Below are 109,243 nucleotides of genomic sequence, written 5' to 3'. Positions count from 1 at the left end.
CACGTGAGAAGACAACCACGGGAGGCAAAGCAAACCGACGCTGAGGCACGCTTGCATGAAGCCCACAGTGACCAGTGGGCAGGTAGGGGTGAAGCAGGATGGATCAGAGCAAGGCGGTGATGGGCCACATCCTTCCCGACTGGGAGGAACACGGGACCCCCCTGCCCGCAGCAGGCACTGCCAGCTCCTGGGGTCCATCGCCTCCCCAGCAGGAGCCGAGGATCCCAAGCTTGGTATGGCAGAGGGGTGAGCAGCCCCGGCCCTCAACCCTCCAGAGCTTGGGCACCCCAGAGCCCCCTTTGCTCGCAGCTCCAGCAGCCCTGCCCCAGCCCCAGCTCCTCTCTTCCCCTCCACAGCCACCCTTGCTGCACTGGCTGGAGCACCAGGCCATGATCAACCTGCTTTCGGCCGGAGAGGGGACGTGGGAGCAATGTTCCAGGCTCCTGAGCTCACACTACAGCCCAGGCACAGAATATCGCTGCAGAGAACATTATCAGCCCCACGAGTAAAGGAAAACCCCAACACTCACAATGACCATCTCCATGCTTCCTGGTGCACCCGGCTGCAGCGTGCCCCGGCTCTCCAGAGGCAGCCTCTGCAAAGGAGCACGAGCTGAAAGCCACCCATGCCCAGCCAAGCACCATCCCACCCAGAGGTCGGCCTGGCTCTGCCCCTCGCTCCTGCTGCTTCAGGTCACTTCCCATTTCACTGAAGTGATGGCCTCCATTTCCAAGGATGCTTGAAGGGACCCCGAACACAGACACAAAGCCACGTTCCTGATGTTGCTGCTAACTCACAAACGCAGCCAGCGAGTCCCAGACAGGATCTTCACCCAGCGTCCGCAGCCCCTCCTCAGGGGAGGGCAGGCTCCTAGGCTCGCTGTGCAGGCTGCACCTGGACGGGGCTCCAGCAGGGACCAAGCAGCTTCTAACTAAAAGGACATCAAGTTCTTCAAGCAATTCCTGCTAAGGTTGGGAAGAGGAACTGGGCAGCTCTGCGCCCGAAGAGCTTGGAGGGTCGGACTGCTGATATTTATCATTCAAGGCAGTTGCCTGCAGGGGTGCACAAACCAACCCAGACAAGCACACTGCCATGCAGGGAGCACGGAGGGACCTGGGAACCAGGCGAGCTGATGGACCACCTCAAGCCCCAGCACTGATGTGAGCTCACGAACGAAGCGGAGGATGGCAGGACAGCCTGGTCAGCTCTCTGTGAGCATAACCAGGGCTCCAAAACACCCCACACTGCGATGCTGTAGGACCAACTCCTCCACCCAGAGGGTCTGGCTACGTGACCACACCGACCTACCACAGAGCCACGACGACTCGACACACAAGCAGCAGTGACAGTTACTCAAACATCCGGGCAACATCAGCAGCTGTGGAAAGCACTGTCCCTTCCAACAGCCTGCCGTGGCCAGGCGCTTCACTTCAGGTCCCTGGCATCATGGTGAACCCACATGCTCTCAGCTCACCCCAGATGCAGACACAACTGCTGGGTCAACCCCAACCCACCTGGTCCCTGCCATGGCTTCAGTGTCCTCCGTGCAGCCTGAGAAAAGGCTCGAGCACCTCGCCATGGAGGTGGTGCCTGCTGTACGGGGCTGCAGAACAAGGTGGAGCCAGGCCCACCATCTCTCCCGCAAGCTAGGGATCTAGGGGACCTCAGGGCCCAGGGCCCGAGGTGAAAGAACACACAGACACCAACACTCAGTTAAGTTGTAGGAATTTATTTTAAATAACCTACAGTTGATTAAAAGGGAATTTATGATAAAAATAGAAGATACTTGTTGAGGAAAGGCTGCAGGAAATGGTCTTCGCACACACACTACGCTAATGATGCCTCTAAAACTAATGATTATAGCAAAAAAAGGTTTCACATTAAAATTCTGCTTTTTAATTTTTTAAAATTTTTTTACACAATTACAAAAGAAAAAAATAAAAGCCCTAAAATCTTGAATATTTTCCTTTTTGGACCGATGCTCATTTCCCTCGAAATTTATTGACCTGTGAAACTTCTTTTTACACAATAAAATCTTTCAAGTAAAAGAGGGGAGTAGGGCTTAGAAAAAAAGGGGGGGGGGGAAGGTAAAACAGTCTGACAAACCTAAAAAGTAGATATTCTTGAAGTGTACAGAGCATGTTCAGAACAAAGGGTGACGGGAATGTCATCTGTTGCCAATTTCACTTGTCCTCAAATTCCACACGCACCTCCCCATCACACGGCCTCCTCCCCCCCACTCCCCAAATCTACACGATCTTTAAGATCAAGAGAAAAAAAAACCTGTTTAAATATTTTAAAATAATTAAAAGAAATAAAAATTCACATTTAAAAAAGGAACACTCAAGTCAGGAGGCCGATTTCCCATCACGCTTTGCTCTGAATAAATGTGGTGGATATTTGCAATTCATGTTCCAATGCCACGACTGTTTCAAGTGACAAATTAAAAAAGATTTGGGTATTTCCATGACTATAGTGACAGCTGTAACAGGTGCGTTGGGTTTCTTAAATTTTGTTTATTTGTTAAATTCTGAAATGGGGCGGGAGAGGGAGGGGAAGGGCAGGGATTAAGGAGTCCATTTTCTATTAAAATATAGAAGTTATTGCAAAACCCTAACTGTAAAAACGCACCAATATAATTGGATTTTGTATACAGTAGCTAAAGATTCCCACGCTCGCAGTGTGATGGTGAATTTGCCTGGCGGAAGGTTGACAAATCCCCCATCCACTTGCCCTGCCTCAAGAGAAAAACCACACAAACCAGACAGCTAGAATTTGGATCTCTGAAACATTTTTAAATAAGTTGTCCATAGGACAACTGGCTCAGCTCCTTTAGGATATTTCCAGGTTATGCTTTCTGCAAGATGTTGGCTGTTTTATCTGATGCTCACTTGCCCCTTTCCTCCCCCTTCCCCAGCATCCAAGGACAAGTAAGGCTCACAGTTTATCAATCTCCCTAAAAGCCACGCTACTCCCCCTTTATTTGCCATGAAATTCAGCTCATTAAAAACAAGTTAAAACTCATAGTCTTCCTCTGCCATGTCGATAGCCCAGGCAAACTTCTCTCGTTGGGTTTTGTTATAAATCTTCTCTATAGGAATTCCCCACTTCTTACACCTGCAGATGAGGAGACGCTGTTAGAGCCTACGCAGCACAGGCACTGAACCCCTCCCCGTGCAGCAGAATGGCCCTGCTCTCGCCCAGCACCTTCCCGAGCTCTGCTCCGTCACCAGACACCACCCAGCTGAGCACCACCAGCCTCCCGGTGTTCGACCCTGCAGGTGCTTCCACCCATCACCTCCCAGCGTGGTGCTGGCTTTGGCTGGCATGTGACATTTGCCTCAAGAGACTCTTTCATAACTTCCCGAAACCATCTGAAGGTACAAGGGAGGGCCACAGAGACAGACGTCTCTGGCAGCACAGGGGCACTGCCCTCAGCCACAGCCCTTGTCTGCTAACTTGGGGGGACAAGACACAAGTGAAGGGGTGGTTCCTTCCAGCACACCCCAGGCAGATGCTTACCAAGCAACAGAGATCCTGGGATCCAGATAGTTGAGTTTGGAGGTGCCCAATGCGATCTGCTTATTCTCCTCCCTATCTGTAGCCTGAACCTCCAGCTTCATCAGTTGCTCCTCAATCCTCTGCACTGCTTTCTTCTTGCTCTCCACTGTCCTGGGGTGGGGAAGAATCAAAGCATTTAATTCCTAATGCCCTGCTACGCTGGAGACGGCAGCACTGCGGGAACCCAAAGGGACTCTGCTCAAGGTAAGCAACGCCACCAGCCGCAAAAGGGCAGCTGTGTCAGCACAGATGGTGATACAAAACACTCAGCACATGCAATTAAGAACTGACATTTTCAAAGAGGCAGAGCAGAAATCTTAAGCAGCAGTTTTGTTTCAAAGGGTTGGAAGCAACAGCCTGAACTGTACTGATGCTACCCCCACTTTACAACCAGCCTACCTATCCCTCGGTAATAGTCATGCTGTGATTCTGCTCTCAGAGCTCCCTTAACTCAGCACCCTGCGGCTATTCCACAGAGCCCACGCAGAGTCCGAGTACGTTGTCTGCACCGTGGGCTTCCAACGGAGCAGAGCAGAACCCAGAAAAATGCATGTGCAATTGTGTAACTCCTGGCTCCCCATGAAGATGGCAATGCTGCACACTGGACTGACGGCTCTGCTTGGTCCTGGGCAGCAGGGTGGTTGAGTATTGGTTGGTGCTCAGCTCAGAGGGATGACACAGAAGAGGCTAATGCTAGTGACCTAGCAGCGTCAGACCACTCTATGGTCCTCAGCCTGAAGGCCATTTCTTCATGCACAGAATAAAGGGGGGACAAGAAAGCCTGAGGAAGTCTCCCCAGATCACAGGCTGGGGAAACAGAATACAGGGTGAAAAACCCATCTGGAGCTGAGAGTACTGGGAGCATTGCACGGCCTGATAACAGCAGCCTTACTTTTTAGACTTCTCATCCCTCCGGACCTTGGCATCAGCTTTGGCGCTTTTCAGTTCTCTCCTGGCATCAGCTAACTGCTCCTTCTTGGCATCAATCTACGAGAGGCAAAACCAGACGGCAGCACTGTGAGCAAGCTGCTGACAAATGTGGCAGTCACCTCTGGGCAACACGACCCAGGGAGTGAGTTTGTGACCATGTTCAGTATCTACCAGCTCTCAGACCCATTTCTGCAGAACAACTGGGCCATTGGCCTTTCAGTTTGCTGCAAAGCCTAGTGTGGTGAAATACTCCCCTCAGAAAACAGGGCCCCACTCAGCTCCTGGCACCACCTTGTCTTTGGAAATTTCTCACACAGCTACAACCAAGCAGGTGAAGGACTTGGCTTGGCCTGGGACTGGCCAACAGCCCCTCCAGGCAGCTTGTCTGCCTCCACTGTATCCCGCCAGTACCAACTCTGATGGCAAAACGGACAGATGATCCCTGTTCCCTCAGCAGGAATCAGTTCTTGCCCCAAATCCTACAGGCTGAAAGCTGTTAAGGCTTCAGGCAGTTCTTCTCCAGTAAGTTCAGGATTCAGGGAGATTTAGCATTTTGCAGCCCCTGTTCAGACATTCCCCTTAAACATCCCCCAAGCTCTAAGATCTAGGGTGAAGGCAGCCATGTTAGGTGTTACAGAAGCGGGGGACACTGCAGTGGCAAACCAAAAGTCCTTATTGTGAAGGTTATTCTAAAGCCAGACCAGGAACAGACCTAACCCCTTTGGACCTCATGGCCTTCACCAGAAACAATCTGCAAAGGAAGAGGTCAAGTCAGAGGGGCATAATGTACCAAGTACACAGCCTGCACTGACAGTGGCCTGGGACTGATGCAAAAGGAGTGAATGCCCACTCCAGGCTCTTTAGGGGACACAATCAGAGCTAGAGACTGCTGCTCTGAAGTTTCAGTGGCAGCAGAACACATAGCTATGGGATGAAGGGCAGATAAAAAGGGTCTGGTCTTGGTCTTTACAAGTAAAAGATGACTTATAATGAAAGGTGTCCCTTTCAGCTCACTGCTCCTCTCCAAGCAGGCCCATCTCTAGCTATGCAGCACTAACCAACTCCTGACAGGGAAAAGCAGGCTCTGCTTCCGTTTCACCCCAAGTGAAAGGAAACGTGACTCCTGGGATGCAGCACGTGGAGCTGTGCCACAACCCAAGAGCTGGGCCAGGGTGGGGGTACCTTGCTCTGCAGGTTCATCATAGACTTCTCGAAGGTCTTGGGCGGAGCCCGCTGGTGGTTACACAAAATGGCAACCGCTCTGTTGGCACGGTTATAGGAAAGGATCTTCGCTGGGATGTTGTCGTCCGCTGCAAAGTACAAGAAAGTGGTGAACAAGTGGGTTCTCCAGGGCTGTGCAGCCCCAGCCAGTGTCCCATCGACTCTGCAAGCTCACAGTCACCGCAGAGCTGACCTTCCCCTCTGATGGGCCAGTCTCACTCCACTCTAATTACAGTTGTAAGAGCCTGACCACATCCATCCTGGGCCCTAACTCTTTCTGGGATGGTTTATTTGATAGCAACAAAGACACCGTTCACCACTCAACAGAGGGGAAGCACATCCACGCTCAGAGCAGAGGACAGCAGGAGCATACTGCGCAAGACACTGCTGGGCCTCACAGATCCAACGTGCCCGCTTCATGAAGTTGTTAAAGTGCAAACTAGCAGTGCTTGACAGAGCTTGTGAACGAGCAGCCAAGAAACACAGGGCTGTTACAGATACATCTGCCTTGCCTGCCACCTATAGCACTTTTCAATTAACAGAAAGCAAATAAGAGATTTGGCAAAGTACAGGCATAACCTAGCAGGCACACCGTGGTGTGCTCACGAGTCAGCTCTGTCCTGCCCCAGTGCTGGGCAGCTCATCTGCTCCAAAAGATTGTCTGGCAGCAGATTTTTGGTCTGGCCGAACTGCAAGGAGGAAGTGGTGTACTGATACAAGACTTGTGGCTAAGTTGAGGAAGTCAGGTCTGTATTGCAGAATAGGATCTGTTCCCCTCAGTTTCAAGGACAAGACTTACGATTGGTGAGCTCCTTGAGCTGCTGCTGTAGCGTGATGGAGGCATTGTAAGTACGGAATACCTTGGCTGTCAGTCCCTCCATAAGGTCTTGAAGGTGTTTATTCAAGATACTGGTCTAAGGAAGCAGAAAGGAGATGACAGTTAGCCCTAGAACTGACCACAGCATTTGTGAAATCTCTGGACACACGGCTGACGAAGACATGCAGCTCACTGCTGAGGCCTAGTGTACTCAGACCTGACCACAACAGAATGGCCACAACACTACTGAAACCACAGGAAAAGTGAACAAAGAACCAACAAGTAATAGATTGGTAACAAGTACCACAAGTGGCAAAAAAAAAAAAAAAAGTTTTCTTCAGCGTGGAGGTTTTGGTTCTCAACAGGTAGGAGTGTGCCTGTCCCATCCCAGGGAAGGTGCCTGAGCCACCACAGTGCTCCCTTGAAGCCAAATGTGCAGATGGGGACGGCATCTGAAAATCAGTCACCTCACACAACCATCATCCCTGAACTCTGAAAAAACCTCGCCAAGTCAGAGCCAGTCAGGCTCACCAGGACCAAAGCCCATCACTTCAGGAACCTGCAGGCACAGAGGACAATACAGACACCAGACTGAGACAGACTCTCGTTGCTTTTAGGCCGCTCAGGCCAGCTCTGGAAGAAAACTGCCACTGAAACCATTTCTGGAACAGCGCAGCTGTTACTGCCTGGTGCAGAGTGAGCCTGTTCACGGCGCTCTACCATTATCTTTCACCATAAGCTACACGCTTACATTTAGGCGGTCAAAGAGGTCATCTTCAGGCTGCTTGTTCTCCATGAACAGCTGAAGATTCTTAAACACCTGCAGGAAAAGAAAAACGGTAACTTCAGGCGCACAGATCAGACAGCACTGGGTAGCAGTAATACACATAAGGAAGCAACGCTGCCAGGGAGCCACTTAAACTGTTTTCAGGCAACAGTGACTATGCTGGACATTACTTCCCAGCAGGCAAAGACCCATCTTCTCAATACAACACTTGTGTTGAACATTCCTCCCCAGCAACAGGAGTCCTGAGCGTTCAATGCCCTTTTATCCTCATCTTTTAGACCAAGATTGCAAGAGACTTGATTCTCCTCTAGCTTAGCTGCCTAACAAAGAGACCCCAAAGCCACCACCGACCTTAGTCTCCATCGCTACTACAGCCAAAGAGACCCTTGAGCCATTTCCCATGGAGCAAAGCTACCAAAAACCATCCCTTCTCATTGCTGCATTAAATGTTTCATACAGTTCCATCCCAAACAAGTCTCACCAGAGTAGGCAGAATAATCAAAGCACCTTTGATTACAGAGAGACCACAAATCCCAGCTCTGCGTGCTGCAAATTCCCAGTTGCCAGCTTCTCAACAACACACATTCTTCCTCTATAGACACCTAATATACAAAACTTTCTAGTCCTGTAATAATCAAATTCCCCATTGTAAGCACTGAAGAAGAGACACATCAAGAGATACCAACACCAATAAACAGGAAAAATGCTTTCTTCTTTAAATAAGCAATTAAGAATTCCATCACATGCTCATTTCTATAGCAGCCATAGTTTGGATTTTTTCCAGTTATTTTGCTCCCCAAGAGGCCAAAATTTACTGCCGACTGTGATTACCACACTATTATACATGTGGTATCTAACATACTGTGCTGACGTCAGAGCTGCGGGCCAGAAACAAAGCTGTTACACCCACAAAAACTAAAAGTCTTTTTGGATAGTGCCCTCCAGGTTCTGCTGGATGGGGATTTATTCTAGAATGAGGTCCGGATCACAGCAGATTTGAAATTGGTGGATGACAAAGAAATAAAGGAATTCACATTGCCTAGGAAAGAAGTCTTGGTTGGTAGACACTCTGGTTCATAGGCCAGAAGTATCAGTGCACCTACTTTGTATGCTCTGGAGCACCCAAGACCTACCACAGTGAGGGCTCAGGTCCAACACGAACACAACCATTGTGGCAGAAAAGCTAGTATCATGGAAGTCCAAGTTGAAGTGCTACTCTAACAGTGCCATTCACCACTGTATTTCAGAACCTTTTACGCTATTACTTGTCATAATAAGGCCTAGAACTCTTGCCATCTACAGCTGATAACCCCAACTCTGCCGACCAGAATGAGATCCAAGAAACCCATCTAACATAGCTGATACAGTTATGTTATGCCAACTCTTGACACTGAGACCACAAGGGAGAGCAGCAAGATGTTTAAATATCTCATCTGCTGGGTTATGTCACACCACCAGCAGGCTTTTCTTCCATGGTACTGCCAATAAAAAGGGAAGAACATTAACCGACTTATTTTCTGGCTAGGTATCTGACCAGTAATAATGCACTCTGTTACTGCCATCAAAACGGTGTTGACCACATTTTTCTGCAATTCAGTGTATGTACGTGTTTGTGGAGATGCCTTACCCTCTTCTCAACAGGGACTTTGTTGTAGTATCGGATGGAGTCTTTTCCGAGGAAGTCAAACTCAACCACGTATTCCTGGCCATCCAGTTCAGGATGCAGCTTGATATGCTCTACTCTCAGAGAGCAGCAGCCCACCGTGTCAGCTGTCTCTCCTTCTTCTTTTTCATTACCAGCTCTCAGGGCAAGCTACATTTATATCAAGACAAGAGAAGCAAGCATTTCAAACCATCCCAGTAGTGTACGGATGCTAGAAACTTCCAAACACTGCCCTAGAAGCAACAGTGTCCATAAAATTGACATTTTAAAAATTCTAATAAAAAGACAACTAAGTTCTCTTTAAATCTGTTATAAACAACCCTATACTAAAGCCACGTATCTACCAATCTACCAGAATACATCACTTTTTTTAAGAGAAGTTTAAAGCAAGATGTTTTACCAACTTTCGCTCATTAAGCAACTCAAACTCTATGGCAGTTCTGACTAATGGAAATCCATTTCAAAACATCTGATATTTTTTAAAAATCAAACTGATTTCCATGTGAACTCAACCTGGTACAAAGTCATAAAGTTCAGTTATTCACATTCTGTGATCCTACTGCTTCACCACATGCTCAATTAACACACTTTAAATAGCATACAGGACACTGGGTTATGTAAATAATCAAAAGGCTACATTTGGCTCCATAGAATATGTGTTTTAACAGTACTGGCTAAACCAATTTCTAATTTGTGAAGAAAAACCTTCAGTGTTCATAAGAAACCACAGTTACTCAAACCAAAGTTCCCTGGTTTACCTCACACCATTCTGAACAAGATCTAGTTGGTCAAGACATCATACACTACCGAAGCAACAGCTCCCTAGGAACGGGTTTTAAGTAGCTTTAAATGCATCAATATAACTGCAGTTTTTTATGCTGTGGTGAAAAAAATTAGCATAATTATGAAACCTCACGACTGTGACCTCAAACTAAAGAGGTGACAAACCAGCAGAAATTCCCAGCAGGAAAACTGAAACAGCTGGAGACAAAAGGCCCACACAAACTTCCCAGTAATCCAACTGGGCGATTCTGGAACCAGGCTGTGACTTTTGCCTGAACTAAAACAATGCTGCCTGAAATAGCCATGTTCTGTACAATAGTGTATTGGTCTGGATTCCAGGTAATGGGAAGGAAAAGGAGATGGGAGGCTGCCCACCAGGAAGTCTCAGGATACCTTAGTAACAGGGCTCATTTCTGCCACAGGAACAGACACACAGCGCTCGCGAGTATTCCCAGCAGGATGGGGAAGGTAAGAGGAGCGGGCTGGGGAAAGAGCCTTACTTTATCAATGAAGTACAGTGCCACAGCCCTCTGCCGTACTTTCATCTCTTTGGACTTCCAGTCTTCTCGATATTGATTTCGGATTTTATCTACGCACTTCTTCAACCTCCGAGCTGTCTCATACTTCTGCCAGTCCTTCTCACCCTGCAGAGAAAGTTGGAATAGAGTCAGCATTAGGAAGCAGGCAAAGGACCAGTTCCAATCTGCATCTCAAGGCTTTGCGAGTCTCTGTGTGGCAAATGGTGTCACTGTACAAAAGCACTGAGATTTTGCTGCTGAACAGCTCAGTCTCAAACTGTGCTGCCACACAGCTGTAGGTAATTCAGACTTCCATGATATTAAACGCTTCCACGGAAACAACTATAAAGACACAAAAGATATTATGTCTTCTATGCTTCTCAACATATAAATGGCTTCCTCTGCTTTATTCAGATCACACTTATGTTCTTTCAGCTGTGTAATTAAACACCCATAAAACATAAAAGCAACATCAACCGTTTATCCTCATTATTACATATTCAAGCCATGGTAAAGAGAGGGCATGAATTCACAAGGAACAGATTTTTCCCTATACTTGTAAGACAAACCCCTTGTTTCCAATCCAGGAAAAACATCTCTTATAAAAAGACTGCATGAGAAGAACTTAAATCCTATCCCCAAAACTGAAGGCTACTTCTCTTTCAGCAGTTTTATCACTGCTTTTATGGAACTGATCCATTGACTGGTTATTTGCTCCCACAGCGGGGTTTGTTCTCCTTCAAACATGAGCTTCTTATCAGCCTTCTCAGCCAGCAGCCTGGCCGTATTTTTAATTTTACAACTGACTAATTAGCAACCTGTGGTTAGAAAATCACTATGTGATCAGGCAGGGGAAGTTAGGGCCAAAAGTAGGTAAAATATCCACCAGAGCAAGCCTGTTCTTGAATAAATAGCTTCCTTTTCGGTTTACACAGGGTAAAGGATTCCTACTAGGAATGACACAATGATGCTTTTCAATACACATGTTCCAGATTTCATCTGCTCTCCTGTGGAGTAATTGTATTCTTTCATTTCAATGGGGAACTGAAGCACAGGAACTTTACTATGTTTTTCAGTCACAGTGTAGGATAAAACAGCAAGACAGCTTTACTTCCTATCTCTCTCCTAGCCAACAGCTACATTTGCTTCTTGGAGACATGACCAATAAGATTTTTTTTTTTTTTTTTAAACTGGATCTTCACCTTAATTCTTGAGCTAGGGTTCAACATGATGTATTTGATAGAGCCTTGGATGTTCTCGGTCCATGACACCAGCCAGGTAACCTTGTTATCATGCCGGACCTCCTTCCATTTGTGCCCTGGTGGAGGGGGAGGGATCTTGGAATCCCTGCAGAGAATTACAAAACAGCAGATAAGTAGACTTCCACGGCATCAAACACAGAGAAAGTAATGAATACCATCACACAAAGCGAGCACAGGGAAAGAAACTGAGGCAACATAACTACATACTGCCACAAGCAGGCAATCAAGTGGATCAAAGCGAACAGCTGAAGATCAGAAATGTAACTGCTATCAACTGCTGAAGAACCACACTATAGGCGGGAACACGCATTGCTAGGACCAGCTTTGATTTGCTGACACCGCAACAGTGTGGGCACTTATCAGGACAAGACTGAAGAGAAGCCCACCAAACCTTAGCCTTTGACACCAAGGAACACAAAGTAGGTCAACCTAGCTAGAAGAAAACGAATTTCCGGAAATACTGGCAGGAAAGACTGTTTAGGCAGATGTAGGCCACAGGCATGAGGAAGAAAGAATGTTGACAAAGTTCTACATTAAACCCATGATAGCCTTGTTCAGTCTTTGCTTGTATGACTCGGTTACTTATCCATTTAAGATAAGCAGCATGTGTATTTCTACATGCTTGAATATTCCTAGACAGGATTTTAAAAAAGAAGCTATCCTATCTAGAAAGCAAAGCCAAGGTGGGAAGCATCCAGTGCTCACTTGCTGCAGTTAATGATGATGTCTTCTGGCATGATGCGTCTCTTCAACATGCCCATTTTGGGATGGTTCCCACGACCTCGAAAGAGACCCGGAGGTTCAATCTTAAAGTTGGCAATCCTCTCCTTGTGGTTGTCCATCACGCAGTAACCATACTCCTTCAATAGCTCCTCATTCTCCTCTTTGATTTTCTGGAAAAAGCCAACAGCAAAGATGGTATGATACACCCAGCATCACACACACCTCTAAATGCCAACACTTCAAGAATTTTTATATTTAGAATCATAGAAAGTTTTGGGTTGGAAGGGACCCCTAGAGGTCATCTAGTCCAACCCCCCCCGCAGCGAGCAGGGACACCGCTAACTAGATCAGGTTGCTCAGAGCTCTGTCCAACCTGGTCTTGAATGTTTCCAGGGATGGGGCCTCCACCACCTCTCTGGGCAACCCGGTCCAGTGTTTCACAACCCTCATTGTAAAGAATTTCTTCCTTATATGTAGCCTAAACCTACCCTGTTTTAGTTTAAAACCATTACCCCTCGTCCTGTCACTGCTGTCTCTACTAAAAAGATTGTCCCCATCTTTCCTATAGGCTCCCTTTAAGTACTGAAAGGCTGCAATCAGGTCCCCTCTCAGCCTTCTCTTCTCCAGGCTGAACAAGCCCAACTCTCTCAGCCTGTCCTCATAGGAGAGGTGCTCCAGCCCTTGGATCATTTTTGTAGCCCTCCTTTGGACCCACTCCAACAGTTCCATGTCCTTCTTGTGCTGAGGGCTGCAGAGCTGAACGCAGTACTCCAGGTGAGGTCTCACCAGAGCAGAGTAGAGGGGCAGAATCACCTCTCTCGACCTGCTGGCCACGCTTCTCCTGATGCAGCCCAGGACACGGCTGGCCCTCTGGGCTGCCAGCGCACATTGCCGGCTCATGTCCAGCCTTTCGTCTGTCAGCACCCCCAAGTCCCTCTCAGCAGGGCTGCTCTCGATCCTTTCATCCCCCAGCCTGTATTGATAGCGGGGATTACCCCGACCCAGGTGTAGGACCTTGCACTTGGCCTTGTTGAACCTCACGAGGTTCACACAGGCCCACCTCTCCAGCTTGTCCAGGTCCCTCTGGATGGCATCCCATCCTTCTGGTGTATCAACCGTACCACTCAGCTTGGTGTCATCTGCAAACTTGCTGAGGGTACACTTGATGTCGCTGTCCATGTCATTGATAAATATATTGAACAGCACCAGTCCCAGTACGGACCCCTGAGGGACTCCACTCGTCACTGGTCTCCATCCGGACATTGAGCCGTTGACCACTACCCTTTGGCTGCGACCATCCAACCAATTCCTTATCCACCGAACGGTCCACCCATCAAATCCATGGCTCTCCAATTTAGAGAGAAGGATGTTGTGGGGGACCGTGTCAAAGGCTTTACAAAAATCCAGATTTGCAACACACTAATGCTGAAGACCCAACTCAAAACCAGATCCCCATCATGCCAAGTGCTGTATCAAAACACACAGCAGCAGACTGTCCAGAGATGCATTCATAAAATGCAAACAGCACAAACGAACTAGAAAAAGGAAAAGAATGTGCGAAAAGTCACTTAAAACTTGTATCTGACTAAAACAGATTAGGGCTGGTGAAGACAGACACAATTTTGCTACAATAGATGCATGTACCTCTGTCCATATATCACAGCTACAAGGGCAGCCCCAGCACAGTACTGCTGCTTTACAGTCTATATTCAGCATTTGACATCCACTGGACTTTACATCTTGTTGTTTATGTATAAAACCCTCAGATTTCTGTGTTTGAACTCAGCATCAGAAAGCAGGCAGAGAAACGTCTCCAGTCTGCCGCATGTCAAGCCTGTGTCAGCAAATGGTTTCATAAGCAAAACAGTTTCCTAAGTAAAAATGTGCTGAGATTTCACTGCATACTTCTGCGCTTGAACTCTAATTACACAGAAGGAAAATTAATAATGCTGCAGCTCGAAATAAAACATCTGACCCATAGACAGCACTAGTGCGCCAGCTAAGAAACTAACAGAAAAAGCCACCTCTGCTCCATTGTAATAGCTACCACGGACAGGAACCGAGAAGGGCTCACCGCCATGTCCATCAAATAGAAACAGCAGTAAGACACAGGCTCTCTGTTTTGCTGGGACCCCTCTGACCCTAAAGGCCGTACTTCCAAGCTACCAGGCCCCTCATTCTAAGGACAACTAGTGTAGAATTGCAAGAGATCAACTGAGAACTTGGGGCAAGTTTCAACTTCCATTGCAGTTAAGTCTCAAGTCATCTAAAAACTATTTAATTCTCTCCCCACAAGCCACTGTAGTCATGCTACTGGAAAATAAAGTTCTTCCTCCCCGCCTCCCAAAACTGTATTACTTAGTATTTTAAGACTTTTTATCTCATTTCTAATGTCACTGCTGCATCCCTTCCACCATCCCCAATTTTGCCCTCCAAATCCAAGGAGTTTCTAAAATGAAAATCTATCCTTGAGTATCCACTGCTCATTATTGACCAGGGACCAAGTCCCCTATGGACATAGCACCTCTGATTCTCTTTCTTAAGAAGGATCAGGAGCCTTAGTCCTATCAATGTCATTTTAAATGAGGATGAAGATTCAACTGTAAACACAGTGCTATGCCTTCCCTGAGCTGCACAGTAAAGACTCCTACAGTTAACATGAAAGTAATAATCTGAGAACTAGTAAACACTGACTTATAAATGGTAAGGCAGGCAGAGGAATGATTACACAAAGGTGTTGACAAGCCAACTAAGAATCAAGAAGTCTCCTAGGATTCACTCTGGTACCTGTTTCTCCTCCTTGGACATCTGTTTCCTAGCTTCCGACTGAGCTTTGAAATACTGGCTCATGTGGGTGAAGTCGCACTTGTTGAGGCTGGTGATAGTGCTCTTCTCTTCAGGGGTCATTTCCTTGCAGAAAGAAAGTAGCGCTTTAAGTTTTCATATATAGTAAGGTTTCATGCATAGCAGAGCTTACGCTACCCCATGCAGTTTAAACAGGAATAATATACAGGTTCTCACATTAAATCCCCAAGAATCCCCATTCTTGCACATTCTCAATTGTTGCACATGCTCACTCCAGCTAAGGTCAAAGAGAAAAGGACAAGAAGCAGAACATATGGAGCGCTGGCCTTCCAGTGGTCTGCTCTCTGTGAGCGCCGGGCAATGCTGTAGCACCTCCCAAAGCGCTCTCACACCGAACAGTGCCTGGGACTTAACTGATCTAAAGGTTTGATCTGAGGTGAAGTTCTGAGTTTTACATCTTTGGAAGGGGTTTCTTTCGAATACAAAGCTGGCTCTTCAGCAAGGCATCTAACAGTCAGACCAGCTATACCCCATCATGTTGTAACAGGCAAATTTGGCTGGGAGAAGTCTGACTTTGTTGCTTTATAGAGCTATTTATGATGGTGTCCTTCCTGGTGAAACTACAGGACGAACCGGAAACTTCACAGCTACGACTTGAGGCAACTTTTAGTGACCTCAAGCTAACATTCCTGTGCATGGAACAGTAGCCCCTTTTCACTGCCCAGTGCTGAGGAGACACTGGCCATGCCTGCAGCCACTGCAGCCCAGGACAACACGCATACCTTTCTCCAATCTTTGAAAAAGTTTTTCCTGAAGATCTCCTTTGTAGTGTACTCATGATCAAGCATTTTTGCAAAAAATGTGGCAACTTCTTCTGCTTTGGTGCTCAGCTTCATGACTTTACCTGCAAAGAAAGGTCTACTTTTTAAAGAAAACGGTGAACAGGAATTAAAGCCAAAAAGAGGCCATAGTAACTATCTTAAAGGACACTATCTTCACCACAAAGAAGTTTTTCCTAAAAACATTACTTAGTACAGCAAATTGGATGGACAAAGGAAACAGAGAAGCACAATTGCTTGATTTTCATCATAAACATTTTGAAAAAAAGTTTCCTCTGGAATCTAAACATTAAAAAAAGCAATGGTAGTCTGATGAGACGGGTCTGAGACACGCAGGCAGGAAGGGGAAAAGGCCTCCTGCAGGAAACCCTATGCTGAGACACTCCAGTGGTGCGTTCGCTCCTGGGGAGATACTGCTGTTTGAAGTGAAAGAGGCAAGGGATTTTATTAAATTTCATATTCTGGCACTCAGACATATGGGAAATACAGTCTCTGCAGGCCTCTTCTGCCCACAGAATGACTTTGCTTTGGAATACCCCTTCTAGCCTTTAGCTCTTTCTAGCCAGGAAGAGCCCTTCCTATGTATACACCACAAATAGGCTAGAAAGCGATGCCAAATATTTAACTCCCCTTCATCGCAGGGAAACATGTCAGGATTCTGCTAATCGCTCCCTTTGCTGTAGGAATGCACTCCTGTGTCTCCAAACTAGACATTTATAAGCAAGACTGAGCTTTCGGTGAATGGAGAGGTCACATTCCAGCTCATCTGCAAGACTGCAGTACAAAGTGAAATTGCAGCAAGGGCAGACTTCAAAACCGAAGGGAAAAGAGGCTGCTGCAACACTGAATCTGTGGATTCGACATCTAACATTCATATCGAGCGTCTTTTTGGCCCAGACTGCATTCCCAACGACATCTGAGGTGCCAGTGATCCCAGTGAAGGATTTGGCATGCAGCTCACATCTCCAGCTAGTTGCAAGAAATATTTAAAGTCCCAGTGGGCTGGCAGACAGTCAACACCTGTGGATTTTTTAACAACCATTTTACTGCACAGAAGTGAATACAAGAAACCCCACTGTTGACTCCATGCTCTTGGAAAAAAAATACCACACTTTTGATTTACTACATGTTTTAAGAAGTTGCATCATCTCCAAAATTCAAGCATGGGAGTGAGCTATAAAGCCTTAAGATCTATAAACCCTCGTAAAACAGGACTTAGCAAAATGTCCTCCCAACGATCTGAGAATATTCCACAATTAAATTAAACCAACAGCAACTCTTGCCAAAAATACAGCATTTGTTTGCTTATAACAGGAAATGGGGGAAGGGAGAGACAGCAAGGGAAACGGTTTTTCCAAGCTGCAAGTCTAGCTTGAAAGAGGCTATCAAGTTAGTAACATGTTCTAGGGCTAAAATGACCGATATTTTTCCCAAATAGCTGAAGGCTCAGTCACCTTTATCTAATCACTTTAGAATATATTTCATTGGACCCAATTTCCTCCTTCTGACAAAGGTTTGAAAAAGCGCTCAGTAACACGGCTGGATATTTAGAGAAAAAAAAGAGAGTTTTATTCCAGAGACATGAATGCTAGCTACCCGACTTAAAAACTGAAAACCAGAGACCAACCAGGGGACATAATGAGCAGAAGAGACGACATGGCCATGACTGCAATGCAACTGCCACCATCTGCTCTCCTACCTTGCCCCATCTACAGAAAAACACGTAAGTTCAAGCCGCCGGTGGGGTACGAGCAGTAGCTTGTTAACCCACAGTTACGCAGACGTATAGTCAAGCCCTGAAAGGTGGCTTTGGCATTTCATGCTCCTTCACTGAGTCTGGTATGGTAGGCACTAACAATAGCTCCAGCAGTCATTATGTCAGATGAAAAGAGACAGTCTCACCAAAATGCAATCACTAGGCAAGGGACAGTTTCCTCCAGTGAGAGCCTGCAGCCTGGCCAGCCACAGCGCGATTATTGGACTCTACAAATCATCCTAGGATAATCTTGAAATTAGACGATGCCTTGTAAGCACAGACAGTGGCTCTCAGCAGCTTCTGTGTAAATCAGATATCTGACTTTTTTTTTTGTCTAGTTTCTCAAGGAAGACTTATGCAATTGCTTTATTTGACAGACCCCCCTGCCCGCCTCGTAATTGTTGAGCCTATTGATGAATTTCTCTTCTGACAGAGACAGAGGTTGCAGAAATCCCTGCACTTCCTAGAGGTTTTGTGAAATAGATGGCTAGACAGAAGAGGAGCTTACTGCTGCCTGCACCGAAGACATCACAATAGTGCACTTTGCCCCTCTCCTCTTCTCTAGACAGCAGGAGAGATTATCGTACATTCTCCAATACAGGAAAAAAAATTCCAACTTTGTATCAAGTTCACATAAAACCCTAATAAAGCAGTCTGTAGACATCCCTGATCACTGTGCTACTTCCTTGGAGGTAGCCTTTACTAGGATGCATTATGTTTACTTCACTACATTGTTGCTGAAAATGAATGCCACCTATTTCCCAGCATTTAAAAACACTGTGTCATGTCACATGAAAACAGCACGTTGCTCCTGGAAGAGTTCCATGTGCAGATGTCCCCTTCACCAAAAATTACATTTTCATCCATTCAAATGCCTCTCACTTGATTCAATCCCGGGTTAATTTGATCCTTCATTTGACACGATCACAGGACTAAAAGGAAACACACGGGTCATCCAGTTCGGTCTCCAGCAGGCATCACACCCTATAATCCCTTCCATACGAGCCTCTAACAACCAGTCAGCCCAGCACGGTAGAATCCCACATCAATTAGGTCTGCCACACAAAATGGTTAGTGAGTGGGACCATGACTTACACCAGAGCGCTGTGTCCTTGTGGCCAGGATCATCCCATGCATTCCTACAAGACCCTAACAATCTGTATCAAAATTTGTCTTTTAGTCTGCTCATGCCACTAAATGATGAGGAATTTCATCACAGATTATGGAAGATGCAGTTCATAAGGTTAAAGAAAACAGAGCAAGCCTATAGGTGACCAGTGATGAAGTAGCTACAATTATGTACTCTAGTGGTTATACACGGCTACTCTCAGGCATAAGATACTCCCATACTGTTATGTAACCTGAGAGATTTACCACTGGAACAGAGTGAGAACAAGTTCATGTCTGTTAGCAACTCCGCAGAATTCAGCAGGCTGTTTCTTGACTTCTACAGATCGCTCCTTCCCTTAGGCATTAAGGAGCTGCTTCTAAGCTAACCACTAAAACAAAAACGCCTCATCTCTTCAGTCCCCAGAACACCACCACAATACCCTGAGAATGTTTATTTCTCTTCCCAACAAGTGGAAACAGATTAACTTACCATCATAATAAAACTTGACGTTTTCAGGCAGAGGTTCGTATGGTGGAGCAAATACAGGACCGCTGTGCTCTAGGAACTTCCATTTAATACCTTCAGGGTAGCGCTCTTCTTCCCACCTTCAAGAGAGAAATATAAACCAATACAATTTTAAGCTCCTGATCTTCATTACTAAGCGGGTGTAAGAGTATGTTAAAGAAAATCACCAAGCAATCATTGCTTTGCCAGGCACAGACCAAGTACAAATATTCAATGCATTGTCACCACTTTTTTCTTTTATTTTTTTAAAAAAAGCACGGCCACATCCATGAACAGAACACCTTGGGTCGCACGTTATCTGACAACACCATAGTCCTTACCTCCCACTGCCGTTTTCACAAAACCACACAACTGAAAAAGCTTAGAACTTAGGAAAATGAAGAATCCAGCCTTGTAAAGCAGCCAGGATCATGCCAAATTAGAGTCAGCTGTGATCTAACATCAGGTCCAGGCTGCCTGCTCAGCAAAGCCAAACAATTGTAGTATATTATACAGCTGCTTTCAGATGTGGACAAATATGCCATTAAGGGCAGAGGTAAAGAAACAGATGTTCATTTACGACCTAAATGAGAACAAACCTGCTTGGATGAGAAAGACTTAAAACCCGCTCTGTCATTTTAAATTCATTCCAATTCTTTGGGTAAGAAAAGCATACTTGAAGAAAAACAGAGTAGCACAGGAGAACTGAAAACTTGCCTTAAAGCACCTCTATAAAAATGTTTACAAATGATGCATTAGGCACCACAACAAAGCAAGGTAGGCGCCACCAACCCCACGTTCCAACTGAACAAACTCCCAGGGTCAGCAATTCATCTAAAGAAGAAAGGGGTCCCACCAGGCCAGTATCCCCCGCCCCCCAGTTCCCAGTACCCTGTGTCCAAGCCACTCCACATTCCTCCCCTCCCCTCTACACTTCTTCCATGATTACCAGAACATCACTGCTACATGCTGCTGGCACAGGATTCCCTGCTGAGAAAGGCTATTTTACCTTAGTGATTAATCAGCTGGAAGACCATTAACCTGTCACAGCACTTAGTCTTTGAATTGCCCAGACAACTTTGTTGAGCAGTCATGACAATAAAAAAAAGTTTAAGCTTCCCTCTAGTGTCAGCCCTATGGAGTAGTCCCATTCTGGGTGCAACAGCAGCTGAGAAAAGACACACATGTATTGCACGCATCTCAGGAACTGTGATGCACAAATATAGATCACTTCATCCCTAACGAGATAACAAGGTCACTGTACAGAAGATCAGCACTGTATAAAGAAAAGAAGAGCTTCTTTTAGCAGACGCTCAAAGTGCTTCACTGGTGCCTGTACATCAATAATTCAGGAACAACAATTGTGTGGGACACAGTATTTTGCTGTAGTTAGAAAGGCACCATCTTCGACCACAGCACCAGACCCGACTTTCTCACCAGAAGCGCAGTAACACCTCCGCAGCCAAACGCACGATACCAGCTATCAGCACAAAACCTGCACGTCAGATTTCAGTCCCTGGCTAGAAAGACGGCTTGAGTAAACCTTGTTGATACAAGAAACAAATATTGACATTTGAAGTCTATATCCCAAATATTTACATTTCTAATGATTGTTTTTAAAATTAATTAGAAGCTAGAAATCTAAATATTTTGTCAAACATAGGCCTAGGATCTTCCACGCAGAGGCTCTTTCCAGCAAAACAGATATAAACCATTCACCTCTCCTCCCAGCCAGAAAAAGGCTATCCTCTCTGACAATGAGTATTTTTCTTCTGGTAAGGGGGAAAAAAAAAAGAAAAAAAAAAAATCAAGGAGATCATTCACAGTGGTTACTACTTCACAAGACAGGTTTGCCATCCTTGCATTTCAGCTATGGCTTTTTAATATTTATCACTCTGGTATTTACTTCATGAGAAATTCCTCTACCCATTCCTGTTCTTTTATAAAGGATGCATGCAAAAGGAGCACTAGAGAGGCAGTAGTTTAAATAGACAGCTGAAGCTCATGGTGCCTTTTGGGAGGGCTACAAGAAAGCATGGGATCCACGGGATGGTTTCTCAGCCCAAAGCTATCAGATAGTTGGCCAGCAAAAGATCACAAACCATTCCCAGTCCCACCTTCACCTTCCTAAAGCTGGTACAAAAGCATTAAGACAAAAGGCAAAAGGGAGCCTCCTGAGGTCAGCCGACTTTTCATCATCCTTTGGTTTTAAACAGAAAAAGCACTACAACAACACTGCCCAAGGTAGCTCCTGTTCCTAAAGCAACGTTCTACAAATGATTTTGTGGGAGCAAGGAGAATGCTGCATATTAGGAAAGCTGCCTTACTGATTTCAGCATAAACTGTGCTAATTGGCCATACAGGTTCCTCAATTAAATCCCATATCAAGCCTGTTTAAGAAGGCCAGGGTAGCTCACGAAGGTAGAGTTGGGGAGGGTTTTTCAAGCGGAATGAAAATAGATAAGATTCTTATGAAAAAAAATCCCAAACACAACCATAAAAAAAACCACAAAAAAACAAAACAACAGAATACACCTTAGGGATATGTTGTTTCAAGGAAATGAAATTGCTGTAACACAAGGTGGGAGAACGGCTCATAAGGTATACTTCTGGATCACGTATTCTTCACACACTGACAGAGTGTGAAAATGACCTCTAAAAGAGCTCCACACGGTGATGAATGAGGCCAAGGCCTTGGGAATGTCTAGCATCAAGTATTCACATAAGCGAGGATAAAAATGCTCAAGGCAGCAAGCACTTATGGAAGTAGCCAAAAAGACACCAGACATTCAGAAAATTGACTCAGATGGAACATAAAATGCCCTAAGAGACACAACTGAAGTGCAGCTGAAACCCTGTCCAGCAAAGACAGGCTACAGGCAGCTGCAGATGGACGACAGCAACATCAGCGGAGGGCTGCAGTTACCTACTGCCAATTTTGCAGAACATGCTTTCACAGGCAGTTTTCCTCAGCAGTAAGCACAAATCGCAGAGCTTAACACAGCTACCTGGGACTGCGCTGCCCAGGCACGTGAGGGGAAAACAGCACAGCTTTCCAGTAAAGATTGCTGTTAAAGGATACAGACTACAACAAAAGGGAGCTGTGGTAACAGAATATTAAGTTAGATAGAACCAGCAAGGGCAGCTGAGACAAAGCCAAAAAGACAGCAGATCATTAAGGCTTAAAGAGACCTTCTGTAGCTTCCCATTGCTTCATGTCCCTGTAGTTTGTTAATGTCAAAGCACATTAAAAATATGCTGTCAAAGAGATCAATAAAAAAGTGGATTGCTCAAAAACATCAGCATTGTTTTGGGGAGGGGCATGAAAATCTAATTTTTAAGAGAGTATACAAGTATGAAAAAGATATGCAAGTGCTGATGTTCTGAGGAAGCTGTGGCAATCACAGAGAAATATGCAAAGACTACAAACACTACAGAAAAAATCATCTTTTTAAAGGTGAATCAGTAACAGTGACAATGAATAGGTAAAAGGCTGAACCTGAAAGGACTGAAGAAGATTGCAAAGGCATTCCCCAACACTACAGATCTATTAAAACCAGCCAAATGATCTGAGAAAAGAAAATGCTCATGGCAGCATCATCCCCAAAAGGTCATAAAAATACATTACAGGAGATCATAGGCATGCAGAAAATACATGCTTTTGAAAACCACATATGCATTAAACTGAGGGAAGTACTAAAGCCCAAACTTCAAAACACACAAGAGCTCCTCAAATCCATCAATAACAATAGCTTAAATTACTGTGGGTAGTTAAAAAATAAAATCCAGCAGGTTTCTTACACAGAACACTACTGATGCAGCACAATACTGTCTTCTGAATGAACCACAAAAGTTCAGATTTATTTAGAAAAGGTTCTAAAAAAATTGAAGAGTGAGCGAAAGCACAACTTCAGTTCCTCAGTGATGTTACTTTAGGATCCTGGGCAAGACAGAAAAGGCTTTCCATTCCAAACTTATTTTCAAAATTCATTTTCCAAACAGCCCAAGCTTAACCGGTCACTTGACCACCTTCAATTTTTGTGCCAGAGGCAGGCGCAGTTTTGAGAGGCACACAATTGACATCCAGCTAGAATTAAATGGTAGACAGCCTCTCATGTATGTAACAGGTAAGATCTACTAGAGTACCAGTTAATATATCCGCACATATTTTTATATTCCTGCTGATACCCCAAGCCCACAAGTTTTCATATTGCTATGAAGAGTGTCAGCAAGGAGCAGGTTCCAGGCACAAGAACACCAGTAACTGATCATTACAGATTTGTTATGATCGGATTACAGATTACAGCCTCTATGTTCTACAGCTAGGGAAAAAAAGCCCCCATAAAAAACTTATTTCTGGTTTTAGGTATACCAGAAAAGGTATTTCACTTCTACTTCAGAGGATGAACATAGTGAATCAGCTATTTATTTAGAGCTTACCAGAACATAAGCCAATTATTCAGAACAAATCCTCGTGAATCAACGAAAGAGAAAGTCAGATGTGCTTACTCAGTCAGCATGGGAGGTAACAGGGAAAGTCCAGGTGCAGAAGGTAGCCTACATCATTGATATATAGTTACCATTTCCATTTTTGCTCCTCTTCTTTTTTTGGCTTCTTTCTCTTGTCCGCTTCAGGGACTTTCTTATCTTTACTCTTAACTTTCTTTGCTTTGCTGTCCTGCAAAATGAGTAAGAATCTGTTAGAACAAGCTACTGTATTCCCCTCCTCCCTGAAAAGACGTTTTAAAACTAAAAGACTGTCTCTTGGGGTACATAAGTTTGACCACAAACAACTGAATTCCTGCAGCCTCGCTACATAAATGCGCTCTCAGATCATCCTATTAAGTCAAAGTGTGCTGATGGTCCCACTTAAGTTTTAAGACAAATTCTTTTACTTTACACTTGGGACATGCTAAGTGCACACACAGCCAGTTATTCTGCCACACCTGATAAGCGGCAAGTCTGGGCCATAGTAATGTGATTGCTTAGTTATAGAAACACCTCCTTGGCCTGCACTAGTGTGTTTAGTCTGGCAAATGCTACAGAGCACACTCACACCACTGTGAGGCTGCTTCTGGGAAGATACTGGTATTTGCTCACTATGGAGACACTTTCACTGAAGGGAAGCATTAACCACGTTGCCAGGAGGTGCTTGCAACATACACCTCACAAGGGTATCTCTGCTAGATGGAGTGTAGCTCATTAGTCTCAAATCACGGCTAACCTCTCTTCGCCAAGTCCCTCTCCAAAGACATTTCCACCCTAGGTGCCATCTACAAGCTTTAAGAGTCTTTCTAGCAGCTAATTTCAGTTTCATCTCCTCTGCTTTTCAACAGTGCTACATCATCTGTGCAATTACCAGATGTTGTTGATAAGGCTCCTCTACCCTCTGCACGCTACTTCACAAAATGACTATGAATTGCCTGGAACAGGCTGGAAGTTCACGTCCTGTAGGCATCTTCTCCATCCATTGTTTTAAGAGTAGGAGAGAAAGTTTTCCTGACTTTTTATACATGATGGTTCAGGTAAGTCAACCTGCACCATAGGTGGGGATCTACCACATGTAGCTTTGTCCCAGCCCGGCCCCTGCATCAGATTCCCCTTGCTCTACATAATTCAATACCAAATTGTGAGCCTTGCTTTTCTTGATCATAGAAATAAACTTGTCTTTCACATTACCTCTTCTTCCTCTAGCTTCCTTTTCTTTGCTTTCTTGATGTCTTCTGTTTTGATTTTCTTGGGTTTGTACTCCGCACTGTAGGAACAAAGAGACTAGATGATGAAAACAATCAATTTTTCAGTACAAAAAACAAAGAGGAGTCATATACATACAACGTCTGTGTGCACAAGTTCATAATATTTCTGGCATATTTCATTTCTAAAGAATATAATTTTATGCCCCACTCTCCCAGTCCAGCAAAACAGCCTACAAAACCCTAAAACCCAGAAGCTGTTACTGTGAATACCTCTCCCCAAGTTTCAGACTGCTGAAGCAAAAATCTTCCTGGAAGAACTGATTCAAAATTATTAGCGGCCACCCAGTGATTACATCAGATGGGATAAATGAGCAAAAGCTTAGTGGCATGTTCTATCCCCAACTCCTTTTCCAGTCACCAGTCTGGGATCTGCCCACAAGGCTCGCTTTTTGCACCCCCCACTAGTTGTAACAATACCAAAATTGACAACTGGCAAATTCTTAATCTTTCCATTGCAGACATGAGATGGGAGGTCACAAAAACTTAACAGAAGGCAGCAAGTGATTACGCAAAAGAAAAGATGTCACACCCATTGCTCTCAGAAGCTGCGAAATACCACATAGGGACAGAATGCCAGTATGGTTAAACCCTTCCAACCCTTTAACTCCAGACTGCTGGAAAGCTGACGCTATCTAAAGAGCTGGATGCACATGGATGGTGACAGATCACAGCACGATGTAACCATGCTCTTATTATACTGGGTAGGTTACTATATCAGGCAAACATCATGCGTATTTTTCTTTAGATTTAAGAGACAAAAATCCTCAGTGTAACCCACGACACATTTACACTCCACACGAATCATGCCAAGCAGTGCAGGCAAACCTCCTCCACAGCCCCAAACAGGTTGATTATGCATTTTCTTCCTCTTGTGCAGTCATTTCCTCACCCAACAGAAACCACTGCAGCCACTTCTCTAGCATTAATACCTCACTTGCTCAGATTTATGTCTTCGTCGGTGTCTTTTAGCTACCTATCTTCTGCTTTTCTTCTTTACTAGCACTGCAACATTTCACAGCACCATCTGCAGACGGAGGTAACGTATTTTGCCTTGGACACCACAAACACTATCCTTGCCCTGCTCAGAGAACTTGTAACAGTGTAGGGAGTCTGGTCTCAGACCTCCAGTCACCCATCTGAACAAGTCTGCGCTGACGGCCTGTAACCCCACCTGCACCCTCAATGTTATCTTTTTCAAACCAAAGGCAAACATCCAAGTCACCAGCACCCATGCCACTTACTCATCATCTTCTCGAGGTCTCTTCAGGGGTTTGGAGTCCTCTTTCGGAGACGCGTAAAACCCATCATCATCTGGTTCATCTTTAATACGTGGTGGACTACAAAAAGAAGCAAAGAAAGGCGGTTCTAACTTCAAAGAGGAAGTTTTTTGGAAACCAGCAACAACTCAGTTTTAAGAAATGACCATTTGCAAAATGGGCATGTTTTCCACTCCTGCAGAGTGCTGTCATCCTAAGACCCCAAAAACCTGAAGTGTGTCATTCTCTGAATAGCCACAAGACAGCATAAGGAGAGAGTCTTTCAGTGTCTATGTATCTGCCACTTCTCAAGCAACATCATGATCGACATCCACTGCTTAGATTTCACTCTGTTTGAGGTTTTGCGTAAAAACAGCTGTAGCTTCCAGCACTTTCAAATATACTTAAAAAAAAACTTGAAAGACATGCATGTGTGCAGTCAAATAGAGGACATTATTTAGTTTCAACTCAATATTGTTTTTGAGCCTGATAAGAACAAAAAAGATTATAAGCCAAACAAAGATCTGAAAGCTATTCCCCTGAATCTTTTGCCAACTAAATACTGAGGCATGTGAAAAACAGAAAAGGAAAGATTTGGCAAAGCTAAATTGATCAGTCTCTTTTTCACTACCCAAACTACAAGAAGCAAATACTCCTGTCCCTTTCAGCAGACCGCAAATATTAAATTAGGCTCAACATTCTCAGCCATAATGTCCCAAGACACCAGTAATAAGAAAAAAAAAAAAAGAATCTGAGTGCAAGAGAGACTATCCCTTTAAATAAACTTCTTATTTCCAGGTTTCACAGAAGCACTTCACTTATCTTCATAAGGAAAAAGAGGTCTTATGGAGTCTAAAATTACATTTTGAAGCACTTAGTGCTGCTCCACTCAGGTAGAAAAAGTAACAGTGCAATCTTGGGCTTTCCTATTCATATTCAATCAGCAATTTCTGTAACAAACTGACTCAGTTTCCAAGTCAACATGCGGGTTTTGCAATTGGATAGAGTGGGAGAAAAAAGCAGCATTCTGCTTTGGAGATCGCAGTCAGCAAGAGACATTCTGGAGTCTTGTTTTAGTCGGTAACATGCCCATGAAGCAGAACAAGGCAGTTTGCTCCTTCACAGCTGTAAAGCCACTGCAGTGCTGGCAGATGCAACTCAGGGGAAATAGATACATGCTGCTGTAAGAAGCCATTTCTGTGGCACTGCCTGCGATTAACTGAGACACAAGTCTGCAGCATGTAGACAGCTGCAAAACATCTATGGAAAAAGAAGTGTTTGTCCCATTTAATTTATTTTCCCTTCCAGGCAGAAATCTAGATCTACCGTTCATTAAGCTGCTAGGAATTTTATCTAGCCTATTTTAACACTGAAATATTTCGCAACATTTCGTAATAGCGGGAAATAAAGTGTGATTATATTAAAAGTAAGGAGCTGCATGACCAAGCTGAACCTTGACTTGCATTGTTCCCAAGACTGTAACATTGCTCATCCTACCAAGTCTTAAGGAAGAAAATCAAAACCATCTGACCGAGGACATCATCTCTGGTGAATTTGTAAAAGAACATTTCAGCAGGAAAAAAAGAAAATAATTACTTTACTCTTAGCCAGCTTTTGGCCCTGGAGAGGGCACAATTGTGATGGCTCCTCTAGGCTTTCCTTCAACACACAAAAAAATGCTCTTGGACCTAAAAAGGACCCAGTTACTTGACAGGAGAACATCCAACGTCCCTGGTGAGATCAGCACATGCATGCAACTCTGATAAATAGTAGAGGCTAGAAAGAGTTATTACTAAGTGTCTCCTACACCACAAAATACCTAAAACGTCATTGCTCTCTCTTTCCAGAGCATCCCCAAAAGTGCCTGGAGAGGGCGCCTCTTCCCTGTGCCAAGCATAACTCCTTAGTTTGCATTTTTAAATAGGAGTAAGAAAATCAAACAGATGGAGGAACTCAAATCAAGAGGGCATATTCAAAATACGCAAAGAATAACTAACAGGCATGGACTACACAGGTGTCTGCTCCCAAACTCTCTGCGTCCACAGAACATGGTGAGACTGGAAGGATTTTTTTTTTTTTGGAAGTGGATTCATAAAACTGGACACACGACTGAAAGCTTTTCTTGACTTACAAATACGAACACACGCATCCACCATACCACAGGTCTCCAGTAAGTCAAGGGACCGGAATTATCACCTCAAAAATAACCAACGGCTGGATTTAAACAAGTCACAAGAGATCTTCGTTGGTCAACTATTAAGAAAAGGTACTCTTCTATCAATTGCTCTCACTTCAGGTTTTTAATATGACTACTTAGTGATGTCTGATACAACACCGAAGTCCAGGAAGCTCTATTATTAGCAGGACTTTCGTAGAGTAGGATATCTAGGGATTTTCTGAAGGTACTTCTGATTTTACACAAGCATCCTCCTTACTCATCACTCCTCTGCAAAGGCTTTAGGCTGTAGTCACTTACAGAAGAGACACTCAGAGGCAATCTGGACTTTCTTTGCAAGGCCCTGTCTCCAGAAGACTGCCTGAAGGATTCCAGTACCAATTTTACAACAGAGGTTCTTTCGACTCCAGCTACCAATGTTTCTATAGTTCAATCTGTCCTTGGCAGAATTCACCTATTTAAACCTTTGACAAACCCAGCATGTGCGGGCAGATACCAGGTATCCAACAGCTCCCATCTCCAGTTACTAGGTAAGTAGATCAATTACCAATTCCCGTAATTGAAAAGAATACATCGTCTGAAGGGGTCAAAAGCATTCCAAGACTTTCCAAGACGAAGTGAGAGGAGTCTAATACTGAGCAGCTAAGAAAAGTCAAACTGCTACTTTTTCATACTGTAGACCTGATATCTTACCTGGAGAAACCATTTTCCTTTTCCTTCTTTATTTTTATATCACCAGAAGATGATTTCATCTGAAAAACATAAAAAAGTAGGTGCTGATTAACAATGCCCAGAGCACCTTAACATTTTTCCAACATGCAACACAGGCAGGGTATTTAACTTGGCAGAAGTAACCAAAGGGCACTATGACTATCTTCAGCCCCTGTAACCCTTAGTGACCCTATATGACACACCAAAAAGGCAACATCTTCTGTATGTCTTCAGTCAACTCACCATTTTCCGGCCCTCCAATTTCATCAATAGATTGGAGTTGAGTGTATAGCTTGTCCTTGCACAGAAAGAATGTACTCTAACAGATTTTTCTCCTTTATCTCTGAATCTAAGCTTGACAAAGTGAAAAATAACAGGGGAAAAAATGTGGAGGCAGTGGACACAGCTCCACCATGGAACTATTTCCATTCACAGTACCTGCAGATGAAGCCCCTGCATGTTCGTATCTAGCACTCCACAAACCAAGCCTCTGGGTCAGCGCTGGGATAGTTCTCTCCAGGTTGATAAAAATTTGGAAGTATGAGCTGCATCTAATCCACTGAGTTTGTACCATTCAGTAGTATAAACCAGAACTATCCTCTTGGCTTCCCCACATGAGACACCTACCTTCTCTTCCTTTCTCTTCTCCTTGTCTTTATCTTTGTGTTTGTCTTTGTGTTTCTCTGAGCTGCCATCTTTGTGTTTGGTTTTCTCCTTGTCTTTGTGTTTCTTTTCCGAGGAATCTTTGTGCTCACTACAAGACAAAAGAGTATGTTTGCAGAGGGGGACACATGAGGATACTTGATCAACACTAGCAACTTCCATCAATAAAGAGTCACAGGTTTTGATGGTTACAAACCCTACAAAATTAGGGATCACCTTAACAGGAAGATCCACCACAGTGTCCCATCACGTCAACCGTTCTCTTCGGGAGGAAGAGGAACAGGAGGGGAACATACCACAAAACCACAGCCGCCAAGCACTCCACTTCAGGAAAACCCCTGTCAGCCTGGATTGCTGAGGAAATCCACAGCTGCTACACTTCAAGCTCAGCACTTTAGGTTGAATTCCCACTGTCTCTGCTTTTCCTCTTTTTCCTAGTCCACATAAGAGGTCACTGGAATAGAGCCACCAGTCCCATCAATGCCCATGTCAGCTTTTGCTCAGACAACAGCTTGTCACTGTAGCAGCTCTCATCTCTGGAACTTAAAGAGAAAACCGCTGATCTCTATCATTCCCACACAGATGGGAAAACCAGAGCAAACAGGGTATGTGATGTCCTTGTGTTTACGCAAAGTCAAACAGAAAAGGCAGGAATAATGCTGCAGTCCTCAGTCGGAGCTGCTTTGTCAACTGTGCCTCACCAGCTCTGCTTGGCCGACATTACCCTGCCATGCAGGACAGGAACTCACCAAAGGTGTTTCCAAGCGAGAATCTGGTCTGCCACTACTCAGAGTCTGGTGCTACGGATAGCGTATTGAGAGTTTCAATACCCAGAATTTTTCATTCACAACAGAAGAAAAAAATGCTGCCAAGGAGAAGAAAATCAACTTTTTTTAATTCCGTGTCTACGTCCTTCTGATTTCTGAGACGTTTGAGTAAATTTGGATCACATTTCTAGTTTTTCTTATCAACTACAAGGACACATGGCTGTTTTCAAATGAAAATTAGTTTTCTCATGGAATGACTTGACCCTTAGAGCCAGAAAGTGAGGAAACGCTCTCAGGAGACTCCCAACAGGAACTGCAAGAACTGGCTATGAGGATTAGCAGCACTGTTGTGGATGCCAAGCAGCAAGCTTGTCCATTCAACGGGCCTTCCATACACATTTCTAGCTGTATGGACTCCCTAAGGTCACTCTGGGCTTAAGCAAGCCAAAGGCACAGTGCACCAAGCAAGCTGCCTTCCTCACAGTGCCAGTTCACACTCCTCCTTCCTCAGCACTCGACTCCCATCGCTGCTGCTCTCTGAGATGCACTCTGCTTCTCCTTAGGTCTAAACAATGCAACGCAAGGCTCTACTAGATATAGGTTGCTTCCTTATTTCAGTTATTTCAACACTCAAGTGCAAGCCGAAACCAAACAGGAGGAACAGCCCTGAAAACCCACAAGCCTGGAACACCAGGTAAAAGCGTGGTTTTTTAAAAACAATACAGGCTTCAAGTCTTCCTTCTATCACAGAACACAGACTGCAAAGGGTTGGATGTTTGATGGCTACAGAAAGCAAGCAGCACATTAACCAGCTCCCATAAAGCTTGCATAAGCTTAAGAGGAAAGCAACCACAGTCACAAATACGCCAACCCACACCCAGCTGTAGAAGTGCAGAGTAAAGTCCAAGGTGGAGAGTTTCAGAGCCTCACGTAACACTAGCACAAACGGACCTGAACCTGCAACAGTCTGAATTATTCAAGCTCAGAGTAGCACACACTCCAATAAATACACACTGGCCTTCCAAGCCCAAGCAGCTAAAGCATGAAAATCCATCTCTGAAGGAAATCACTATATTCATGTACCATGTCGCATTAAAAAAAGATCAGTAAAGAGGAGAAACAAGTTTCATTTTAACTCTCTAGCAACCTCCTTATACTACATATTAAACTATAAAGGAGTATCTAAACATCAAAACGCAACCGGCATTCTGGAAATTCTTGTAGATAAGACACACAGCACCACATGTTGCCTGCCAGTGAAGATTCAACAACTGCAGACTATTCTTACCCAGCAGAACGTGTTATGTACACTGTGTGATCAGGACATGCAAGTACGCACACAGAACATCCTGACACTGGAGCCTGGAAATCCACGAGATGCCTGCTACTCTTGCTCAGATTTGACATCCCAGTTTCTGTACCATCAGTCTCTCAGACTCCAGACACCTACTCCTCCTTCCTTTGCTCCAACTAGATTCACTGACTGTCTGAAAGCACAAGCTCCACATGTTATTGATCATTTTTAAACTCGGGAAGGTCTGTAAATTCTCACTTCATATCTAGGTATCTCATCTGCCAAAGATTTAAGCTTTACAATTACAAAGGCATATCATCTTACAGGAAAAAACATAACACACACACAAGGCTTGGACCCATTTTGTTCTCTGCAAGCCTGCTCGTTTCTATTTTCTGACTCTTTCTTGTTCTTATTTGGTATTTAAATCCTACCTGAAATAACATGTTTTACTCAGACAACAATTTGTATTTTCAAAGCATGGTACACACGGCAATCGATGTAGTTAGTTCTCTCAGGTAAAGTTCACGTCAGTGTCTGTTGCTTGAGAGTTCGGAATAGTGGGGGGAAAAAAAGGGAAAAAAAAAAGTTTTCAAAAGTACCATACTCACTCTCACTAGCAGCCAAAAGCACCAGCTTTCAGTATGTGACCGGTAGAGCCCTGGGATGTACACAAAACGTGACTACAAGCAAATTAATAGATGACCATCTACATCTGAAAAGCCAATACTGAGAAAGGCAGAAAATCCCATTGACCTAGAGAAGCAGCGACAATTCTTCTCTGTGTTGAACGCTTACAGACTACAGCTGGAATAAAAAAAAAGTGCTAAAAACATCGGCTTCCATTAGTAGAAGCTCAAAGGACACAGGTCTTGAAAGAGATTAAACAGCCACCATTGAACAGCTGTTAGGCAATCTAATCTAAAGCTAAGAGTTCGCAGCACCAGAGTCAGAATCAAGAAGTCTGGACTCCTGACTCAGTCTTAGTTGTTTTTTATTTTTTAATCACAAGACTGTCCTTCCCCTTTGCTCTGCAGTGAGCAGTAAGTTGCTCACCAAAGGAACGTAGGCTCAGATAACCCAAGGAAATTCTGTCTCCACTTCCACTCCGCAGCGTGATTTTCAAATGACCAGTATCAGTGGCTAGCCCCGAGGCCCTGCTGGCTGCTGCTCCTGGTCCGTGACTGGAAGAAACTCCCCAGATAAAAATCTGATTTCACATGCTACTCGCTCCAATGTAAAAAAAAAAAAAAAAAAAAGGTATGAATTTATTTCCATCATTTGTAAGTAGACTGCCTGTCAGCCCTACGTGTTTCTAGACACTGGACCGCAGCCCTGCCTTCAATAACTCAGACCAATGTTCCCGACACGTGCAATGACGAAGGCATATGCCGCCCTTCCCTAGGAGGGCCTGAGATCTGCATCGCTCAGAAAAGCTCATTTAGAAATACGCTGATAACAAAGGCCTCAAGCAACAATCCTGAGAGGAGTAACTTTTTGTTTGCCTCCAAAAGCAAAGCAAGTTGCACAGATATTGACTTCAGTCAGCAAGCTGAGCAGCTTTGGTCTTTCATTTGGCTAAGACACTTCTGCGAGCCTCCAGGGGAGCACAACTTAACCACCGGCTAATCTCAAAAGAAAAGAGAAGCCAACAGGATGCCATCCTTACTCTGAAGAAGAGGTGTCAGCCTTCTATAAGAAACCTATTTTCAGACAACCCTAAAGCTATTATTAGGAGGGATAGGGAACAATTTAAAGATCCAAAGTCTGTCTTCCTGGCTGATTCAAAACTGTTAAAAAAAAATATAATCCCTTTTCTTTAAAGAAATGAAACACAACCGAACAAAAAGGTCTCAAGATCGCATGCACCCAAGATAATCTGATCTTGAATTCATGTCTTGGAGCACTGTGGATCCTTCGTTGCCTTTGTTGCACATATCCCTCTGCCAACAAGCCAGCTTGCAGGCACTGAAGTAGGACAGCAAAACCCCCACAAGATAGAGGGAGGCTTCAGTGCAAGTTAACCTGAAGAGAGGACAATTGGATCATAAAACAGCTACTCCCAATCTGTTTCAAAAATACCCAGCTTTGCTGACAAAATAAGATCTTCCTTTTCACCCAGAACATTACAGCTGAACCACTGCAATGGCACTCGGAGTTTTACATCTCTGAAGTTATTAATATTGACAACCTGCACTGTCTTTTTTTTTTTAATGTAATAAAGTACAGTAGGACACCGTGTTAATACAGGCAGAACCAGGATTACATCATCTAGAGACATGTCATGGTACTGGCTTAGATCAGACAAAGGCCAGATGAGTAGAAATGCATCTCCTAAAGCACTACAGCCTTTTTCCTAGTTTGCTTACTGTCCTTCACCGTCGAGTTTTAGCATGAGCAAGGACATCTGAAGGCCTTGGAGAGCTCACGCTGAAGTGCACAAAGCAGTGAATGCAACAGAATCAGCCATTTCCCTTGAAAGCAGGGCTGTATTTCCCTGTGAGGATGCCTGCAGGAGGACAGGAGAGAGGAGAGGGAGAGGAAGGGAGCACAGGCACCTGGCAGCAGCTGCTCAGGCTACGATCACACGGGAAAGTCGTAAGTGGAAAGTGTTTCCAAAGAACGGCAGATGTGCAGATCGCAGCTTCCTTCTTCAAACTACCAGAGCTTCGCAGTAATTTAACACCGCATTCTTCAGGTGCCATTTATGTGCGTTAATAATCCCTTCCCAGGCCCTTTCCATTCCAGCTTCAAAAATCACAAGCTGCGAAGGATGCTTTATCTAGAGTGTCTCTTATTTCCTCTCGTTTTCTCAGCTGTAATTAGCTTGTGACTGGGAATCTGCTACTAGCAAGCACCAGAGCCTGCTGCAAGCAGAGCTTTGCCTGCCTACTCAGGAGCTGTTACAATGCAACCGAAGCGTAAAATAACAGGGAGCTGTGATTTTAGTGGAATCTAAAAACACAATAGGGACAGAGCACAGGTTACGCAGCCCATGTCTCCTTTGACGTAATACAGTATTAATGGAAAACTGTGATCACATTCAGACTAACGCATAGCAAGGAACGGCTGAGTGTGCAGGGAGCATTTCAGCAACAGAAGGCGCACCAGCGAAGGACGTTTTCAGCTGGCTTGCAGTAATTTGTGCTCACTGTTAGAGGGTCATCATATGGTATTACGGGGAATGAACACGTGAGCCCAAATGGTTCTGCTGGGATTTCGGCAATACAATCAAAAAGCCCTGAAACCGTTGTTCTCAGAGTTGAAAGGAGTCTTTTCACCAGTTTTCACAGATAATAGATCAAGCCTTCAGCAAGAGGAACAAGATAAAAAGCTGGACTAATCAACAGCTGATAAAAGTATTACAAAGTAGAACGTTTGCACATGGAGACAAGAATCAGGCTTGGCATACACTTTCAATGGACATGTGAGATGAGGTATACTAAATGAAAATAAAAAACTTTTACTACTGGAAGGTAGTGTCACATCAGAAAGCTGATCAAGGTGAACTGTGCACTCAAATAGGGAATAAAAACAAAACCACCCTTAGGAACAGAGGGTGCTGAAATGGTTTTTTATAAGTGCTTTTTCCCCTATGTCAGATATCCCTGTCTCATCCTGCCCCCAGTGCACACAATTCATAGCAGTTTCGATCACATAATAAATCAGAGGATGTGTGCAAGAAGTCTAAGCTGAAATTTACCTTTATTCACAACTAGCAAATGCCTGGAATCTGTGTTTTTCCTAGCAAAACCATAAAACTTATGGACCTGAACTTGACTGGCATCTTCTTAAATCCCTTACGTGTTCCATGCTTCTGCTCATCTCAAGCTGTGATCACAAGAGATTTAGTAAATGGAGGAAATATGCAATCTGACAGAAGATTTTTTATTTCCTGCGGCTCAGATACTTGTCACATTGACAACACGGATCAGTGCTGCAAGAGCAGCCTCTTTACTCCCATTCCCTGTCGCAGCCATTTCTGCACTCAGTCTACTGGCAGCCCACACTCCATGCACAAAGCCTGAGACACCTGGCAGAAAAGCACTTGTTACTGCGAACGCTTCTAAACCAATCTTTAACAAGTCTGGGCTTCAAAGGACCCATTATTTTACATGGTCTACTTGTCTGAAATGCTTGTCTCCCACAGATCAGAATCCTATTGCCACATCAGATTAGTTTCATTTTATTTTTTTAACCACCGACATTTATATTTAATGGGTGTGTATTAGATTTTCTTTTGAGGATTGGGAAGTACAGGGCTGAGAAAAGGAGCACAAGAAAACACTTCGCCTGATAGAGATAGCTTGATAGCAATGTGGATTTATTCTTTGATATGCTTTTTTCTTAAGTGGGCTTTGCATTTTCTTTCCTTGAGGGGTGATGGAGAAGATCTGAGGCATACAAATGTTCTCTCCCAGTTTACTACAGCTGTAAATGAGTGGTTCAGATACAGAAGTGTCATCTTGCGAATAGGAGAGGAGGAAAGCAAGAAGCAAAATTAAGAAGTTCAACATACCACTCCACACACTTCTGCCATATGAAGCCAAAAATTATCTACTTTACGTATTTCTGAGACTTATCTTGGCAGTTTAGATCCTTCAAAGTCTGGATACAGAAAACATTTTTCTCCTGCATTGGAATTCTTGGTGCAGGTTTTATTTTAACAGCCTTATTTAAGTACCGGGCAGGAAATGAAATTGTCAAACTATTACAGACAGACATAAAAACGATCTGCTTCAAACACAACCAGACAATGCTCTTAACCATGTACAACATCCAATGCAGTACTGTGCTTCTCAGAATGCAATCAGGGGACTCGCCATGCACTCTGTACGAAATGCCACGGAAGTACAAACCCAAGTTTCACCACCAACAACGGCTTGCATTTCTGCTCAAGCACCGTTCAACCTCTTTGAGACTTATCAAAGATACAGCACATCATCTGCAATAACACTGCAGCTTTTCTGAAATACAGAATGGATTTTTTGAGTATTTACATGCAATTCTATTAAGCTACGATAAACTTATCTTAAAGATTCAGTTTCAATTTTAGCAACAGGTGGCAGGCTTTTATCAAGTGCTTTAGAAATTCCCCATACAGGTAAAAACCATTGGAAAATCCATGTTCTTGTACATTTTTTGGTAAATTTCTAATGGAGTAAAGGCTACTTTTCACTTGTTGTTCATTGTCAAAGTAGAAACTTCAGTACAAACAGGCAGATTTTTTGCCCTCAAAACACTTCTGTGAAGAAATATCCCCCATCAAAATGGCTGTCACCATTCTCAGCAGGGTAGAGGCTGCCGTGGGCCCCCGCAGTTGGGTTCAGCCAACATCTTTGCTGCAGATGGGAGGTGCTGAAGGGTCACAGTGGAGGGACAGCAACACGGTGGCACTGCTGTGGTGCTGGGTTTTGGAAGGGGTACTTCGGCACCTTTGTTTATGAAAACAAGACCTTTGACCCAGTAGTGTCTTTACAAGTTGTAATAAGATGAAGAGCAACCATGAAAATCCCTTCTACCACACAGAGGTTCACCACTTCTCTCGCTGCAAAGGGCTTAAAAGCTGTCGAACTTTTAAAAGGAATCTTGTTATACAAAAAGACAAGTGTTGCAAACTTGGTGCTGGCCAGTTGCTGTCAGTAGTACACTACCTAGCAGACATTATCCAAGAAAAACAAACACACTTAAGGTGCCCATTCAAGGTGAAGGTGCGATTTCAACAACGGGCAAGAAAGAAAATGCTTTTCAAAAGAAAACCAATATAAGTTAATCACTGAGAAAAATTCTCCTAGCTGCACACTTGAAAAATTTGGAAACATAATTTTCTAGCCTGTCTGAAAATCTTCCAGGCCAAGAGTTTCCATGGGTTTTGAACCCATTTGCGACAAATGCAACACCTTTCAGTGAGCTTGCAAGCACAACTGGCTGACACCAGGGAAGACAGACATCTACCAGCTCAGCGGCAAGAAAACTCTTTGTCTAAGCCGCAGATGGGTTGAAAAATGAGTATCACTGTTTAGTAAGCACAGCCGACGATGCACTTCCATTTGCAGCTACATTTCAGCGTGAGGAATCTTTTTCAGCAGTGATGGCAATTACAACCAAGTATTGAAATAAACTGGACCTAGAACCAGCCCTTTGAACAGCTCTATTACAGAGGCTAAGCAAAGATTTTCAAAACTAATGAAGCGCAGGCAATCACAGAGCCCTCACTCTTCTTCCTCCAAGAACAATTTTGCTTTCGGCCTTCTTACATCACAGCTAAGAGCCCTTCTGAAAGAGGACAATTCTCCAGTGCTTGCCCACAAAGCAATCTCCTCCCCTCCCACTACTGGCAAAATTAAAAACTATTACAAATGGCAAATTGATCAAATGCCCCCTCCCCAGTGCAACCCACCAGCTTAGCAGTATGACAGCGATGGACACTGGACAGTCACATAAGCTATTCTAAAATTCAGACTTCTCTGTTCATCTTGGCTTTGTCCAGGAAAGTATTTTAGTGCAGTGACTGTAGTAATGGAGCCTGAACAGAAACCTGGCTTGCTTCAGTCCTTCCCCGTCTTGTCCCATAACTTGGTCTAGCCTCTGCCACCCTTGGGTTCATACCTGCCCCGTGAACACTTGGTAGCTGCCTGGCCACAAGCACATGCTCCATTCAGGTCCTTCCAGCAACTCCCCTCTAAGCAATTCCCTGCTCACCACAGAACTTCCTCCACCCTCACGTTGTGAGCTGCTGGGCTATCTCCTTCACAAGGCAACGGTCACCTAAAATCTGTTCCTCACAGACACAACTTACACTTGTGTAATTACGTGGATGACAGCTGAATCGGAGGGTTTGCGGAAGAAATGTGTAAATTTCAATTACGAGGTCAAATATTTCTAACAAGTTCGTGTTAGAATTTGGCTGACGTTCCACAGCAAGCAGCCAGGCAACAGGCAGCAGAGATTTCAGAGCACTCCTGAAGGAGGGACCCACCAGAGCACCGCCCACATGCTGGCACACACTGTCTTCCCCGAGTACCACCTTCCAGACTGGATCTCACTATTCAGGACTCTAATACACTCATTTTTAGGGTGGCAGTTTTGAAAGGCAGAACACACACTACAGAAAACTTTCACAAGCTGCGCACGGAGCCTGGGGAAGAGCAGTCCCACCTTGTGTAGGGGCCTGCGGGCCAAGGCAATATTAAGCAACCTCTCCACAGAAGATGCCTTGGACAAACCCCCTGCTCATGCATGCACTCAGTCATGGCATCCACATAGCTGTAGCCTATCGCGGGACTCCAAGACGCAGTATATTGTGCTCACAGGACAAACGATCGCTTAATACACAACTGGAAGTGACCAGAAGCTTTAGGCACAGTGCCTAGAAAACACGATGCCTTTCTCAGAGGGATTTCAAGGCAACACTGCAGGGAGGAAGGAATTGCTTCAAGATAAACCATGATTACATACCATCTCATGAGCTACACCACAGAAAACATATTAGCCATTCTTATCTCCTCTCCATTGTTTTGGTATTTGCTGTTTACACAGTCAGTAGCCTGCAGCTTCAAGTTATAAGCAATAATTAGTTCTTCCAGTTAAAAATATGCTGAACATTTCCAACTCCTACATAAATAAGGTCAAATCATTAATGAATTCTGGAAATTTAAACACAGTGCTTACAGCACTCCTTACAAAAGGATGTACTTTGCCAAGGTTGCAGGAAAATGGTTTTTCAAGTGAAGCAATGAACATTTGGAAACGTGAGACAGTCCACTGTGGGATGCATGCTTGAAGATCCAAACAATGAAAATCAGAAATCAAGGCAATATTGATACGTGAGCAAAGAAGAGTGCAAACAGTGTGTCCAAAGCATTTTATCTTTGTGGTGGAAGCCAGTAAATGCTGCAGGTTATTTAGCCTAGATTCCCCCACCCCCCTCCAATCAACCATTTACTTTCAAAAAAAAGAAGAAACATATTATCGAACAGAAAGGTTGTGTAACTTCTCCAAAGGTCACAGAAGACTCAAAGTGTGACCCCAATAAAACAAACCCACTGCTCAGCACAGACTCTCTCCTTTCCCAGCTTCTTTTTTTAATAGGAAACATTGTTAACCAAGCTTTTTTCCCTGGTCTTTAGATCATGTTGTCACAGCTGCACAGCAATTAATTAATGACACTTGCTTGGCCATAGCATAAACACTATCTGCCATCTACCAAGTGTCACAACAGAAACTTACCCTGCAGCGACTGTTTTCTACAAGCTTCACTGTCACTATAGGCTCCGCGGCAGTTGCATGTCAGGAGTTACAGCTAGGAAAGCCTTTCTGAGTAACATCCTGTGCGTGACATACTTGCCCTGTGCTCCATCCCACCAAATCACCACAGACAGACCAGCACACCCTGGCTCTTGCAGGTTCTAAGCTAGGGTATCAACTGGACCGCGGAATTCATCACCACCTCAAGAGCTAGAGGTCATCACAGAGTAAATAAGTGTTTGTGTTCAGTGTGGATGATACAGCAGGTGACTGGCATGAAACATCTTCCCTGTACAGCGGCAGCATAGTGTATCAATGGCATCAGACAAAATAGCATGCTATCCTTTCAAATTCATCATCTAACCCAGAAGTTGTTCATAATACCACCTCACAGTGCTGAGATATCCAGCCATTGTGGTACCAGGCCAAGGACATCACCACCATTCTGGTGGACTACCTTCCCAGACACTTCTCATTATTAGGAGGCTTAGTAGTCACATCAGGTTTGCCTATGTTAAAATAGTGAGGTTTATGCCAGCACTGAAGAGAGGTCCACATTTCTGACAATTGGAATCACACACACAAAAAGATCATGAACAAAACTGATCAATCTTCATGAAGGTGAGGTTAAACTAGTTTTCAATGCCTTTAATAACACTGAGCTACAATAATCTTTTATACATTAGTATTGGCTCACATTTGCAAGATAAACTACTTCAGCTACCCATATGCAAATACATGCAATGACAGAAGTTAGGCTTAAAGCACCTACACTCATATCAACCACACTCAAAAGGTAGCAATTCCGTCCTCATACATTATGAGAACAATTCTTGAAAGACTGCATGTGCAACAGTTTTAGCCTATGAGGACTTCATCAACTTTTTCCTCACCTATTACTGTGCTTGGACTTTTCCCGGTCTTTTTCCTTGTCCTTCTTGTGCTCTTTGTGCCGGTGTTCTCGGTCTTTGTGTTTATCTTTGTGTTTGTGAGAATCTGCAAGCAGAGAGGCAAAAAATTAAGAAATGAAGTTGGGAGAAAACTTCACGCCTCCCTCGTGAACCTCTACATGTTTCCCCACCCCATACCAGTATTTTCTGTCATTCAAAATTTGTAACAAAAAAAACTTAGTTTCAGAGTCCTAAATGGATTCATTGTTCCTGCAGCACAAGTTAATTCATCTTGGCAACAGCTGCATTTATATGGTCTTTAGTTCAACGACCTTTAGATGCTTTACAGACCCTGAAGAAATGCAACTCTTCTTATTAAATAGGTAAGTACGGCTATAGCAAGTTCAATCTTATTTGGCAGATGGGAAACTTAGCTTCCTATGCCCGTAAGTATTTCATGTCAAATAGATTATAAGGATACAGGAACAGAGCATAAAGCTGAAATATTAAGGCTGCCGAATCCTAGAATTTAGACTGGTACTTCCACGAGTATCTAGTCTAGACAAAGCACACCTCCCCATCCCCCCAGATTAAGATCATCTTATTCTTATCCCCAACAGTGTATGGCATGACGGGCACACACCAAGGGAAAGGGGGAGTAACGACGGAAGAGGAAAAGAATGGGTGAGAAGGAAACAAAAATAGGAATTCTCTCCTTGTGCTTCTCTCCTGCAGGAGACACCTCCCTCCGAAACAGCCCCACCAAGAAAATCCAACATGACAGCTGTAATGAGTATGTGCTGGTGGTAACCCACCTACACAGGTTGGGACTGGTCCAAGTTAAGTGACAGGTCAGAAATGGGAGATGGCATTCAAGTAAATCTACAAGAACACAGTAATTTTACTGGTATCAACTCCTACTGAGTGACATTTTCCATCCTCAGTGACAACTGTACTGTACAATGAAGTCCTTTAAATCACCAAAGAAACAGATCCAGCACAGAAAAAGAGCAACACAGTTGAATCATAAACAAACTCATTTAAAAGCATCTTTAGGTCCTTAAATGTTGTTTATAAACAGATCAAAAAGGAGCTGAGCTAGCATGTCAAACCCACCTCATTTACAGCCAAGGTCACTGTAATGTTGGGAACAATGTGTGCATGCCCAATGACTCCCCCCAGGTTTTGTTTTGTTTTTAACATGCTTCTCAAAGCAACTAAAACTAAGTAAACTCCTCAGGATACCTCAGAGGCTGTGTTGACTTTGGCAACTGTTTTCAGATGATAGCGCCAGAATTTCCACCAGAGATCTTGGACATAAGGTATTAATGCTTAATTAATTGTAAAGATGTTACCATGCCTCTAAAAAGGCTACTATATCTGCACTAAGAATAGAAAACCGCAACAAAAGGATTTGGTGACTTTCAGAGTCACGTGGGAAATGCACTGCAGAGCCAGGAACAAGCCTCATCCTCCTGACTCCAAGTCTTTAGCCACAAATTCATTTTTCTCCTTAACAGACACCAGCTCTTAGTCTCAAAAAACATTCAACTGGTTTTAGTGGAAACGTACTCACAGTCACATTTCCACAGAATATGATTTTAATCTATGGCTTTCTATAACTTCAGGTATTGTTTTCAGACACCTGCAGTAAGGCAACATAAAATGACATACGGATGCTGACATTCCAGCCTCCATCTTGCCTTCTGCATCTTTCCTCGATCCTCCTGAACCTGGCAACACTTCCTAGCGCTTTGGTGTATGCAGTATATACATTTAAAGCACGAGATTTAGTTTTCTACCTTTTGATAAACAGGCACGTGGCAGGTTATGTGGAACATCTGGTGTTACACCATAAAACACCTAAGAGTTTTCAAGTACCTAAACAGCAAAATCTATTTCACAACAGGGAGAGCTTTGCAGGCATCTCTGGCAAATTGTGTGGGGACCGGACACCTACACTCTCTGAACTGCCAAGAAGCAATTTCTCAGTACCCTTCTTCCCACCAGGACAACACACATTTTACTGGCAAAAATGTTTTCGCATTGCTTTTCACACTTACGATTCTTCAGTTTAGCCAGGAGCTGGAAGCTCAGGCTGTTTGCAAACTGCCTGGGTTTTATTCAACAGAGAGTTTACTCACCGATTCCTAAAGCACCGGCTGAAGCGAACAGCCATCTATTTACACTTCATGAATAGGTAAATTGCTAGAAAAACCATCGTGATGCTATACATAGAACTATGTACACTCACAACATACTCGCCTTTTAAGGAGGCACATACCACCACAGAGTCAATTTTTTTCTACCAACCAATCGACGGAAAACGTGTGCAACTGAGCTCAATGCTATTCTCTTCAGAGCTTAGAGCCACAAGATTATTTTTTACAAAAAAAAGTGGAAAACAGAACAATCTTCTACCTTCATCACCAGATTCCTTTCCAGCTGACTCGTGCTTTCCAGCTGAAATTAGTATTTGCTCTTCAAAAGTAGTTCCAGGGCTATACTCTGGAAACACTGGAGTCAGACATCTATTTCCTCAATCCTCTGCACTGCTTACAATGATTTGGTATTTTCAGACAACTGAAGTCTGGTACAGCAGTGCGGAGTGCCTGACCAGTTAAACTAGCTCTGCTTGCTAGCATTTGTCACTGCTCAGCCTTCCTTTGCTGTCTACTGAAGGATTTCTAGCAGGAAGGTCCTTCATAGAGGTGCTCTGGCAGGCCAAAGGGGCTAGGGAAGGAACGGGAGGTTGTGCATGTGGTCTTGAAAGCAGAAGGGAAACACCAGCAGGAGAGCTTTCACCCCAGCGCAGTCAAGGCTGGACAGGTACTCGGCCTCTCACACCAGACAATGCTTTAAATTCAGTACTTGCATGGAGGTAAGAGTACTACCTCCCAGACACGTCTCCTGAGGACTGAACTATACTGGAATATTTGCCTCTTCTTCAGACTCAATGGTGTTGCTTTCTGGCACAATGCCATGAGGTAGGTTAAGACTAAAGACTTCAAAAGAGTTTATTAAATAGTCTTGAGATGACATACGTATGTCTTCAGAAGGCATTAAAACTCTTGGTCTCTTTTGGAGGGTGGAGCTGGATGAAGTGCAGAAAACCGGGTCATTAAAAAGGACAGAATTTTTTTTCGGCGTATCACACAAAAATGCTTTGTTCCAGACTGGCTTTATCTAGGAGCCCAAGCTAATAGCTATTTGGTGGCTGACATGAAACAAATTTAGCTATTTCACTCCAGTTTGTGTACCCACGTCAGAAAAACCAATACCGCATCACCTCCAACTGAACGACACAGGCAACAGATGACCGAATTGGGAACAAAACTTTAAGACACAGTGGGCCACCTCGCAGCAAACCACATCAACACAGAAGCAATCAACAGATCTGTCTGTAATATATCTTCTTTGATATATTTAGCATATTGATTCCTAGAAGAATCTTTCAGCCTCCAGTAACTCTCTCCCAGCTTGCAGCTGATCAGCAGTTGACTGGGTCCAGCCTCACATGAGCTACAGAATGAGGTCAGACATTATCACACATTCACATTTGTTTCCTGCCTTTTATGTCTTCCATTAAGTATGTCTGCTGCCTCTAACACTGAACAAGGAGATAAATACTATTCCTTTCTCCAAGAGCATTAGCAAAATCCACTCTCTACTGTGAGCAAAGTTCAAACCCCCAAAAGCTCGTGTGATATTTAAGGGATTTCAGAAATCAAAAAGTCTCTCTCCAGCATCAAGGTTACAGTGAGGACAGGGGTTACGCTCACTGGGCAAGGATCCATTACCCCTAAGGCTCTCCCTTCAGTATCCTCTAACCCAAACAGAGGTTTTGGCATCTCTGCTGTTCTAGAAAGCTTGATGTCTCTGGCACTGGATCTCTGTCTGTTAATGACGAGCCTGGTACGTCTCCAAAAAGATTACCGCAGTCCCCGTACTATTCCTGCCATTCCCTCTGTACCTCCAATAATCACGAGCAGCTCTGCATTTTTGTACACTGATTCATCTTCCAACTCTGTTTAATTACAAGGACGCCTGATTTAAGGATGGGAAATTCTAAGCACTTTCGGTCTGTGGCTCTGTTTTGCTACCCCCTCCGCCTTCGCTCCATCGCTAAGCCTCTGGGGAAAGGCTGAGTCATAACCCTATTTGCAATACTTGTATACACATATTACTGGAACAGTCCAGTTTTACTCTTTATCCAGCTGTAAAAGGTTAGGCATTTCTAACTACAGCATGACAAGAACAGAGATGAAGTTGCTGCCTGGGGAAGAAGAGCACCCAGGGACAGCAAAGGTGAGCAGTCTCCTTTCACAATGAGAACAACCCCTGGGGTTTAACAGATTAAGTCTGCTAACAACTCTATGGGACTATACCGTTTTAATTCATGGGACAAATTCATTTGCTTTTGTTCTTAAAACCCTTTTGAACACTGTTCTCTGCACCCCACCCCTCCCCAAAAAGATTATTTACATATCACAATCAAGGTAAGGAGGCCTACTTCCTACATAAATATTTCAGTTTTGACAGCAGCTTTTCTAATAACATATGGAAACCACACAGAGGGGCATAAGTTCTTGTACGCCCCATCAGTACAGCTATCAATATTATTTGGGAGAGTATCACTGGCACATGATATGGGATGCTATCGATACCATTTTATCCCACTCCCACCAGCCACTTTTATCCCACTTCCACTGTATCCCATTGTCATCATTTTGCATTAGAATTTTTTTTTTTTTTGTAAGAACTGAAAGATGTGAGCAACAATCTGTCTCTTCTTATTTCTCCTGCATTAAGTGACATAGCTGGCAAATTAACACCTGGTAACCCCAATTTCTGGTCAACAGTAGCTTTTCCAGATAAATCTACCAGCCTTCTATATTTGTTGTCTTTCAGTTCACCTTCTTGTAAGTTTTTGTGGGCACAATTTGAATATGTCATTAACCTGCTTACAGAAAGGATTCTGGCAGTAGTCTTTGTTCTTTTGAAATGTTTTACCAGGTTTTGGGGATAAAGACTTTTTGCATTTTCCTTCTGGTTCCAGCAACACCCCAACTGCTTTTCCTCTCATTCAACAGCCCAGAAATACCTCAGCTAGTGTGTATGCTGGGATTTTATCCGTTCGAAGCCTCATCTCAATGCTTCTCTACACTGATGTCCAGAAAGATGATTTAAGCTTACTTGATTCTTGGGACTGAAATCTGTGCCTGAATCTGAAGACACAGCATGAAAAATTCATCACATTACCAACTAAAAAAACATTTTTAACTTCTCGTTACTCCAATAACACTTCTGATTCGGATGAGTGACTGAAATTTCTGCCCCAATATAAGTCCAATGCCTCAATATTAGTTATTTGTTACAAGAGAAGCATACAAGCTCTCCAGACTTTTTCAGGATCATTGGTCTGTATGAGTACTGTGCGCTCTCTATTGCTGGTACCTTCAGGCATCCTGACCTTGAAGCACGAGCAAGAAGCCCTCTACTATCAGCACAGAGTGGTGAAACTAGCAGGGTCTTTTCAGCTTCTCCTCTGGAAAGGAGAAGAAAGTCTTAATAAATACTCCTCCTGTTTCACTGCTAAATTATGCAGCTGAAACGGGGGTAATTCAGTAACACCGGATTAGGTTCAGAAGTTGGTCAAGTTCAAAAACTTCTCATAAGCATTCCCGTCACCTGAGAAAGGGTTAGTCCCTTCTCAGCTGAGACACCACCCCCACCTTAGACCACTGACTCCAAAACTGCAGCTTTTTACTGTTTGGGTCGATTTCCTTCTCACCTGTTGTGATGCAAAACTAAGCAAAGCAGAAAGATTCTGTATGAAAGTTTTACTTATTTTTCTCCTCCCCCACAGGCCCTCCTCAAAAGTAGTGATCTTAAAACCACAGGTTATCAGAAAAAGGCCTCTTACTTTCAAGTTACTCAAGTTTTATCATTAGTTACCACTTATTTTGCCAAATCATATTATTCTAGAGTTTTAATTTCTTGAATGTTGGGTATAAAAAGACTACTATTAAAATCATTAAGGTTCAGTTGCTGAAATGATGCCAAGAAGGGCTATGAACATTCAAACATGTGACTGTAGTTCAAGGTGTCTAAAATACTCTTCATATTCCTGGCAAAGAACACGTACTTTTGCCTTGGGCATCTGGTGAAAACAGTTTAGTGCTGCACTAACTTTTACAATATACAGACTGTACCATCAAATAGAAAGACTGTAACATTTAGTCATTATCCAAGATCTTTAACACGAACAGAGAAGGGATTAGCAGGCTACCTAAACAGGCAACAGCAATCCCACGTGTAAGGGTTGCTCTGTGAGTTTCTCATCCATTTATAAACTGTTCCCCTGAGAAAGCAGCTACTGTGCAGAGCTAAAAAAGCCCATGTGCAGACCCGATATGGCTCAGAGGAGCAACCATACAGAGAAACTGGCATGGTCTGAGGCATGGGGGTTCCTCACTGTTAGATGGGTTATGACTTCGGACTGGTCATCTGGCTTCACATGTTTTGATTTCACAATTTTAAAGCCACATACAATAATCCCATGTAACCTGCCTAGAAGAGGTTTGAACTTTTCTAAAATATTTGTATTGCAGTTGGAGGAAGTCACAGTATGATCATGCTGTTCTAATAATTGATTACACAGTGTTTCTACAGTTTAAATGGATTGACATTGCTGTAGCCCAAAAACAGGGGGAGGAAAAAGGGTTTTCTGTCTTTCTGGACAGAAAACAGAACTGCATCCAGGTATCGGAGACAACACTTTCCCCAGTAAAGCAAAGCAGACTGAAACAAAACAGAACTGTAGGTATGAAATATACAGAAAACACCTATACGCAGCCAGAAGTGTCAAAAGCAGAAAAACATACCCAGAAGGCAGTGTTCAGAGAGAATGGTGTTGTGGATGATACACTGGAGCAAAAAACCAGAATCTAAAATAAACTTCCCACATGAAACTGGATATGTCACTTACTGGCCTAATAGCCCTATTTACACAACGACAGCATAGACATAAAGCATTTACCCTGGAAAGGTATTGCAGGTCTGTTGCCGTGCTGTTTTATTTCTCCAATAGCTGACTGCAAAACATTTGGAATCCTGAAATGAGCGTGACTGAAACACTTCAGGCTGTGATTTGAATCCCCGATAACCTAAGCATGAAATTCAATAAAAGCAGCAGGACCTGCATTTTCAGTAGGTGTCAAGAAAGGAACGAAACTACAGCCGTACTGAAACCATACTGCCGGGCTTCTGCTTCCTCCTTCCCAGTGCCACACTTACCGGCACAGACACACCTTTCAAACGCAAGCTGACACTCAACCAGTGTTGAAGACACCTCCACAACCAACCTTGCTACAGAATGCTATTTCTAAATCCTTAAAATCCTTCTTGAAATCAAATTCAATGACATACAGTTACTGTGCTATCACAAACTTATTTCACTTCAGGTGCACCAATTCAGGGATGCTGACACTTCCACAGCGCTCACCATTTCCCTCCATACACCAGAATATAATCGGAGTTTTATAGTTTACTGCAAAACAACTAAATTAATTTTGACTAAACACAAGGAAACCACAAAAAGCAGCTCTTGGTTGTGAAAATTCGATCCTCAGTCATTCACTTTTCAATCACACAAGGAAAGAAATGGCAGGGGGTGTAAAAGCTTCATGAAATGGGAGCCCAGAAAGGTACAGCAAAATAACCAAGCCATTTACCCCTTCTAAGGCAGGAACTATATTACTAAAAGTAAGACTCCACCAGAGTGCATTCTTCCTTTTTCTAAGGGTTCAAATAAAGAAATACATCATCACTGAATAGATTTGAGTCAACCTATTTTCCAGGCTATAGTTACTCCGAGGCTGAACTCCCAGGCTATGCTATCCAATTCTACCAAAGCTTGAAAACTTAGTACTGTAGATAGAAACAGACTGAAACTAATGACCTTACAACCCCTCTCCGCACTTCAACAGTTATTTGAGGCAAAAGATACTACAGGGACAGATAGATATGTCTTTTCCCTTAAAAGGATTGTGCTGGGAAGCTTGACTTTAGAACAAGACAGACCCCTTAGTTACTGCATTCTTCATTGACCTTGTTATTTGGAGGCCCTGTATTCCTCACTGTTGAACAGAGCAAAAGGAAGAAACCTGTGGAATTACTTGGCAATGCATCAAGATAGCTAGCTAGACAGACAGACTGTCTTGAGTCGCTCTTTGTCCTTTACAATAGCTCCTACCAATTTCTTGAGAGGTTCCACTTATTCTCCTGCAAAGTTTTATTATACAAGCGAGGATCTTACGCAGCTTTTCAAAAACACAAACAGTTCGCAAAACAAGATCAACGCACCTTCTGCTCCACCGAAACCCGGTGGCAACTTCAATCTAAGGAAGAGAGGTAAACAATGTGACAGAACTGCCAACAGTGAGAGAGCACGGCAGGCACAGGACCGAGTCTGCAACCTAAGCTGTACATTCATTTACCCGTCCCAAACGTTAAAAGGTTATCATGGATAGCTTACGAGGGCCACAAAAAACCCCACAGACTGATCATTCCTATCTTGTGTGACTGAAGCCTCTGGGACATGAAGTTAACCTGAAGCAAATGTCATTGCCAGCACTTCATCCATCTAAACCAACCTGCAGAAGCTGGCTAGGCAAGCAAGGTGTGCTGCAAGAGCCCATTCAGAAAGAAAAGGACAGATACTCTTCAGTGCACATGTTTTGAGCCCTTCTTCAAATTTTTTTTCTGCCACTCTGGATTAATTGCTTATTTTCTGTGCACCTTGTTTTTTCACCTGCTGTGGAAGTATCTAATACCCTGTGGGTACTTAATGCTTAAGTAATTCAGATAGCTATGTGGTATAAAGGGATGCTGACCTTAAGAAACTACAATGCAAGCATTTTGTAGCAAAACGACGAACAGTGTAGACAGCAGCAGCAAGTTTAATGACTTATCACTGCCTTTCACATCCCCTCTTCTGAAAGGTGGCATGTTCACATACGCCTATTCTGCAGCAGATCTTAGTCGCTGTGCAACAAATGTATAAAAATCACTGCAAGCAGAACTGCAGCAGACAATACTACACAAAGGACAAGACTGAGGAAGCCTTATAAAGCATGAAAGTACATGTTTGATCAGTACAGAAAGGCTAAATTAATAGCTGCTTCTTACACATGCCAAAGGGCTCCCAACCAAGAGGCAACAATGAAGTTTCAATTCATTATTTGCATTCAAAACAAAAAAAAAGTTCTATGTGAACAGAAACATGTGTTTCCAGGGATTCCCAAGATGTAAAACATTCTCCTGTCATTGTATAAATAAGAGTCAAGAGACTGAAACCCGTTAGTATGTTTCCCCTAACAAAGCGGAATAAAACAGAACAGCAAGTTAAAACTTCAGGGAGAGGAACAGCATCAGGGTACAGCTTGAAATGCTGCCATGGTGGCACGGAAGAGAGAAAAGTCCAGAGCAGCCTCTTCAGCAAGTAAGACAAAAGCAACCCTGTTCTTGTCCCTAGTGATATTTATTCTCATAAGATTACACCATTTTATGAGCAGAAGTACTTTCCATAGCCTCCTCCATTCACAATTTGAGAACCTTGCACGCTAATGCTCTTCCCTTACCAGGGCAGGAATAGTTTCAGCAATTTTTTTCCTGTTGCTTTATGAATCTACACCCCCATGAATAACCAAAGTTGTGCACTGCATGTACATCTTTAAAGTAGCAGCAAAACTGAAGATACACTTTTGCCTCAAGTTTTGAAAGCTATGGCCCACCACATCTCGACACATCAGGAGGCCAGGATTAGGTGGAGAGCAGGACCTAGGGAAAAATCCACGCAGGGAGCACCGTGGACTGCAGGAAAGCTCCAGAACACTTCAGAAATAGAGCTGTGCTGGAAGCATGTGCAAGTTTATATGGTATACGCCCACTTTGCTTCTAGCTGTTGTCATGTCCAGCAACCACCTTGCTTTCCGTAAGCGCTTATTCCTCCTTCTCCCACCTCAAACTAGCCCAGAAATACTTTCCACAGCCAGTGAAGGCGTCCCAACAGAAAGAAATGTGGAAAGCTAGGTGACTGTCGCAGCAACGACCCTTTTCAAAGCCAGCTCTATCTGTATCTGAATATCACAACCAGATCCAAAAAGCAAAAGGTAAGAGCGAACAAAGGACAGCCACAAGCTTGAGCTTCGTCACCTGTCTGGTTTCAAAAGCCTTACACTCAAGGGAAATAGATCTGTACTCCAATTTGCTAATACACATATATATACAGAACTGAGACCCTGGAGGGCACAGGAGTATATAAAGTCAACGTTGTTCAGGGGGGATAGCTTTCACCAATCAGCTCTGGGAAAAAAAATTTTGCATAAAGAAGTAGTTACGGGTAGGTTCCCTGTGGATATCTTTTAGAGTCACTAACACCAAACAATTCTTACTAGAGCATCTCGTCTCAGGCTTTTCCAAATTTGCACCCGTTTCCTCCCCACTGTGCAAAATGCAGTTAACACAACCAGCACAGCAGGAAGGACAGACTCCCGAGAAAGTCTGGACACTTGTTCACAAACCAGCCTAGCATCCAGGAGTGTGAACCTAGTTTCAAATTGTGAAAGGAGGTAAAATTTAAGGGCATTCAAATAGATAATGCAGAGAGGACTAATCCCCTTTTCAGAGTTAGAAAGCAACAAACCTTTAGCACAGATCCAAGGCTTAGCACAGAAGCCATCACGCAGTGCTGTCACTATCTTCTCTCGCGAAGGGAAAAAGGCAGGGATATACGCACCACACCGAGGGACGTACACACCTCACCAGAGACAAAAAGTACTGCCCAGGGTCACTCACCAGTCGCTCAGGAGCAAGACCAGAAGCACTCCTGCCTCTGCTCCCTTCTGCCCTGGTTCTCCAAAGTTTTTGCTGCAGCAGGGTGACTGCAACGTTACAGTCATGTTTAGACTTCGGAGCTATCAGAGGCTGCAGAAGATAACCTATCTGTTATTTCAACATAACCCAAAGTAAATGGTTCACTTAACCCTTATTTTTCTGGTTCGCAGGAATCTTTTTCCTTCAGGAGTTCCTGGCTAGCAAGCTGGGCTGCAGAATTTTTGGGACCACACACTGCTCTTCATCAATCCCTCTCAAGAGGATGTGAAAGCCAGGGTGGATTGAAACCCTCACTTTTGCTCAGCCACCAAGCACACTTACACCAGAGACACTTGCTTTTTGGTTGCTTCATAGCTGGAAGAACCCCAGCTTATGCTCAACTGTAGCGTAAGAATCCAGCCTAGACCTCAAGCAAGGGGTGCAGTGACTCTGCTCCTGCCTGCATTGCTGTCACAGGTAGGAGGGCTGAATCATCTCCTGGAGGTTTTTGACAAAGAATTGCCCAGGGAACAGCTTTCAGAGTTAATTCAGTAGACTGGGTCAAGAGCAAAGAAGATCTGCTGCTGCAATCTCTGACAAATTCACACTGCTGGCAGAGCACTTCATGTACTGTACTCCATCCGTAGACTGAGTCAGTGCCCCTACCAGAAGGTTTTTCCGCCTCCAGCCGCTCTTTATACCATCATTAGAAAGGTGCAAACAACACAATTTGTGATGCAAAGTCAACAGCTGCTTACTGCATGCAAACTTTCAAGACAGGTGAATCAGGAGAAAATAGGGGCAAACAACTATAATTCCTAGTCCTTAGAGAGGATAACAGAAACTTCAGCTATATTAACAAAGAGATTGTTATTATTTTGGGACATCAGAAGAAAAGTTTCAGATCTAAGAACTGCACTAGTCAACAGGAAAACTGTTGTGTTGTCAGGAATAATTACACTGCAATGACATCAACTAGAAAAACATTTTCCCTTGCTGGCTGTGTAAATCATTTGGATTTTTGGATTCACTAAAAAGCAGCTCATAAAGACTCCCTGAAATCCTGACACTTCCTCAGCGCAAGAGAGATGTCTCAAGAGTAGCTCACACAGAGCCTGTATTCACACCAACACACGAGGACAGGGCTGGCATGTTCGACTATCCTGGGTTTGACCCAGAACAAGGGCTCCCACCAAGCAAAAATTTTACAGAATATTAAAAAAAAGCAGTTGCACCGAAATGCTTCTCTTGCAGCAGTCAACGACCAGCCTCCTGTCAGTAGTCAGGATCACACAGAGCTTATACACATGGGAGTGGTATGGGCTGTGCTCAGCATCCTCAGACGAGAGGCTCTAATGGCTTTCGTTCAAAGCCTTTTATTAACCATCCCTTAACAACACGATGTGGCTTTGGCCAGTGCTGGTCTCCTGCTTGCTGTAGGAAGGGAAGACTTGAAGATGCAGCACTCTTGGGAACAACAGAAGGCCTCTGCAATCCTCAGTATTAAGAGTATAAACTGAGTCTGCAAGACAGAAAAATGGTTGGTACAAGCCTTAAATCACCGCTGCCAAGAAGTACCGCTGTTTTACGTGCTGGAGTCAGATGGTTCTCCTACTACTTGTTTAATAGCATGCCTACTAAGCTGAATCGATGGGGAAAGCATGGCCAAAGTCTTATAAAAAGTTTGTTTCAGAAGACCAGGCACTTATTTTTAATCACACTCAAGCTGCCTCCTCACTGTAAGAGCAACTCCCACACCGATTCCAGTTAGTGGTTTGGGTTGTTTTTTTTTTTCTATCTACAATCTCTTCTTTCAAGTATAGGGCTACACGGGATGGCTACAGCCAGATTTCACCTCTGTCCCCACTGGGCGAGTTAAGTGATCGCTCACCCATGCCAGGCTAATTCCAGCGGCTGTCTGCAAGCGTCTCATCACTGGAGCCTGCTTTGCCGCAAGTGCCACTCTCAGACCCGGGAGGGAATGCAACTCCCCTGCCTTAAGGGGACAGTACCGCAATTAGCATACAAGAAGAAACCCGATTCCAGGTAAAACACACAAGAAAGTAAACCAAAGGTAAATGTTTAATGACAGTTGAGATTTCTGCACTTCCTACCGTACTCCTCAGTATTCTCCAAGGAAGGGACAGAGGACTTTGAAAGAAGCACCACCTCAGCAGTGTAGGTCACAGTAGCTTTAAAAGTGAGTTTTAAAATAAGGCTACGATTCTAATACTCAAGTGACTTGTTACAGCTCCTAGACATGGTGTACGAGGTTCCACTGGAAGTCTTCACTTTACATCAGCAGACATGAAATGTTACTTTAAGTCACTGATTTTAATCTTGTTATGTACCTGCAATCTGTTTATTTTGTTAAATCCAGGTCAAGTCTCACTGGCTGGTAACTGTAAAAATCACACAGATACAGATACAGATACCTGAATATAAAATGTAACCTGTTAATGCAGATTAACATGCTGTGGTTACTTTAATATGCATAATAAACTCCCAACTTTAATTAAAAAAGCTCCACATAATACATTATCAGTTTGGTGAGGATTTTTGCTGGATTTTTTTTTTTGTATTGGGGTTTTTTTTTGTTTTGGTGTTTGTGTTTTTTTAAAAAAAAACTAATGACTTGCATCTTTGGCTAGAAGTCAAATTTTGTTAAACGCACAGCCAACATTTTCAGATTCCACCTTACACAACATTCACATCTGCCTTCAATGAGACTTATGAAGGGGAGAAAAACATGTACTTAACTTGTTTCACGTCTAAAGTCTATTAAAAGAAAGCAAGCATATTCCTTGGAAATCGAACTGAAACAATTGCTTCTGGTTACCTCTTCTCCAATTTTAAGAGTAGTCCTTTCTTTACCTATGCAGAAATAACTACGTGTGAAAAGTTAGCTTTCTTTTTTCAGCTTTCAAATGGCTTCCACTATCACAGTCACTAAATGAGCTGCTCAAAGTGAAGGAAACATGCTGCAGGTGCAGAGTCATCAACTGTTCATTTACCACTGCACTTCAAACTCCAAGTGCTTAACTAATGACTTCATCATATCAGCTGCTGTGCTTTATAACTACTGCAACGTGATCACACTCCCTATTTTTCAAGTTTTCTGAACATGAAACCTAACATTATTTAAATATTTTAAGAGGTTGGTTGGTGAGAGGGTTAGACACATGCTCAAAAACGCATGAGCGCTACACAAGCAACAACAGGGATTCAAGACTTTGTTATTCCTCCTTAATACAACTCCAAATGAGAAAAACAAGTTACATAGCTTACTATCAGGAGTATTCCAAAGGAAAAATTAAGAAATATTTCTTTCCACTTGATTATTCAGCAGCAGAAATAGGCAAAAAAAACAAGAGGAACACCTAACACTATTTACAATCTGATAATTTATTCCTGAATGATTCAACTGTAAAGGCTAGGAAAAACTATTTTTAAAAGCTTCTTGGGTGCCGGTTTTATATATGTTGAGACAAATTTTTAAAAGGTTGTTATGGTTCTTAGTAGAGTCAAACTCAAATCAATACATCTGTTAAAATTATTAATTTTACTTGAAGGACTAATACACCCTGAAAGCTGTAGCCACTCCAGCTGATGTAGTAATTTGCTCCTACGCAAACAGCCCAGAGCAGCAGCTGTGCTGCTCCCTCCTGTCCTCCCTCTTCCAAGTATTTCAAGCCCGTGCTGGACAAAACCACTTCTGGGAGTGGAAGCACCATCCAGGTACCCAGCAGCAGAAAGCAACGCTCACGCTCTTCAGAGCAAGTTCTGCTTTACCCAAAAGAGCACAGAAGCCCCAGGTGCTTTCAAAACAGCAGTACCTGAATACATTTAACCTGTCTGAGTTTGCACGAATTTGAGCAATGGTATTTTGCAAGTTTTAAAGTGTACCAATTTACTTTTGAACTTGGATCCGTTTACAGCTACCAATTATCTTACTCCCTGTACTCCAGTCCCTAGCAGCCCAGAAGAAACCCTCCCTCTTCCCTGTGATCACAACTGTGACCTGTGATCACCTTTTACCTGATACTATCAGATACTGAAACACCGGAACCTTAAGCTTTCGTTAATGCATTGGGGTAGTACTAAGTAAAGCCTGTAAGTGGGGAAACTATGAGACAAATAGCCCTAACACCATAAGAAAGAACTAATGAATAACCTACTCTGAAAACTCAGTCAACAACACAGGATACTTAGCTTCGCATGCCATCTCCAAAACTAAGAAGCTGCATAGACAGATCAAGATATTCCTCGAAAAAAGCATAATAAAAATGAAAGCTAAGTAACAGCTTGTAACAGTAGCATTTCTCTTCTTGTGATGATGTACTAAATACCCCAAACTCATTTGAGACAACTAAGTTCAACTTTGTTTCCTAAGGACATCTGTTTGCATCTCTAAGAGGTGAAACAGTTCAGTAGCCTCTGCTCAAGAAAGGATCTACGACCAGAAAAACGGTTCAACAGAGGTTTTCACCACAAGAGACTTTAAAGTACCAGCTACTTTGAGATTAAAATATAAAACAAGATACTTTCTGCCACTACAGTCTCTGTGACAAGCACTGGAATCTTGTCTGCTAGCACTTTACAGTAAGACAGCTACCCTGATACAGAAACTAGAATTTTTTTTAAAATGAAAGCAATAACCATGGACAAGTAAAACAAGGAGACAATTTGTTAATACCAAGCATCACATTCTCAGAAAAATCTAACTTTGCTGCAGCAAAGAGTGTGCAGTTAATGTCAAGTCCAGCATTTGTTCCATCAAGGGGTGCATCAGAAGTTGCTTTATGAACCACATGCACACCCGACGTATGAGAGTAATTCTGGTTTAAGTGCAAGGGAAAACTGTAGTGACCAAGAGGGAGGAAGCATAATTGGATTCTTGGTGTATAAAGACGTTTGACAACCTACTTCTGTACTGATGCCTTTTTGGAGTACCCATCTCCTCAAGTCATTCGATATGAATTTAGTTCTGTACGCAAACAAACCCATTCGGGTCACCGGATTTGGGAAATCACATGCCTGTAGTTAGCAAAGCACTAACTACACTGCCTAATAACTCTATCTGGATACCTGGCAGTGATGGGGAGGAGACAGTTAAGATTTAAGAAAGAGCTTATGAGATGAAGAACTGGGCAAGCCTCACTGACGCTGACCAAATGATACTGACTCAGAACAAGGAAATGAGAGACCTATGAGAAACCTAGAACAACATAAATTTGCATTCATTTTTAAGTCTTCAAACACGTCATGGACGCTTAGAAGAAAGCCCTTTGTATACCAGACCTTGTCTGAACGGACAACTAGCAGAAAACTTACCTTTGCAGTCTCTGAAGCATCTATGATAAAAATCACCATTCTACTTGTTTGTACTCCATATACTTCATTTTTTTTTCAAAAATCCTTCTCTCAGTATTGGGGAAAAACAACTAAAGCGAGGGCTTTTTTTTCTCCTATAGAGCTAATTGCCAAAGACTAATTCCAGAGCTCTGCTAAGATTAAACTGTTAATACACACAAAAAGACACTATAAAAATTCAGCTGGGGGGGGGGGGGGGGGAAATCAAACAGCATATTTATTTCAGCTCCATTCAAGAAGTAAATATTGGCCACGTGCAAGCCAGTAGGTTCTCCCCTAGGACTTCTCTACAAAAACGAAACTGAGAAGTGTTCCTTTCCCCAGCTCAACGGCCCTCGCAATACACAAACACACTGTTGTTATGCAAAGAGGACTCGAACTACAGGGTAACCGGCTCCCTTTGGGATTTAAAGTTTCTTAGTCTGGATTAGAGTCTGAGCATTAGGGTCCTATGCTTGGGTGGATGGGTGAGGTATTTACAAAAAGAGAGAAAAAAACACAAGAAGTTAAATTAAAACCAAACTAATTCTGCCATTAATAAGAGGCTCACATCTGTTTTGAACACTGTTTCATGTTCTTGGGAAATACAGCTACAGGGGACTTATTTCACAAAACAATGCTTCACAGCTTCATTCTCTATAAAGGAATCTGTTTTAAAAGACACACTTCAACTTCAGTACACAAAGACTCACTAAACCTCCCAATCCTTCAGAAATATGGCCAGCATTAGTATTGTTTCTCATTCTAACCAAGTACCCTGATGAGCTACGGGCAAAGCCCAAGCACAGCTCAGTTCCTAGGGGATCCAACCCACCTTCTGAACTAGCTGTCCCTGCTGTCTACACCAAACGTCACCTGCTTGCTAAACTGCATGCAGATCAGATTCAGTTGGTGTGCAAAGACAGCACCAGCAGCTTTGAAGGGGGGAAAAAAAAAAAATCTATCAGATTCCTGAAAGAGGCAAATATTGTACCAGGTGAGTGCTGTAAGAGGCCTACTTACAACAGAGAAAACCAGAGTATTTTAACTTAGGCTATGGTTCAACAACAAATTCACTTTCTCCTCTACATAGACGAGCTCACGCTTTGGCAATGATGGACAGCAAAACCATAAACTGAAGATTATGCATCACTAGATAAGAGTCTCAGCAACAGGGCTGGGCAGGAGGGACGGGGCAAACATGTCAGACAGAAGGCAATGCTTGAAAACAAGCTGAAGAATGACAGCTTTACACCTTCATTTATGAAACAAGAAACTCATGGACCCATCAAGTGCTTCTGCCTTTTGCCTAAGATTTAATCTAAGAATTAAATTACTAGGATAGTCACCTTATTGCTAGCTGCAATCTCCATCCACTCCAAGACAAGCCACAGAATGGGGTAAAGCACACTACACAGTGCTGGGCTCTCCCAAGATCACATGCTGACAGCGAAAGCCAAGTGTAGAGCATCAAATGCCAAGCTGTACTTTCCTCTGTATCTAGATGATGAGAACAGTCTAAAACCTAGGGAGGAGCTTCCTTTAGATACAAGTGATGCTGAATAAGCCTATTTGATGATAAAAGAAAAACATCATTTGACAGCTACCAGAACTCCAGAGAGCAGTAACTTTAAAGTAAGATGACTATCTACTCATAAAACCAGGTATTTCAAAGACAGCTTGCTCATGCTTCCCTAATGAAGCGCAGGTGACATACACAGCTATGATATTCTGACTCAGACAAGATGCTAGCTCCTCTGAGAGGCTTCCTGGTTTTGGAGTAGGAAGAACACAGGAAGATGTAAGAAAGCAAAAGTGAAAAAGGCTCTTGAAAATTGCATGTTATCCACATTCACATCCAAAGGTGTTCTGGACAGCTGGAAAGATGTTCCAGCCTGCTGGAGCAAGGCGAAGTAACCCAAACACCTACTCAGCTCCGGTACGACAACTTGCAAATATCAGAGTTAACAGCACTGATATCCTGACTCTGATTTGTGCCAGTGTTTGTTTACTAAAAAGATGGATCAATGACACCTACAACAGGACTGGGCAACACTGCAGAAGTTAATCAAGGTCACTGTTGTTAAGAGTTCATCTCTTGCATTGTATTTGTAGCAACATGAACCTATTGCCTCTGGATCTGGAAATTTACACTTGGCAAGGAACACAACTTGCACTTTACTTTTCCTACTGCCAGAAAGCACTCAAGACTTTTTGCTCTTTATCCCTGAGGTGCACTTTTACTAAACTGAAGGTACCCAACTTTCAGTCAAAACCAGTGCTAAAATCTTAGCGTCAAGCAGAAACACCAGTAGGAAAGCTGACTTTGATCCAGACTTAAAGGGTCTTCCTGTGCACAAGAAGCATTACTACAGATACAGCACATTTTAACAGTCTCAATGGCATTCTCGGTCCTCAAAAGAAGAGCAGACAGCCTTTAATTCCCCATCTGGTGGTCATTAACTTTAGACTACAAACCTCAGAGTACGTCACTAGTCCTACTCCATCCCTCCATTTTGTACATGCTGCTTGTGTTGCAATGAATCATACCCTCACACGGATCTCCAAAGAGCTCCTGCTCCCAGTTTCCCAAAAGCCTAGATTAGAATGGAGAGTGCTCGTCTAACTTGTAAGTGTACCTTCTGAGGCAAGTTAAAACCGGTACCTACCCCTCCCAGCTGTTTTATCTCTCCAAAAATTGATCTTACTCACACACTTGCTAGCATTCACAAACTGGCAGAAGACATAATATGCTCTTCCTATTGCTCAAGACATAGTCAGAAGCCTCTCATACCAAGGCATGTATGATGCAAGAGACCAACCTGTAAAGTACTTGACACCGGAACCCCGCACAGACCAGGAAACCACTGAGATCCCTACTGTAAATCCAGTAATTTCACTAACTGCAAAACCCAGCATGCAACATTGTAGTGTTTGTGAAATAATTTAGTACCACAGAAAAAAATGGATGCTTTAGCTCCTGAGATGATTTCCACATTTAAGACAAAAATCACAACATATGCTAAAGCTGCAGAGGCTCCTTTTTCTTTATTTTGTACTGCCCTTTGCTAAGCACCTCAGTCTTCAGCTGGAGAGAGAATTAAAAAAAAAACTAAGTCCAAGTTGGAGTTGAATCTTACTCCTAGCCACATCTATTTCTGTGCTGGAAGAAATTACTCCAAATCTGTTCTTCTTTCTCCACCTCTGAGAGGAGCATAGTACTCCCTCCTCCCCCACTGTGTTGCCTGTTTAAACAATACGGCCTTAGGACAGGATAACAATGTGTACCACAAAGGACCTTAATCCCAGGCATAGCATCCATGTACCATAGAAGGACCCTCCCCAGCACTACTTGCCTTCAGCTTCAAAAGATTCTCTCTTCATATTCAACCATTCACATAGCCTGACAACAGCATTAAGCAACACAGACCATGCTGATAGCTGACAAGGCAAGACCACACAAAACCAGAAGCTGGAATAAGAATTGCGAAGTTACTTGGCTACTAATTTCCCCAAGGACAGAAAGAACTCCATCCGCTTGCATCACTGTGGAGCAGATGAAGGAAGACGGCCCTCCTATCTGGCCGTCCTATCCAAGGTGTCCCCTGCCACCACCTGTACTTTTCTCCTCCTAAAACTCTGCTTACAGACCACAAAAATAGAAGCCTCTGTGCTACCTGAGCTCCAGAAACCTCTGCATTTCAGTTAGAAGACCACTACATGTTTCTCAACTCTACCTCCAGATACTTAGCAATCTACAACAGAAACCATATTTCAAAGGCAAAAAAACACAGAAGGTGAGAGCCCACTTTTCCCCCCACTCTCTCTCCCCTAAAAGGTCTTTTGAGGTCACCTCTCCAAAACAAGAAACTGCAACCTCAGAGGAAGACGAGCACCTGTTTGACAAGTCTGGCCCTTGTTCAAATACTGGAATATAAACCTTGAGCTGTAATACATTGCCATCAATAAAAAGTTCAACTAAAGTACATCGCCCTGGCCGTAAAACACAGGTCATCTACTCCATGTTACACACAAAGGAAAAACTACTACATGTCGTTCAAATTGAAAATGTATACAGAAGAAAAGTGACAAATAAAAGAAGCAACAGCGTTCTGGATAACACTCTACAAGTTCATATTCTCATGTGTCAAAAGCAGTGTTAGGCAACAGATCAAAGTGACAAATGCCAAGAAAAATTAAAAAGCTATCTGTACTTCAATATTGCTCCATTCCTGTTCATTATTTGCTTGACTTTTTACCATGAAGCCAGGCCTCTGGTCAATGTCTTTAAAAATTATTCTTAAAAATTCTTGACATTATTTCATTTAGACACTGCCACACATCTTCTAGCCGCACCAAACTGACAAGACATTTGGATGGAAGCAAGACAATTTTCCATCCCATGCAGTATGCACTGAGTAGTGAAGTAAGCCAAACACTTCAGAAATTACAAAGCATTTGGTAAAATGCATTCCACAACAGTGAGACAAATAGTGCTCAGGCATTAGCCCAGTGGGTTTCACACAGGACAAGCTGTATGCAGTCCCATCCACACTCGACATGAGACCTCGTTTTGCATTTGTTCCTATCATTTATTCCCTAATACAGCAAAATGCTCTACTACTGAGGTCCCTGACGCTCGCTACAAAAATTAGTAAGACTATGCAAATCAATGATTGCTATTTCAAAATGAACAGTAAGTAGTAAAAGTCACCAGGGTCTTATTTTTAGAAAATCTTTGAAAAACAACATTATGGGAGAAAAAGGGACATTTTGAAGAATAAGAACTATGCCATCATCGAGAATGTAAGAGTGTTCCTCCCCCAAATAAAGTTGTACTATCCGCTAAATACTATGTGTCTGTAAGAGACTAAGTCGGCTGTACACTGCAGCTGATGAGACGTAACAGGCACTCAGCTACTACATCCTCACATGGAGCATGTCTTTAATGGACACAGACACGACCTAGCCAAAGGTGAGTTACACAGACCGGTCAAAACATTTTAGGGGAGCTTCAAGTAAACTCCAAGCTCTCCTGAGGCAGAAATCCATCTCTCTTCAGCCATGGGAAGATACAGCCAGCTGCAGAATCACTCTGCCGCAGCACCCAATTCCACGAATGGCCATCTGTCTTTAACACGCAACCATCTATGTTGGGCAGGATGACAATGAAGCAAATCATCTTTTGGTGGGCACCATGAGGGTCAGCACTACCGTGAGAGAAGGAAGCCTTTGACTTTGAAGCACTCCCTAAAAAAAACCCTTCTCTGATGAAGGTATGATAAAAATACATACATGCACACCCACACAGCTCACAACTGCACAAAGCATATGGTAAGCTTGTGAACAGGAACAAATACATTCATGTCAAAAATACTGATAAGGAATCCAAAAAGATCTACCCATCAGAGGATTTGTCAGAAGCAACTTCTGGCTCTGACGGGAGCATTCTAATAAAACAATTTCCCAATGGCGTGATGCTGCCCCTCTTTACCCTGCAGTCATCCCGATTTCAGAAGCTACCATCTTCCAACTTAAAAAGGGATTGAAGTACTTCAGGTGGAGACACAGGTTGTTTTTTGTGATGAGGTATTGCCTGCTGAGGCTGAATGACAAGCACACACGCCAACTTTCCTGCTATGCCTCCCATCTTTGAGCTTGCACTGCCCCCATCCCATCAAGATATGCCTTTCAGACATTTTCCAGCCCCCACCTCCAAAGCTTTCCAAGACAGGAGTAAAGCACACTCAGTGCTGCCCGTCCTTGTGACTCCGTCATGTTGGAACTGGCAGTTTTGAAACACAGCAGCTGTCAGTACAAGTTAATTGTCTGTACTGAACTACTCCTGCGACCATCCTCAAGTGAAGCTATTGAGACCTAAGTAACAAAAGAAACTTCCCCAGGGTGAAGCAACAGTATCAGACACAGTATTCACAAGAGCTGTCTGGCCTTTTCTTCTTTCTTGTGCAGAGTATGTTATTCTAGCAGACAAACAGGCCTTGAGATGACGGAAAACATCACTAGAACTCTGTGGTAAGACTCCAGCAAATCTGTGAGGCAATTCTTATTTGAACCACTGTCCCTCTTCTACTCACTTTTTCCTTATTACAGGACTCCATCCCTATCATTAGCTATTAACAGGGAACTAATTGCCAAGGTGTCCCACTTCCCCAAAAGCACCGTCTGATCTCCACCAGTTGTGCTGGAGGATCTCCCAGAACACTGTTATTGCAAGGACTGGAACAAAACTGTATTTCATATCACCACTCCTGCTGACACTGCAACACAGACTGAGGTTTACTAAAACACTTATCTCAAAGAAGTCTGAGAATCATTGATGCTAAGTAGGTGTCACAAAAGAACAAGTTTCAGAAATACTGACTGCAGCTCCATCCTCTCCACTTTCGTCCTCAGATCTGGGGCTCTCACTTGTACATCAGTCGAGTAGCTACAGAAGCCAAATTTAGAAATCAAATTTAAACTTGAAAATATGCATGTACACTTACGTTTCTCAAGTCAACAGTAACTTTCAACAGCTCTTTATACCTCGCAGGTCACAAGAATACAAAATTAACTTCACCCTTTCTTTTCACATCACCTTCCAAACATCCTAACTCCCACTGTGACACCAGAAGATGTTCACTCTATCATCATTAGTTTAAAAAGCCAGCATTCAAGATGAAAATATTTGTAACTATAAATCTGATTAAATCCACTGAAACTATTTAGTATTTTTATCACCCAGGACATTTTGAACAAATACTGTGCTAAAAATACTGTAGTCTCACATACACTGGGAAACTACTACAACTTGTTCAACTGAACTACTAAATAGCAGGAGTCTGCAGCAGAAAAGGCTCTGCTCTGCCCAGAACAGCACTTCAACAGTGTATTAATTCCAATATTCAACCAGTGACAGGCAGTGGAAGCCACCAGAGGCACATGCGGTGGGAGCTCCCTAGAGCAGACAGTTAATACCAGAGTAAGGACAGCAGTAACCGGAAATACTGTTTAAAAGTAATAATCCTACTGTAGCCAAGAACTGGGTTTTAAACTGGTTTTCTTGCTGTTCTTTCAGAAGAGCAGGTCAGCAGCATACTCACTGCTGAAACAACAGCAAGTCCATGCCCTTCTCCTGTTCTGTTAACGGGAGGAAGCATTTTGAAATCTAATGATGATACATATTTAAACGCTGACAGTGCTAAACAGCTCAGAACAGATAGTCACACACAGGGAGAAGGTATGGCTGGGCATATTTGTCATGCGCTGCTGTCTCAGTCAAACGCAACACCCCAGAACAGCAAGGTCATAAACACAGATTTCTACAACAAATATCCTCTCTCAGATTTGGAAACCTAAGACATAATCCTTCAAAACTGTAGGCAAGAGCAAAATACATAATGCTAAATAGTATTTTGCTCCCATGTTTTCTATAAAACTTGGGGCAGTTTCTACAAAACTAGCAGCTGCAAAGGCAATTCAATTTAATAACCCAATAAATATTACTGAATGACTGCATGTCTTGCAAGGATATGAGAAATTATATTACCACAGTCAGCTCAAGCAGACTTGAAAGAGAAGCTATCCCACCTTCAAAAGCCACAGAAAAAATATCTGCACCGATTTCTTATGTTAAATTCTCATTTTCTTCAATAGTAGCTATATCATCAAAGCCCATCCCTGCAGTCCAGTAACAAAAACTCAGATACGCTGCCAGAGCTCCGCTGATTTTAGCAGAACTACACCGATTTACAACACTAGTAAGAATCTGACCCGGAGCCTCTCTCTAATCGGGTAGTGGCTTGTGCTATTTCAGCAGGTATTACTTCAACAGGAATCCAGTGAAATCATTAACAGAAGAATTTGAGTCAATGAGATGTTAAGTACTTGCTATAATTACATATTATTGCAGTTTCTGCTGACAGCACAACTCAGGAGTTTGGAATTCAATGAACTATCTAACAAATATCTGAAGACACACTTGTAAATGAAATTAAATCTGAGTTTGTGTTCGATCATGTTTATGAGCTGTGTGCCTAATTTAGGTGAAGTAATTTAAAAAACCACAGTTACACTGGTCCCCTGGTTAAAATTTTTTCATGTTTCACAAAGTAAACAAAGTAGCCCTGATAGCATGTTAATAACAGATATTGCTTAACACTGCAGTAAAAGGAAAAACATCTTCAGAAAATCTGCTAGAAGTAGCAAGCACACAGGCCATTAACCCCCCAAACACATCTCCCAGCACATTTAGGTAATTCTACTGAGTTTTAACAAAAACAAAAGTTGGCCGCAGCTAACAGAAAAGCATTCAATTCCCCACTCCCAAAAGACACCCATTAAGTTTTAACCTGAACGCTGAATGTGTCAGAACAATTAACACAACAGACCTCAAGGTCCTTAGTAAAGCCCTTCTGAGGCTACTGCGGGGAAAACAGATGTAAACTTATCTAGCACATGATATTTAAGAGCAGCTTACCAACAATACATTTATTTACATTTCTGAGAGGTGTCAGAAATGATCAATTCACTTCAGAGTACTCTCACTTGTAACCGTCTGAAGATTCCTAAAGCAAAGCTACAGTCGCATGCTGCAAGACCTGCAACTGATTTTCAACATGTTCACAGCAATCTATGCGAAAACCAAAGTAAGAAATTTTGCAGAGACTGGTGTCTGACGTTAAACACTTCTAAAATACAAAAGCTAAGTGGTTTCAGACTTAAAACTATCCCAAGTATTGTTCTGAGGCTGTGGGCAGCGCTTCTTACAGATCAGGCTCATCACCCAGCACTGCAGCCTGGAAGTGAAGGCAGGGAGTGACTCAAGAGGCTTGTGTTGGAAGGAACAAATTACATTCTTCAGGATTCACGTCTCCACTTATCACAAAAAAGGGAAAGGAAATTTTCAGCGGAGATAGCAATCTGCATCTACGTACTGTTAACTACCTTTTGTATTTTGGATCCCCTGCCAAACATTTGACATTTAAATGCACTCATGCTCCCAGGGAACTTAAAAGACAGTTTCGCCCTGACGTGCACAAGCCACAGACAGAGCACAGGAGCTTCCTAACTCCATGAGGTTTGTTCAGTACAGTGACTCTAACAGCAGCGCTGAGGAACACAGAGCCCTATGTCAGACGTGGCCCTGCTCTCCTTCAAAGAACTCTCACTCACCCAGAAGGCACCAGCAAAGCAGCAGCAAGGAAGAACAAATTTGGTCTCCAACAGATTGTTTCACAACCATCGAAAAATCTTCAGGATCGCCGTTATGTTGCTTTTCAGTTTGTTACCATTCAAATCACTCCCACCTTCCACATGTGCAGCCCCATCAGACATGAAACATGAATTTAATGCAAAACACAAAACGCGATGAAATTCTGTAACTCGTAAGGCATTTGTTCAGCACTCTTGCTATTTAATGTAAACTTTCCCTCTTGCTCACTCCCTTTCATATCTTCACCCCAGTATATACAGAGGTGCCATATAAGCACTCAAGCCAACACAAAAAACCTGCCAGTTTCTGATAAGATGCTGCAGCAGTAAGGCTTTCTTCTTTCCCCCAAAAAATTCACTGTTAAAGCAAGCCCCTCCTTCATGCGTGTCTGACTTCCAGAAGCCATCTCTATGACACTGGATAATCAAATTCACACTTGACTCCTGTTAATAAACCATAATGCTTATACGAGTGACACTTGCCTCAAACTGCATTTTAACATTATTGGTCAAGTTAACCTTCCTCTGTTTTTCTTCCTCTCAACCCACTAGTTAGGCTGATGTCTTCACTGTCAACACAGAACAGTGCTGGATTTTACAGAAGTTCTGATCACAAGCGGATGAACAGCCAAGACACTAACAGCAGTTAGTGGAATTTAGTTGCTTTGGAATGCAATTTGATTATTTTGCAAACAAAAGTAATTTTTATCTACTGCACTCTGCAAACACAATGGGAGAACTGAAAGTCAAGATAAACTGCTTTTAGTCTCAACATTGCCCTCAGTAGTAAGAGGTTGTTACCTTCAACCTTAATAACAAAGCTCTTAAAGGCAAAACTCAGTAGAATCTGAACAGCTTTTGCATCTGATCTGCAATTTTACCAAGTGAGGAAAAAAAAACACAAACAGAATGATTCCCTCAGTACACAGTAGTGAATCAACATTCACATCTATGAAGGGGTGATTTTCAATGACCAAGCTGTACTTGGAAATGACAGTTTTGGACTACTATTTCCCTTCTACATAGCTGAAGACTGCAAGGATGTTACTTGCAAAAAAGGCTCGCTGTTTCAGCACAGTATCGTTCTCAGGATGGTTTGCAAACAGGCACTGCTAGGACTGAACATGGAAAATTCTTTGCAGCGCGTACTGATACTAAAAATACAGTGAAGGTGAAAAAAAAATACCCACTATGGCCAAATTAAACAGGAGGGAGAATCTGGATGTTGAGACGGAATGCAATTACCCAAGTTGGAATTTGCCCAGGACACTCTTGCTTAGAGTGATCTGGCTATTTAACAACAAGAAATAGCCAGGAACACGTATTTACTGCTGGCATCCTCTCTCATACCTAACACTACCCCTGCTATCAATGAAACGGGGGGTGTAAGCAGATCCAAGTTCTCAGCTGCAACCAGGGTGCTCCTTGGTGACCTGCAATGGGCTAGCAGATCCACCTCCACCCACCTTACTCCAGCTGCCACAACCTGAGTGATCGCCACCCGAGGTAGTATGTCCATTGACCCAGATAGGAACACTAGTAACAACAGGAAGCTTCAAAGTGCTTAAGCTGCTCTATTACTGATACACTATCAAGAAGTCACCCAAAACATCCTTTATTAACAAAAATGTTTACTGCTGGTATGTTCAACATTCAGAGTGAGTCAGTACCAGCCCCCAGAAAAACTTCACTACACCCAAATGTAAAGAGGAAAGGCAGTCTAAAAGGAGACTATCTCTGCTGTTAAGTGCTGCCTAACAATAATCAAAGTACAAACGAATTCTAAACATCTGGGGGAAAAAAAAGATTCCTACCACTTAGTCCTAATCTTTGCCACTAAATAAGATCAAAACAAGAATATAAGAGCTAGAGCCTCACTGCTACGCCTCAACGAGAACCACTGTTCTGGGATCTGCGCGTGACAATTCCCGACACAGAAGTGCAAAGAACTCCTGTGTAGAGGAAATAAGACTGGGAGGAAGCAGAGGTGACACATTTTCAGGAAGATCAGTCCTGGTCACAAGTTCAGAGGGGACAGTGTCTGTTCAGAATTATTCCTTTAATGAGACTAACAGGGTTACATGCACCTTTCAGCACTGAAAAGGATTTTGGATTTTAGGGGCCTCCAATCAGTCACAATGATGTTACACAACCGCCACCAAATAATTACAATAGGAGGAAAAGGGTGTCGATACCTACACTGGTATGAATTTGCTGGGTGTGCTTGATTTACCAGGAATTCAGTTTTTCCATCAAGGTGTCCTACTTTGAATTTCTGTACTGAATTCCTCCAACACACGGCAGAAATAAATAATGTAGAAGTTTTAAGTGCTGTATGCCTAAAACTCCTAAAAGGATAAAACAGCACATGGTCACAATGGAGGACAAAATTCCTTTTAAGAGGTTTGCTAGAAGCTGGAGTGGAAAGGTCAGATACGCATCGTTTCCCCTGAAGCTGACCAGTGAGTACTTCTCCCTAAATAAAGATGACCCTGAAGGAAGGATTTCCCAGCATAAGAAGGCTATGAGTATTCAAATACACGCTTATATTTAACTTGCTTCACGAGTTCCTCCTGCACTTCTTGGGAAATCCACTACGAATAATTCTTGTACAGAAAAAAGGGTGCAGAGCCCTACCATAGATTCAGAATGGAAATAAAAGTTTAAAAACTGCATATTCACTGCAGCCTGCTCCTATTGCACACACACAATTACATTCCAATGAACTGACAGAAAGAAAGGTGCATGGCAAGGTAGATTTGTAAATATTTACACGCAGTAGCCTACAAAGCAACCAGGCACATGGACATCATCCAGAGAAGCATGCTAAAAATCAGTATAACTATCAGTCAAGCAGGTATCTTCAACCATTTCTTTCTGTCCTCTACCACCTCACCAGTCAGAGGCCAGCTCAGAGCTCCTTACACATCCCAAAATGACAATAACACATACACACAAAGCGAGGTCGTATGTCCTCAGCTCCCCTCCACCCTGCTTAAGCCCTCCAATTTGACACCTACTAACTGAAGGGGGGATTGCAATTAGCTTACTTACTAGAAAAATGAATAAACGATCATGAAAAGTTAGCAGCCATCAGGCTGATTAAAAAAGAGTATTCTGTATGAACATCTATATGGATATAGATATATAGACACACATAGGCGTATATAATTCATATATAACCATATACATATATATAAAATCACAGGACTCATGTTTCTGAACAAAATGAACAGTTAGCTTGCAAACTTTCTGAAGTGATGCTGTCTACCTTTCTGGAATTGTCTACACTGATATTTTTTTTTTAATGTGGGCTTTAATTTTAATTAAAAAGCCCCACCCAACCAGGTGAAGTTACAACAATTAAATAGCAAGGAAAGAAATAAGACTGATCTTAAAATGGATGCAGCAGCTTCTTTTAAAGAGCAACATGTTGCAATCACCTTTCATTTTAGGGGAAGGGAGGAATTCCCTGAAAGGAACAGAGACGGGGAGCAGTGGGGGGAGGGAGGCTGCGATTAAAAAAAAGGCTCGGGGATTTATTTTAGTCAAAAACTTTGCTTTCCCCTCTGCTAAAGAGGGGCTGGGGGCCGGGGATCGCCGCCCGGTGCCTCTGTGGAAGGCTCCTCTCCGGCAGCTCGGGGAGGAGGAGAAGCAGAGAAAGCCACACAGAAGAGAGGAGAAAAAGAAAATGGCGCAGAGACTAAGTCCCGACCGTCGACAAGGCGACTTTCCAGGGAGGAATCGGGGCCCAAAGGAGACCCCGGGAGAGCCGATGGGCTCGGGTCGGGGGCCTCCGGAGCCCCCACTAGCGGCAGCGGGGGCCGGGGGGGGCCGAGGCGGCCGGGAAGGGGCGGCTTTTGGCAGCTCGATGGGAACAATGGGGCCGGTGAGCGCGGAGCCGGGACTTAGTCTCTGGGACGCCATGTCTGCGCGGCCGGCGCGGCGCGGCGCGGCCGGGCGAGGCGAGGGGAGCGCCGGGGCCACACTCACCGTTCGCTCGGAAATCCGCCTCGATCTGCGGGGAGAGCAGACAGGGAGAGACCGTCAGCAACGCCGGCCCGACGGGGGATTTTAATTTTTTTTTTTTTTTTTTTTTTGGGGGGGGGGGGTGGCGCTGGATTTCCCCCCTCCTTCCTTCATTCTCATTTTTATGGGAATTAAAAATCAAATGAGAAACGACCAGCGCGATGCAGAAGGTGCCCCTCGCGGCGGGCGAGGGGGGGCCGCGGGGTGAACCGTCCCCCGCACAGCTCCTGGGGTGACCCCCCCTCCCCCCCACCGAGGGGAGCCGGCCGCCCCCCTCCCCTTCTCCCAGGCAGAGGGTCACACACCAACCCCCTCTCCCCTACCTCCCCCCATCTGGGCAGAAACGGGGCCCGGGGCGGGGGCTCGGTGCATGGCGGCACCCCAGCACACCGAGGGGGGGACAGGCCGGACTGACAGGGCTCTCTCCCCAGACGAGCGGGCCACCCCCGGCGGGGGCAGGCAGGGGGAGCAGCAGGGCACGTCTCCCCTCAAAGGGTGTAAAGGGAGGGGGGGGTGTGTCAGCCAGGCCCCCAGGGCCGACCCTGAGGGCAAGTAAAGACCCCGCGGCCCCGGTGGCCAGAGGCCGGGGTCCCCCGGGAGCGGGCCCCCGCCGGCGGTGAAAGGGCGCTCACCTGGGAATCGTTGTGCAGCTGGTCCCCGCTCATGCCGGAGGGCGCGGGAGGCCTCACGGAGCTAAGCGGGAGGAGAGGAGCGCCGGGGAGAGTCGCGCCGCCGGGGACGCGCAGAGCCTGGACGCGAAGGAGAGCGCAGCGCCTGGCTCCGCCGCGGTTGCGTAACAGACTAAGTCCTCATTTCAGCGCACTGCGCAGGCGCGGGGCCTTTTATAGGCGGGGCGGGGCCAATGCGGGGTTAGGTGGAACGCTACGAAACAGTAGTCGATTATTTGCATCCGACCAACTCCCCCTCCCGGCGCGAGCGCCAGCGGGATTTGCATACGGGCCACGCCCCGCCCGCGTGCGTCCTCCGAACGCAACCGACCCGCTCGCCCCCTCCCGCGCGCCCTGCGCCTGCTCGTGCTTTGCATATCCGGACCCGCCTTTTCCTCCCTCTTCTCCAATCGCACGGCAAAAGCCAGCCGTCATTTACATACTCAACCCCGCCCCACCGCCGAAGGAACCCGGTGCATTGTGTAAGAACCGGTGCCCCACCGCCCGCGCAGTGCGCATGCGCCCCATCCCGCCCCGCAGCCTGTATTTGCATCCCAAGCCCCGCAGCCCCAGCCCCGCCCTGCCAGGGCAACATGGCGGCGCCCAAGGGGCGGGCGGCTGTGTCGGGCTGCGTCCCCCCGGGTCCCCGTGGTCACCGGCACGGGGATATGGTGAGCGCCCTGCCGGGCCCCACGGCCCCTGCTGAAGAAACGGGCCGCCGGGTTTCCTTGGGGGCCCTCGGGGCCTGGCAGGCCTGCCCCACACCTGCCCCCGAGCTAACCGTGAGGCAGGGCGGGCCGTCTCCTCACGGCACCCGGCGGCCGACTACGGCCAGGCCTCTGCCGCCCTGGTCAGTGCCAGGCAGGGCTGAGGGGCGCGGGCGGTGGTGTCCGGGCTGGGGGACTCCACCGGGGCTGCGCCTGCCCCCGAGCCGGTGCCTCAGGCCGGTGCCTTAGGCCGGCTCCGCGGGCTCGGCTGAGTCACGCTCCTACAAAACCCGCGTAAGCACGACCGGTCTGACGCGCAGTGTGATTTCGAGCGTTGTTACAAAATGATGCAGCCGTCGGTTCTCTTTGGCAGGGAAGGAGCCGAGCTCGGTGTGCGGATCCGTCCCGCGGGCTGACCGCACGTTACTTGCCTGCCCACGGGGCTGCGTCGGGCTGGAGCCGCAGTTCCCACGCAGGGATTCCGTTGTGCCAGGCGCTGTGCAACTGCCCTGCATTCGGATACGAGTGGTGCTAAGGAGCGATGCGGAGTGGGTAGGTTTGGGCTGACTTGCCTTGTTAAAGTCAAGGACAGCAAGGGTGCATCGCAAATAAGAGCTTTCTGCTTTAAAGAACGATCAGCCAGCAAGATTTTTCTTCCAGCGTAGATAGGCCCTGTAACTTTCTCTCTCACGAAAAAACAGGATAAAAAGGAAACAAAAGCTTTATTTTCTTTTAGCTAATGTGAGAATGAATCAGGTACTTCGCTGGAACAACACTCCCCTGCCCCAATCCAAATCTGAAGACGTTTATTGCTGTTCTGCAGCAGCTCTACTGAAGGGCTTTTCTTTCCAGTGTACTAAATGGCAGATTTAGTATGCATGGCTGGTACATGTCTCACAGGGCTGCCTCCAGTCTGCTTGGAGCTTCCATCCTGTGCTGCAACACAGACTGTACCTTTCCTCAGCTTCTTTACACAACCAGAGCTTTGATTTGACACTAAAATAATCTGGCGCTGCCAGGCTATCTGAAGAGATGTATCAAAATGTAAGCAGCGACAGGAGCCACCTATTTGCACTGCATATTTTTATCCTGTAAAGGGAAAACTGACACTTTCTTACAGTCTTCAGAAGAGGATCTGAGGACTTCCTTTTTTTACCCAGAGCAGGCAAATATTTCTGGCTCTAGAGCTGTTTATTATGCAAAACTGCTTTGGTCACTGTTAGATTTTTAAATACAAACACAATGAAAAGGCTGTTTCAGATACCTCTCATGTTGGAACAAGTGTTTGCCCCAGTTCGTAAGAATGAGAGGAAAGGGGTTTTTGCTCTGGAACAGGCAGAGGTTTGAGCCTCTCCTCGCTGCCATCCAGGGGTGTAGAGGCTGTGTCCGCCAATGCGGGGCTGCCTGGGAGCGGTCTGGCACCTCCAGCTTCAGGCATTAAGAGATTTCTATAAGTACTTTCTTTTGAAGCAGCAATTTCACGTTATATCTTACATATTTCTGCCTTGCTCAGGTGGCTGTGCGCTGCCACAAGAGAGGGACCGGCTGTAACCCCCACCCATGCTGCAGCTGCAGCCAGCCTGGTTCAGAGGAAAGGATCACTACCTCTTCTGGCAGCTGCCATCTTCACAGGCATTTGCAAGCGCACGTCTGGTTGCAAAAGGGAAGCCTCCAAACTGGGACATGGGAGGCTAGGTGCTGCGCTGTCTGCGAGAGTCTGCTGACAGGCAGATAGGAGAGCTCTGAATGTAAAGGGAGCTGCCCGGTTTGTTAGCTCGGGTCCTAATAACAGCCATGCTCCCATGGCAGCCGTGCCAGACCCATTAGTGACAGGCAAAACCTTGTGCCACTGCTGTGAAACACCACTCATATGATGAAGGAAACCTCCGGCTGAGACATCCTTACCCGAACCGGGCAGAAGTGTCTCCCAAGGATCAGTGCCTGTCTGCTGCATTTTGTCTCTGCTCTCCTGTAGGGTTACCTTGGGGCCTGAGTGAAGCTTGCAAGGAGCCCCTGCTCAGCTGCTGGATCCCCGGAGGCAGGGAGATACATAACTTGTTCAAAAGCATGTTAAACTGCGAAACCTGTGTGGCCACATCTGTTGCAACATGCTGTACGATAAAAACCCCCATCTGATCTCGCGGGACCCCCTCCAAACCTATAACCCCCACCATCACACTCCAGGAGCCTGCACCTCCCTCATCCCCTTCCAAGCCTGCATCCTTTGTTGCTGGGAAGGCTCTACCAAAGGAAGGGAAAGGCCCACACAGGACTCACTGCTGTACAGCTGGCCCTTTCAACGGCGGAGCCTGGCACTGAAGTGGTTAACAAGGCTGGACCTGCTTCCCTGGCAAAGCTGTGCACACCCCATCAAGATAAATGGGGGGAGTTCACACCTCTGAGTGCTGTTGTCTCTCTCTGTCTCTCCAGGGCTCCCTGGGACTGCAGTACATCACCATCAGGTTAATGTAGCCTAGGTGATTGCTTGCAAAAAGAAACGGCTGGAAACTACGTGTTTAAATTAAATCATAAATTGTCCTGGATATAAAACCTGTAGGAAACTCTCCAATTCTTGATCCTGGTGAATTGTGAGATCTGATTTATTTGGTGTACTCAGGGCTTCCTGCTGTGCTGAGGGTGCCTGTTTTGGGAGAGGGAGGGCGGTGCCTATTCCCTGACCAGCCTTGCAGTCCTATGTCAGGATGGGATCCTACACCTTGCTCCAGACAGAGTCCCTGCTCCTGTGCATGGGCAAGATCTGTAAATGCGATCTGTAAAGGCTTGGGGCTGTGCCGTGCCTGCAGGGTGGCTTCAGCCTCCGCTTCTGCACTGCTGCTTTCCGGATGCTGGAGCAGAGAGTTCAGGAGGGCAAAAGCTCGCACATACCTGCTGCCCTCCTGCTGCAGCTGGACCAGGGTCTCTCAGGGGTCTCTGCAAAGGCTTTGTCAAAGGTGACCCCGAAGGTTGGACAGTGCTCAGTGCAGCAGGAGCGGGACTGCTGCATTCCCTGGGCGTCGGAGCCAGCATGGGCTCCACAGGGTCGGGGTGCCCAGGCCGAATCAAGGCTGTGCTGTCCCAGGCCTAAGAAGATGAACACATAAAAAAGTGAGGCTCTAGGACCAACACGGAACATGAAGCCTGTCCATCCAAACCCCTAAACCTTCCATAGCCTCTTTCCAAACCATTGCCTTGCTTTTAGCCTCAGGTAAAGCCATCTACATCGTGTTCCTTCAGCTAATTCTCTTCTACCTACAACTTTATTATACGATGCATTTCAGTTCAAAAGTGAAACATATTTGGTAAATACATCCATATATTGATATTTTTTATTACAGTATCAAAAGTTCAGATTTTTGACCCTCTTACAGAGTGCAGGAGGAGGAACACAACATTGCCAGCTCGTCCAATTTTATTAGCAGTCCCACGTATCCAAGTTCACTTGTTTTATTTCCCTTGACGTTATTTCATAAGAATGTCTACTTTTGTTAGAGGCAGCAGCAAGTTTCTTGTACTTATGTTTTAGGAAAAAAATATATATTAGAAAAGTCTTCTGAATATGGAACAAGTGCGTTCTGCTAATGAAGAGGTAACAAAAGACTAGTTACAAAACACATTTAAACCCCAAAAAATCTCATTTTTAAAAGCCTGTCATGATTTTTGAATCTTAGCTCATTTGTAAAAGCTATGGTTTAGATACTGATAATGCTAATCTATGAATTTTCACAGCCAGAGAGACCTGCCTGATGTGCAGGATTGCAGATCAGTGTAATCCTTAAACCTGCGTCACTAGAGCAAAGTAACACTTGTACAAAATAGGAGTAGTCAGATATGTGACTCCCCTCTCATTTTTCATTATGATAACCTGCTCAAAACACTCAAACCTATTGCATACTTTTGAATGTTTTGAAACTAAATTATCTCAGTACTTTGAAAGCTCTTTATTTTCCACTTTAATAAACCACAGCAATTATTCACAGTTTTATATGTAAGACGGGAGCAAATGAAGCAGAACCAGCAGACACCACTATAAATGGGAGCTTTCTAAGGTCAATCTTAATTACCAAGTTTCACCTGGGATGGAAGAAGCTTGCAGAAGTCGTGGGAAATTGTTAGTTAGAAAAAAATAGCTGATATTACTTGAACTTTATTGTGTCCTCATTTGCCATAGTTAAGGGAGCCAGGAGTGGTAGAAAGGTTTGTATAATGGAAAGAAGAACATTTGGATCATAATCTAAAGCATACATAGCTGCATTTTCTCATGGAGCCAGCTGATATACACAAACCCGTATACATCTGCTGTGGTGGTTTGTGGCTGCTGTGTGACCGTTGCCTAATGCTGAGCGCAGTCGGGTGTGTATGTTCCTCTATGCCACACTGCCTCCCTGCTCCTAGCAAAGAAAAGTGACTTTCCTGTATGAGAAAGCAATGAGAAATCCATAAGCAGCGCCTTGCTTCGGCCTACCCTCCTAGTTTCACTGTGTAGAGCAGTGCCCCGTATTTGGAGACTACCCCATCGCCCAGGCTCCCAACAGCGCAGTGTGGGTGCTGCTGGAGCCCCAGAGCACATGAGAAAAGCCATCCTTGCATAACGTGGCGAGTGTGGGAGGCAATAGGATGGCTCTTGTTGAGTGTTAATGTGTTGCAAATATAACTGAGATAAGGAGCCATTTCATATAATCTGTGCCCCTGGAATGAATTTGTCATGAATTTAGGCTAGCCGGTTTCACTTCTTTTTTCTTCCCTTAGCAGATTTCGCTTGCTATTTCTCACATAGTAGCATAATTCTGTGATGCAGATTCCTGACATTACAAGGAAAGGGTCCAGACACTTCTATTCATATCAGAAATGCTATTAAAAAAATATCCAGAGTTAAATTTGGTACCCACAGTTAATAAATGGTTTTCCTTCACAGTACAGTGAGATAATATTTCCCCTGTCTGTAGTGTTTTCCATCCAAAGAAAAGAAGAATCCCCATTTTGGGAAAGAAACCACTCACTTGGAGTCCTTCCATTTCTGGAGTTGCGCCACATGAAGAATGCTGGGCCCAAATCCAGGAGATCTGAGCAGTCAAAACCCATCCAAGATCCACGGGAGCTCTGATACTCATCACTCTGAGCGCCAGGCCAGACGTATCCCAGAGACCGCCCCTGCTGAACCCGAGAGCACTTTTGAAACAGAGCCTTTGAAAACTTTGCTCGAGTTGGCGGCAAGAGCTGAAAATTGAGCAGAGGCTCTTGGTACAGCTTCACGCCCACCCACATGTCAGCACGCCCTTGCCCTCCTACCCCAGCTCTCATGCTAAAGACCAGCTTTAGCCTGAGGGGTTTGAGATAGCCGCCTCAGTGGAAGAGAGCCCACACTGCAGCGAACAGCCCTTTTGCTAGCTCGCCTTGCAGGCTGGAGGGGACTGTGACCAAATGTGGGTGCATTCAGACTTTCAAGCCTGAATGAGGCGTGAATTCAGACTCATGCCTTAGTCAGGAGGTGAGATGAGGCCCTGATAATGGCTTTATTAGCTATGGTGGTCCCACGCAGCCAGGCGCTGATTTCCAGGGATTAAGGAAAGCCCTGTGCTGACAGGGCTTCGGGGGCTGCTTGGTTCCTGCCCCAGCGCAGACGTACTTTTGGGCGATGCTCATAGCCATGGCTGCGCTTGCCAGATTGCTGCTTTCACGTGGCAGCAGTGATGGGCCTGCAGGGACTGCCGTAAAAGCGCTGCACCTTGCTCAGTGCACCAGGCTGCTTGGGGGTGGCATCCTGCACCCCCTTCAGCACAGGCTGCTGTCCTCGGATTGCCAGGGGCTCTTACCAAGTGCCTTCGTTCTCAGCAGTGGCTCCAAGGGTTTCTGCCACGTGGGATCTCAGCGGGCAAATGCAACATCTCTCCTCTTCTGTGGCTCTTGCCAGGCTCCAACTGGACCTGATTCCCTCTCAGCAGAACCGGAAAATAAGCCAGAAGGTCTTTTGCAAATTGTAAAATGAAGATGAAGCCAAGCCCTGCTTTTGGGGTTGCAAATCCCCTACACCAAGAACAATCTGCTGCAAGTTACCCTACTTTGAACCTCTCTGTGCCTCAACACTTCATCTGGCAAATAAAGCTCAGGGTTCCTCCCTACCAGCATGGGTGAGAAATGCAGGTGTGGGATCCTCTGCTAATCAGGTGAGAATGATTCAAAGCAGTCTGGGCATTTTCAGGTCTAAGCTCATCAGCCTGATTAATAGTGCCATTACTGATCAGAGGTTGCTCAAGGCTGGGTCTGCCAAGGGTCACCCTCTCCCTAGAGGTGGGTTAGATCTTAGCACCCGCTCACAGTCCCGGAGCGGCCCATCAGACTGTGCCCAGGTCCAGCCTGGGTGGAAATCCTTGGCTTAATATCGAGATGCAGCAAGCCGTTGGCAGAGGCAAGTGCAGAGTGTGCCGGGGTTGTTTGTTTAGGGCATGGTTCACTCTGCAGAGCAAACCTGTGAGCCAGCAGCACTTGCACCTATGGGTGCCAGTCATGAATGCGATGTCGCAGTGGGATGCCATGTCCACAGGCAGCGTCATGTCAGGCTGGAGAGGTTTTTGGGAGATGCTTCTGGCTAAGCCTGGTACTGTCCTGCTATCAGGCTAAGGCTGCTGGCTCTGAAAATCCAATGACCTGCTATTTCAGCTTCTTGATTCTGTAAATCAGAGTTTAAGAGGCCACTGTTGGAGTGAATCTGACCAAATTTGTACATTTTATCAAATTAGATAGCTCTGTATAAAAATGTCTGTATTGCTGGTTTTAAATTTATTTATTGTGCTTTTATCTGAAACATAAATCTTTCCTAAAATAACTTGTACTGTTAGTATTGTAACAGAGCTACGAAAGCCAAAGCGTGAACCCCTGATCAGGAAATCCACCAAAACCTCAAGTGGAAATAACTACTTTAAAGTAATTTTGTCAGGGAGGAAGTAATGAAGAAACTTTATAAGGAAACAATAATCAATCTCGGATCATTAATAAAAATAACCACGAAAATTATTTTTAAAATACTGGTTTTTTTTGACTGATATTTGGCTTGCCTTTCTTTCTTTAATTTTAAAAAAGAGCTGTCACCTTCAATGGGCTTCAGATTCGTAAACTCCAAAGACCCTTGTGGAACATTAATAAATATTTGCATGTCCTGTAGAGGTCTTCATAAAAGAGAAATGTGAGATGAATATTGCCAATGCCAAGGATTTCATAGCCCCTTTCAAAAATCTACAGCCCAGAAATAATGAGACTGGATTTAAAATAATAAATGTAACTTTCTTTTTTAATTCTTAGCACTGATGTCTTGAAGGTGCTTTTTATTATCATTTTTTATGATGAGGTGGAATAGAAACTTAGACCTGATCTGCTCAATATAGCTGCACTGATTTAACACAGTAGCAAATCAATTTAATTAGATCAGTGATTAGACTTTATGTGAGCACACCACCATGCTAAGAAAGGCTTAAACTACTGGGGAATTACGTCTTTAGGTCAGAGAAACAAACTGCTGACTTAAAAATTAAAAAAAAATAAAGGTTTTTCCTTTAACACAGTGGATTTTTTGGACCAAACTGGAGAATGGGGCAGGTAAGCTGTGAGGAGGGAAGGTGCAGTCACCCCGTGTGTCAAGGCGGCCAAGAAAAGGTGGTGGGAGAAACTTCTTACGGTGGTAACCTCTGGACCCCGAGCACCAACAGTATCCACGTCTGGCTGTGCAAGACGGAGCAAGGCAGAACAGCATAGACTGTAAAGTTGTCCAGCAGATCTAGTCTTGGGTCAGTAACATCTACGTCTACACCAACATCTCTACCAAGAGACATAAACAGACAAAAATGATCATGGCTTTAGAGACCTCAGATGCTATGGAGACAGCACAGAACCGAGGGTAACCAGCTATCTAAATGGATGTTTTACTTAATCTGAGGCCTGCTGCCCGATGCTGATGCGGGTGCCTGCTTTTGCTACCGTTTCTATCAGCTGCAGGCAGCTCCGTGCAAGCAGACCCCGGTGCCTGCTCAGGAAGCTGGGAGCACAGCGGGTCTGGGCACCGACGTAGGCCGACGCTTGAGGGATCTGTGCTTCTGCGCTCAGATCAGGAAGCCTCTCGTGGCATGTCTGAGGGTTTCTTCCGTGCAGCCCTGAGATCACCTGGCAGCGGGCAATGACACAGTGAGCAGACGATTTCCTAAGGCCTTCATCAGGATTGTGCACCTCCAAATGCGTCATGGAGATGTGTTAACGTTAACTCTAAGTAATAAAGTAAGGGTGTGCAGGTGCAGTTACAAAGAGAGGCTTAACAAGCCCTGAGTAGAAGGAACGCTGAAACATCTTTTCATACAGCTAGCGTAGCTGGTGTGTTCATATGAAAGCAGACTGGTAGCAAAGCATAGCTCTTATCACAGCCCAGCCACATGGATGCAAAGCAGTCTTAAAATATGAACAGAAATTACAAGAAGCCCATGGGAAAATGTCTCTTTGGAGGCTGGAGCTGGTGCAGGAAGACAGCAATAGTGTTTTTGTCCAGCCCTTGGTCTCCCTGAGTTTCTGCAGCCACGGGCTGGGGACATGTGAGAGGTCCTGTAAGCCCACGGGCCCTGCTGTGATCGGCTGTGGGGCTGTGGCTCTCAGGGGAGTGACCGGTGGTGCTGAGAGAGATCGTAGGGGAGATATGAGAAGGAAAAAATGTTCATGAGAGGATGGAAATGCATGGCAACTGCTGTCTACTTCCAGACACCAAGGCAAGTGAGAACCCAACTGGGTAGAACCAATTCCTTCCTCAGCCCCAAGCTGAGCCCCTTCTCTGGTTTCTACCCATCCCACTTTCCTTTTCCAAGATCTTCTGGACACAGCAGGAATGAGCAGAGCTGGAGATGGGGCTGCACAACCACCAATGCCAAGGAGCAGCGATTTCCATTCATGCTGCCCACAAAGACCACAGCCCCATGCAGTGCTGGGAACTGATTTTTGATGATCACAGAGCAATCTAGATGAAGAAGAAATAAACACAAATATCCTGGCCAGCTGCTGGCACAACGGTTCATCCAAAGCCACTTGAAACCAGCAAGAAAGGTTTGTTACAGTTCACAGGACTCGAGGACAGAGTCCCAAGCTGGACACGAAGAGGGAATGGGACAGATGAGACCATCTGTCTGTGGGCGCTGGGTATTGACTCCAGCAGAACATGTTTGAAGCATAAGAGGGTTCAGTGCCTGGATGCTGATGAGGCCTGACCTGGCTCAGAGAGGTGCTGCAAGGTTTTGCCCAGGGGTGCAGGCAGAGCTTTGGGCACAGAAGGTGCTGGGCAAGCAAATGGGCTATCACCGATGCTTTTACATGATGCGCCTTGAGCACATGATGCTGCCGAGTGCTTTGCCAGCTCTGTATCTGCATTTTGCGTGAAGCGGGTTGAAAGCAGCGATCTTTCATCTGTATTGCGTTAATTAGCAGTAAAAACACAAAGCGCTGTAAGTGTAAATGGGCTACAGGCCAGCTGTTTGCATCGTCTGCCTGCCCGAGGTCCCGTCCCGGCAGGAAAGCCCTCGATGGCCGGAGTCTCCAGCGCAGCAGAGGGAAGCGGCACCAACACAGGCTTTGCCGCTGTGCCAGGACACGAGGGCGCGGGAGCTATTTCCCATGCAGCCATGCCAGCTGGCAACCCGGCACAGGCAGCTCGCGAGTTGTAATCTAAAATAGTCCCCAGTGAGGGGGCACAGGGATGAGAAGGGGCTAGGACAGGAGTACGACACCATGCCTTCCATGGGCTGCGGGCTGTGCATCCCAAAGCCCTGCTTTCACCCCCCAAGTGCTGCTCCTGACAGCAGCAGGGTCCGACTGTGGCTCCATCCCTGGCGCGAGGCACCCTGGGCTGGCAGGTCCTGCTGTCACCAGAGCAGGGGACTCATTCATAAATCCAGCGCTGGCCAGGACAGGGCTTGGGGAGGAGCTGGGGATGGAGTGGGGAACAGGAGCTGCTTTGTTGCGATGGAGCCGGCGTGGAGAGCATGTGTGTGTGGAGGGAGTGGGGGAAGAGGATCGGCGGCTTTGTGGTTGAAAGCTCTCTGTTGGCTGCTGCTCGCACAGCTCATGGCAGGGCTCGGCCCAGCTGCAGCTCCCAGCAGCACCCAGAGCCCCTGCTCCGGGGCCAGTCCACCCCAACAGCCCCTCTCCCCTGTTATCCCCCAGAGCAGGCCTGGCAGAAGGGCTCAGAGCAGGGAATGGAGTCAAGAAAACCCCCTCACACCAGCACACAGGACAAACCCCCGGAGACCGCAGGCACTTCTGGCCACTTGCTTGCTTGGGGAACCTCCTCTGGGCCTCAGTTTCCCCATCTGCACAATGGAAGGGGGCAATGCTGGTCTCCTTGAAGTTCTTTAGAGGGAAAAAAGCCCTAGTGCCAGCACGGGACAGGAGCCTGCCACCAGCATCGTTGGCCCTGGGGTGGGGATGCTGAGCAAGGCGAGAGGGTGCTGGCTGGCGCAGTCATCAGTGGGTAGAGACGGGCAGCTTGGCAGCCAGCTTGTGGCCACTTACGGGAGCAGGGCAGAGAGCGGGCCAGGCGCTGTCCTGGGCAAGTGCCCACGGCCCTTAGTGCCTCAGTGGACCTACTTCAGCATCCCATGATGGTAGTGTGACACCCACAACACAGGAACGGAGTGACTGGGGCAGGTTCCACTCCCAGGTGCATCTGGAAGCAGCACCCGGCCCGGGCATTTCAGTGTCATCACCTTCCTCACCGAGATGGGCCCGGTAACTGCGAGACTGCATCAAGGTTGGATGCTGGGACCCTTCCCACAGCCCACCACATCGCCAGGACTCATTGCACTCTGCCGCTCCGCTCACACCGCACCATCAGCTCCAAGTTACTCCTGATTTACACCTCATCTGGCCTCATTTTTTTGCTCCTTTGTACCAAATTGCTGGCATGTGTCTGAGATCCAATTATTTTCATGACCGTTATAAAAGCTAATAAACTTTTGCAAAGCCTCTAAAAGCCCTGGCTGCTCTGCTTGTGCGTCTGTGTAGTCACCACGGCAAAAAGCATTCATACCGTCAGCACTTACAGGCTGACACAGGCACCCCTGGGGCAGTCACGTGCAGTCATATTGCTTAAAACCATGCACTGCAATTGCTTGACAGGTAATTTAAATATAGTGCAGCCGAACAGCACCAATCCAGAGTGCTATAAGCAAGAGACCAGAGGGGCAGGGCTCTAGGAAGTGTTTTCTGCTTCAGCCAGAACAGGATCTCTGCTGGCTCCTGAACACAAACCCAAATCTGTGGGTGAAAAGGTGCTTTTGCCCTTTTTTGTTCAGTCTGTTCCCGTTTCAACCACAAAAATTCCATCAGAGTGAATCGCACCTGTCCCAGCAAGGGAGCATCAACAAGAGAGGATGGGTGCTGCATTTTCAGTGTACCGGTGTCTCCACAACAGCGTCTCCTCACAGCCCCATCCTTAGGCAGGGACAGGGGATACCCGTGGCCAGGCACTGCATTGGGAACGGGCCCTGGGGGCAGCTGACGGTCACAGTCACCGACAAAGGCAGGAGATGCCCCAAATAGAAGTGCAGCCGGTTGGAAATCTCTCCGGCTCTCGGTTCCGTGATTCCGTGACCTTTGGGGCCACCGGTCTCCTATTAACATGGGCTTTGTGCTGGAAGGGGCTTTGCTGGGTCCTAGCGCTGCTGCCTGATGGAGGGATCTGCCTGCACTCAGCCTTCGGGTGTGAGAGGGGTTATAGATAGGAACAGCCCTGTGCAAACATCTGGACTGCAAAAGTCCCAGCAGAAGCACGTGGTATGCATGGAAGGATGGTACGGAGAGCGGCTCTACAGCGAGAGGCCTCTGCCCGGGCTCGCAGGGCTGGAGCTAGAGCTCAGCGCCGAGTCTTTGGGACCTGGCTTATCACCACCCATCTGCCCGGGTCTGGGCAGACAGTGCAGGGACCAGCTCAGCTCTCACCAACTTCATCTTTCTGGAAGTTTTTCTGCCCTCTCTCTGAAACCGAGCTGGCCCTCGCCGCAGCAGAGCTGTGTTCACTTCCCCTTCGGTGCCCGGCGGATGATCAGCCTGCCGTTGTGTGGACCACCCTGGGGAAAGGCAAGCAGCACACGTGGGTTTGCTTGTGGTCGGGTGTTGCAGCATAGCTCAAACGCTGAGCCCGCCACCGGGCTGCACCTCCTGTCTCCCAGCAGAGAACACCACCTGTCCTCGACCACCCAGGACCACCTCGTCGCTTGCTGAAGGGCAGGTGGGGTGGAAGTGATGGCCCCTGAGCCTGGCTGTCTCCTGCTGCTATCGGCGAAGTGCTGCCCTTCCATCGCCGGTGCTGGAGCAGCTCCTTCTTGCCATGGATGCCACCAAGAGCCACGTCAGCCATGATCAATGTGCACCGAGGCCGGAGCATTTGGCACTCAGCAGGTCCTGCCCTCCCAGTCCCTCCACCCACCCACCCACGCACGTCCCGCAGTGGCACTACATGGTAGCAAGTGAATTTTCAGGGCAACACCTTGAAACTGGCAGCTCATTCATTTCCAAATTACTGTGCTTGGCTTCCTCTCTTGAACTGGTGTGGGACGGTGTGGGAGAGGACAGCGGTTCTGGAGAGCAGAAGTCTTGAGGTTTTATTATGGTAAGGCTGTGTTTCCTCACAGCTTCTATTGCCCCTTACCCTGACCACCTCTCCCTGCTTCATACGGGGAGGTAAACGCTAACACAGGTCCTGAGGACCAGTGAGAGGCTGGAAGACTGCGATGGTGACCTGCATGGGGAGGGGCACAGGGCTGAGCTGCAGATCGCCTTCTCCCACTCGATATATTAACTTCTTTTCTGCTGGTCTCTGCTGCAGCCCTTTGTAGCAGGGTTGCAGGTCTGATCTGCCCTTGTGGCAACTCCATCAGCAGCCTCCAGCCTTGGGAGCCAGGCATAGGGAGAAACAGCAAAGCAGTTAATGTGCCGCAGGTCTCAGTTAATAACCGAGGAGCCCTGCGGATGAGCAGATTTCTGTTGCCCCATGTGCATCTGCTGAAATCTTGCACTATTTGCCAGCAGAAAAGCCTGCCTTGTCAGTACTTGGAGCTGACAACACCTGCTTGGATTTTCAGTGATCTTTTTAGAGTCCAAAACTTGCAACCTATTTTATTTTCTTACATTTCATTCATCTTGGTGGCTGAAAATAGCCTATGCAGTTTCAATTCCTTTTTTTTGGGCCTCTTTGTTTTTTAAATCATCAGTTTCATTCTCAGACAATCTCTTTGCTGCAAAAAATAAACGTGTCTTCAGATTAAGAGCTCTGTCTTTGTTTAAAAGCTACTGGGAGCATGGCCCAAATAAGCACCAAGTCCATGTGCCCTGCGACCATAAATCCTGCCTATGCTCCCTGGCTGCCAGCGTCTCCCACAGCCAGCCAAACTCCGATCCTGAGTGAGAAATACCAAAGGGCTTATTTTTGCAATTAACAAACTGATTAACAGATGTGCTTCTGAATTTGCAGAAGACTCACCCTGTGACCAAGGAGTGGGGCTGCGTGTGGGGGGTTGCCTTGTGTACAGGATGAAGGCAGCCCTGCGGCTCCGGGCTCAGACCAGCCCAAATCACTGCGTCCCAGTCCATCTCTCTTCCAAGGACACATACAAACCGTGCACAAAATTCCTAATTAAAAAAATTAAAACAATGATGTAATTTCAGATTAAAAGATGCCCTCACTTATTGTATATATCCATGCACATTTGTGCAAAGGCAACAAAACACACCAGCAGACACCCAACACCATCGCATCTTTGAAGGGAAGGTAAGGAGGCTGTGTGTGTTAAGGCACGGAGAGAGGAGACACAGATGGATATTGCAGGCAAACACAGCTATGAAGACTGACTAAAATCAAAACTGCAAGAAATCTTTCCTGGCAGGTCCATGCCACAAGCGTTGCCCACCCCAGCGCTGGCAGCAGCAGGAGGGGAGGGAGTGTGCTACGCCGGGCAGAGCCCTGGGAGCGGAGCTGCTTCCTAGCCAGGGCAGGTTCGTGGCCCCACTGTAGAACTCTGCTGAGCTTTCAGGGTGGTGGGTTAATTATTAGTCACACCATCCATGGCTGCTGTCACCCTTTGCTTTGCGTGCCTGATACTGGATTAACATCTGGCGAGTGCTGTCGTGAGACTGTCTATTCAGCCCCAGCTCCTCGCCTTGTGTCTCAGCTCGTGGCCCAGTCCTCCTCCGCTCCGGCTAGGAACGAAAATAAACAGAGAATGGCAGCTCTGCTGCCAGGCAGGCAGAGGGGACATCTTCAGCTCTTTGCTTGGATTCAGTTACAGCAGCAACAAAGTTATAACAGGAACTGATATTTTTATTCATTTCATTTGCATTTGAAATGTCACTCTGGGGACATTATTGTTATTACTGCAAATGCACACCTTGATCATTTCCAATCATGACCATGCTGCACACACAGATACCGAGACTGATCTCCCTCCCTGCAGAGACTGGCCATCCAAATTTCATTGCCTGACAGAAATTAATTGGGATGGGAGGGAAGCAGACACCCACCACCCAAGGAACATGTTACAGATCCACTTCTGCACTCTGGTCCACTTAAGCTCTTAAAATCAGCTTTGCAACATTAAAGTTCCTCCTGAGTGTTATGATTTATTAATGATTAATTACTACATAGCCCAGAGCAGAGGTTTCTGTTTTAAAAATATGCTTGTTGCTAGTAATTTTAGAGTAACACCCATGGGAGGACTGTCATGGCTGGGACTCTTTCCTGCTAGGTGCTCTACAAACATGGGACAGAAGGATAATTGCAGCTGTGTCCCGGAGGAGCTGAATGCTGAGCTAAAGCCTGGTTTTCTAGGAGACCTCACTGGCCCCCCTGCACCTAGAAACCTCACTGCAGCAGCAAGTGGGCCTCATGTGAGCAACGCGTGTGGCCAGGGTAGGTGCAGTTGTTATTACACATGAAAAGAGTCTGGGTCCTGGAAACGAACCCTTGGATTTTTCCCAGGGCAACGTGCTTGTAGGAGAATAACAAACAGAAGATCACAGGGGGCTTGCTCAGGTCATGCGCCATCTGGTCTCTTATTCTTGGCTCCGGCAAGACTGAACGGCTTGTCTTCATCCCACCATCGCTCTTGAAAATGGTTAGCATATGTGAAGGCTCTTGGCAGTCCCTGGTGCTGGCCAGGGAGGACAGGGCTTTGGGAGGAAAGCGAGGCACGTGGAGATGAGCTGGTCGCCTCTGACCCTCCGGGTTAGTGCTGCACCAGGAAGACTTGGGTGCTCAGATGTGTGCTCAGCTCACCAAACAGAGCTGGAATCCATCTCACTGTCTTGCGTGATGCTGCAATGTGGACAGACGCGGGCTGGCGGGGCAGCGAGCAGAGGAGAAGACACCCATTGCACCAAGCGGTTGTGACCACCAGACAAGGAGCTGCTCCAGCCGCTCCCCCTCCCCCTGCCTTGCCAAGCACCATTGCTCCATGTCAAGCCAGCAATGGCTGGTACCATCTCACCACGCCAGCAGGGTTGTCCTCTCCTGGGCAAATTGACCTGGCTTTGACAGCTGCTGAAGCTCTCGCAGCTCTGCTGTGGCAGGGAATGGAGACCTGCTGCCAGAAAGGGCTGGGGTCTGTAGTGGTGCTTTTACTTCAGATGTTCGCGTTCTTTCCTCCTTGAAAACACTCCATTTCTTACTCCTCAGCAGCGGAAGAAAAAAAAAAGGCTGCAGGCGAGGATCTGGAACATGCTAATAACTGCACCCGCCTCTCGGGGCATGTATCAATCTTCCCACGACGTTCCCATGGAGATGACCCAATACGCCATTCTCCCCTCCTTCCCCTTCAGAGCTCTTTAACCTGCTGCACAGGCAGGCAAAGTTTATAAAAACAAATCTCTGCAAATCCGACTTGCAAACGTTCTTTTGGGAGGGGGGTGCAGAGCCGCTGGGACTGGGGCTGCAGCGGGGCTGCCCTCTGCTCCGCCGCGGAGGCAAAGCAGAGCGCAGGAGGGGACATTCAGCCCCTTGGGAGAAAGGAAAAGGCCAAAGGAAAGAGGGGGACACAGAAATCTGCTGCCTGGGGTGTCCCAGGGTGGCTGCGGGATGGCCTGCGCCCGTGCTTACCCCGGCACTATGTCCCTGCCTGTCCCAGCCGCTGCCCGGCAGACTCTGGAACAAAAGGCAATGATCTCGGGGAGCCCGTTACCCTGGGAGGAAACATCACGCAAAAGCCACAGCTATGTCTGCTGAGGGACTGGTAACCAGCAACCAACCCCCCTCACAGTTAGAATAAGACACATGCTAGCTCCTAAGGACAAAATCTGAGAGAAATGGGAGGAAGATATAGCTGTTGAATTAATATATTTTTACTTAATGGATTCTTCACTTTTTCAAGTCATCTTGGAAACTTTGGGGAAGAAAAAGGCTTGGACTACGTTGGTACAGATCTGCAGTGATTGCATCCTGAGGCTGGCATTGCAGTGGAAGAGAGCACTCTCATGTTTAGCCATGCCTGGCCTATCACTTCCCGCTTTCTGAGCCGCTAGGACACACCCTGTCTCTGATAAATGTATTAAGAAGAACCCCTAAACCCACAGAAGCTGCAGTTCTTACACAACCCAGTGACCCAAGACATGGAGAGCTCAGAGCCGCCACACAGATGGACCACAGTCCTGGATGGCCCAAGGTCAGATTTGGGCAATTCAGGGTGGCAAATTTAATGACCACATCCCACATCAGGGCAGAACCTATAAGTACCAACGTGACAATCCCATGGAGATACAGCTGTTGGTACCCATACACAGCTTGAACCCTAGAGCCCAGGGGTGAGAGCTGGGCAGGGAGCAGAGCTATAGCATGGTGTAGACACCATGGAAAGGGCTCTACTGATGTACATGTGGGACCCGACATCTCCTGGGGCCAGATCTGCCATGGTTTTCCCGTGGGACACTCCTGCACATGGATGATCTCTGTGCACCATGCCCTTCACTTTGATCTCTGTCTGCTCCCTTAAATCTGTCAGCTGGTCACTCTGCCATAACTCCCCTCACTGGACTTCACAGGCTGAAACCCTTCTGGGGGGGGGGGGGGGAAAAAAAGAATATCCTCCCTTTCACCCTGGGCCCCTGACAATACACCATCATTCTCCTTAAGTGAGTGTTAAAGATGCTATATAAAAATAAAATGTATCTTTTCTGATGACACAGAATCCTCCTTTTAAAATGTAATTTATGAGGGAGGCATAAATTGCAAATAGCTAGCATTGCTTTTGCTAACTCATGAAAAAAAGCCTTTGTTCTGAAATCTTGCCTATGGTGTTATTGGCAGCAATCATTCTTCCAAAAACCTCATGAAGTTTTATCTGAACTCCCTTGCAGACATCACTTGCGTCATCATTTTGCAGAGAGCACTGCCTGCTTCCAGGTAGCTTTTGGTTAATCTGGGCTTGGGCTACAAGTGGACTGGACGCAACAGATGGTGTTTCCCCTTTTCTCCAGCACAGATTCCACAGGGACTCTGGTTTCACTCCAAACCCACCTGAAGTTCAGCTGTTGTTTGGATCAGAAGTCAGCAGGAATACAGGTGCATTTAGCAGGATTTTTTTTCTTGGTGATTCTCTCCCTACCCCAGCGAAGAGGTCAGGAGTGATGTTAAGGAGGGTGAGATTTAGCTTTAAAAATAATGAATTTTCATCATATAAGAGAATATTTGCAGAGTTTAATGAAATCAGATCTTGAAATCTGCTTCAAGGGGCTTGGAACACTCAACACTTGCTATTTCCTCCGAAAATTGGTGCTCTAGGTACCAATGATCCCTTCAAGCTATTCCTCATCCCCTACAGCCATGTGCTGCCCCATCATCATGTGCGTGTGTCTAAAACACGCCACGGTTCAGTCTGCAATGCCCCGTTTGCAGAGCAGAGCTGCTCGGCTTTGACTACGCACACTTTGTTTTTCAAACGTGGCTCCAATCAGCGGCTCAGGAGGCCAGCAAGACGAGCTGAGCTGAAGTTTCCTACCCCCAGTCGCTTTCAGTACCAGAGCCCAGTACTGACTGACTCTCTGCAAAGAGAAACTCTCTAACTTTCTACTTGAAAAAAAAAAAAAGCAAAAAAATCAGCCTGGGCTACAGCTTCCCCTGTTTTCTTTTGCACTGTGGCGGTGGATGGGTGCTCCTGGACACACTTCATGTGGGGCTCCACCACTCCCCATCTCCACATTCTGCTATTCAGCTGCTGCCCTCTTACTCCAACAGCAAGACCTGATGGATCGACATGGTCCAAAGATTTATCCTGCTGATAAAGCCAGTGAAGTGAGGGAGGCTGGGGAACGGCACTGCTGGGGGGGGCTTTGCCATCAGGTTGAGTTGTCAGGATTTGCGATCAGAGAACTGATTCCTGCTGCAGGAGAGGAGGAGCAACACAAACTCCAGAGAAGTTCTCCAGCCTTGTTTTCACTCAGATTCCTTCAGATCCACCGGGTTCACGGTTGTCACAAGGTGGCGAGTAGGTTTCTAACTCTGCTACAGCCACAGAATGAAGGGATTTCAGCTGCTGCACAGAGGTGTGGAGGTACCTCCATGCTTGGAGCAGAGAAACTAGCAACGAGAGAGACCCAATGTAGACATGCCAGTGGTGGGATCGCACGAGCGCTGCGTCAGTCTGCAGAGGTGATGTCCGTGGGACTGCGAAGGCTGGCGGAGCTGGGGTGTACCAGGATGGGTGCCAGTACGCAACGGGGTGCTCCCTTGCCACGGGCACTGCCGCACGGCAGGCTTCACCCGTCCCCGGGCCACGGCGGGAACGCCAGAGGGAAGCCACGCCGCGCCCCAGACCCCACTCGAGTCTCTGCCGGCCCACGAGGGACATCCCTGGGTAGCCAGAGACAGCCCCAGCAGCCCTGGCCCGCGGGGAGAGCCGCAGCGGCGGCTCCGAGCACCATCTTGTGGCGTAGACTGCGGGGCGGGCGCGGGGGCCGTGCGGGGCATCCCCCATCGCTGCTGCGCATCCCGCGCTGCTGAGCGCCCTGCATTGCTGCGCATCCCACACTGCTGCTGCGCACCCCGCATGCACTGCTATGCATCCCACATATGTGCTACTGCACACCCCATGCTGCTTCGCATCCTGCATTGCTGCACATCCCGCACACACGCTGCTGCGCATCACGCACGGTGCCTATAGACCACGCGCTGCTGCACATGCTGTGCCCTGCCCTAAGGGCTGCACAGCGTCATACAAACGGTACCTGGCTGTACCTACGCGCTCTGCTGCGTGTGCGGCGCGAGGCCGTGCAGACCGACTGCACTGCAGGCTGCTGCCCGGACTGCGCGCTGCTTCGCAGGCCGAGCTGTGCGCAGCTATCGGGGCTGCGGTAGCGAGGGGCAGTCAGTTCTTGGAGTCAGTGGGAGGAAGGTCAGTTTTTTGACATTCCGGCACCCACACACATCCACTCTTCCCACAGAGGCTTAGCAGTGCCAGGCATCGGGGAAGCGTTTGCTCCACCTTTAGGCATGGGAATCACTGGACAACATCCCAACAGATTCCCATTCACTGGAAAGGCCAGGTTTTTCAGCTCCTCACAAGCATGGTTACTCCAAGCCAGCCTGGTAACACTCTGTGCCACTTCAGGCTCTGGCAGGGCAGGCACAGGCGGACTGCTCCCTCCCCTTCCACTGTTATAAATCAAACCTCAGCAAAAAGCTTTGATGAGTTTTATAGAAAAAAAGACACAAAAGCCTTTGTAAACCTCTGTAAGAGGGGCACTGTCCCCATGGTATTGCCTCTGTCTCCTTTCCTGGGACACTTTGACCGCCCTCCACCTGCAGCCTCACAGCCCCACGCTCCAGCTCAGGCAATTCCCTCGTTTTAGGCAGACAGTTTAACGCCAGTGTTGCCCTCCATTGGGATTTGGCTAGGAGTTTGTGGTGCTCTAGGGGTATCTTACAAGTGCACAGTTCTGAAGATAAATCTTTGTGCAAAAAGAAGAATCATCTTTCCTTAATAAAATATTAACAGGGAAAAAAGAAAGGAGGTTCCTGTTGGTTTCTCGATACTGGAAAAGAGCATCAAAGTGAGAGCAAGCCTGGGGCATAACTGCACCTCCTGATCCTCTTGGGTGTTGCAGAGACCACATAACACCCCAGAGCACCCCACGCATCCGAGGTGGAGCAGAGAGGCCGTGTCATCACACACGCCCCTGCCTCAGTTTCCCTACATGAAGGTGAGGAGCCCCAGCAGCTGGCAACGCTCGGGTACGCGGCGGTGGGAGACCGAAGGGCAAGGCTCCTCGGAGCGAAACCTTTTCCTCCGGGATCGAAACTTGCGGCACGACCACGGGAGGCTGCAGGGAAGGGGAGGACAGGCGGCTGCAGGCTCCCAGAAGATGGCACTCGTGGTCTGCAGATCGAGCTGGAGATGGCTCGCTGCGAGGGAGCCGATAAATAGCCCCGGACAGGCTGTCAGCCTGCCTGATTTAGGGACCAGAAATAGTGAAACCGTGGAGGTTTCTCAAAAATTAATTTCTCGAAAATGGGAGAAAGATGAAGCTAAGTAATTTTTTTTCTGCCTCCCTTGCAAGCTTCTTCCCTATGAGAAAATAAAAATTTAACTCCTTTGCTGTTGCTGCCCCAGTGGGGTCAAGGTGGCCTTTGGTGGGGACCAATCCTGCCACTGCATAGTAACGGCTGTCGCACTGCTGCGTGCTGCTGGTCAGACCGACACAGGGTGCTCAGCCTGCGGTTCCTCACACCTTCACCTCCATGGTCCATGGGGCTGAGCAACCTGATCCGTTGCAGCGATGTTGCTCCATGGAATGGGACAGGCAGCAAAGCTTTCACCCAGTGTCATCAGGACAGGGCTAATTTAGGAGGGAAGAAGTAATTTCCAGAGCTACATTTTGGCTAACGTCCGAAGGATGCCCCTCCCTCAATTTTAGATCAATAAGTCTGGTTTACACATCAGCTCTTAAGACATAGTTTAGCTTTAAGTTTAGGCATAAGGTGTTGCAAATAAGGTGCTGCACAAATACTGGCCTCTTGCTCTTCCTCACCACGACAGCTGGGGCACAAATTTACTGAGATGTCTATAGGGTAATCCCCCTCCTCAGATACATCAGGGAGGCACCTACCCCAAAACTCTCAGGAATTCTTCAGCTCCTGTTGTGTTACATTAAGACTTTTTCTCTTTGGACCTCCCTTGTGTTCTACAGAATCTGACAAGCTGGGTCCCTTGGTGGAAACAGGCTTAGCCTGGCTCTGCACCCAGAGCATAGCTATGGCCTGGCCGTGAAAGGTGGCTCTAAGGCCCAGAGGTGCCTGTAAATAGGAAAAGCAAAGGTGGCTCGTGCCAAGCCCTGCAAGCCCGGTCAGGGGGCCAGGGCAGCCATGAGGACAGGAGAGCTGCAGCCCGGTTACAAGGCAGCTCCATGGCTAAAAGGCAGAACAAGCACTGCATTATTTTTCCCCACTGCCCCAGGCCTTTCAGAGGGTGATGGGTACAGGGTGCCAAGCCCCTTGCAGGGCACAGATGTGCTCAAGCCACTGAGAAGGGGTGTTACCATGCACAACACGAGCTGTGGTACAGGCTTGGGGGGGATGCTCGGTGCCTCTGGTGTAGGACAGCTGATGTGGATTAATCATCAGAAGGGGGAAGAGCTGTGCCAAGGATCAGAGCAGAAAAATCAGACCTCTCCATCTGAAAAACCTGCAAAATACTCATTATGGGCTCATGCCCTTGAGGGAGAGATGGGAAGGGAGGTACCGAGCCCTGCCACGCTGGGCCAGGCCAGGTCTGCCCGCAGGAGCATCCTCTCCCCTCCGAGCTCTGGGACAGATGCGCAGGGAAGGAACAGGAGAACAAAACTGCCTCTCCTCTCACCACCAAAACCTGCTCAGTGTAAATTATGCCCTAATTATTGAGCACCAACTGCCCCCTATAAATTATGGATCTGTCACTGTTTGTTCCCCCAAGAGGTGCTGGGTAATTTGTGCAGTGTCTCTGCAGCTGCACTCCTACTCACATAGCAGTGCCTGGGCTGATGAGCCCCATGAAAAAATTTTCAAACAGGAATTTTTTTTTTTCCATCACTCCTGCTTTGCTTTTAAACAACTATTAATTATGTAATAATTTAACAATTATTTGCTGCTGGTTTGAGTGTTCTCTCAGTTATGGATGCTGCTGTTAATGTGGTGGTCTCGGCTACATCCCCCCTGCTCTTGTAATCCGGAGGGGGGTTATTGTCTTATGGTTTGGCCTCCCATAATACAGCGTGGTGTGGTAGCGTGGTGCTCAGCCGCTGCTGCTCTGTGCCAGAAGTGGCTGCATTTTGCTGGGCAAGCAAGCTATAATCACAGAGCAGATGGATATTATTGGGGTGAAAAAAAGAGGGGCTTAGTTTAAGATCTCACAGGCATTGTCCAAACACAGAAGAGATGACTGTCCCAAAGAAGGTTTGTGCTACACCTAATATTTTTTGTAGTAGCGCAATGAGACTTAGACAAGTCGGCAGGGTACCAGGGTGATGGGAAAATAGCCATTATGTGTTGCATTTATTTGAGGTTCTTAAAGAGATCAAATCTATAACCTAAAAGAACCTCATATCATCTATACTTACATAAAACAGAAAGACAAGGGAATCTAGACACAGGACAGTCACAATGGACCTAGTCCAGTGATGGATAAAGAAAAAAAACTTCTTTAAAGTAACAGAATACTGTTCTTAAGAGATCATATTTTTAGGAAGAGATCAGAAGGGGAAAGAACGGACTCTATAAATGCATTTGTGGGCAGACATCAAGGTGAAAAAGTTAGAGGATGGTTCTGGTCTAAGCTCAGAAGGTTGAGGACTGGATTACGAGTAGATTTGGTCTACTGCAGTGAAAGGCAGCACAAGGGACTCCCCTGCACCCAGAGCCACCCCCAGCTTTGCCCAGGTTGTCTTCTCTAGTGCCATCAGGCCTTCTGCTGCTGAAAGCAACTGCCACCTCAACTCTTTCCTTCAGAATCTGCGAGATTGAGTGGACTGCCTCTCCCTCAACTGTCAAGATGGATTGAGACTGGGGAGAGCTGCAGCCTGTCAGACTAGATTTGATGCTCCAGTACCTGCACCCCAGCAGCAGAATAACAATGTGCAAGAGGAAAGGGGGAATCCAGGAAGACCTGCTGCACCACTACCATCAAGCACAAGAAGCATCAGGCTCAGCCACAGCGCTTTGGAGAGTGTTGGAGCCACAGAGGCACCTGCTGCCCATTTTATAGTTGCTTTCCAAGCAAAACGATGAGGAGTTTAAGTTGGGATTTGCAAAGAGAACTTCCCAGTTGATTTTAGGAAGAGAAAAACGTCATTAAAGCTGAGCAGCCCTGTGTACTTGGTGCCTTGTATTGCTCTGCAACATGAATGTGAAAAAGCAAGTGGGCTCTGCAGAATATTTTTAGGGAAAGACCCAAAAATACACAGCCAGTCCAGTCACTGCAGAGCTGCTCTGGCACTGCCAGCGCCTCAGTGATACACTTCATAACATCTCTTGTCTGCAGGGAGAGGGATCACACAGACCTCCTCAGCTGCACAATCTGGAAAGACAGCACAGAGCTGTCTGGTGTGTCATTTGAGAAGCTGCTTTCTCCTTGAGATTACATGATTACCGATATAATTGTTTAATAGAGTCACATCATCGTCCTCTGCTTGAGGCAAGGGAACTGACCACATCTTTCTGTCAGGATACAAACCCCAGGAGTCTGTATTAGCCAATTACTGTAACCTACAAGTGTTGTAAGAGGTCTATTCAATGGGTGAAACTGACTTAGGGTCTTCATAACTTGTCACTTCAAAACAAAAACTCCTTTTTTGCTTTTATGATGGCTGGAGCAGTTCTGATTTTTCTCAGCTCCCTACCCATTTTAAAATCCACAGTGAATTCCCTTTTCTTGCATTTGTGGCTTCTTGCTCCATAGACCTTGATTCCAAAACACCACGCTGCTACTCGGGCTCAGGGCGGGATAAGGTCTGGTGAGGGTTTGCAAATGCCTATGAAAAATGGCCAAGCTGGGAGCATTTCACCTGATCCGAGTTACACGGTCGAGGCATTTGTGTGATGTCCAGTGCTGGAAACAGGAGAAACGGACTCATTTCCTTGATGTGCAATTTCAGGCCGGTTTCTGACAAACGAAGCTGTCTGTTTACCTTAATCAAGGCAGCTTGTTATGGGCTGGTCCTAGGAGTAAGTATTAAACATACTGTACTGTGGTGTTATTTATGACTTGCACTGACACTGCATCACTCTGTTATCCATACTTATAGAAAAAGTCCCACTGTAAGTATAATTAGTTAATAAATCACCATGAGTGATAAACAGAATGATGGATGCAGGTTTCAGTTGATCACTTTTTTATTAAGGAGAGATAAATCAGCATCATATTGTTGCTGTAAGCCTTTCAAATTGGTCAAAAATCTTGCCATGCTGAAAAGCAGCAGGGAGGTGATTAACATGTCAATTGTGCAGCAACAAATTGTACCTGATAATTGATATCAATCCTTTTAATTTCTCTCCAATATAACGGGTGTTACACATCATCCTGCTCTCCTGCCTTTTCAGCATGGCTTCTGCAGCCTTTCCTCTGCACCCAGACACCTCTCTAGGCATCTCCTCCAGCCTCAGCTCACCTCCCTGTGTCTGGATGCTACAACTCTTGCAAACCTTTCAGCCTTCTCCAACAAAGCTTGCATTGCTCTTGGTTATTGGTACCCTGATCCCACCTGATGTCAAGTGCAGCCACCATGTAAACTTTTGGTTTTATTTTTCACTAATAACATCACTGTCAGAGCTACAAGACTTACTAGCATTTGGCCAAAATCTTCAAAAAGGCAGAGGCTGGGGAGCTGTGATGTTAGCAGATGAAGGTGGGTCCTGCCATTCATCCAGTTATTCACTGCAGGTTGACTCAAAGTCTAGAAATTTTGACCTGTTTTATCTAATAAAGGTGAGGAAATGGCTATAAGGGAGCAACACCCCTTACTGCCAAGAAAGGGACAGGTCAGACACAGGGGAGGGGAAGCACTGCAGTTCTCTTAGAGGGAGGAGCTGAATCGGAGATGCAGAGAGACCCTTGGCTTTGCACAATAAGCTCTTTGGTCTCTTGGCGATTAGCCACTACTCCAAAGTCAATTGTTATTTCCTTAAGGTAGGGCGCTCAGCTCTGCTTAGTGTTTTCATGATGTCAAAGGAAAAAACCCCAGAATTTAGGCCCCCTCCCTGCACACAGCGCCCAGGTAGGAATATCTACAGAGGTCAAGACCCCACTGCAACTGTGATTTTACATGATGTTGTACTGCAGGTGAGCCCACCAGTTCTGCAGCCTCTGGATCCAGCTCTGCAAGCTACCACGAGCCCAGCGCCAGCCCAAGCGCTGCTGGGTGGGCAGGAGCAGGGGCATACAGCCAGGCACCCCTGGGGTCAGGGAAAAGCACCTTTTCCTGCATTGCTTACTGTAGTATTTGGCCACACCAATGACTCATGTGCCTTGCAACCACCTGTGCTTACATGTAGCAAGGGGGGACCAGGAGGCAGCCTGAAGGCCCTTGGATGCCTCAGGTAGGACACCACAGGGTCAGGGCTTGCACCAAGGGCACTTCTTTAATTCACAGCTCCAGTTAGATAGCTTTTTGATCTCTGTTACCAAGTCAAACAGTTTCTAGTGCAAAGTTTTGCTTGCAGCTAAACACAGTGGGGAAAAAACCACTTAGGAATTACTTGCAGCTGCAGTTTTGCCAGGCTAAAACAGGGATGCTTGCTTGGAGCAGCCTGAGAGCTTGGCCTGTGCTGCATGTTCAGAGTCAGAAGAGCAACCGACAGGAGAGGAAAGAAGCTGCTGGTTTTGCCAGCTGGAGTGAGCTCTGCGATTACCCAGCTATATTTAGCTAACAGCAATATACATGCCTTTCTGCCATGTTCCCAAGGGAGTCTTACTTCCTCCAGAAGACCACACAACCTTTTTCAGCCTATGTGCTTGCATGCCAAAGTCCAACCGTTAGGTAGAATATTATTAGAAGTAATAATTTTTCTATTTGTAACATGCCCATACATTCACAGCTCATTCTCAGTGGTCCAAGCCCTTGTTGCTACTTGTACAATGATCTGCTAGAATTTGCAGGTGCATTACACACCCTGGATCACTTGTCTGCTGAACCACAAAACAAAGCTGAGCAGCTCTTACAAAGAGTGGGTGGTGAGTGGGGCTTGACCAAGTCATGAGTGGATCTTCAGAGCTGTAATCATGGGACTGCGTCCTCAGCTGGTGGGTATCCAAATGGCTCCATGGAAGCAATGGAGCAACTTTAGCTTCCACAGGTGGAGAACGTGGGTGGCATCCCCCATTCTCATGACAGCCTGTTCTCCTGCCCCATCCCCATTCTGCCTGTGACTCCAGCTCTTCCTGCCTTTTCTGTTTCATCTTGGTCTCCCCCCTGTGTATGCTGTATCTGTCAGGTCTCATATCCCAGTGACATAGCATCCTCTCATACTATACTTGCCATAACACAGAGAAGATGAATATTGTCCCATAAATGCCTCTTAAGTTAATGTAAAACTACATCTCGCTACATCATGTATTCAACAAGCCATCATTTTCCTCATAAATTTTGAGGAGTGTTTTAGCTTCTTGAAACGATTGGTTTGTGCGTCCGGCTGAGAAATAATCACAGCCCATGGCCTAGGCTGGATGCAGGGACTGTAAATCATCGCAGGGCTGAGCAGCCATTCTGCTCTCCCATCCCAAGCACCCACATTTGCTGCTGACTGGCTTTATGGCATCAGCTCAGCCTGGATGACCCTGTTCAACAGCCAGCCCTTTAAATCAGCACCAGACAGGTGTCACTCTGCAAGCAAAATAGCCTCACTTTTTTCTCAGCATGGAAAAAGAGGATTTCTGGTACTGTAGCATTAGTCTGCTATGACAATCATCACTCAGACATATTAGACACTACAGGGCTGTTACTTTTTATTTTACTGTGATGTTTGACATTTCCATCCCTGCTATGGTGAGTACACAACATTAGAACCATTCAACTTCTCAATATTCACCAGGTTTTCCATTCTGGCACGGGCCCATCAAGCCCAGAGACCTTCCTGCAGCCAGGAATCGCACTCTGAGTGCATCCTTTTCAGTGGACATGAACCAAAAGAGACAACCTCTCACTTGAGATGCCTAGCTTGAAGGAGGCTTTCAAGGTTTACTTACAGAACAGGGACCACTGACCACCCTTGACTGCACTTGCTCCAAGTTGCTCTGCTTAAAAGGCACCACAAGCTATGGAGATGCCCAACCACAGGGATGGACCTAGCTTACTAAAAAGGAGCTGCTCACTCCTGTATTCTTCACAGGTGAATAGAGATCAGGGAAGCAAAAGAAGCCAAATCCTCCTCCCAACACACAGCAGATCCTTTTTCAGGTAACCACCACAACCTTTAAACTGCAATAGCATGCTGAACTCTGCTGCAAATGAGTTAAGGCCTCCCTTGGCAGCCATTCCTCTTGACAAAATTCATCTCGTACTTTGGCATGAGTAGCTAGTTTCAGCGTCTATGTTTTTGGGGAGGTTTGTTAGGAATGACACAGGATAATGTACACTGTATGTGCCTGAAGTACTTAGATACATCTTGGGATTAGTTCCTTATTCCTCCACACACAGCTTGTGCTGCCAGAAGCAGCCCAGCTAAAGAGAAGTGACAGCAGACTAAATGCTATTTTCCATCACATTTTTCCTACCTGACACCCCCCCCCACCCCAAGCAGGGTCAGATTTGCCATGGAGTTGGACATGCCCACAGTATTTAGGTAGCACCTCCCAGCAAAGCCCACCCAGCCCTGGCCACTGTGTTCATGCCATGTTTTCCCCCGGACAGCTGAACTGCCTAGAGCCTCCCTTGGAAAAGGAAATTAATTTCCTCCCGGCCACCGCTTCTCTGCAGAATTGCCTTTTGGGAAGCTTCAATAACACCAATTCCCTCCTGCATTCAAGTACCCCTGAACGAATGACCCTGCTAGTGGTGCAGTTTTTCCCTTCGCCCGCCTCCCCCCTTCTCTCTCTCCCCCCCAACTTTGATTTGATCAGGCCAAATCTGAAATGATGTGTGAAAGTAATGATATTTTGTAATTAAATCTCTGGTGATGGCGCCTCTAATTTGTGGTACATGCATTGTTCATAAGGAAAAAGGCATCAATTCATTTTCTGACTGGCTACTCCAGGGACTCGTAATTAGACCCAGTTCATCTCTTGCTGCCTTGCATATTAAAGAGCTACTGAAACGCAAAGGGAATTTGGGAAAGGGTTTTTTTTAAACCTTCTAATAATGTTAGCTCAATTAGAAACACTCAGGAATTAAAAAAAAAAAAAGAAAGTTCTGGATCATCCAGAAAATAGAGGCAGAATTTTGAGCAAGCTGGCCAGGGCAGAGTGTTTACTGACCTGCTGCTGAGACCAAGGACCAGGTTTTACCTATTCCCTTAGAAGCTGGGATGTTTTCAGTGTGATTCATGAAAGTAAAAACATGCTACAGTACATGAGGCAGAATCCTGCCTTAAGAAACTGCCCTTCTGCTCTGCCTCCTAAATAAAAGGAAGGAAACTGACTTACTACAATTTGAATAGGAACATCAAAAAATACAAGAAACAGCACAAGGCTGTAGAAAGGGAAACAAGCCAGCAGTACACACAGGCTGTTTTGTAGGGTCAATACTATATATGTGTATTTTCATACCACGTTATTGCACGCTCGCAGAATTTGCTGGGAATGTTTTACAGAAAGTCTTGGATGGAACATACTCAGTTCTGTCATAGTTACCAAATAACATAATAAAAGCAAACTCAGTAGGTACTGGCAATAATAAGCAACAGCCCCCAAAGATTCCCTGAGCTTCCCACTTGCAGCAGCATGAGAAACTACATTCCCATCCCACAAGGATTTTAAGAGAACAAGTTCTTTCCCTGAACTAGTATAAAGTTGAATTCTCAAAAGCACTTGTGTCCTGGTTAGCCAGCAAAAGAAAAAAGTCACTTGGGTCAGAAGTATTTGGGTTTGGTCTTTTTAACACTTAAAAGGAATCAACTTTATCAGTGTTTGCTTCCCAATGGGAAGTTGCTTCAATGTGAGAATCAAATGCTTTAACACAAAGATGCTGAAACTAAATACTGACATTTTAAAAAATTTTTCTACCTTCACAGTCACTTTTCAAGGAGAAAAAGACCCTGGAGAAGACTGAAATCCAGGCAACCTGCATTTCCTAACCAAACCACCCAACATCAGCATTGGAGCTCCCGGCCAGCTCCCCATGCCCTATAGCTCTGCTGGCAATTCCTCACCCACTCTGTATGACCTCTATTTTGGCAGCACTGGCTATGGCAGGTCCGTTACATTGGTGACATAGAAGAGAAGGCTGTGAGGGGACCTAATAAATGCTTATAAATATCTGCAGGGTGGGTGTCAGGAGGATGGGGCCAGACTGTTCAGCGGTGCCCAGCGACAGGACAAGGGGCAACAGGCACAAACTGAAGCACAGGGAGTTCCAGCTGAACATGAGGAAGAACTTCTTCACTCTGAGGGTGACGGAGCACTGGCACAGGCTGCCCAGGGAGGTTGTGGAGTCTCCTTCTCTGGAGATATTCAAGACCCGCCTGGACACGGTCCTGTGCAGCCCGCTCTGGGTGACCCTGCTTCGGCAGGAGGGTTGGACTGGGTGATCCACAGAGGTCCCTTCCAACCCCTAACATTCTGTGATTCTGTGGCACCCAGCCATTTGATCCATGCAAATGAACCACTATAACAACTGTTTTAGGCACCAGACATCCTTGCCACCCCAACAGCCGCCCCTTTGGGTTTCCCACTGCAGCCAGACTGTTAATCAGAGAAGCACTCCCAGCTCAGCATGGGGAGTTAAAAACAGAGCTCCTGCTCAATGTGTGGGATTTGTGCTCATGCTCACCATGTCATAGGTTGCATTTAATTTGCTCCAACACCTGCAAGCAAATCCTTGGGTGGAGGGAGGGGACAAGGCACCTGCAGGCATGCCTGCTTTGAGAGAAGCAGGGCAGCAAGTAAGTGGGATTTTCACTGCACACCCAGCTTTGAAATGCTGCCTGCCAAAGTGAGCATGAGTAAAGGGAGAGGGAGCAAGCGACAGAAGCAGCTGAGGAACCTGAAGGAATTAGGATGCTCTCTGTCAAGAGCAGCCGAGCTGGCACACACCTGCAGCACAGACACCAGCCAGGAACTCTAAAACTTGAGATTTACTGTGGGACCTCCTCAGGGCACAGGTCAAAGTGCTGCACTTTTCGCTCATGAAAAAAGTAACAGAAAAGCAGTGAACAGGCTTGGCCTGGGAACGAACCCTGACACTTCAGCTCACTGAGGTGCTGCAGGGATGAGCAAATAGCACAACAAAGTCCACACATTTTTAAACAAGGAGCTACTCAATTCCTCTGCTTTAAGGGGGGAGTGCCAGCATCAGGCAGAGCCTCCCAAACCCCTGCCATGCTGAGTTCAGCTCCTCTGCATGGGCAGCGCTACTTTTTCAAGAGAAGTTGCAGCTTCATGGCAGGGTGCAACAGCATCGGGGCAAGAGCCCTCCTGCACCACAGGCAGCTGCCCCTGATCTCCCCTGCCCACCCAAAGCCCCGCACCCATCACCAACTGGGGCTACACTGAGGATTTGCTAATGTGTCAGGCCATGGCTATCATTTCTAACAGGGGAAGGTATCAACATTTCAAAACAGTTTAATTATTCTCAGAATGCTTAGCTATTAGCAAAGACAAGAGAGCTCAGGGCTATTTTTCAGCATTAATTTTCCATTTGAAATGAATTCCTTTTGGTTACACTTTTTAAATGTTTCTTTTAATTAGACGCAATTACTTCAGAAGAATTGCTTTTATTTCTAAGCCTGAGATCTCAATGATAAAGCTGTTAACTGGCCAAGCTGAATGCTATGTATGGCTCATTTAGCTGGTACACTAAAGTATATTGAACTAGGAAATTATACAGTGAATCAGCTATTAATTCATTTTATGATCCTTTCACTCTAACATCCTGAATGAGATCTTCAGGGGGAAATTTAGTCACAATACATATAATTGTTCAACTATATATATGCCACTGGTTTACTACTCTAAGGTTACAGGCATTGCAGAGCTAATCGGAGTGCAACTGTGCAAACAGCATTGACTCCTGACTCCCAGTGCTACAGAGAACATTATGGCAGCCTGCAAGGCAGGAGGGCCAGGGAGGTCCTGCACCTCAGGTGTCCATGGTTTGCCCCCTTGGTTATGTCCTTTGTCCAGAGCTGGAAAAATTGAACCTGAAACTTTTCTGTTTGACCATGCTAGGAGTCAGCTTCCAGGTACGTGCCCACACCCCAGTGCTGGCAACAGAAAATCTGTGCTTTCCTTTCAGGGCCCAGCTGTATTGCCACAACATGGGGGGCAGGCAGGAACTGCTGGGGAGAGCCAAGGATGGTTCCTATGGTGCTGACAGAGTATCCGGCTGCTGCAAACCACTCGAGAACCATGAGCAAAGTCTTCAAAGGGTCTGTCCAAATCAATACATTTCCTCAGACCAAGTAGTACCTGAATCATAACTTGGCCCTTTCATATGAGTTGTTAATTAAACAGCTTCTACAGCAGCAATTGATCCTGCATGGGTAGGACCAGGCCTGATGTGAACACAGACTCATGTGGCTAACACTGCATTGTGTGGCACAAGGATTCCCCCTCTTCTGCCCCGTTCCAGGCACTTTGTAGCACCTCACCCCACAGCTTTGCCCCTCATCTGGGTGTCTGCATGGTTGATCCTACTACAGGGGTGTTTGGGCAAGAGATGTCACGATGGGAACATCGACATTGCCAGGGGGCAGGGGAGATGGGGTCTGAACCTTCACTGGCTCCTTGGGAAATCCACACCTGGGCTGAGCCCTTTTGTCTTAGTCTAAAATCCTACCCTTAAAACTGCCAATTTAAACTCCTTACAGCTGAAGAGGCTATTAAAAAAAATAGTCTGGTGGCCCAAAATGGACACAAGGCTTTGTGCTTCAACTCCCAAAATTCCTCTCCTGCAGGGAACACCTAATTGCCATCCCCAGCACACAGTGTGAGAACCCAGTGAGAGCCCCATATCCTGAAAGGGATTTGCCAGCACATCGTGAGCCCTGCTAGCATTGCAGTAGGACATGAATGCACATTAACCAGCTGTACATACTGCAGAGTCACCATATGGATATCTTTGTAATTGAAAATGTAATGTAAACCTTGGCATCCAGGATCGTCTTCTGGAGAAATCATTGTGGAAATGTCATAACTAATGAATTGCATCACCTAGCAGGGAAAAAGACATTTTAACCATGGGATCATGGGACTTTATTACTGTAGATAGACTAAATCTATATCTTCCAGCATAGATCAGTCCTGACAAAACTGAGGTTGCCAACTGGCCAGGTTTGTTTTTACTAACTTAGCTCTCATTATTTTAATGAAGTCCAAATGATGCTGCATAGAAGCCAATTTTTCTAAATGCTGCCAATAAATTAAAATAAAGATGTTGTGTATGAAGACTGGCAGGTGTCTCCCTGCAGATTTTATCAAGCTTTCAAGAAGAGTCCCCCACTTCAGCAAAAGCCATGGCCAAACATTGCCTATGGAAAGCAGCTAAGCAGTGGAGTTTAGAGCAATTAGCAAAATTGTAATTACTGCCAGCTCAGCACCTAGCAGTGGGGGTGTGCGTGAAGAGGATCTCTTTGGACCACTGAAATATAAGTCTAGATCTTCTAAGCAAGGGCTTTGACCTGGTATTACAGCCTCTGTGTGAGTGTGGGACCAGTCCTTGTGCCCTGGGACTTCAGTCATATCAGTTAAAATTTGCCCATATTCAAGCTCGCAGTGTAACTGTAGCCAGGTTTTGTATAGGAGGCAGAATTCAGCAAAACCCCACTGCCTGGGATTGACCTTGTTCTGACCATGTGCCCACAAGTGCCTGTGAGCCAGGGGAGGAGGGCTCTGGAGCTGGGGGAGAGCTGGGCTGCAGTCTGAAGCAATGCAGCTTGTGTTTCCTCTGGCAGGAGGGAAAAGTCAGCTGAGATTTTCTTGGTCTGGGAATTTAATGGCAAACTGCCATTGCCACAGCCTACGTGGGAGGAAGTTGTTGGGCAAGCACTCGCTCGCTGCTGCAATCTGGGCTTTCCCAAGCACAAAGCTCTAGTGGATGCTTTGAAGAACAAGAGGCAGGAGCACTCACGCATCCTGTTAGAGCACACTGCTGTATTCAGTAGAGTGGACCATCTATCCTCCCCTCAGCTCTCAGCATGGGACAGCCTAGATCCTCAGGGTGTAAGCTATGTGCTCAGCTGTCCTCCCCATACCATATGGCTGTGACATCCAGATGTCCCCAAACCATCTCTGCAGACATCTCTTGGGAATCTAGCTGGGCCAGCCTGTCACCTCTGTCCTCTGGTGTCCACAGCAAGGGAGAAGGAAACACTGCAAAATGCACATCCATCTTTATGCTGTAACAAATGACACAGCAGTCTGAAAACATCCACCTTCAAGAAACTGCTACCTGTTACATTAGCACAGAGCAGAGATACTTGCACACTCAGGCAGGTGAGGGGCTACAGGATGAAAACTGCTTGGTGTGCAGGGCAGGATGAGAACCCTGGATCTGAACATTCACACATGCTCATAAAGTCATTATCTGACCTAGGGGGTTCAGGACATGGTTTAGCAGGCATGGTGGTATTGAGTTGATGGTTGGACTTGATCTTGGAGGTCTTTTCCAAACTTAATGATTCTATGGTAGTCTAGATTTGCTTTATCTGAACCTCTCCAAAAGGTATTTCAAGCATGTAACAGAAGTGTTACACGCCTGTGTTACAAAGACTGGTTAGTGAAAGTGCAAAGGGACCATAGTTAAAGCATTAGAGCCCTGTCCATTATCAATCATCTTGCAGCTATTCAGCTCCAAGAGACTTGGTACTTTTTGTTGCGCAAAAGTGTTTCCTTAATCCACAAAGCAGTAGACTACAAAAACGTACTGCTCAGGAAGCAGAACTACTGGGGCTCTAGTAACACTATGCATTAATATAAACTAGTGACTTCAGTTAATTAGCCATATAAATTAATACAAATGTGGTGCCCTTCTTAATTATGTTTATCAATTAATGAAGAAGCTTTTAGTATTGCCATTTCACATGTTTCTATACATTTAACTGGAAACAAGTTTCAGTAAAATTCTTTGGAAATTCAGACGGACAACTGTGCTCAAGCACTCCCGCTATCTCCAGAGATCTATCCCAGGGTGGATAGCTGTCCCTGAGCTTTTTGCTTTGAACTTGTTTCACTTGCACTTACTATTCAAACTTATGTTGGCAACTGAAGCCACCTGAAAAGTATTTTCCTGTTTACAAAAATGAAGCTACCTGAATTTTGCACAACTTTGCAGCTGACTGAATGGGCCCTGACTGAATGGGCCCTGTCCATCTCTGGTGTGACAAAGCCTTTGGCTACTGAATCCAATACCTGTTACCGTAGGCAACTTCATCTTATCATCCTTTTCATAAGACAGGATAAATGGGGCACGTTTGACAGATCCAGTTAGAAGCTCAACCCGCACTGAGCCCTCCCTGCAGAATCTGCCCAGCCTGTGCCTGATCAGTACCTGCCAGGGACACATGCTCATGGGGATGCTCAAGCATCGGACAAATACTTTCATTCCACTGACCACAGCTGCAAGCTGAGTCAGCCTGGACCAACTCTTCAGACACTGCTACAGCATCTGAGCTGGAGATACACACACACACTTGTGCTCTCCATAGCTCACATAATTTGTTTGTGTTGTCCCACTTTCCCTCCACCACATCCAGCAGTCCAATCTTCACTCCCATTGACACCTTCTCCCTGATTCATAGTGCTGCTTGCTGTCATATCAAGCAGAGAACGGATATCATCTTTATAAAGAGAAATAAAACATCCCCTTTCTCTGAATGGGAAGGTGGAAGGTGAACAGCCTATTGTAACATGCAGACCTGTTCCCCTTTCTTGTATTTCTACTACCCAGAAACGTACAGCAGCAAACAATATGATTCAGTAAAGTTATTGAGTGCCAGGCCTTCACATTTGTCTTCCAGTGACTCTTAAGTCTTCCTTTTCTCTATTGAGTTCCATCTCATTGACTTCCTATAAACACTAATACAGAGCCACAGACCTGCAGACATGCCTGGAATACAACCCACACACCTTACAGGCTCTGCCAGGGTCTGGGCCAGCCTCAAAGCGCAGACATCAAACTAACACAATATAATGAGCAGAGTATTCAAAACCACAAGTCTCTCCTGTACCCCTCAAAAACACCTCAAGCTTATTTTCTATTTCTCTCCTGTTCATATGTGAAACTCAGGAACTTGTTGTACCTTTTGGGATTTTTCCTTTCCTTATTTTTTGCCTCAAGTGGAAGCCAAGATTTATACATATTTACACAATTCCAGAAGTTTTGTGAGAAAATCCCTCCCTGCTCCACATAAGCCCAGACAATGAAACCACCAAGCAGGACGACTCACCACATGACACGGAAATGCTGTTAATGCTAAACTAGACATGGAATTCAAAGCGTGCCTCTAATTAATCACCAGTTAGCCAGCTTCGTCAGGTGGCATCTTCCATCTTGTTTCAGACAGAATGGGCTTCCTTCCCTTTGTAGTCACACACGTTCCTCTTCCTCTTGGGCTTGATGACTGCCAACCTTGTCACCCACTCTCCTGCCATCCCACCCTCCCATCCATCCGCCCTGTTGAAATATTAACCCAGAGCAGTGAATGGCTTTGCTGACTGCTACATAAACAACTGCCATGAAGCTACCGGTCTGCCATAGGGTCTGCTCCATCAACATCTGAATGTTATCACTGCTAAGAGATTGCCAGGACAACAGGAGAAAGGATGGACAGATCTGCCAAGGAAGATGAGCAAAGTTAGGAGCAGGAGCTGAAATAAAGCTAAGGAAAAGAAATTGCTGCCTCCAGCAGCACACCTTGCTACTGCATTTACTGCTCTAATTCTTTTGCTGCATGAAATATCACTACTGGCTCATCTTCCTTTGTGCATCCTGCAAATCACTGCTCCCCGGCAGCTGCATTCCCTTGAGTACATCAGTTAGGGGATGTTATGTTTTAATATTCATTCAAACCTGTGCTGCTGTGGCTGGACTCTGGTACAGCTCCTTTATAGGAAGGACATTAAAAAAATGCCCGATTGGATTAGCTAGCTCTTTTGGTTTGTGTAGGGCGTATGCTGAGAGTATAAACCCTCTTCCTCCTTTGGACCCAAGACCTATCACTTGCATAGCTTACAAGGAGTTTTCAAACACCTGAGATACTAGCCTAGAAAAATCAGAAGCCACTCAATGGGTTCAGAACTCACACAATGAAATCAGACCCTTTAGCAAATTTAATCATGGGTCTCTAAGCCTTCTTTGGGATACAATTAGGAAGTGGTGTCCGGGCTGGTCATCTAGGGGTTTGCTTGTGATCCAGACAGCTGTTTAACCTGCCTGGAGGCTTACTGGCAATCCTCTGATCCCTGGCCACCAGAAGGGACCACCAGCTTGCTCTAAAGCCTTATGCTTCCCAGCTGCAGCATTGCTGTCAAGCATAGGTGTGCACAGACCTTCTCATCAGCACAAGTACTTTCTTAACTCACTGCTGAGCAAAACAGTAGCCTGGCAGGGAAGCAATACTACTACCCATGATTTTTCACACCTTCACAACCTACACCAGCTCCCACGCTCTCCTCTACTTTCCAGCCACTCTTTCTGGGATAAAACAGAGAATGTGATAAAACATCTGATGACACAGGTGGCACCATCTGCTCCCTCACCAGCTGCTGCTGCCACTTCACCAGCTTTTTCTACAAATTGTTAGAGAACCAAGGTGACCACGTATGAAGCAGCTTTCAGGATGGTCCCAGCACAGGGGAGAGCAGTTCTCTTGTTAGCAAGTCCTGAACCTACAGCCACCAATTGTCATCCTTTTCCTATATGCCAAGTTCTGAGCATTGGTATATTGACACCAATGAAAAGCAACCAGATCCCAGAGTCTCCAGTGTGTCTCTACCCACAGATTTTCAGAGCTCAATGCCAAGCCCCCAGTGCAAAGCACAGGGCTGTGCAATCCAGGGACTGGAGTTACCAAACTGACAAGCACTTCAGCCTCTGTTCCATGAATGATGAAAGAGGATTAGGTCTATTTTGCACACAGAACCATCAGACTGGTGCATGGCCTCTGGGCACACAGCCTGCTCAGACCGAGATGCATGCACCAGCCAGTTTTGCTCCCTCTGCAGCTATCAGCTAACC

General features: G+C 45.7%; 1 protein-coding gene across 1 annotated transcript; it reads right to left on the bottom strand.

Annotated features, from left to right (window-relative positions):
- Window positions 1-1,708: 1,708 nt before the first annotated feature.
- Window positions 1,709-71,339, bottom strand: TOP1 (DNA topoisomerase I). Its single transcript, XM_075438604.1, has 21 exons — window positions 71,145-71,339; window positions 70,477-70,501; window positions 41,044-41,146; window positions 29,807-29,933; window positions 29,162-29,220; window positions 26,278-26,373; window positions 24,960-25,035; window positions 23,861-23,958; window positions 19,266-19,381; window positions 15,853-15,974; window positions 15,053-15,175; window positions 12,248-12,435; window positions 11,483-11,627; window positions 10,263-10,406; window positions 8,944-9,129; window positions 7,281-7,349; window positions 6,512-6,626; window positions 5,674-5,801; window positions 4,454-4,548; window positions 3,523-3,672; window positions 1,709-3,117 (listed from the first exon to the last, which is right to left on the bottom strand). The coding sequence occupies exons 1-21, from the start codon at window positions 71,175-71,177 to the stop codon at window positions 3,015-3,017; spliced, it is 2,301 nt and encodes a 766-aa protein (XP_075294719.1). The 5' UTR covers window positions 71,178-71,339; the 3' UTR covers window positions 1,709-3,014.
- Between the last annotated feature and the right edge of the window lie 37,904 nt (window positions 71,340-109,243).

Source organism: Opisthocomus hoazin, chromosome 18 (genome assembly GCF_030867145.1).
Source record: "Opisthocomus hoazin isolate bOpiHoa1 chromosome 18, bOpiHoa1.hap1, whole genome shotgun sequence".
NCBI classification, from domain to species: domain Eukaryota; kingdom Metazoa; phylum Chordata; class Aves; order Opisthocomiformes; family Opisthocomidae; genus Opisthocomus; species Opisthocomus hoazin.
Note: the sequence above shows the minus strand (reverse complement) of the source record. Positions and strands in the feature narration are given on the sequence as shown.

Excerpts from the sequence above, each read along its gene's own strand:
- TOP1 (XM_075438604.1), bottom strand. The coding sequence starts at position 71,177 with ATGAGCGGGGACCAGCTGCACAACGATTCCCAG. Across the intron at positions 23,959-24,959 it reads GGAAGCTAGAGGAAGAAGAG|GACAGCAAAGCAAAGAAAGT; the intron begins GTAATGTGAAAG and ends CTCATTTTGCAG. Across the intron at positions 4,549-5,673 it reads TGATGAACCTGCAGAGCAAG|ATTGATGCCAAGAAGGAGCA; the intron begins GTACCCCCACCC and ends TGCCTCTCGTAG.